The 144,179-nt window shown below is 43.1% G+C and overlaps 1 protein-coding gene across 1 annotated transcript; it reads right to left on the reverse strand.

Annotated features, from left to right (window-relative positions):
- Positions 1–44,917: 44,917 nt before the first annotated feature.
- N4BP1 (NEDD4 binding protein 1) lies at positions 44,918–95,857 on the reverse strand. Its single transcript, XM_043599148.1, has 7 exons — positions 95,643–95,857; positions 65,441–67,131; positions 58,089–58,219; positions 56,463–56,559; positions 53,471–53,578; positions 51,332–51,439; positions 44,918–49,674 (listed from the first exon to the last, which is right to left on the reverse strand). The coding sequence occupies exons 1-7, from the start codon at positions 95,838–95,840 to the stop codon at positions 49,317–49,319; spliced, it is 2,691 nt and encodes an 896-aa protein (XP_043455083.1). The 5' UTR covers positions 95,841–95,857; the 3' UTR covers positions 44,918–49,316.
- Positions 95,858–144,179: the final 48,322 nt, after the last annotated feature.

The raw sequence follows: 144,179 nt of genomic DNA on the forward strand, positions 1-144,179 counted from the left end.
GCCCACCGTGATCTCTCCTAGTCTGGAAACAGGTCTACCTCCCCCACCCCCTCCCGGCCCCGCTTTAAGGGCCTGGAGCCGAGCCCAGTACCTGGAGGGTGTCAGGCTGTGGTGACTGAGGATGCTGACGCATCTGAAATCAGCAGGTGCTGGGACAGATGACGTCCCACGTGGCATTAGCACAAGGCATCAGGGGACCAACTGAACACCACATTTGTTGTGGAAAAGCACTGAACACCCTCTGCAACGTGATTAGCTGATTAGTTCACTGGGAGCCTGTTTCGTTCCTATTATGGAGACTAATCATGTGTTGTTTGGATGTGTTAGACGTTCCAGCTCCAATAAAGACATCAGTGGCCGTGAATAAATGAAATGTGTTTGCATTTCCAAGTAGTGGGTTGAAATTTGATAATTTTCGATTTCCTCAGCAGCATCTCATTATCATGAAACATCTTTTTCCCTTTTTGCTGGATTCTAGACCCAGGGTTTTATCCAAACAAACAAGTTTTCAGGCTACAAAATTTAAGGAAAACTGAATGTTGACTGGAAGTCAGGAAGCCTGGGTTTTTTTTCTCTCTGCCTGTGATGACTGTAGACAAATCTGTTGTGTTCTAGGCATTGTGCTAAGAGTTTTATATCCACGACCTCATTTCCTTCCCCTCCAAATCGGCAAGGTCACCATTATTTTGTACCAGTCCTCAGCCTGGCTGCTCAGTGATTGTGACATGTATCCAATTATAGACTCCTCCTGAAGGCATGGGTTTGCTTTTTCTCTTGTGACGTTATAGAAAGTAAAAGTAGTAATCAACAACATCTGTCCCTTAAATATGAGGTTTTTAAACCAAAAGATTGCTTGTTGAGCATGAACACACTGCTAGCCCACAACATGGATCCTGCTCCTCCCCTCCTCTCCCCCCTCCTCTCCTCCCCTAGCTGCAGCGCTCTGTGGTTGGTGAGGCTGTTTTTACTCACAACGACGCTTCTGATGCCAAATGCGCAGTGTCTTGTCCAACATCATTTCTCCACCTGTGTGTCCTACGATTCAGTTCAGCTCTGATACTGTCTACCTGGAGTCAGTGTCAGATCCAACAAGTTAAGGGGTCAGCCCCACAAGAGTGCCCCCACTTCAGATGTCACTTGGAAATCCTAGGTTGTCGCCAGTACTTCTGACTGCTTGGCTATAAATTCAGGGGGTTCCCACACCCTCCTCCCCAGTTTAATAATTCACTAAAACAACTCACGGAACTTAGGAAAGCACTTTACTTATGGTTACCAGTTTGTTATAAAGGATTCAACTCAGAAACAGCCAGTTGGAAGAGATGCACAGGGCAAGGTATGGTGCACGGTTAGCTAGGATGCAAGAGAAAGTTATTCAAATAAGAGAGCAGAAAGCTATCTGCACAAGGGAGGAGGGGAAGGGGCAAAAGCAGGGAAGGAATGGGTTTTGTTTTGCAGAACCAACAGTTCCATCCAAGGAGACACTCAACTAGGTGTTTCACCTGATGGTTCCTGACATGAGCCAGTTTGAGCTGGATTGGAACTAAGGACCTATGCTGAAGCGCCCCTGAGCGGACCTGAAGTTGTCTTTAGCTCATTATAACACTAAGGTCTCCTTTTATGGATGAAGTCTTCTCCTGTTTTTGGAATACACAATGTACACACTAGCCTGTTGATATGCTAGGCCTGTGCCATTGAATCAAAAGTGCCTGTGTAACCTCCCTGTGCCTGTCCTCTAATACACTAAATAAAAGATTCCTGTATGCCCCCCACAAGGAGACAGTGCTTTGAGAGATATCTCCCTGTCTCTTTTCTTGTAACAAATAATCAAACGTTTTTTGCTTTTAACTCTTTCTTGGGTTGTGTTTATCTGATGCATTCCAAGTGGCAAACCCCTTGAATGTGGTTGCGGTGTCACCCTCCCAGCACCTCAGGGTGCTCACCAACCTGGCAGCTTTCCCAACTGATGGAAGTTCCATTACAGAGGCACAATTATTTAAATCATTGACTTTTGGTGATATCCAACCCATTCCCCTTCCCAGAGGACTGGGTTTGGGGCTGAAAATTCCCTACCTCTAATCATGCCTTGGTCTTTCTGGTGACCAGCCCCATGCCCTCAGCCACTAGTCATGTTGTTATCATACAAAAGGCTCTTATCACTCTGGAAATTCCAAGGGTTTTAGGAGCTGAAAGCCAGGAAACGGGGACAGAAATCAAATATGTAGTTTTTATGATATCACAGTTGGGTTCTCCCAGTCAGCCAGAAAGGGTGGCAGAGACTGGGGCTCTGAAGGTGAGGAAACCTAGGCAGTTTAGGTCCCTGATTTTATGCTTCCTTATTTGTGCCCATTTTCTAGTTTCTCCAGAAATGTTCCCTGAGTATTTTTTTTTTTTTTAAATAGGCTCCATGCCCAACATTGGGCTTGAACTCCTGACTCTGAGATTGCAGAGCCAAGTGTCTCAAGCCCCTGGATACTTACTGGTGGGTCAGTCCAAGTGTGAGGGTGATTGTCCCTTTAACTGCAGTGAGTGTGAAGTGGGTGGTAGCAGATTTTGGTGGAATTCAGACAGCAGGAAGAGCTTCTTTAACTTCGTGAGTCCAGAAGCGGCCACAGGGAACAGGTGATAAAATGAAAGTTTCAAATAAAAAACACAAGCAGGTCAGGAGAACAACGTATTTCTGTCCTTGATCTTTGCTTAAAATATTTCCCCAATATTTCTTTAGACTAAGACCAAGGTCTGTCTTCCTTATGACAAAGGCAGACACACATGTCATTCTGGCGATTTATACTGGCAAGTGTGGACATTAAGGGTTTAAAACAGTTCTTTCAGACTATCAACAATACCTTTGGTTTAACACATTGATCAACACTACATTCCAATCAAAACTACCTGGAAGAGACAGAAGCTTTGGAAATTTTGAGTGTCTAATCAAACAACCTGAACAGATCTGAAGGCTTGTAGGGTGTTCGTATCTTCCCAAAATTCATGTGTTGAAACCTGATTCCAATATGATGGTATTAGGAAGTGAGGCTTTTGGGGGTGATTAGGTCATGAGGGTAGAACTCTCATGAACAGGTTAGTGCCCTTAAAAAAGGGACCCCAGAGGACCTGCTCACCCCTGCTACCATATGAGGACACAGGGAGAAGACTACCATCCTTAAAAACCGTGAAGCAGGCCTCACCAGACATTGAATCAGCTGGCACCTTGATCTCAGACTTCTCAGCTTCCAGAACTGGGAGAAATAAATTCCTATCGTTTACAAGCCACCCTGTCTGTGGTATTCTTGTTATAACAACCTAAACTGCTGAAGACATAGGGCAAATAAATACATACATTTGTCATTTTGCTTGCTGAACAACATCTTAATAGAATACTCTCATACTTTGGTTTAATTAATATATTGCATTTTCTCTGGAAAACAACACTGAAAATTCACATAAGCATTGTAACGACCTTATAGCATATACCATCTTAACATTCCCTTTTCACGACTTAAGAATTTTTACAGATTCATCTTTTTCAAAAAGGCTGAGACTGTAGATTTTCCTTCTCAACTCCTCATTTATTGGCCACCCTTCCAAGTGGGAGTCTTCTCCACGGCTGGCCTCCTACCCCAGCTCCACAGAGCCTTCAAGTCTTTGGCGGCATCTTTGCTGCTTCTCCACTAGGTGTCTCAGGCCTTTGCTGCTGTCTTGACTCCCCCAGTCTCCCAGCCCCTTGGCCCCATCAGGGAAGCTCTGGGTCCTTTTTGGGAAACATGGCAGCAGAAGCCTGAACTCGGGGGCATGTGTGTGCCCAACGTGTTATGCTTACTGCTGTCACCGGGTGACCCCAGAGAGACCACTCAGTTTCATTCCATTGACAGTCTAAGAGCCTCACTAAAGCCCATCATACTTTATAAGAATTTTTCAATTTTTACCTCTTCCTTTTGAGTTACCAGCTTTCTCCTTCTCTTCTTGATACTACATTCTGTATCACACCAAACTACACGTATGTGTTCAGTTTACAAGGCTCACTGATGCTTCTGTAACATCAGCTATTAGACACCAATAACCCATATTATTAGGCCCTTGAGTTAACTTGACTCAACATATTGTAAATGGCTTCCAACCTCATGGAGCAGTAGGATCTAGGACAGTTACAATTTCTCCTAGAGTTCTATACCACTCTTTGATAAGACTACCTTACTCAAAAGTCCTGTAAAGGAACACTTTGAATACATGTGCAAATCACTGTAAATGTGTGGAAATAAAGCCCATCTTATAAAAATAAAGATGGGGTGCCTGTGTGGCTCATTTAAGTGACTGACCTGATTTTGGTTCAGGTCATGATCTCACGGTTGTGAGATCAAGCCCATGTTGGGCTCTGTGCTGAGCATGTATCCTCTTGGGGCTCTCTTGCTTCTTCTCTCTCAGCCCCTTCCTCTCTCTCTCTCTCTCTTTCTCTCTCTCTCTCTCTCTCAAAAATAATAAAATAAAATAAAATAAAATAAAATAAAATAAAAAAGACAAACAAGAAAATGCCCTTGACCTCATATTCTCTTCTCTCTCTCCTTTCTTTGTTCTTCTTTATAGAAATAACTTCAAAAGTGATGCCTGTACTTTATGGAAATGAAGAATTCATGCCTTCCTATTATCTTTGAAACATATCCCAAAATGACGTTTGCCTCCTCCATTCCCCAGGACTGCTGCAAGTGATCTTCCTGTGGCCACATTCAACCACCACTTCTCAGTCACTTGACCGATCAGGGTCATTAGACTGTTTCCCTTTGTTTTGGAAAACTTTCTTCACTCAGCCTCTAAGACTCCATACCCTTCAAGTTGTCCTCCCACCTCTCTGGCAGCCCCTTCCTTGTCTCCTTTGCTTATTCCTGCTCAGATCACAACTCTTAAATGTTGGGGTGCCCCAGGACTCAGGCCTCGGGATGTTTCTCTTCTTCACACTCACTCTCTTGGTGACATCAGTTTCACGACTTTAATTAAATACTAACCATATGCCAGTTACCCCCAGATTTACATCCCCACTCAGACCTGTCCTTTGACCTCCAGACTTGTATCTCTGAGCTCCTGATCAAGGATCTTCCCTGGAGTGTTTAACAGACATCTCAGAGTTAACATGCATCCAAAAGAAACTCCTGATCTTCCCAGATGTGCTTTTCATTCAAACTCTCCCCAAATAATAATAGCTATCACATACACAGTACATACTCTGTGATTTGCCCTGTTCTGTTTTATGAGATTAGCTCATTAAGGAAAATAAACAATCCAATTAAATTAAAAATGGGCAGAGGAGCTAAGCAGACATTTTTTCCAAAGAAGGCATACAGGTGGTCAACAGGTACATGAAAGATGCTCAACATGACTAATCACCAGGAACATGTAGATTAAAACTACAATGAGATATCACCTCCTAATCACTGAAATGATGATTATCAAAAAGGCAAGAAATAAAGTGTTGGCAAGGATGTGGAAAAAGGAAACTCTTGTGCACTGGTGGTGGAAATGTAAATTGGTGCATTATGGAACACAATATGAAGCTTCCTTTAAAAATTAAAAATAACATTACCATATGATTCCAAAATTTCACCTCAGGGAAATTATCCAAAGAAAATGAAAACACTGATTCAAAAAGATAAATGCACTCCTGTGTTTATTGCAGTATTATTTACAATAACCAAGATATGGAAACAACCTAAGTGTCCATTGATGGATATATATATATATATAGAGAGAGAGAGAGAGTATTATTCAGCCATAGAAAAGAAGGAAATCTTGTCATTTGCAACAACATGAATGGACCCTGATAACATTATGTTAAATGAAATAAGTCAGAAGAAGAGAAATATTTTATGATCTCACTTCTACGTGGAATCTAAACCATAAAAACAACAAAACACCCACACTCATCATTGCCAGAGGCAGAGGTGGGGGTGGGCACAATGGGAGAAGGGGGTCAAAAGGTACAAAATTCCAGTTATAAAATAAATAAGCTATAGGGATGTAATGTATGGCATGGTGATGATAGCTAATAGTACCATACTGCATATTTGAAAGTTGTTAACAGAGCAGATCTTAAAAGTTCTTACCACAAGAAAAAAATGTATAACTATGGATGGTGATGATGTTAACTAGACCTATTGTGGTCATTTCACAATGTACACAAATATCGAATCATTGTGTTGGGCACCTGGAACAAATACAATGTTATGTCATGTATACCTCAATAAAAACAAAAACCCGGGCACCTGGGTGGCTCAGTTCTTTGAGCACCAGACTCTTGATTCTGGCTCAGGTCATGATTTTGCAGTTCATGAGTGCAGTTCATGAATTCAATCCCTGCATGGAGCTCTGTGTTGACAGCGTGGAGCCTGCTTAGGAGTCTCTCTCTCTCCCTCCCTCTCTCTGCCCCTCCCCTGCTCATGCTCTGTTTCTCAAAAAAAAATAAAAATAAACTTAAAAAAATTAAAACAAAAAAAACCCCAAAAAGCATGACAACTTTTGAGAAAGGTATTATTATTATCTCCATTTTACAGATTAGAAAATTGAGGCATAGAGAGGTTCAGTAGCAGGAGGTTAAGGACACAGGCATTATGTGGCATAATGCCTCCGGAACAAAAGCTCCATGAGAGCATAAATGCTTATCAGCCTTATTTGTTGCTCTATTCCCAGGTTCTAGAATAGTGGCTGGCACAGAGTAAGTAATCAATAGCTATTGAATGAATGATTGTATTAGATAAATTTTTGTATATTTACATTTTTAAAAATTTTAAAAATTAAAAATTTTTTGTATATTTAAATTTTTGTATATTTACCACAGAATTAGTACAATCAAAAGGCTTTTTTTTGTATTATGTCTACCCACAACAAGGGGCTTGAACTCATGACCCCAAGATCAAGAGTCACATGCTCTACCAACTGAGCCAGCCAGATGCCCCAACAATGGCAAAGCATTTAATCAGCTGAAACACTTACCCAGGCTGAACCACAGGGACTTTTCAGGACAGGCCATAGATGTACAGCTAGGAGCTAAGGTACAGAGACTGGCTTCTCTTGGTAGTGATCCCTGATATTTGGGGAACTGGATACACGGTTCCTTCTCACCACCTCTCTCCATCTGTGGGCCCTTCGTGGTCACTCAGGTGCTCAGGCAGTTAATGCCACGTCTGTAGTCCTGCTGTGCTCTCCTCACTGTTTCAGCAAAACAGTAATTACACTGACACTCACACTGAGTGCTTTCTACAGAGAAACTCAGTGCTCTTGTTAACCCTAAGCGGTAAGCCATTTATTCACACCATTTTACAGTCAAGGAAACTAAAGCTGAGGTGTGTTAAATAACTTGTCCAAGATCATATAGCTAGTTGCAGAGTGTAAAGGAATTGGTCTATCCCCAGGCAGTGGCAGATAGGTGAAGACAGACTGTTTCTGGTGAGCTGAGTGTTCAGGAGGGAAGGAAATACCTGGCCACGTCTGTAACCACATTCCCAGGCCTTTCAACCTTGGGAACACTGGGCTCAAATGCTCCTGCTCCTCAATTAATCCCAGGCTGAAGTTCGTATTGGCCAAACAAGGACATTACACTTCCTGAGTTGTAGAATTGCTTGGATTCCAAGGGTGGGCAGTCACTTTGGGGCGGAAGTCACGAGGAGGGCAGTGGCAACTATGTGGCATTCTCAAGGCTCGCTGGGTAATACAATTACTGGTGGGTCAAGTTTTCATTGTAACCCTCTGTCCCTCCTTCCGTTCAGGGTTCGTTAGCCATTGCCAGAACTGCTTGCTGAATAACTATCACTTTTACCATTTTCACATACCTCAACCTGGTTTGCAACTAGTCACTAAGAAGCTACTGTGGGTTAAACAACAGTCTGCTTTGGATATAGACAGGAATCCAACCCTTTCACACAAAACTCTAGAAAAGCTTGTGATTTTGCTAACTAAAAACATACCAGGGGCACCTGGGTGGTTCAGTGGGTTAAGCGTCTGACTCTTGGTTTCAGCTCAGGTCATGATCTCACAGTTCGTGGGTTCAAGCCCCATGTAGGGCTCTGTGTTGACAGCGAGCATCCTGCTTGGAATATTCTCTCTCTCTCTCTCTCTCTCTCTCTCTCTCTCAAAATAAATAAACTTAAAATAAAAAACCAACATATCAGTGCCTCTTTTCTATTCTCCATTTCTGTGATTTTCACATGCCTGCACACTGGCCAAGGGTGTTGTCAAAAATGATGCAAAACAGCATCACCATTGCTGACTTTTTCTTCTTTGGTGGTTTCACCACTGACTTGCTTGTCTTTCTTTAGTTTCTTTTTGTTTTAGAGTAAGTAAGAGGCAGCAAGGAAACAAAATAGCAGGTCCCAAAGCAACTCTTATTTTGAAGACACAATGATCAGATTTGGACTACTTGGGTGGCAAATTAAAAAAATATCTTTTTTGGAATCGAAAACAAATGTTCAAACAAAACTTGTACATGAATGTCCGTAGCAGCACCATTCATGGTAGCCAAAAGGTGGAAACAGCCCAAATGTCCATCAAGAGATGGATGGATAAACACAGCATGGTAGATACATACAATGGAATATTATTCAGGAATAAACAGAAATGAAGTGCTGATACTTGTTACAAAATGGGTGAACCTTGAAAACATTATGCTAAGGAAAAAAAAAAAAAAGCCAGACACAAAAATCCACATGCTGTGTGATTTTATGAAATATCCAGAATAAGTAAATCTATAGGGACAGAAAGCAGATTACTGGTTGCTAGGGGCTGGGGGTGCAGGGTGGGTGGATAATAGGAAGTGACCACTTAATGGGTACAGAGTTTCCATTTGGGAAACTGTTGAAAAGTTTGATGAAAATGTTTTATTTCTAGGTAGCAGTGATGGTTGCACAACACTGTGAATGGACTAAATGTCACTAATAGTAAATTTTATGTTACATGTATTCTACCACAATTTAAAAAAGCTTTCTTAGAAAGCAAAAAACAAAAAAAAATCTTTTTCAGATATCTTTGGGCATTATCTCAAATAAATATGTACCCTAAATTCCTCAAAGAGAAAGTTAACCAATGAAGATGCTGGTTACATGGGTGTATGCATTTGTCAAAACTCCTTGAATTGTTTTAAACATCTGTAAATTTTACCCTAATAAAAATTAGCCAAGCAAGAGTAACAGAAAATACAACTACACTACATACAAAAATAATCTATGGAAACGTGATATTGTACTACCTATAGGATAGGTTGAATTACAAAACTCCTGGGAATTCTTACAGTCATCTGTACTGCGGTGTAGAGCTCTAGGAAGCATACCATAAAGTTACTTGAATTACCACTGAGGTCTTAGAAGGGATTCATGTGTGGAATTGCAATCAAGGCAGGTGTTCAGCAGCCTGAAGGTCACAGCATGTTGCTGTTACAGATGTTCACAACAGTGGGGAACTTGCTTCTTGGTCATGGGAAGTCTGAATATAATTTCACATTAAAGTTAGTTGGCTGTAGAGCAGTCAATAATGACAAATATCCATTGCAGGTAAAAATGTTTCGAATTGTTACATGATTGGCTAATCTATCACTATATCTTTACATCACCATTGCCTGGCATATAAAATTATATGTTATCATGTGTATCTGACAAACACATCAATGAAATATTTTTCTCCTATTTAAATTAAAAGCATCCAATAAGACTATTCTTTTTTTAAAAAAAAAAACTTTATTTAAAAAAATTTTTTTTCAATGCTTATCCATTTTTGAGACAGAGAGAGACAGAGCATGAACGGGGGATGGTCAGAGAGAGAGGGAGACACAGAATCTGTAGCAGGCTCCAGGCTCTGAGCTATCAGCACAGAGCCCGACACGGGGCTAGAACCCACGGACCGTGACATCATGACCTGAGCCAAAGTCGGACGCCCAACCGACTGAGCCACCCAGGCACCCCCAATAAGACTATTCTTAAACAGGTGCAGGTATTTAACAACATTCACCAAATATTTATTGAACATAAGATACATAGGATTGAAATATTGGCACTTAATTCTGCATTCCCAACTTTACATTAATTAGATTCCTCAGTTTTTTAAAAATCAGGTTTTTAAAGTCAGATTTTTAAAAATCACCTCTTTAGAAAGGTGATTGTGAAAGTTTCTGGTTCACAAGGAACTTGGTCAGGCTTAGTACTTATCTCTTCCTTGTTCATTCTTTCATACCAGATAGAAATGTGATTATATGAACAACTCTTTAAAATGATCTAAGTTAAGGGGTGCCTGGGTGGCGCAGTCGGTTAAGCGTCCGACTTCAGCCAGGTCACGATCTCGCGGTCCGTGAGTTCGAGCCCCACGTCGGGCTCTGGGCTGATGGCTCAGAGCCTGGAGCCTGTTTCCGATTCTGTGTCTCCCTTTCTCTCTGCCCCTCCCCCGTTCATGCTCTGTCTCTCTCTGTCCCAAAAATAAATAAACGTTGAAAAAAAAAATTAAAAAAAAAAATAAAATGATCTAAGTTAAATAGTGCGAGGGCAAAAAATGAAATTACAAATTCCAGGAAAAACAAAAAGCTGATAAAGAAAAAAGTAATTAAAAGATGTTTCTTGGCTCTGCAGTAAACATTTTTGTGGTCAAAATATAAATCCTGTTTATTAAATTCCAAATTTTAAAATGTATAGTTAGACAATATACAGATATAACTTTGATTATGCGACAGAAAATAAATGCTATTAACTTTGTCAATGTAAACGTTCAAATTAGAGAAGTTGAAAGGTAGAAGGGAGAAAAAGAATTCAAAGTGAGGGGACTAATTTCATCTCATAAAGGGAAAGCCAAAAGGTACTGAACAATTAATGGAATTAGAAGTAAAAGTATCAGTGTATGGCAGTTACTGGGACAGACATACTTCCTAACTGATATCCACTTTGCTGTATGTCCTAGTGACAGAACCCCAGTTGTGTTCAAGGTATCAATGTGTCTAACCACAAGCAATGGATCATTCATTAAACCAGTGCTTCTCAACACTGGTTTCACATTGGAAGTACCTGGTGAAGATTATGATTTAATTGGTCTAGGGCATAGTTTCTGTCTTGACACTATTCTTTTGGACTGGATAAGTCTTTGTTGTGGGGGGCTGTCCTGTGCATTGTAGGATGTTTGGCAGTTTCCCAGCCTGTACCCAGTGGATGCCAGGAACACCCCACCACATTCACTATAAATAATGTCTCCAGATATTGTCAAATGTCCCATGGGGGAACAGAACTACCCCTGGTTGAGAACCACTAAATTAGGGTAAGACCATGTACACATCAGTACGTTTTAATATCTCCAGAAGATTCTAACATGTACCCAAGGATGAGAACCACCAGTCTAAGCCGATGATGTCAATCCTATTCTTGTAGGTTTCTCCAGCTCCCTGGTAGTTAGGAGTGGCCATGTGACTTAGTTCTGGCCAATGAGATTTAAGTAGAAGTTTGTTGGTAGAAGTTTAAGAAAGCTATGCTTTTTTTTTTTTTTGATAAAAGACAACCAACATAGTTCCAGTTTCTTGCCATTACAACATGGATGCACCTTAAAAACACTTTGCTAAGAGAAAAAAGCCAGATAACAAAAGGTCACATATTGTGTGGTTCAATTTATATGAAATGTCCAGAATGGACAAATCCACAGAAACATAAAGTAGATTAGTTGCCAAGAGTCAGGGAGAGGAGCACTGGAGAATAATGGCTATTGACTATGGGGTTTCCTTTCGGGGTGATGGCAATATTCTTGAAGTAGATAGTGGTGATGGTCACACAACTTTATGAATATACAAAAAACCACTGAGTTGCACTTTAAAAGGATGAATTTTGTTCCATTGAATTATACCTCAATAAAAAGCAAAACAACAACAGAAAACAGCTATGTATCCAGAGTATTAGAGATATAGAAGGATCCACCAAAGGGCAGAGTTGAAAGTGATTCCTTCTTAGGAGCAGCAGTAAGAAAAAGAAATAATTGCTTTTCATTATTAGTCCTTCTGTATCCCTTGATTTTCTTAACATATTTGTATTACTTACAATGGTGAATTTTTAAAGAAAACTTAAAGTGGAAAAAAAAAGTGACATAAGAATATTTCTTTCTTTGTGGCTTTGGCTAAGCTAGCAGCTCTAGGAAGGAAGAACTTATTCTCTCTCATTTCCAGGCAGGTTGCCAATTTAAATCCCCTTCCTTTCCTGCTGGCCTCTGCCAATGTGGTGTCAGACACTGAGAACTGGCTTCTAAGTAAGAAAGAATCTAAGAAAAATAAAAAAGCACATTCTTAACTAAAATCACACATTTATAATTATTTGGGCCCATGACTAGCACAATGTTTTTCATGAGAGAGAAAAAATGAGGAGTATCCTAAGTCAAAATAAACCCCCAGTACCTTTAAAAGCTTTTTTTCTTTTCTTTTTCTTTCTCTTTCTTTATTTCTTTCCTTTTTTTTTAGTTTATTTATTTATTTTAAGAGAGAGAGCAGAAGGGGCAGAGTGAGACAGAACCCCAAGCAGACTCGTCACTGTCAGCACCGAGCCCGATGTGGAGCTGGAACTCATGAACTGCGAGATCATGACCTGAGCCCAAACCAAGAGTTGGACGCTTAACCAACTGAAACACCCAGGTGTCCCAAGAGCTTTTCAACAAGAATGTGAAAGGAGCATGTTCAATAGCAATAACCTGTCACATCAATCTAGATCTCAGTTCCAAGCTAGTGGGACCCACGTAGTGGTCATTACAGACAGAACTCTGCACATATCAAAGCAGAAGTTTATGGCCCCAGGTAGGCAATCTTTTTCTGGGAAAGGCACTTTCCCCTGCAAAAGACTATAAAAAGACTGTAATTCCAGACTTAACCAACAGATCTTTAATGGACCTACAACTCCAACTTCTTATAAGATGGAACTCTTTCTTGGAAGACCCGTTTTCATTAGTCGCTCTATGATTTCAGCACCTGGTTGAATGTCTGATGGCTGAGGGTGAATATGGAGGTGGGTGGGAACCTGTTTCTCTCCAAGCCTGCACTTGGCTTCAATCCCCCTGTGACGGCCACCAGATTCATTAGCAGAATTTAAAACAAATGGAATCTGAAGCGCAGTTAACTTCTCCTGGCTACTTTTGGGAGTTGACCAACCCCCCAAAATGTTATTTTTGATGTCCTGTTATATTGCACAGCCAAAGACTCCTTTGAATCAATTAGTGCATTTTTCAGTCTTCAGATCTTCTCTCATTCAACCTGCCTTTTATAGACCACCAACTCACATTTTCTGTCTACTTTCTTAAAGTGTCCTGATCCACAGGTACCTTAAACCACCCCACCCACCCACCCACGTAAAATTTGCATATGCTCAAGGAGTTACTGGGATGGACAGAAGCACTTGGATGCTGTCCATTGGTGCCTGATCTTGCCAACCTCACTGGATTTTTAACTCCTACCTCAATGTTATTTTCATCAAGCCCCACAGTAAGTGGGCCCAAATGGGAGGATTGGAATTGATTTTAACCATTAACTCATACAATGCATCCCAAAGGGCATTGCCATGTCTAGTCTGGAAGGCCTACATGGGCCAAAGGAACAATCATTGTGGAATTTCAGATGCTGTGGTTGAGAGGCAGGAGGACTTCAGCTCCCACTTCACACAGCATCCCCCATAATGAGGAAGGGTGCACCCCATCCCACCCCCGAGTTGAGGGGCAGGATGGCTGCCAATAAGCTCACCTCCTGGTAGCTTCACAACATCCCAGGAAGAGAGTTCTCAATAGTTCCAATAAAAGTCTCAGAACTGAATCCCATTGGCCTGGTTCAATTCATATGCTCATCCCCAGAACCAATCACTGTGGCTGGGTAGGAGGATTCTGATTGGCCAGGTCTCTGTCACATGTTCACTCTGCCTGGAATAGGTGGACTGATTGTTGGGGAGGAGGACTGGTGTAGTTATCAAAAGGAAGGAAATGAATATCATAGAGACATGGTCGAGGGCTCAGCACAGACGTTTGTACAGTAAGAGTAGGTCAAAAATGTAAACACATTTGAAAAACTCTTAATATAAATGACCAACCCATCCCCAGGAGGATTTCATCTATGTGCCCCACGCACGGTGCTGTGAGCCCTGCTTCCCTATGCCCTACCCAGAAAACTGTCCTCCCACACAAAAGGGGTCTCTTCCCAGGAGGGCATTTTCAGGGGGCTTCAACTTCCAATTCTGGCTTGGAGGCTGACAATTTGGAAAGGCTGGAAAATGTTTCCCTCGTACCCTTTCATCTCCTTGTGGGAGACCCCACACCTCCTTCTGGTGTCTTTCCCTCTTGCTTCCCTCAGTTGTTGGTTGGGGAAGGCTTAAGGCTAGACCTTACCAAAGCCATCTACATTTTTAATGACTGGACGTGGGATGGCTGAGCCCACCTGCAGTGGATGAAATCCTATCGTTTGATACCAGGCCAACCTGAGTATGATTCCCAGCTTTGCTGCATGTTGAGTATGTGGCTTTGGGCAAAATACTTCACCTTGCCAAGCTTCCACTTATATTGACCACTAATTTCAAAGAACAACTGTATATCAAATACCCATTAGAAGAATCTGGTTTAAATTAGGCACCAGTAGACATGATATTGCTACTATTATCATTAATAAGGTTTATTTGTTTGCAGTGAAATGCACTGGGATCAGAAACTTGCTTTGCTGGCTGACCTCTTTGCCAAGTCCCTGCCCCTCTGGACAAGGAGGGTTGGATTCGATATTCTACTTGCTCTAAGAGCCTGTGATTTCCAAGCAGAAGGCATGATGGAAGTCTGATGCCAGAGAGTGGCATGGTGTGTGGGCACACACCTGTGTGTGTGTGTGTGTGTGTGTGTGTGGTGTGTGTTTGGGGGGCGGGGAGCATGAATATGTATACACGTGTCCCTTTGCATTAAATGAAATGGAAATGTTACCCCAGAACCCAAATATCACTGCTGACAGAGAGGCTTCAGCCTCCTGCCACCAGGCCCCTGTGGCAATCACTTAATGTTTGGGAGAACCTGAGAGGCAGGCAGAGAGACCAGTCTGCAAGGAACAAAGGTTGGGTTGCCGATGAGTGCTGGTCACTTCCTCTCTCTCCCCAGCTGCTCAGAAGGCACTAGGGGGCTCAAAGAGCCCAGGGAGTCCTTAGCAACTCTATCTCCGTGGAAAAGGGAATGGCAGGCTCAGAGCCTCCTGAGGGGTGCTGGCTGGTGGCCAGAGCTTGCTGTCAATGCTCCACAGCTAAATTGGATCCAGCTGTTGCTGTGGAATCTGATATTAACAAATGTGTTCCTGGGGCAGCCGGCCCTTCCTACTGCAGGAAGCCTCAGACCCCCATCGCTGCCCAGTCGGAGGTTTTGGAGGGGTCCTAGGCTGATGGGATCCCCAATTGTTTCTTCTGTTGGGGGATAAGGGATGTTCCCTAATAGGGCTAAATTATGGCCAGGCTATCCTATTCATGAAGTGTCTGGTCAAGAGGATGGGTTGGATCTCTTACCAAGGTGCTTGAATCTCGCCTCTCCATCTTGGGAGCCAGATACATGAATGTTCATGTATTAAATGTGCTTTCATCTGCATGAGGTTCTCTTTTAACCAAGCTTGGGAGGATGAGACTGCTTAGAGCCAGGGAGCCGGGAGAGTCTAGGAACTCAGGGATGGTGCTCCTTTGCCCTCCTCCCTTTTGAGCTCTGCTGGACATCACAATTCTTCCTCTCCCCTGCTCCCTTCCTCCTTCCAGGCATACTGTGTGCCAGGTATTCAAAAACAGTACCTAAGCAGATTCTTATGGTAGCCCTGTAAGGTAGGTTGTATTATCTGCGCAGAACAACAGTGAAATAAGCTGAGGAAGTCCCAACAGCAGAGGCTAGTGGAGCCACAAGTTGAATCCAGGTCTAGCTGTCTCTGGCTGAGTGTCTTCCCCACATGGTGGACTCACCATGCACTGGGCCAGGCACAGAGGGTAAAGAGATGGACCAGAGTCTCTGCTCCAGAGGAGCTGGCAGTTCAGGGAAGAGGAAATAACCACAAGAAGGGGACAAATCGGGGCCGGAAATGGTGGTGCAGCCGCAAACGCCCTAGCCATCCACAGAGAGGTGATGGCCTGAGGTCGGGGGCCCTTGGAAAAGATACCTCCCTGAAGGAGGGGATAATGGCAAGTAAATGCAGTGTGAGATCCCAAGTTGGCTCTTGGATCAGGAAAAAAAAACAATGTTTCAAAGGACATTAACTAGGGCAATTGATGAAATTTGAATATGGACTGTATTTTACATAATAGTAGTAGTAGTGTATCAATGTAAAATTTCCTGAATATTTAAACTAGTCATGTAAGAGAATGTTCTGCTCTTGGGAGATACAGCTGAAATATTTCAGGGCGATGGATCATGATGGCTCCAGCTTCCTATCTGATGGGTCAGCAACTAAAATAGTCAGTATATACACACGGAGATAAAGCAACATGGCAAAATGCTAACAATTGGTGAATTTAGATGAAAGATATGAGAGAGAGTGTTCATTGCACTGTTCTTGCATTTGTTCTGTAGGCTTGAAATTCTTTCCAGTGAAAGGTTGAAGAAAATACGTGGGAGCAAGGGGAGGAGGCAGCAAAGGAGAAGAGGAGGGGAGAGGGCAGGGTCCTGCCAGCCGAGAGGGGACATGAGTCCAGGAAGAAAGCAGAGACTGCAGGAAGGTGAGGGTTGGCAAGGAAATAGGGGTGGCTGAAGAGCAGTTTAGGGGGCACTGGGGAGGACACTGCTAGTCTGAGGTTAGGGGGTGCAGGAGAGCTGAGGAAGGGAAGGGTGGTGGGAAGTCTTTCAAAGGTTTCTGAGGTGATAAAATGGAGGACAGGTGGACAGGCAGGGAGAGAACAGCAGGGCTGGACAAAGACCTTTTTAGGACAGTGGCCTCAGCCCTTGTCTAGGAAGATGGGGGAGGGCTGATGGGGACAGAGAATTATGGAAGAGTCAAAGGAATCCATGTCTGTTTTCTTCTGAGCTCTTACAACAGTGTGGAGTTCTCTTACCTTCAGGTGTTCATTATTTGCCTTTCTCCCCACAAGTATAAGCCCCAGGAAGGTTCAGTATTTTTGAATGAATGGATGAAGGAGGATGTGTTCATTTGCTAGGGCTGCAAGCAAGAGACTGGGCGACTTACACGACAGAAATGTTTTGTCTCACGGTTCTGGAAGCTGAAAGTCCAAGGTCATGCTGTCAGCAGGACTGGTCCCTTCTAAAGTCTGGGAGAAAGGATCAAGCCTCTCTCCTTGGTTTCCAGATGGCCATGTTCTCCCTCTGTCTTTATACTGTCTTCCCTCTGTGTGCGTCTACTTCTGTGTCCAAATTTCCCCTTTTTGATAAGGACACCAGCCATGCTCCAGTATACTCCGAATCCATTAGGACCCACCCTACCGACCTCTCCTTAACTCATTACATTTGTGATCACCCTATTTCCAAACAAGGTCGCATTCTGAGGTAGGGGGGTTAGGACTTCTACATAAGAATCTGGGGATGGGACATAATTCAACCCATCACAGGGGGAACAGGAGGGGAAAGAGGGAGGTTGGGAGGGCAGCTGGGATGAGACGGTAGGGCAAGGGCAGGGCCTGGGGGAAGGGGCTGCAGATGTAGCTGCGGTTGTTTGGGGTGTGGTGGGGCACCCAGTTGAACATCAGAAGAAGTGAAGAAAGTCCTTCTGTTCTGTGTGTCCCAGAAAGTTGAACTAGAGCCAAAGGGAGGAGGTTAGGGTTCAGTTGAAGGGAAACTTGAATGTTAAGAGATAGGACCATCCAAAAGCAGAAGTGAGGTGCTCCCGGAGTGGGAAGTGAGTGTCCCAGCTCTGGGAGAAAGGCTAGCACATGTCAGATGGCCACACTGGTAGCCCCCCAGGGCCAGTGCAGATGGCATTTCAGCCCCAGGGATGGGGGCGTTGCTCTGGACTAACTTCTTCATTCCTTCACTATCGTGTGAGCAACTGCCTTAGGCCAGGCTCAGAGATACACTGAGGGACGGCTGTGGCCTGAAGCCCTCAGGCTGTCCAGTGTCTGGTGAGTGGCCATCCTGGAAGTCCCTTCTGGTGCCTGTCCTCCTGCTAAGGTCTGGGGGTGGGGAGTTGAGGCACTGGACGCCAACCCAGCAGGGTCCCTTCCCTCTGAAATGCCACCTGGCTGGGCTGCTTGCAAAGTGCTCCTCAGGCTGCACCCCAGGGCCCCAACACCAGCCCTGTCCCCAGGCTGGCCCTGGGCAGATAAGGACACGTGGGTCTGTCAGCAACGATGGGCTGGGCCTCTGAGCACCAAGGCACTGCTCCTCTATGACCCTCAGTTTCTTCACCTGTGTAAGGAAGAGCAGGGCCATGCATCAATGCAGGTGGACTGCAGGGTAATAGAGGAACACTAGAACTGAATCAGGACAGATCTGGGGTTACATCTCTATTTTCTCACTTCTCAACCTTGTGATGGGGCCAGTCACTTAACCGCAGTGAACCTGTTTCCCATCTGTGAAATGGGCACGATATCTCCCCCTCCGCAGACTACTAACAATAACTTGGCACTGGGGCAGCTATTCTAGTGATTCATTTTGTTTTTAATAATAGTCTTTTGTAAACTCTGAAGGGCTGCAGACATGCAAGTCATAGTTTGTTAATAATCAACTTCAGGCTCTTAGCTGGAGTCTTTAGGAAGGAAGTCTGGGGGTGGACATCACCTCGGGGGACTCCCAGTCTGGCTGCATCCTCTTTCTTCATCTTTGCCGGCCTGGGAATCAGTCGTAGGCCAGGGGGGCCCGTAAGGATCAGACCAGCCCCTCCTAGATGCCACCTCTTCCAGAGGGGCCCAACCCTACCTCATAACCTCAGTCTAATCATGAGGAAAGCATCAGACAAATCCCACATGAGGGACATTGTATAAAATATATGACCAGTTTTCAAAACTTTCAAGGTCGTCAAAAACAGGGGAACGGATATAGCCAAGAGGAGCCTAAGTAGACATGACAACCAAATGTAAAGCGATAACCTGGGTGGGGTCCTGGAACAGGAACAGGACATTAGGTAAAACTAAGGAAATCTGAGTGGATATAGGCTGCAGCTACCAATAATGTTTCAGTATTGGTTCATTAGCAGTAACGAATGTATCCTACATACCTAAGATGTTAATAACAGGAGAAATTGCTTGTGGGGGTGTTAGAAACTGAATGTTTGTGTCCCATTCCCAAATTCCTATGTTGAAATGCTAACCCCCCTTGTGAGGCATAAAGAGCTGGGGCTTTTGGGGGGCAAGCAGGTCATGAAGGGAGGGCCCTCCCAAATGGGGTTAGTGCCCTTACAAGAGGAGACAAAGCTCTTACATGCTGCCTTACATCTCTGCCTTCTTACATGTGAGGCTACACGGAGAAGGTGGCCATTTGCAAACCAGGAAGCAGATTGTCAGTGGTCATTGGATCTTCTGACCCCTTGATCTGAGACTTCCCAGCCCCCTACACTGTCAGAAGTAAAAGTCTGTTGTTTATGCCCCCAAGGCTGTGGTATTTTTGTTTATAGCAATCCAAACTGACTAAGACAGGGGAGTATATGGGGACTTTCTGTACTTCCTTTGTACATATTGTGCAAATGCAAATCTATTCTAAAATAAAGAGTTTGCTTTAAAAAATGCCTGTTTCAAAAGAAGAAAATTGTCACTAAAACAGTAATTATCTCAGGGAGTGTGGGAGTTTAGATGTTTTTATTTTCTTCCTTATTCTTTTGGGTAGTTTTTGGTATTTATTATGATAAAACTTTAAAATATTTTTAAGTTTCTTTATTTATTTTGAGAAAGACAGAGACAGCACAAGTGAGGGAGGGGCATAGAGAGAAGGAGAGAGAGAGAGAATCCCAAGCAGGCTCCGCACTGTCAGCACAGAGCCTAACATGGGGCTTGAACCCACGAAACCATGAGATCATGACCAGAGCTGAAACCAAGAGATGCTTAACTGACTAAGCCACCCAGCTGCCCTATGATAAAACTTCTAAATTGAAAGAGAGAAAGAGAGAGAGAGAGAGAGAAAGAGTGGGAGGGAACAAAGGAAGCAGAACAAGGAGAGAGAGACAGAGAGGAAGAACAGAAGAAAAGAAGGAAATGAACAAAGACAAAGGAGAAAAGGTGAAGAGAAAAGACAGAAGGAAAAAAGTCTAACACACATTGGACAAACAAACACCCAGCAGGGTTGCCATCGGTTGGTTAAGGGTGGGATGCAGGGAGGCCTGCGGCCCTTCTTGCTAAATGAGTCTTCTGGAGGTCAGGCGTGCGTCAGCCTTCCCCCTGTTGCCTGGGTTCTTCTCAGACCCAGTGCAGGTTTGCCCAAGGGCATGATGAGGGGCCTGAACTCCTATTTGCGGTACCATCCTGCACCTCTATGTCACCTGGGAATGCTACAGCCCCGGTAGCCAGAGGGGGTGGTCTGGCTAGTGGCAGGTGGATGACAGAGGCACTGAAAGGACCAAAAACATCCCGTTGCCTTGGCCCGGGACTTTTCAAGTTTCTCCTGAGCCCTCTCCCAACCAGTGACTCACCTCTAATCTCTCAAAGCTGTGTCACCTACTGTGGGGATGGGGCATCTGGTCTCTGAAGTCCAGACAAGGACAAGTTCTTCCCAAGGTTTGGGCTGATTCCCAGAGACCTCACTTTCTCATGGTTGGTCTTGGCCTTGTCTCTTTCTTCCTTGTCTGCTGTTTATTCTGTACTTTGGGGATCCCTGGAGAAGCTCAGCACCTTGGTCAGTTTGTTTCTTTCTTTCTTTTTTAAGATTTTATTTTTTTAAGTAATCTTTGCACCTAATGTGGGGCTTGAACTCACAACCCTGAGGTCAAGAGTCATATGCTTTACCAGCTGAGACTGCCAGGCTCCCTGGGTTTCTTTTCTTTTTTTTTTTTTTTTTTAAGCTATTCTCAGGTTCACAAGTGAGGGCTCATCTGCATCATGAAAAAAGGTCACACTGTGGACTGCACACCAGATTTTTCACCAAGCCTGTAAAATAACCAATGGCCTTCCCAGGTCTCCCAGGCCTCCCTGCTCCTCCCCTGCGCTGCCTCCACATCCCTCCTTTCCTTGCCCTGAAACCTGCCATTTCAGAGCTCCCCACCTGCTCCCTTACTCCACTGGCCAGAGGGCTCTCCTATTTGCCATCTAAACCTCTTGAAATGCTTCACAGCAAATGGCCCAGCTGCTGGTTCAACCAGAGCCACTTTCTGATGGAGGCACCTGCATTTTATTTAACCATTTGTATTGAATGCGACATACAGAGTGAACAGGGCATATGTCATATGTGTATACTTTGATGAATTTATAATTTATAATGAATGTATAATATGATGAATTTATGTTACTAGCACACTAACCAAAACAATAGAGGTCAGCCAGTACCCAGAAACCCTGCTCCTGACTTCATTCCCCAAGGATAGTCACCATCCTGACTTCTCACGGCATAGATTGAATTTACCTGGTTCTGTCTTCCCATCAGCGGGCTCACAGCACATGTGCTCCTTTGTGTCTGGCCTCTTCACCTCACTGTGTTGTGCAGCTCATCGTGTTGTGTGCAGCTGCATATCTTTGTTCTTGTTGCTCTGTGGCATTCCATTATATGCCTCTATCCTAGTTTATCCATTCTACTCCTAATGGGCATTGAGGTTGTTCCCAGTTTAGGGCTGTTATTTACATATCGTGCATATGTCTTTTGGTCTTTTGGTGGCCACATGCATGGATATCTACTGGGAGTGGAAGAGCCAGGTCAGGGGATCTGGAATAGAGAACCTCTTTCCAGTCTTCCCAAGTGGTTGCAACCATCTATACTCCTGCCATCAGTTTACAGTGGAGAGTTCCAGTTGCTCACCAACACTTGGTATTTTCTTTTTCATTTTAGCCTCTCTGTTAGATATAGCTGTGGTGTGTTTGAAAAAGATGTTTTCCTTTTAACACCTTTTCACCTTCACTCATGTCACCCACCACCCCCTGCCTTTGGCAACCAATAATCTGTTTTCTGTGCCTATGAGTTTGGTTTTTCTTTTTTTAGATTCCACATATAAGTGATATCATGCAGTATTTCTCCTTCCCTGACATAATGTCCTCAACATCCATCCATGTTGTCATATACATGAGCCACATTTTCTTTATCCATCCATCCATAAGTGGGCACTTAGGTTGTTTCCATGTTTTGGCTTTTATGGAAATGCTGATATCTGGGGCTTTAAGCAGCAAATACAATTTTTGGTTTTAAACAACACAATGACAAGAACCCCAGAGTGAGCACTAATCATGAGCAGGCACTGTGCTTGGCACTTTCCATGCATTAGTGTCTCTATATGGACAAGAAGAGCAAGACTGAACTCACCATAGCCCGCATGCTTTGGCCCTGTCTCACCTCCCTGTCCCATGCTGTCCCAGCTCATCCTTCCTGCTTCTCTTCTACTATTCCTTTCTGCCACCATCCCTCCTGTCACAGGCTCTTTCCTTATCCTGGAACAGGCTTCACTTGTTCACATTCTTGAAAATCTGCTCATCCTTCAGACTGATGCTCACACATGGCTTCCTTGGGACTCTTCCATGCCCTGAAGAGATCAAGTCCCTGTATTGTCTACCTTCCTGGCATATTTGTAACTTTTCAATCTTGCACATGCTTTTCTAATTGTCTCTTGTCTCCACCAGACCAGAAGCTTTAGGAGGGCAGAGGCTGCCTCTGGTTTTGCTATTTTATCTAGTCTAGAGCCTGGAAAAGAAACAGTTCTTGTATCAACTAGGATTTGGTATAGCAGTGAGTGACAAAAAATAACAATGACTAATCAGCCCTCAACAAGTACAAAAAGATTGAGATCATACCTTGCATATTTTCATACCACAACACTATGAAATTCTAAATCAACCACAAGAAAAAATTTGGAAAGGCCATGAATACTTGGAGGTTAAAGAACATCCTACTAAAGAATGAATGGGTTAACCAAGAAATTAAAGAGGAAGTTAAAAAGTACATGGAAGCCAATAAAAAGGAAAACATGACATCCCAAAACCTCTGGGATGCAGCAAAGTTGGTCATTAGAGGGAAGTATATAGCAATCCAGGTGTTCCTAAAGAGGGAAGAAAGGTCTCACATACACAACTTAACCTTACACCTAAAAGAGCTGGAAAAAGAATAGCAACTAGACTCCAAACCAGTAGAAGAAGAAAATACTAAAGATTAGAGCAGAAATCAATGATATCTAAATTAAAAAAAAATAGTAAAACACACCAATGAAACCATAAGCTGGTTCTTTGAAAAAATTAACAAAATTGATAACTAGCTATATTGATTAAAAAGAAAAAGGAAAGGACCCAAATAAATAAAATCATGAATGAAAGAGGAGAGATCACAACCAACACCACAGAAATAAACAATAATAAGAGAATATTATAAGCAATTATATGCCAACAAATTGGGCAATCTGGAATAAATGGACAAATTCCTAGAAACATATAAACTACCAACACTGAAACAGGAAAAAATAGAAAATATAAACAGACCCATAACCAGTAAAGAAATTAAATCAGTAATCAAAAACTTCCCAAGAAACAAGAGTCCAGGGCTGGATGGCTTTCCAGAGGAATTCTACCAAACATGTAAAGAGAAGTTAACATGTATTATTTTGAACCTGTTCCCAAAAATGCAAATGGAAGGAAAACTTCCAAACTCATTCTACCAGGCCAGCATTACCTTGATTCCAAACCAGACAAAGACCCCACTGAAAAGGAGAACTACAGACCAGTTTTCCTAATGAACATGGATGCAAAAATTCTCAACAAGATACTAGCAAACTGGATCCAACAATACATTAAAAGAATTATTCATCATAGTCAAGTGGGATTTATTCCTGGGATGCAGGGCTCATTCAATATCTACAAATCAATCAATGTAATACATCACATTAATAAAAGAAAGGAGAAGAACCACATGATACTTTCAATAGATGCAGAGAAAGCATTTAACAAAACACAGTCTCCTTTCTTGTTAAAAACCCTGAAGAAAGACATAGAAAGATTATACCTCAAAATCATAAAGGTCATATATAAAAGACCCACTGCTAATGTCATCCTCAATGGAGAAAAACTGAGAGCTTTCCAACTAAGATCAGGAACGGGACAAAGACATCCATTCTCAGCACTGTTATTCAACATGGTGTTGGAAGTCTTACCTCAGCAATGGGACAAGACAAAGAAATAAAAGGTATCCAAATCAAGGAGAAAGTCAAACTTTCACTCTTCACAGAGTACATGAAACTCTATGTGGAAAACCCAAAAGACTCCACCAAAAAACTGCTAGAACTGACAGGATACAAAATCAATGTAAAGAAATCTCTTGCATTTCTATACACCAATAATGAAGCAGCAGAAAGAGAAATCAAGGGATTGATCCATTTAAAATTGCACCAAAACCCATAAAATACCTAGGAATAAACCTAACCAAAGAGGTTTCAGTTTCTATACACTGAAAACTATAGAAAGCTTATGAAAGAAAATGAAGAAGATACAAAAAATGGAAAAACATTCCCTGCTCATGGATTGAAAGAACAAATATTGTTAACATGTCAATACTACCCAAAGCAATCTACATATTCAATGCAATCTGTATCAAAATAACACCAGCATTCTTCACAGAGCTAGAACATACAATTCTAAAGTTTGTATGGAAACATAAAAGACCCCGAATAGCCAAAGCGATCCTGAGAAAGAAAACCAAAGCAGGGGGCATCACAATTCCAGGCTTTAAGCTGTATTACAAAGCTGTAATCATCAAGACAATACGATACTGGCACAAAAACAGACACATAGATCAATGGAACAGAATAGAGGACCCAGAATTGGACCCACAAATGTATGGGCAACTAATCTTTGACAAAGCAGGAAAGAATATTCAATGGAAAAAAGACACTCCCTTCAGCAAATGCTGTTGGGAAAACTGACCACAACATGTAGAAGAATGAACCTGGACCACTTTCTTAAACTATACATAAATATAAACTCAAAATGGATGAAAGACTTAAATGTAAGACAGAAAGCCATGAAAATCCTGGAGGAGAAAACAGGCAACAACCTCTTTGACCCTGCTCCCAGCAACTTCTTATTTGACATGTCTCCAGAGGCAAGGGAAACAAGCAAAAATGAACTATTGGGACATCAATATAAAAAGCTTCTGCATAGTGAAGGAAACAATCAACACAACTAAAAAGCAACCGACAGAATGGGAGAACATATTTGCAAATGACATATCAGATAAGGGTTAGTATTTAAAATCTATAAAAAACTTAGCAAACTCAACACCCAGAAAACAAATAATCCAGTGAGGAAATGGGAAAAAGACACGAATAGACAATTTTCCAAAGAAGACATCCAGATGGTTAACAGACATATGAAAAAATGCTCCACATCACTCATCATCAGGGAAATACAAATCAAAACCACAATGAGATACCACCTCACACCTGTCAGAATGGCTAACATTAACAACTTAGGTAACAACAGATGTTGGCGAGGATGCAGAGAAAGAGGAACACTTGCACTGCTGGTGGGAATGCAAACTGGTGCAGCCACTCTGGAAAACAGTATGGAGGTTCCTTGAAAAATTAAAAATAGAACTACCCTATGACCCAGCAATTACACTACTAGGTATTTATCCAAAGGATACAGGAGTGCTGATTCAAAGCGGCACATACACCCTGACATTTATAGCAGCATTATTGACAATAATCAAAGTATGAAAAGAGCCCAAATCTCCATCGACTGATGAATGAATAAAGAGGACGTGGTATATATGGAATATTACTTGGCAATCAAAAAGAATGAAATTTTGCCATTTGTAACAATGTGGATGGAACAAGAGTGTATTTTGCTAAGTGAAGTAAGTCAGTCAGAGAAAGACAAATATCATATGATTTCACTTATATGTGGAAATTAAGATACAAAAAGATGAACATAGGGAATGGAAGCAAAGATAATATAAAAACAGAGAGGGAGGCAACCCATAAGAAGCTCTTAAATACAAAGAACAAACTGAGGGTTTCTGGTGGGGTGTTGGGTCGGGGGATGGGCTAAATGGGCAAAGGGTATTCATCCCAACACTTGTTGGGATGAGCAATGGATGATACGTGTGAGTGATGAATCACTAAATTCTATTCCTGAAATTATTATTACACTATATGTGAACTAACTTGGATTTAAGTTAAAATAAATAAAATAATAAAATAAAATAAAATAAAATAAAATAAATAACAATGACTTATAGAGGTACACATTTATGTTTGTCTCATATAAACAAGGTTCAGAGGTAAGGAAAACAATTGGTTACCCCATGATAATGGAATGGGGGCCCCATGATGATCAAGATCCCAGGTGTCTTTTATTTTGTTGCTCTGTATGGTCTAGCTTTGGCTTTAATGTCATGGTCCGTGATGAGTATTCTAGCCATCACTGCCAAATTCCACAGAACAAGGGAGAGGGAATGCCCATCCTGCTTCCTCATTGTAAGGATGCTTCCCAGGAGATGTATATACCAGTTTACCTTATATTCCCAAGTCCCATCATCACATATGCAAAGGAAATGGGGGAAATGTACTCTATTCTAGGAGTACTCTATTCTGGGTATTCCTAGAATAAAAGTTGGGGTTCTGTTTCCAGAAAAGGGAGAATGACTAGCAGTATCTGCCATAACCCTCAATAAATATTTATTGAATAGAGGAAAGGTCCTATTTAATCCTCATGACACCACTCTGAGGTAGATGTTATTATCCCCATTTTATAGATGGGGCTCAGAGGTGAAAGCCACCTATTAAAGATAGTAAATGAGTGGCCCTGGAGCCCTGGGACATCTGGCCCCAGGTTTAGATTACCTATTGGCCTCCTATGGCACACTGGACATTGTCTCACCCACTCTGGGCCCTTTTTCCCATCTGTACAGTAAGCCTGTAGGTCCTTTCAGCTCTGACCTTCTGGGTTGCCATGGCAAATCTGAGGTCCCATGACTGGGAAGAGCCAGAGCCTTCCAGTTGCCAGCATGGGGCTCCATCCAGGGGATGGTGGAAGTCTAAGGTTAGCTCTGTAAGGGCCTGTCCTCCATCCCTCCCACTGAGGGCTCTGACCACCCAGGGAGGACCTGCTCCTGACATCCCCTGCGAGGATCCCATCCTCACCTCACTTAGAGCCCCAGGAGCTTCCATCATCCTGCTTAGCTTCCTACAGGCTGCTCTCTAGGATTCCGCCCTGCCCCATACTCTGGGTTAGAGGGGCTATTTCTGCCCCCTGCCCAGAGGCTGTTGCATGAGTCAGGAGCTACCAGAAATGCTGACTGGTTTCTGGGTGTCTGGTCCCAACAAGCTGGTCAGGACAAGCTGGGCGTCTGGTCCTCCCACTGGGCCTGCCCACTGTCTTCCTGCTTACTTTTGACATGAGCTGCAGACTGCAGCAAAAGCCTCCTTTCCCTGCCACCCCAGTGCACCCACCAAAAAACATGCCTTTGCATAATCCACAAGGAATTTGGCCTCCAGGTGCAAGATTGTTTTGCTGACAGTCTCCCTGGAAGCCCAGTGAGTTCATCCTTCTCGGTCAGTTTTTTCCCACCACGGCTGCCACATATGTGACATGGCTTCCTGCACACATCTAAATCCTCTGCTGGCTGAGAGCCCACTCACCCCTCATCATTCTTTCAGTCATCCACTAAACATTTATTGTGCTCCCACTGTATGCCACATTGTGCTAAATGTAGGGGATAGTTATGAAAATACAGGTTCTTGTGACTTAGAAGGTGGGTGAGGAGATGGACATTATATACAGAATCCCAGTGAATATTGGATTACAGCAGGAACTACACACTAAAGGAAGAAGACATGGTTCCATGCACTCATTTCTGCCATGAACATTTATTGAAGACTTTCTATGTGCCAGGCTCTGTTCCATGACAGTGTTTCAGAAAATCCCAAACTAGATTGGGGGTCAGGTTGCTGGAGGCATTCTGGAGAATGGGTGAGAATTAACCAGGAAAGTTAGGAGGGAGCCCGGGAGAGGTGGTGGGTCAGGAGAGTGCTTTAGACTGAGCATGTACACATCCTGGAACCTCCAAGTGGTGCCTCTAACAAGAAGGCAGTAGAGCCAAAGGCCAGGAAGTAGAGAGAAGTGGGGGTAGCCGTGGCTCCCTATGCCACCTGCTAGTCCATTTCCCCAGTCAAATGTAACCTCCCGGTGGATATGCCTCACTTCCTGCCTTTGGGGCCCCAGAGAGTCAAGTGCATGGGCCTGTCTGTGAGTGGGGAGAAATTGCTGGTTAGTGGGCATTGGAAGGCAGGGGAAGGGGCTTCTTGTCTTGGGTCCAGCATGTAAGGAGCTTATAAGTCACCACTCCATCAACAACAAACAAACCGTTGAACAAACTAAAAATCAACTCTTCTTACATCTGTCAGAGAGGTAAGGTCACAAAGCAAATTGCTGCCCCCAAAGTGGGGAGACAGGTGGGCTGGATACAGGGGAGAGTGAACTGGAGCAGAAACCCAGAGCAGGAGCCAGTGCCAGGGCACTTGAGGAACCACTGGAGGCCTCATGAGCACAAGTCTGGGAATTAAAAACTCAAGGGGGGCATCACTATGGGGGTTCCCAAGGTTTTTCTGAGTCTTACTTCCAGAAGCTCTACCAGGTTCTCACAGTGACTATCAGGGAAAAAATCCCCTCATGCTCCTGGCAGATGAATGGGAAAAGGAACCATTTTGAAATCTGCCAGAACACTGTGTTCTCAAAAGGCCAGCAGAAACTCTTACCAGAGCCTAAACGATTGGGATTTTATCAGAGCCTAACCAACCCGGGGGAAGAGACAAACTCCAATGCCTCCCACCCATCCTGTCCCACCAAGGAGGGGACAAATGAAAAGCCCTGAGGAAGTTCACAATTCAGTGGTGGAGATGGATGTTAGGGGTGTGGTAGAGAGAGTGTGTACACTTTGGGTTCAGACAGGCTTGAGTTGAATCCTGACTGTGTATCCTTGGGTAAAATGCTCCACACCCTGAACCTGGGTTTTGGCCTTGGTGAAATGGGAAATCTGTGAGACATATGTGGCCATTATCTTATTGATCATCAGACACATGTAGGAGCTTGATAAGTGGGGAGCTGTTATTTGGTTCCAAGACAGAGTCTGAGCCTGCAGGCTCCGGAAAGGCCTCAGAACCCCACAACCTCACAGCCCAGTCCCAGCCACAGGCAACCATGCTAAGGGGAGTGTGTGACCTTTGTGTGAAGGATGGAGTAGGAGCACATATAGGAGAAAGCGGTTGACTAGAAGGGGCTACAGTGATGGACGGGAGGTCAGGAGGAGAGAGACGCCTCGGGCTCTAAAGGTAGAGGCCACTCAGAACCTCAGAGCAGGCTCAGGGCCCCATGAATCAGTCCCAGCAACAAGGCTTGGCTGGAAGTCAGGAGCAGAATTCTAACTGGGAAGCCCCTACTCCTGTCACCAAAATTCACCCAGCTTTGGTGAAGTCATATGCTGTCCTGGCTCCCACCATGTCAGAGCCAGGTGACATAGAGCACCTAGGGTGTTAAACCCACCCCCTGCACATTCCAGAGCCAAGCAGACCTAAGGTTTGGGGTCCTTAGGGTTTTCAGGGAAGACACCCTCATCTGGTGTCTATCAGGTGATTTGCAGCAGTGACCAGGTAACTGTGAAGAGCATGTTGGGTTTTATTTTAGAGGCACACGTGGGGAGGCAAGAAAAGGTGGCCTCTGTGGTCTCCCTGGGCCATGGCTGTCTGCTGTTTTGGGAGTAGCTGGTGGCGCTGTCTGTCAGGCCCTGCCAGGCAGGCCTGGGGAAGAGGGGCTCCTTTGATGCTGATGTGATTGCTGCTGAATTTGGCTCTGTTCACCTGGAATCTTGGAGTAGTGGGCCTGCAGGGGCCCTCAGAGGCAAGTTGGGCTGACCCTTCCCTCCACTGGTGGGGAAACCAGGCCTTGATGCACTATAACCTGAGGACAGCACAGCAGACTTGCTTAAACACGTACCTGGGGTCTGCTTTGCATGGCTGTCAACACTGCAGAATGTCCCAACATGCCCCGGAATGTGCAAGTCAGACTTAAACCCAGGAGATCTCCTAGCGGCTTTACTTATGAAGACAGGGGCCCGTGGGCAGGACTTCACTGGATAGCTCAGACGTTCAGAGGATGGGCTATGGGCCTTGAGGAAGAGGGAGTGGCCCAACACAAGAAGCTGGGCTCTGGGAAAATAGCAGTTTTGCACATGGTGGGGACTGAGTGCCAAGAAGTGACTGGTCTTTGAGTACCAGGCATGTTGGGATGTCCTGGTTTTGGCAACACCAACCACACTCCTGTGGCGGCTCTGGGCCTAGAGATATCTGTCTTCAAATGGGCCGCTCCATTGTGAACCAGGATCCCCAGCATAGGACACCCCACCTGAAAAGTGGGCCTTGCCTGCTAGATCCTGGGTAGCTGAGTCCTGGAGTCCTCGGGTGACCCCAGGCAGGGGAAGAAGCCATGAAACACAGCTGGTATTGGATCTTTGCAATCTTGGCAAACAGGGTTTCCAAATGGATTGCATTTTATTTAGAAGGATTGAGACATGCCATTTAGAAGTGCCAAGAAACATGACATTTACCTTGAGGGCTTCAGGAGGATTGGTACCTGTTAGAGACAATTTATAAGGTTCCAGCAGCAGGTCAAAAGACTTCTCAAGGCCAGCTTTTTGCTCACTTTGGCTTGAGTCCCCCTCTGGGACACCTCTCTCTCTTTGCCAGTTCACCCTGCCTTCTCCCACCTTGCCTTTTTCATGCCCCCAGAGGCGATCATCCTCTCTCCTTTCTTCCCAGGCACTTGGCTTCTCAGACCCATCTCTCTTCATTCATCCACTCTTACTCTTTCCAAACCATTCTCCACATGGCAGCACATTAAGTGTTTTAGAATACCCACTTGATCAAGTCACTATGCCGTTTCACAAAGGCTCAAAACTTAAACTCACTCATGGCCTTGGGCCTGCCTACCTTTCCAACCTCACTTTCTAGTCCTGGGAACCCTCATTTTAGGAACACAGGTTTTCTCTCTGGTGCTCAAATATGCACTTCCTTCCCACCTCAGAGCTGACTCCTGTGCTCTTCTCTCTGCCTGGAATGCTCCTTCCCATAACCTGGCTAAGTCCAGTTCATCCTTCAAGACTTAAATAAATTTTGCTTGCTTCTGGGAGGTAGTCACTATTTTCCAAAGATGGTTGCACCAATATCTATATTCCATCTCCTATGCTTTCGCAAGATGGCATCAATGTTCCTCTTCCGAGAGGTAGAGGCTTATGTTTCCTATATGTGGACCTGCTCAATCTTTATAACTGCCTCGACCAACAGACAATGGCTAAAGTGACTCTGTGATGTCTGAAGCCTAAAGAAAGCAATATGGTTTCCTCCTTGCTCTTTCCTTCTTGGGTTGCTTGTCATTAGAACTCAGCTACCATGTTGTGAGGAAGCCCAGGCCACACAGAGAGGCCACATGAGACTGTCCTGGAGGACCGTCCCAGCTAGACCCCATGGGAGTCAGTGAGCTTCCAGTTGGTTCCAGCATCCAGCCTTCTAGTTTCCCAGCTGAGTTGCCATACATCATGGAACAGAGATCGGTCATCCCCAATGGGTCCTTTCTAAATTTGTGACCCTAAGAAACAGAAAGATGGTAAAATATTATTGTTGCTTATGCCACTATTTTGGGGAGTAATTGGTTATTTTAAAATAGATGCCCTGACCAACACCCCCACTCTTGCCTTCCCCTGTTATGTTCACAACACCCTATACATTTCTTCTTTGCATTTATTGCCATCACCATTATGTCTGTCTGTATGTTTATTTGAGTAATGTCTTATTCACTACTGGTAAGAAAGCTCCATGAGGGCCGGGACCCTGTCTGTTGTGTCCACTGTTTTGTCCCTAGTAGTGACTAGAGTACCTGGCTCTGTGTTCAAAACACAAGCCGTGAATGAACCCAATGAGTGGCAGGCGCCTGCCCCAGCAATTTCAAGGCAGAATTCTGACACTTGCAGGAATATCTCATTTGCTCCTGCTGGGGCAAGTCCTCCTGCTGGGTGTGCAGCTGGGCACTGGCAGGTGACATGGAGAGAGGTGGTGCACCGGGATGGCAGGGGCAGGGTGGGTGGCAGCTAAGAGCAGATACCGATGGTCACTGGAGCAGGATGAACTTCAGACTCTGGTTCTCTGCCTGACTCTGGGCCACTCAGCAACTCTCTCAACTAGCTGGAGGATCCTTCAGTTTCTTCCCCTTCCATTGGACACGGCCTGCTAATTGCTGCAGGGGCCTTGGTCCCACCACATCGGGAGTGCTCAGTCCTGCCTCACGCCCCATGATCTATGGTCGCTGCATCCTTTCAGACCCCCTCCCATATGTTTCTCCCCTAGGGAGCCTCCCAGGATGAAGCCCCCTCTATCTTGGGTCACCTTGTCACCTGTCGCATTAGGACTCAGCCATCTGGTGGCCCTGGTCAGCACTAGGGTGAGGCAGCATGACATCCTCAAAGCACCTCAAATGAATATACATTGACAAAAGCTTGTGGGGTGCACAACAGAACAAGGAACTAGCCCCTCGCAGCTTCTTCCTCTCCAAGACATTTTCATGGTCTTCTCAGCTGGATCTTCCCTCCCCATGGTGGCAGCACCCACTTCTGGTGACAAGCAACAGAGGTGCCACAGAGGCACGGGACCTCCTTCTGTCCTGGGAGATTTTCACCCTGTCCCTTGCCGCTGTGATCTCCACTTGTGGGCACAAACTGGTCAGCTGCCTGGCACAGCCCTCCTTCTCTTCACAGACCCAGTTTCCTTTCCTTTACTTTTCTAGCTTGCTGAAGACCTTGGCATGTTTATAGGATGCAGGACAAAAAGGAACTGAGATTTACATTTCACAATTCTTGAAACAGCTTTGATGTCCTTTGGACATTCCACAGTCACAGTCCCCACCCTGCCCTGCCCCCACCCACAGTCCCTGGTGGCTCTGTGCACAGATGAAAGAACGCAGGAGGGGGTGCTGGGGGCTGTGCCAGGGACTGACCTGGGGGTCAGCCAAGGCAGTGTAAAACTCAGCTGTCCTTTAATTTGGGTGCCCAACACACTCCATTGAGCTCCAGTTTTGAAGGACCCCTTTGCACCTTCCCCCACAGAGGCTGCTAGGAAGCCCTGCTGACACGTGCTTGGATCACGAGCCATCCTGTTTGTTTACTTGAAAGTCTTCCTGTCTCCTGGTCCCTGCGTGGCTCTGGCATACATAAGTGCCTGTGAATTTCCGCCACCCAGAGGCCCCTTGGCGCCAGTTGTCAGCGGTGACTAAGAGCTGCCTATTTCCCTGGAGGCCCTTCTTAAAAAGGGTCGGGCCCTGCACTTCCCAGGTAGCTTTCTGCACCCACCCCACACCTGTCTTTGCAGGGCTGCTTTCCGACCTCCCCAGCTGGGGCTTCAGGGCACCTGCAGCTGGCTTGGGCTTGTGGCCCCAGCAGCCCGGCAGGAGCTGGTGGAGGCAATGAAAGCATGGGAGGCATCAGGGGGCCACAGGGAACCATGCAGTGTGGGCATGGAAGGGGCTGGGCCCTTGCGGGCAGCATAGGACATGGAGGCTCAGAGAGACCAACTTTCAGATGTGTCCATCACTGCACCTGTATAGTGTCCCTCCCATAGCCCCTCCAGGAGGTGGTGACAGCTGACCATGCACAGGAGTGGGAACTAATGAGACTTGGGGTGGGCACTGACTTAGGACTGGGCACCCATAAGCTGTTCAGCTGCCTACAAAAGGGCTTGGGGCAAAGGACTCTAATCCTGGGGGTAGCATTAGCTAAACCAGTCAGGTTTGGACCAGACTAGAGAAAACAGAGTGACTGGGCTATCAGGAACAAGAGACCAGAGGGGACAGAGAGGCCACCAGAGATCCTGGAGCTGAGGCTGTCCCCCTGCTACTTTAGGCTGCTCTGACCTCAGGTCATAGTGGACCTCAACTGTTCTCTCTCTCCATCACTGTTCCCACCTACCCCATGGCTCCCATCTTGGTCACTCCCTGTCCAAATAGACCCATACTGAGTGGTGTTTTTTTTCTTTATAAGTTTTATGGTTTTACATTTAGACCTATGACAATTTTTATTAAATTTTTAAGTGTTTATTTGTTTTTGAGAGGGAGAGAGAGACAGAGACAGAGTGTGAGCAGGGGAGGGACAGAGAGAAAGGGAGACACAGAATCCCAAGCAGGTTCTAGGCTTCGAGCAGTCAGTGCAGAGCCCAACACGGGGCTCGGACTCATGAACCGTGAGATCATGACCTGAGCTGAAGTCATATGCTTAGAGCCACCAAGGCACCCCAAGGCCTATGATCATTTTGAGTTAAATGTTGTGTATGGTGTGTGACGTATAGGTGGCAGCTCGTTTTTGGTTTATGGATTTTATTACTTTTCAATGTTGCATCATAAGTTGCCCCAAACATAGTGGCTTAAAACAACACACATTTTATTATCTTATAGTTTCTGTCAGGAGTCTGGGCACAGCTAAGCTGGGCTATCTTTTTAGGGTCTTCCTGGTCTGCAATCTGGGTGTTTGTTGGGCTGTGTTTTCATCTGAAGGCTCGACCAGAAAGAATCTGCTTCCAAGTTCATTCAAGTTGTTGGTAGGATTCAATTCCTTGAAGCTGGAGTACTGAGGGACCTGGCTTTTTGCCGACCACCTTCAGCAAATAGAGGCCACCCACAGATCCTTGTCACATGGATTTTCCAAATACAACTGCTTATTCCATCAAGTCAACAGGGAGAGTCTCTGGAGCAGGTGGCTAGCAGTGTGGAGTCTTATACAACCTAACAGTCACAGGAGAAACATCCCATCACTTTGCCATATTCTGTTGGTTAGAAGCAGGTCATGTGTCGCACCCACACTCAGGGAGAGAGAGTTATGTGACCAGGAGGTGAGGGTCATGGGGGCCTGTCACACAGACATAACATTTCTGAAAAGAATATCCTTTCTTCATTGAATTGTCTTTGCACTTTTGCAAAAAATCAATGGATTATACATATGTGAAGCCTATTTCTGCACACTCTCTTCTATTGCATTGATCTGTATTCTGTCCTTTTCCCAGTACTGTAGTGTCCTAATTCTGTATTTTTTATACTAAATCTGGAAATCAGGTAGTGTGAGTCTTTTTTTTTTTAAGTTTATTTATTTTGAGAGAGACAGACAGAGACACAGAGATGTGCACATGCACAGGGTGCAGGCAGAAGAGAGAGAGGGAGGGAGAGAATCCCAAGTGGGCTCCACAATGTCAGCACAGAGCCCAATGTGGGGGTTGAACTCACAAACTGTGAAATCATAACCTGAGCTGAAATCAAGAGTCAGACGCCAGGAGCGCCTGGGTGGTTTAGTTGGTTAAGTGTCCGATTTCAGCTCAGGTCATGATTTCGTGGTCCGTGAATTTGAGCCCCATGGGTTTGAGCCCCACGTCAGCCTCTGTGCTGACAGCTCAGAGCCTGGAGCCTGCTTCAGATTCTGTGTCTCCCTCTCTTTCTGACCCACCCCCACTCAAGCTCTGTCTCTCTCTATCTCAAAAATAAATAAATATTAAAAAAAAAAGTCAGACACCTAACTGACTGAGTCATCCAGGCTCTCTGGTACTGTGACTCTTCTAACTTTATTGTTCTTTTTCAAAATTGCTTTTGGATATTCTAGGCCCTTTGCTTTTCTGTATGAATATTATAACCAGGTTGCAAAATTTAAAGCTCCTGCTGGGATTTTGAATTTAAATTGCTTTGAATCTATAGGATTAAAAAAAAATTGAATCAGGATTTAAAAACTGATTTGAGTTTGTATTTTAAAAACTCCAGATTTCTAGGTTTTCTTGAAAAGCAAGAAGACAGGGCAACACTAGGCTGACAGTCATGCAGGGAGCAATCACCTCCCCTCCCCGCACACGGGCCCTGTGTGCTCAGTGTACCTGAGGTCCCCACCCCGACCATGACTTGGGTGCCCAGTGCTGTTCTTCTCCACCATTGCTGTTGCTCACCTGGCTTTTCCTAGACACTTGATTTTGCGATTCCTGTATCAACTTCTCTCTGCTCTGGCTTTTGGGGCAGGAGGTTCCCACTTCTACCCTTCACCTGGTTAATATCTTCTGATCATTCAGAGCTCAGTTCTGTACTCAGGCCTTCCTGGACCCAAGTGAGGGAGAACATCAGGCGTATGATCTTGACACTCCCTGTGCTTCTCCTTCTCATACCTCGGCCCAGGGGTGAGGTGCCTGTTGGTGTGATTAATTGTTCAATGTCTGCCAGAGAGCTCCATGAGTGCAGGGACAACATCTCTTGGTCATTGCTGTAACTCCAGTGTCCACCACAGTATCAGGGACATAGTAGATGCTCAGTGAATGCTCAAAGAATAAATGAGCCCTTCTCCCAGTCTGTAACTAATGAACCTGTAACCTGCTTCTCATGTCCTCCCTCCCACCTCTTCTCGACCCCACAATCTCCTCCCTTGATGACAGGCTTGTGCAAGTGGCCAAGTAGAACACTAACAAGACAACGGCATTGGTGGGAAACCCAGGACCAGCTTCCCCGTATGGCCCTTGGGGCTTTGGCTATTTTTTGTTTTCTTTGTTAGTTTAAATTAACTTTTTAAAATTAAGGTATTATTTACATGCATTAAAAAGATCAGATGCTAATTGTTCAGTCAGTGTTTTGACAACTGTATACCCCTATATAACCAGCACTCAAATAAGATGTAGGACAATTTCATCAACCCAGAAAGTTCCCACAAACCTCTCCCCTTACCCACTGCTTTCTGATTGCTATTCCCATAGAGCAGTTTTGCCTGTTCTAGACCTTCATAGAAATGGAATCATACAGTGTGTACTCATGTCTGGCTCTTTTCACTCATCTGTCTGTGCTGTTGTGTCTGTCTGCACAGTTGGAATAGTGTGGTTTGAGTATCTGCTGAGTAATCCCATTGTGTGAACGCTCCACATTAGTGTATCCATTCACTCTTGGGCACTTGGGTTGGTTCCAGTTTGCTGTTAGGAATAAAGCTGCTGTAAACATTCTTCTACAAGCCTTTTTGTGGGCATATGTGTTCATCTTCTTTGGTAATTACCTAGGAGTGGAATTGCTGGGTCACAGGGTAGATATGTTTCTCACTTTGTAAGAAACTTCTGCTTTGTTTTCTAAGGAAGACTCAGCTTGTTCTCCCTGCTCTTGGCCTCCTCTGCTCTTGATGAGAAAAAGAGGTTCCAGGAATCAGGAGAGGTTGGAGCCAGAAGAGTTTTCAGAGGTCAGCTCTCCACCCCTCATCCTGATGATATGAGGCTCCAGCCCGGGCCCAGGGAGGGTGGGGTTCATGCAAGGAACCTCTATGAGACCTGAAAGAGCCAGAACTGGGCCTGGTGTCTAGACTCTGGCCTAGTGCTTGGAAGGCAGAGGCACCGTGTTTTCCCAAAAGGAAAAAGTTGCCCCATTTACTTGGGATACAACCTGGCCCTGGCCCCGTTGGTTTGAACTGTATTCCCAAATATCATGTGTAGCAGAATACCTTATCAGAGGCTAAACCTGGCTTTATTCTTCCTTTCCGCCATTTAAGACATCAAAGAGACTCTCTTCAGGTGGTGTGAGAGGGATCAGACACGGAGAGATTGATGGTCTCAGGTGTCCGCTCCCACGCAGACTGTGCTATGGGAGGTGAGGGTCTGCCTTCCTGCCCACAGGGCCTCAGCTAGCACCACCATCCCAGGGTCAGAGATCTCTCAATAAAGACTTCCTACAGACCAAGGGACTCACTCGGCAGCAAAGAAGGAGCAGCAGTGGGCACGTGACCATGGCTGCCACTGTCCTGCCACTTCTGCTCCACCAGAAGCTCCATCGACTCGTAAAAGCACAGGTCAGATGCCAGCTTGACAATGTCACCCTGCCAGGATGGGGAGCTGTCCTGTAGGATGCGGTATGCTTCTTAAACCAACAGCTGCTCCACAGGTGGAGGAGACGGGTCTGGGAGCCAAGGGATGGAGGTAGTTACATCCCCGTTTCTTCCGATGAGCCACCTGAGGACTTGGTGCTTCCTGTCCCAACTTTCTACTCTTGTACCTGGAGATACTGGCTCCCATGGGAGTGGTGCTGCCATCAGGGACGCAGTAAGAGCCCCATCAACTTCAAGCTAGGGCCTCCATCTGGTCACTTTGGGCTGGGTTACCCCAGCAGATGAGCCACCTAGGCCAGCAGAGGGATGAGATAGTCGGCATGGGTCATGCAAGAGTGAGGTGATGAGAACCAGTTATGGCCTCTGGAGGAGCTGCAGCAGTTTGTCCCACCGACCTCCCTTGTAACACCCACCTCCTCCACTCCAACATCAGGACCGCAGAGTTCTGGAGGTGTTGTGCCCACTGGAGTGAACTCAATGCCAGAAGCAGTGGGTGCTGAGAGCTGCTGGAGCTACATTCAAGGGGATGTGGTGGTGCCACAGCCTCGTTCCTGGGCTGGAGTGTCCACCCGTTGATGCAAGTGCTGGCTGATGACCACAGAGGGGATGCCTGTGTGGATGGCTACACTCCATGACTGACTCTTCATGGTGCATGGCTGTCCTCCTATCTCAAGGTGGGACTAACTACTGCATCTCATGCCCCACGGCTTCCTGTGGAGTCAGGTGAAGCCACCTCTGCTGAGACCGTGTCCTTGCTGAGCTTTGTCCCCTGGCCTATCCCACCTCCCTCCCTCTCCTCCTTCTGAGAACCTCCTTCAATAAACCACTGTCCCAAATATCCCTGTGAAGCTTGCTATTAGGCACCTCCTTGGGTTGTCTTGGCCTCACCCGACTCTTGCTCTGGGAGCACTTAGCTGTCACCCCTTGTCATCTCAGTGTCTCACCTCCCTGGGGCCTTGTCATTGCTTGTGGTGCATCCATCGTGCTCAGAGCAGGGCCCAACCAGGTATGGGACTTTGTTCTGGACTCGGAGCTGGGGTAACCTTTGTAACATAGGAGCGTAGTTACTTTGGTTCAGAGAGTCCACTGGTGCGTACTGGGTTTCCCACAGTGCTGGGCACATAGCAGGAGCTCAGGGAAGGTGAGTTGTGATTGTTATAATTCTGTGGTTGCCCCTCCACACCTGGGCCATACACTGGTTGGCGAGGAATGGACTGCTTGATGCAAGCTGGCTCCTCAGATTCTACCTCCTGTAGGGAGGAAGTGGTGATTTTACTTAGTCCTGGTGCAGAGTTTGGAAGTGTGAGCGAGGCCTGAGTGGTTTGGCACAGACATTTTTGCTACAAGCACAGAGAAGCGGGGAAGCTGGGTCTGCTGCGGAAAGAGGCAAATAAGCAAACCCACTGGGGGAAGGAGACAGGAGAGAGGGAGGGGGGCATGTGGTCCGCAGTGACAAAAGTCCACCTCCTGGTTCCAGACCCCACTCCTGAGAAATCTCCTTCTGTTTCAGCAGGTTGAGAGGGCGTCCGTTCTTGCAACCAAGTTTCTGGATAGAAACATATAGGAGAAGTGCAACATTTGGCCCTGCTTACTACCCACGCCCCTCACCTCCAAGGGAGTAATGGGAGATGCTGGCCAGGAAGGGACCCAGGCTGCCCAGGTGACCAGGGCCACAAGCTCCATGAGGATGGAGACCGTGCTGCCTTGTTCACACTGTGCTCCCTGTGCCCGCCCATGCAAGCCATCCAGGGCTGTTGAGCTGGGGGCAGGGGCTCTCCGGGAGGCTTCTTGGAGGAGTGGGCTGGGAGCTGATGCCTGGACAACCACCTCTCCCAAATCTCAGTATTCATACTTCCATGGGTCTCATGGCTGACCAGTCATCAGCGGTGCACTGACCTTGGTGACCTTGCTGTGGCCACAGCAGAGCTGGGACCAGAACAGGGGTGCCTTTGACTTGAGATGAGTTGGGTTTGGGGTGGCAGGGGCGAGGACTTCCACCTTCGTCCCCAATGACAGGCATCCAGAGAGCAGCTGCACGAATCTGGAAGTCAGTTTCTGCTCAGACAGTTGGATGCAATAACTGGGAGAGCACAGGATGGGAGTGCCCCCCCTGCACAGAGGGGGCGAGGGAAGGCAGGGCACCGAGAAAGACCCCGGAGCCCAGACCAGCTGGACGGCTAGTCTCACGTGTTCCAACTTTAAAAATATGAAACAGCCTTCCTTTTGCTACCTTTCTCTGGCCCACCAAATGGGCATGTTATCCTGAAAACTGCACACAATTTTTAAAGAAAAGAAAAAAATTTTCTTGAAAAGCCATGCACAAGTGGTTTTTGTAGATTTGCTTTCCAGGGGTCCCACCTGGGTCCCCTCGGCAGGGGCCAGCTGGTGAAGCCCTGGAGGACATTCTGGAAATGCCAATGGCCATGGGCTCCCTGAATCAGGTATCACCCACAGGGGGCCTGCAACCCGGCCTTTCTGCTCTTTCTCTTTTTACGTCCTGGTCTGCCCTGCACAGGAGGAAGAAGGTGAGTGGAACCTTCCTACAGCCTGTTCAAAGTCAAGGCTGTGGTTACCTTGGTGATGGTGGGGAGGTCTCTGGAGGGCTGAAAAGTTCTGTTTCTCCAGCTAGGTACTGGCGATGTGGTGCACTCGGTTCATTGAGCTACCTATTTATGATTTGCATATTGTTCTGTACGTCAGCTAGCCCACACTAATTAATACAGGCCTTACCAGATGGAAGCTGATGACAGGTATTGCCTTACAAAATCCAGTTACGATAGGGGAAACCGAGGCTCAGAAGAGTTAAGGAACTCTCTTGAGCGGAGGTAATACATTAAGTCATGATTATGGATAAATCTTTGCTTCCCCAAACCCAACCTAACTTTTCCCCAAAGAGGAACAAATGTGTTTTCTTGATACTGGGGAAGTGCATGGAATTCTGGTCCCAGGTGATAGGACTGATTGGTCCCTTGGGTCCTGGCTCAAGTCCAGACCACCACGTCTACAGAGGCCATCTCTGTGGTGGAGGAGAACCTCTTCCTACCAGCTATCCCCAGTGCCTTCTCAGGGCCAGGAATCTGGGATCAAGGAACCACGTGACTCCAGCAGTCACTCTCCACCATCCCTGCCTCAATGGAACGTTCCTGGGTACATGGTGCTCAGGCCGGTCCTCCGTGCCAACACTCCTGGTCTGGAGCTGCACCTGCACATGTCAGACAACTAGAAAGCACTCTTCCAGGGAGGCAGTAGAGAGAACCAGTGCTGGAATAAGATCTAATACTATCTTGCCTCACCTAATGGCTGATGTTTGTGGGAACCCAGGCCAGCGGCCTCTGTACACACTGTGAATAGTTCTCCTGGGTTGGACAAGTCCTGTCCTTGACAGTGTGTGCTGACCCCTCTGGACTGCCAGGCCCTGTCTGGGCTGTGTTGGACAGTGACTGGGGTATTTGGGGGTATGTGTGATGGGCATCATGAAGGCACTGTGTGTGGGGTATTTGGGGGTATGTGTGATGGGCATCGTGAAGAAACTTGCACGCTCAGTGGGTGCCAGGTGCACCCCTCCCTTCGTTCTCCTTCAAAACTGTCCTGGGATGTAATCAGAGCCAGCTTCTGCCAGCAAGTGGACATACAGCTGGGCTGAGGGTGGGGGAAAATCAAGGTCAGACCCAGAAACAGGAGGGTCCTGCCTTTGTGGTGTCTTGGGTTTGAAAAACACCAAAGGTAAGATGAGGCCTTGAGGAGGAAGAATTACGGGACCTGTGTACAGTGTAAGGGGCACTGACAGGCCTTCAGCACACGTTCATAACATTGGAGGGGGTGGTGTCAGGAAAGGGAAGAACTCTCCCAGGGGTCAGGCTGTTACTTAGGATTTCATCCTGGTTGCAACAACTCTCTGGTGAGGTGTTGGTTTGCAACGAGGGCACACGGGGGCACTTGGGGAATTATGGAACTTCTTATCTTGGTAGTCTGGGGTGTGGCCTGGGCACAAGACTTTTAGAAGCTCTCCCTACAGGTGATTCGAATGTGCAGCCAGGGCTGCAAACCACCGGCTCCAGGCATCATCACTTCTATTCAGGTTGAGTAGCCTTGAGGTTGAGTAGCCTTGTGAAGGTCACACAGTAGGAAGTGCCAGAGCAGGCCCCTCGCCCTCAAGGCCAGGGCTGGATCAGAAAGGGGGCCATATAGGGGTGCGTGGGTGACTCAGTTGGTTAAGCATCTGACTTTGGCTCAGGTCAGTGGGTTTGAGCCCTGAGTCGGGGTCTGTGCTGACAGCTCAGAGCCTGGAGCCTGCTTTGGATTCTGTGCCTCTCTCTCTGTTCCTCCCCCATTCATGCTCTCTCTCAAAAATAGACATTAAAAAACAAATAAACAAACAAAAAAAAAACAAAAGAAAAGGGGCCATCTGGCCGTTCCCTTCCCCCCAGCACTGTGCCCTGCACACAGCAGCCACTCAAGGACCGCTGGTGAACAGGGCAGATGGAGGAATCACACAGGGGTGGGAAGCAGAAGCAGGCAGAGAAGGATGTGGGTGTCAGGGGCTCCTGTTTCACCCCCACCCCATACTGGCTGGGCGGCAGGTCCCTTAGCCCTAGGAGACCTGTGGGGAGGAAGCATGGCTCCCCGCCCATCCTGGAGAGACAGTGGCATGTGCAGGGTTGGCAAGGGGAGGGGCTGGCTAGTGTGGAGAGACTCTGGTCTGGGGAAGGCATGGGAGCCCAGCAGCATCCACAGCTCCTTGCTGGTGACTGACGGAGGGCTTCTTCCTGCGGCCTGTTTTGGTGGATGAAACCCTAGAAGGACACCACAGCCAGACAGGACGGCAGACAAACGCATTCTCTTCAGGGTGGCCTCCTCTCTGGGAAGGGACTGGGAAGGGAAGGGCCTGCTCAGGCTGACCCCAGACTGGGTTTCAGGCTGAGGCCCAGCAGGGCTCCCTGGGGCCCTGGTGGGGATGAGAAGGAAAGCCCAGTGGGAGGGGACAGAGTCCAGTGGGAGGGGCCAATTCAAGATGTCCCGAGGCCCCTGGGCCAGCACTGGCTGTGGGCACCTTTGCCCTGATCCTGGAAAACCCTGCTTGCCAATGACCGTCACCCATCTGGAGCCACAGACGTCAGAGGACAGGAACTGGAGCTGTGAAAAATGCTGCTTTCAAAAACTATCACAGGTCCTTTTACTGACCTGCATCCCCTAAATGAAATGGAAGGTGGGTAGGACGCACACATGAGCTCACTCTGGACAGTGCTGGTCAGCTTTTCCTTTTTAAAACTCTGCTCTCAGCACCCTCCCTCAGGACCAGCGCTGGACATGGGCCCACTGCGCAGGAAGGCGGGAGGCAGAAGCTTCCTTCCACAGCCTCTCTGCTAGGCAGACTGACAATCTTGACCCAGGTCACAGCCTGATTCTGTTCACTGGGTGGGGGCAGGGCGTCCATCTCAAGAGCCATTCTGGCTGCCACATCACCTCTGGGGAAGGTGCAATGGCCTGTTCAAATCCTGAATCCCGGACACGCTGACCTGGAGAACTGTGAAATCTCTTGCTAGCCCTGTGCTCCAGCTCCCCCCCTCCCCCAGAGGCCCCAGAGGGCCGTGAGGGCCACAAGACAGAACGAGGCATGGTGAGCGCAGGGTCTGCCTTCTCATGCACTCTGTGGCCAGGCACAGTTCTGCCCACTTCCCTCTCTTCCCTCCTCGTGGGGACAGTGGAAGGGTCCTCCTGGGTGCCTTTTAGCAGCAGTGCCCTCTCTAGGTCACAGCTGGGTGTCCATGGCCCTGTGGAGCCTCCAAGGAAGTCCAGTCCACACTCCTAGTGAGTCGGCAGGGACAGAAGAACATTCAGAATCTGGAAGATGGGCTCTCTGAGCAACTGGAGACAAGCTCTTGGACCTCTCTTAGGAGATGTGGGACAAACTGTAAGGGTGTGAACACTATGGGTGCCCTAGAGGGGTTGCTGCCCATCAGAGCCACAGTCTTAGCAGTCACTGAATGGGGCCGCGTCAGGCACTGTCCTGGACGCTTCCTGGGTCTGAATACACCTATTCTGCACAATGCCCCTGGCGTAGAAAGCATGATTCCATCACGCCTGTTTTACCCAGGGGACATGGAAGGGTACGGGAGGGCCTAACTCTGGACACGCCTAGTCTCTGCCCAGCTGGGGAACTGAGCAAAGAAATTCACGTCAGGGAATTTTTCAGACAGCCTCAAGAGGAAGTGGGGATGCTAAAGAGGAAAAGCAGCAGCAGGAAACAGCCTGCTTGAAGTTGGGGGTGGAGCTCTCTTGGAGGTTGAAGGACGGGAAAGTCTCAAGTAAGTCAGGACCTGTCAGCCTCTTACCATTTTCTGATGGGGGTGAACACTCCCAAAGTTCACTTTGCACCAGTCTTCGGGATCTTTCTAAAGGTATGAGAAGCCTCTCCCATTTAATCTGCTGAGTGTAGGGGCAGTGGTAACTATTTTACTCAAGACTCTGGACTTTAAGGGCCATAAATCCAACTTGAAATTAAACAAAGAGAGGTGCATTAGAATAGATGCATCTCGACATCTGAGGAAGGGCATGGGTGCCACCAGGCTCCTATGACAACAGGAACCTGGCACTCCCGCCCCAGGAATCTTGGGTCTACGAGAGACAGATTCCCCCATGACAGGAAGTGGCCTCTAACAGATCTGGGCGTGAAATTCCTTGGATCCACCAGCAGAGGGGAGAAGACCAAGGAGTGGCTTTAACTGGACTCGCTTGGGCCAGGTGTCTGCCCCTGGCCAGGCTGCGGGCAGGAAGTCAGAGCACACTGCTTGGCTCAGCTTGTCCACAGCTCAGCCCTGGACTGCATGGTGTGTTGGGGCCTTGAAGAGAAGGGGAAAGCCAGGCAGACACCCCATCTGCAGTAGACTGCAGCATAGTGGTGGGTTCCCGGGTGCAAACGTGGACAATGTGACTTCTTAAGGTTTTATCGGCTGCCAGACACCACAGTCAAGAAGGCAATGTCGTCCAGTTCAGTTGAGCAGACGTTTATTGAGCACCTATTAAGTGCAAGGCACTGTGCTAGGTGCCATGGTAAATACAAAGAGTGAACATAGACGGTCCCTGCCCGCGAGGAGCTCACAGTCTAGAAAGGGAGGTGAGACACAGTACACAATCAGCTGCAATGATACCGGCCAGTGCGGCAGGTGCCAAAAGCGAGACACAAGCGCTGTGGGTCACAGAGTGCCACAGGGTTGTTTCTGGCCAGAAGCACAGGCAAGGGCACAAAGAGAAGGCAGGAGACTGGGTCATTGAGGGGGAAGCCATTTGGGAGAAAGGGCATCTCTAGCAGAGAAAAAGAGGTGCACACAGAGGCAGGAGCCCACAGGAAACTGAGGAAACGTGTGTGGGCTGCAGTGAGCATCTGGGGAAGGGCTATTCAAAGTGGGCAGTCACACGTGGCCACGAGGACAGCACGGATACTACGCTCAGGGAGGGCTGAGCTTGGTGCTCTGGCCAAGAGGCACTGAAGATCACTGAATAGGATGGTTTGTGACCAGCAATGCATTTCTGGAAGATAAATCTGGGAGCACGCTGGGGTCTGGGAGGGTGGGGTGGGCTGACTGATCAGGGGCTGCCTGAGAGCATGAGAGAATGACTGGTGGGCACTGGCAGGACAAGGACAAGGTGGATGAGGGAACGCTGTGGCAGGGTGGGGTGGGAAAGGACAGCAAGGAACAGAAGCAGGCTGAGGGTCTGGGGAGTGAGTCTGAGGATGTCACAGGGTTTCCAGTCACGCTAGAAACGCATTTCTGAATGGCAGGCCTAGAGGTGGGACTGGAAGTCACTGCCCAGAGGGGACAAGTGGAGGCAGGGAAGTTAGGGAGGGAGGAAGGAAGCTGGAGTTAATGACCATTAAGGGTGAGTACAGTTTCTCACAACGTGGTCCCTGGACAGCCTGTGTGGGAAACACCCAAGGAGCTTGCTGATGTCTCCAATTTCTGGGCTTTACTCCAGGGCCACTGAATAAAGAGCCCTGGGGGTTGTGCCTAGTAATCCGCATTTTTAGCAAGAGCCACCCTCCCCATCACAAGTCCATGGCTGGTCTGAAGTTTGACCACCTGTCAAGAAAGAAAAGGGTCTCGAGGACTGGCCTTTAGGTAAAAGAATAGAAAAGAATGAGGTACATTTGGGAGGGAAATCTCAGAAAAGGAGGAAAGTAAGGGCCAAGTATTCTGGTCACTCACTGAGGGTGGACACGAAGATTAAGTATTGAGAAAAGGCCTCTAATTCGGCAATTACTGGTCCCTGATGACTTCTCCTAGACTATTTCAGGCAGTGGGTGGGATGAAGGTCAAGTTTGCAAATAAGGAAGTGAAGAGTGGGAAGGTGAGGGAGAGCAGCAATGCATGGAGAGGATTCTTAGGGGAAATCGGGTGATTTTACTACAGGAGCCAAGCTGTAATAATGGAGAATGATGGGGAGGTAGATAATGAAGAAACAAATGGCAGCAGTCAGTGACTGACCAAACAGACCACAGTGAGGAGAGGAGAGGGACATAGGAAGGAAGGACAGGGGAGGACCTGGGAGTGCTGGTGGACAGCTGGAAGCTGAGGGAGAATGGTGCCAAGGCCCAAATTCAGGGGGCCCTGTGCCTGGGGCATCTCCTGTGGTGGGGGAGGGTGCTAGGAGCAATCACAGAGAGCACAGCTTTCTCTGTGACTCATACTCCACATGTGCCACGACAAACCTAAGCAAGACCCCATCCCTCCTCTGAGACCAAAAGCTGCAACAGGCCTGAGTCCCCAGCAACACCTCCACACCATAGCTGAGTCTGCCAGACAAAGCTGACCTGTCATCCGGGATGGCTGAGACGCCTTCCCACTGTTTTCTAGCCAGCAGCCTACTGGGTCTCAAACACAGGGTACTTGACAGAAAGGTCAAACAAGGCTTTCTTCTCCCAGAGCGGGGAGCCGGGGCCTGGGAAGAATGCAGGCCTGGGAATCATCCCACATCACCATCTACTTATTCTCTGACCCTGGACAACCTCTCTGAGCACCAGATGCCAGTGTACCAAATAAGGTGCATCCTTGCCAGGCCACCTCCTTCACAGGAATGCCGGGAAATACAGGACGCAGACGCACCACACTCTGTAACCCCCTGAGGAGTTACAAAATGATGATGCATTGCTGACACTGCCAAGGTGGCTCAAAAATCCACTGCTGGGGGCAGACCATCAAGAAACATTTGAGTAGCATCGACACTGAGCTTAATATTAAGAGAAGGCTGAAGGACTTTTTTTAATGGTCTGAAAATTGAGTTTTTAAATACTAAATTTAACTAAAGCTGATGATTTTCAGAAAGAACTGTGACTTATGTTTGATGTTGTAATTTATCAAAGGAAGTAATTAACCCACTTAGTCTCCTGCATCCTTCCTTCCCACGCCCAGAAAGAGGAAAGGGGCAGGTAGAGCCCTCAGAAACAATACTAAGAATACAGAGGCTTACATGATACAAAGCTCAAAGGTCAAGTCACGTCTAGAGCCTAGGAAACTCTGGAACCCCAGGCCTAGCCAGCCCCACCCGGCATCAGTGGAGGCTTAGTCCCCTTTCAGGAAGACCTGTGTGGCTAAGCCTCAGCCATCAAGGCTTGCCCCCGGGTCCTTTTCTGAACATTAGAGAAATACTGGATTGGCAACACTGTCAGACCAAACCTCAACCCAGAAGGTCAGAGTAACTACGAGACAGCCCTAGCCCTCACACGTCTGCCACACTTTTACAAACCACCAGTTCTGAAGATGAGGCACAAGGGCTGTGACTTAGTCACTTCCTGGCCACCTCAAGTCTCCATCCACAACTGGGTGGGTGACTCTGGCAACCTGCCCCCAAAAGGCACTGCCCAAAAGGCAGTGGACAACCAGTTCCTCGTCAGGAAGCATCTTAAAGGCATCGGGGAGAAAACATGATTGAAGTGTAAGTCCAGCCACCTGGAGGACTCTGGATTCATCCCTGGAGGGATACAGAGGTCAAACACACCTGGAGGGAGCCTCCTGGGGAGTCACCAGCTCTGCTCATGGCCAAAAAAGTCCCTTCACTATGAAAAACAAACCAGCACTGAGTCCTCAGCAGCTGTTTCTGGGGGCTGGGAGAGACGTGACCCACAGGGCAGATAAAAAACTGACCGTGAGCAGCCTGGGAAGAGAACAGGTATAAAATACAAAGCCCTTTGAAAGTCCAGAGAACAGTAAAGATGTTAAGAATAATTATCCAGGAAAAGAACTTCACTGACACAGAATTTGAACAACACTGAAAACACAATACTAAGATACCAATTCTGAGATAGACTCACTCACAGGAAGGGCAGCTTAGGAGAACACTAAAAAGACAAACACAGGAAAAATAAATAAGGGGCTCTGAGCCCTCATGGCAGCTACTAATGCTATTTATTGGCTTAGGGTCATTCTTGAGAATAGAAAACCACTTTTGGCAAAGCTGTATAAACTTCACATGGGTTTGTATCTCCCATGATGTGGACACAAAATTACTGTAACGATGGGGCTCTTTGTTAAATTTCTTCACATCCCACTATTATTTTCAGAGGCTAAGACATGACTTCTAGAGTCAGGTCAGGTATAGCGAGGCCTCAGCCTGGTGAGCATGTCAGAGCACTGGACAAGGAGTCTGGTCCCTGCCCAGCTGCTCTACGGCTGTGGACCTGGGCATGTGCAGACATGAGCACACTGAGCCTCAGTTCCCTCTTCTTCAGGGTGGGAGGGGAAGTAGGGTAGGACTACATGAGTTCTGAAGTTTCTTCTTAACCTGACATTCTGGGAGTCTAACTGTGCCCTGGTCATTAACAATGGCTAGGCACAGGTGCCATCTAGTGGCACCACCTGCCCACTCTCACAAATGGCTCCAACAAAAGACCCACAGGAGCAAACCCAACTCCTACGACTCTAATTCCAGGGGTGAGGGCAGAGGAGACCGGGAGGGATGAGCACACTTCATGTTAGTGGACGTTACATAGTCATCTCAAGAAAATATACTTTAAGAGGTCTTGCTTTCCCTAAGAAAGCAACTCTTTTTTTTTTTTTATTTAGAAAGGCTACTCATATCCATTTGTCAATATTTTCAGCTTTAAGGAAAATAGTTTAAAAAACATAAAAATGTAAATACACTCAAGAGTAACTGCTATTAAACAGTTCTGAACAGGCAGAAAATGTACTTTCCTTTTACAGAAAATGTTAAATCTGTAATAGCAGCATAATTTATATATAGAAAAAGCTGGTTTTGAAAACCCAGATTTTTTTATACACAAAACATCTGTTTTCTTTTCTATATACTACAATAGCATTTCCACTGGGAAATCGGTCTCTTCACATTATGTCGCTTCCTGCTGCCACGTGCAGACACTAGCTCGAGTGTGGCCTTCAGTCCAACACCATGGCAGACAGTGCGTTCAGGTCTTTCATGTATGGGTGGGCCACCAATATCTGGTCGATTTTCAGTCTCTGCTCGGAGTCAGGGAAGATCTTCAGAAGGGCTTCCCTCAGCTCGCTGGTTTCTGCAGGAGACCTCTGTGCTGGCATGGGCACGTTCTGCTGCATACTGGGAAGGTTCGACAGAACTGGGAAGCGGGGCTGCTGAGGGAGCCAGTGGCTAGGTGGGGCACCCTGAATCCGGGCTGGAGGCTGGTGGCTGGTGCTGGCTGCCTGGGCCCCAGGGACTCTGAAGCTGGCGTCAAATATGCCCACATTTGGCAAGGCATTGAGCAGGGGCTGCATATCTCTGTGAATGGAATGAGTCTGGTGAGTCAGGCTGTAAGATAAATGAGAGACCTGCTGCTGACATTGAGGCCGTGCTGCTCCATGACTTCTGAAGGCAAGCTGCCTACAGAGGGGTCCACAGGGATGACAACTACACCATCTCCAGACCAGTCATGATGGGAAATGACAGCTCATCATGAGCTACACCACCCTCCTAGGTTTGCAGCTGCAAGAATGGACCCCAGCCAACTGTTGGCTCTAAGCCAGGATGTGCCAGAATCACCTGAGAGCTTTCAAAAGACACAGACAACAGGGTCTTACTCTTCTGGAGACTAATTCTGTGTGGGGCCCTGGTTGATAGGGATTAGAAAAAGGGACTCCTTTGGGCAGAGGCAGCCACTACGGATACCTGTTGCCCCCCCTCTCCGCCCTCACCAGTCTGGGCGAGGTGTCGGTGCCCACAACCTATACACTCATGGGTATGTGTGAGTGTGTGTAAAGGGCATCTGTCTTTTTAAAGAAGTTTCCTAGGTGACTTGGGCTTGCAGCTGAGAAATGGGACTGGCCGAACACTTTTTCCAATTTCAAAAGCTCAACTAACTTCAAAAGTTAGTTCCTTGGTGAGTGGAGTTATTATTAACTCCTCACTCAATTTGTTAACACAGTGTAAAGAGTGATTAAGTGCACGGGCAGGGCAGACCCTGCTGCCAGGCTGCTGAGGTGAAGAAGGAGCCAGAGAACTCTCTTTCCCATTAAGCCTGACCCGCAGGCCTTGATGCTTGCACACAGGCACCAGATCTTAAATGCCCAGTGGAGATGCACTGACACCCAGCAGATGTTAAAATGGCTGCCATTCTCTGAGCGCAGGCAGAGAAGCAGAACCTTTGGGAACTAAGCCCTCATTCTATGTAATAAAACCCAAAGGCTCAGAAGAGAAATGATTCCTAAGACCCAGGGAGCTGAAACTGCACTCGTCTCCTCTATGGAAGATACCTCTGTGTGAACTACCCCAAATCCAAATCTAGAATCCCCAAGGGATCTGGTTATAAATAAAAAAGATCAGCTGTCTGTCACCAGGTTATACTATCTGTCAGTTAGGCACATACGATACTTTAGTTAACAGTGTCCATTACCCAAGAATTCTGAAAACAGATATAACCACCAGCAACTTATCTTTAAAAACCCAACTAAAACAAAGAAAATGTCAACTATCAAATCAATTTCAGATCAGTATGAAATACTGGCCTCTCCATTTAGTGGAGACAGAAATCTCCCCGGGTAGTGATTCCTGAATAGTAAATAAATTAACAGGAACATCACAAATTTAAAGCAAATAACCTTGGAAAGTGAATATAAGAGGATATTCACGTATACATAATGAACCTAAGTGGCGTTTGCTCATAAGTGGCAGTCAGCAAAATCTGCTTTGTCTTTTTAGACCTATACAAAGCTTGGCTCCCCACCCTCTCCTAGGATTAAAACCAAAGGACCATAAATGAAGACATGGTCTTTGGGGTGTGTGCTTGATTACCTTTCAAATATATTATACCAGCAATAAATCTAAGGCTAATACAAAATTTAAAAGTGTTGTCTTTAGTTATTCAGAGACATCACTTACACAAAAGCACAAAGAACTGAAACAAGTTTGTAAACAGAAAACAGTGTGAAAAAGCAAATACCTAAGGAAGACTTCTTTCCTAAGGAAGTCTTCTAATCGAGGTCCGCTTCTGCCCAGAGGGTCATCAGGAACCATAAATATATCCCCGACGAAGGTATACTGAAGCAATCTATAACACAGAGAATGATTACAATGCTGGAGAAAACATGAAGCTTTTATTGTTGCAGGAGCTGAGAAGAAAGTAGAAGTGTCCACCTAATTCCAAAGCAAGAGTCACCTATAAAATTGTAAGGCTGCTTACATGCCTAATGGAAAAAACAAACACATCCAAGTTAAACCATCTGAATTTCTCTTTTGGATACAAATACAGTAAAGTAATAAACTTTTATCATTGGCCCTCACAATTCTTATCGAGACTTTCAGATTTTTATCTGGGCTTTGGAGGCAGCTTCTCCTAACTTTGAAAACAAGATTTAAGACTGACCGCTTAGGACACACTGCTTAGGTGCTCAAAAAAGGTTTTACTTTTGAATAGTTGTGTCTATAGGCAAACCACTGAAGATAACTTCTTAAAAAAACAAAACAGTACAGGGCGCCTGGGTGGCTCAGTTGGTTAAAGCATCTAACTCTTGATTTCGGTTCAGGTCACGATCTCACAGTTCGTGGGATTGAACCCTGCATTGGGCTCTGCACTGACAGCTCAGGGCCTGCTTGGGATTCTCTCTCTCCCTCTTTTTCTGCCCCTCCCCCCACTCACTCACTTTCTCTCACAATAAAAAAACTAAAAAAAAAAAAAACTAAAAAAAAAAAAAAAAAAAAAAAAAAAAGAGAGAGAGAAAAGAAAAGAAAAGAAAAAAACCCCAAAACAATAGGATATCTGAACAAAGAAAATCTGAGATCTCATCATGATTTATCAAGTCTGGGGAAGATGTGATAAAGAAAAAAGGCCAAGTGCTTGTGTTTGCTGTCCAGACCTCAGTTTCTGCCTTGTTTTGTGAGTTTTGAAAGCAATGGGCTGGTGTACAAACATTGAATCCTGACTGCATTTAGACCTTCTACACACAGAGGAGTGTCCAATAAATACTGACAATGAGTCTAGGGCAAAGGTCCAACAGAAACATGTCCTAGAAGATTAATGGCTTGTTAACTGTGCCTAGAAGGTCAAAGACCAATTCTCAGTTCAGCTCTCAACAACAGCTTTCCAACACTATGTGGGTCAAAATACATACAGTAATTAACTCACACCTGGGTATTTATAGCAAAGGATTATTTTCTAAAATCCTCTAACGAGTTAGCAAAATAACACATATCAGACAAGGGGCAACTATGAAACCCCAACAGAAATAAATATCTAATTGTACCTGTTATGTACTAGTTATAACACAGCCTGAGGTATGTTGATTTATGCTTTTAGATTTGTGGCATATAGGACTCATCCCTGGCTCCATCACAGACTACTGCCTTTTACAGAACTCAGTCAGATGATGCTTGTTAACAAGAAGTCCTGGAAGCCAGTGTTCACTGATCTTAAGGCAGGTGGACACATTCAGAACATCATCACAACTAAAAAACTTGTATCAGTGAATGCTCAACTCTTGACTTTGTTATTTTGGATGATATTCACACATGTTTTCAATATAGACGATTAAACTATGATGGTAAATGCTCAAGGAAAGCATCAGATATTGAAAAGCAGAAATACTCTTCCCACTCCTAAGAAGTGAAAACTCATCAGTATGTGGATTTTGGTCTCATCCTCTTACTGGAATCACAGCTGTCATTAAATCCAACCTTCGTATTTCATGGTTGAATCAAGTAGGGACACCCACTGAGTTGCCAAAGTCTCCCCTGGCATCAGGGCAAGGCCAAGTTAGGAGGCCATTTCTGCTCGATTACACTGTTAACAAGAGTTAACTGTGCCATAATCATGTGCCTCTTGCCTTCTGCCAGGGAACACCAATCTCTCAAAGACACTCTGCAGCCACCACAGCATGCCCATTATGTCACCCACTGGTTTTGCTGCTTCGTATTGGGAGCCCCACTTACCTAGAGGGGCCAGCCATGGTCTTGGACAGGGAGCACAGTCTTATGATACTTTGGTTTCCTATACTGCCTTCTGCAGGGCCAAGGTGTACACAAAACCAAACCAAACAATAAACAACAAAAAACACTTAACCAAAGACAAAGAAAATATTATTACCTTTTTGTAATAATTTCTCTCCAAGAGACTGACTCAGTCACAAATTCTCTGAAGTTATCATTTGTTACAATTATGCCACCAGTTTTGTCCGCTAAGTGTAGTAGAAACCTATAGTAATATAAGAGGTTAAAATGGGCAAGCAGGCATTCCTGGCTTATAGAAGCTACGCTAGAAGAAAACAAAAGGATTTCCTCTTCATATGAAAATCACCAAAGAATTTAACTATGGCTAGGAAGTAGAAAAGTTAAGCCCTTGTCAGCTGAAGATCAGTCTGAAATATCAAATATCTCTGAAATTATTAGTGTGATTATAAATAAGGTTTGATTTTCATACATTATTATCTCTTTTTAAAAATGTTCTCAACTAGGGATGCCTGGCTGGCTCAGTCAGAAGAGCATGCAACTCTTTTTTGTTTTGTTTTTTTTAAGTTTATTTGAGAGAGAGTGAGTGCAAGCGGGGAAGGAGGGAGGGAGGGAGGGAGAGGGGGAGAGAGAGAGAGAGAGAGAGAGAGAGAGAGAGAGAGAGAGAGAGAGAAAGAGAATCCCAAGCAGGCTCTGTGCTGTCTGCGCAGAGACTGATGTGGGGCTCGATCCCATGCACTGTGAGATCATGACCTGTGCCAAAATCAAGAGTTGGACACTTAACCAACTGAGCCATCCAGGTGCCCCAAGGCATGCAACTCTTGATCTCGGTGTGTGGAGATTACTTAAAATCTTTAAAAAAAAAAAAAAGAAAAAAAAAAGATCAACCACAATTTACACATTTTTCTGGAAAAGTTGTATTATCAGAAGACAGTGGTTATCAGATGATGCACGAGGACTAGAGTCGAGAATGAATTTGAGTTGACAAGCCTGTGAAATCACTAAATCACAATTTAAGTTTTAGTTGCTAGGCTAGAGTGCTCTGGTTCTAAGATTAGCTGCTTGGTACAGTCAGCCTTGCATTTTTAAAAAATAAATCCATAGGTTCACACTTGCTGCTTGGACTTTAGATGTCTAGAAGCACCATTCTGTTTAGTTCAAGTTATAGATTCACTCAGATGCCATTTATAAGTTGAAATTGTGATAACAAAGGGTAAGAAATCAGTATTGAGAATTCTATTTCACTGCTGGAGATTATTTGTGGTCAAATCTCTTAATGAGAGATTTGTGAGGACACTAATGATGAGTTTTATCCCTTAGTCAGGGTGATCACATTTGTTTAAGGCAATGCAGACAAAGACAATGCAACAATAAATTAAGAGAATCACTAGAATTGAAGGTGCAAACAAATGCTTTTATTAATGATAGTTGAGTACTTAAAAGGAATGAAAAAACAAGTCTTGTTAGTTTCAGAGGCTTAGGACATCTTGGAAAGTAGGAGTTAAAATCTTGAATTTATTAATGAATATCTTATCAATTATTCCTAGTGGGCATGAATGGTAAATGGTGATGTCTGTCCAGAGATATTAATATCAAGAGTAAGGCTTCGGAGTGTGTGTACTAAATATATGCTATATATAGACTCATGTCCACTAAAAACCCAGAATCATACAAATTAAGCAAAGGCTTATCGAGTCTGCATACTTGCACATGCCTTCAAATTCTGCAAGCATGCAGCTGCAGAGTGTGAGAGAGGTGAAGGTTCTTCAGGAGCCCAGCAGCCTACGTGCCCCTCTACCCGAGCACTACAGGGTCTGAGCCCAGTATAACGGAGCCGGAGCAGAACATGGTCTCCCAGCACTTCCTCACCCCTACCCTGCCTCAATATGCTATTCTCCTTTCGCTTCCTTTCACGCTGTTCCTTCACATCACCTCTGATTCTCCCCATCTGATCTGGTCTCTCATCCCAGCCTGGAGAAGGGCAAGGGGTTGTCAATGAGAAGGCCCTCTAGACCTCTTCCTGAATGAACACCTGCTGTCTTCTCAAGTCCCCTTCCCCCCTGCCGAGCCCCTCTTTTCATCTCTCACCCATCTGACTGTCATTCACTAGCTGGCATTACAAGCCGAACACTGTCTTCAATGTGAGGAGCTTTTCTGGTAGAATTCTGAGGCAAAACCACCAGGGCATTCTAAGTGCTTCAGGCCAGAAGAAAATAAAGGGGGTGTATGCAGGTGGGGAAAGAACAAGCGGCCACTACTTAGGTTTCCAGATACTGGTAGGGTTAATAGTACTGACTCCACTCCACAAGAGGACAGTTTGAAAAACTGTTTTTAATGCCACTGGTCATATTTAGGACCTTCTCTTATTCAACCACAACAGAACTCCCCTCTATTACTTATTTGTGTGCCTTCTCTTTAGATCACAAACTCCTTACAGCAGGAAATGTGTCTGAATCACGTGTGTTCCCAAAGCCCCACTCTGTGCATTGCACTTGGTTGGTGCTCAGTAAAGCTTTTAGAAAAAAATGTAAAAGGTGCAGATTAAAGCCTGTTGTCTCCAATGCATTAACACCTGCTTTCTGAGTGACACGCCAACCGAAGAAATGCAACATACTCCTGTCACACTTAGGGTCAGCTGAGACCATCTTTCATTATGTGGAAGAAATGCTGAGGGCTCAGGCATAATGACAAAGTAAGTCACTGGCCAAAATTAACCAGGAGGAGATGGATAATGTTTGAAAAGCATCCTTGGGGTCACCACATAAGACAAGACAAACATTACTTTCAGTATGCACCAAAAAAGAGAACTCAATGTCTGCTCACTCTTATGATTCTCGGTCGTGTTTTATTTAAGAAATATACAAACAAAAAACATTCTAACCGGACAGATTTTATGTAATGCTCTTAAACCCGTATAGCAGAAAAAACAAACAAAAAAAACAAAACCAAAAAAAACCCACTGAGTATATAACCTTAATGACCATAAATACTAAAATCTTCAAACCCCTTAATCTAGTGAGTCCTCTAGGTATGTGGATCCAGGGGCACCATGAATGGTTGGTTCAGTGGAGCAGGTGGTGGGCTCCTCACCATCCCACACCCACCTCAGTAAGGAAAACAGCCTTTCGTACCTGTCATCATGAGAAGCAATTCTTTCTCCAAAGACCATCCGGGCAGGAGTTAAAGATAATATTCCAAGCTCCTGGAGCTGGGTTAAGAAGTGCTGTTCTGTTCATGGAATAAGTTGAATACACATTCAGAAAAAGGCTATCTTCCCATATGTTTAAATAAATGAAAGCACCCTCAAATGTTTCACTTGGAGAATTATGGAAAACCTTTTTTCTGCTGACTCAACAAGACTCAATTATACTAACTCATTGGGAAGAAAAAAAAAATTAAGCAACACACATACTAAGGCAAATACAACATAAAAACTGACCTTAGCTATTTTTTAAATATAAAAAAGTTCAACTCATTTGCTCCTAGAATTGAGTAAACCATAATCCTACCATCAAGAACTTTTTCACAGCCATATCACAAGCAGTAGGACAGGGACTGATGACATAAGTCCCAGAGAGAGGGTGGGGTACAGCAGGGAACATTGCTGGAGGCAGAGGCAGGGACACAGGGCTCTGCCCTATCCCAAGGTAGGCCTATGTGGTCCCCCTTCCAAGAGGCTGTCAAAATATCTTTCTAGCTGGCATCTTATCCAACCTCTCTCAGTTATCTGCACATTTACTGATATTTCATGGGAGTGGGTCACGACACAGAAGAAAAGAGGGTCAAAGCTAAATTACAGAAAATCAGTCAATGGGCAAAGAGCAGCTAAAAGCTCAGGGTCTAAGATTCCCACACCCGCATCCCCTACGATGATTACTCACCACTGGCTTAAGCTGCAACATGCACACACCGTGTTTTATTGTCCTAGAAATGCACAGCACAGGAAGGCTTGCAAGACCCTTTCAAGGATCCTATTGCAAAAATTAGTGGCTCTGCCTCATTCCTCAAGCACTCTCTGTTAAGACAAATACGCTCTCCAAATGAGGGAAGTTGGGATACTTGAGAAATGTGTGGTCTTACCATTTCCATCTCAACAGTGACTAAGTTTCACTTCCTGTTTAAATGCTGGGTGAGCTCTGTTCCCCCTCCCTTCTCCCATCCACCTCTTGTGTCTAGACACACCAGTGGGCTAAGCTGCCTGACACCGTGCCACCACTCCCCTATCATGAACTATAAGAATAGGTTTCTCTAGAATACTGCATGATTCACGGTAAGTTTAAACATCCCGTGTGTGGCCTGCAGTCAGTCATGCAGTATCACACAATTAACAGACATAATTTATATTAAACTATTAAAAACAGACTGTTCAGAAAACATTGTCTTTGAGGGTTTCCAAATTTATCAAGTGACCATTTTAGAAAAGACTATTTAATGAGGCAAAAGTCCAGACTAATGGAAAGACATATTTAAACTACTTTTTAGAAAGTCAGGAAAATTTTTGTGATGTATAAGGAACTCTAATATAACTTTCCACGTAAACAACTATGTTAAAACTTTCCATCCTTCCCCTAAGCACTTCTTATGCTGTAACACTCTCTTCAACTGATGTTTCACAGGGTCCAAAAGATTTACAATTTTGTTTTTCAAGCTGCTGCCACTGCAGCATGTGGCTCTGCTCTAAGGAGTGAGTTGCCACTGTAAGCAAACTCATTAAACATCTAGAAAAGGAGAAATCTGGAAGGATCAATTTGCCTCACCTGTGACATTAGGATCACGTCTTGTTCTCCACTGTGGGACAAATACAGTGATGTTTCTGTTGCCAAGCTTCCAAAAATATTCAACCGCAATTGCAATTCCACGACAAGAAAAGAACTTTTTCAGACCGTGGCTATAAGAAAACAAAATTTATTTCAGCTTAACGTATGTGAAATTTCACCATGAAAATGTGAAAAGGTAAACTCTATACATAACAAAAACAATGGCAATGAAATTCCCTTTACATTTTACATTCCCTTTTACATTTTTTGGCATTAAGTTCCATAGTCTGTGACCTTGCAAAGCCAAGAAAGAACCTATTGCATGAAATGTGATTCTTAATAGTTTTATGATTTTTCTTGTATTTTGTTTGGTTCATTTAATTGAATGTGCTATTGAGATAGAAGGCAGCTTGAGTTTCATGGTAATACTTGTTTATTGCACTTTCTATTTTTTATTTTATTTTATTATTATTTTTAAAGAGCCCATTCTAGAGAGCCCTGCCTGGTCAATGGCCTCTAAGAATATTCTACGAATTTTATTAAGAAATTTGTTGCTAAAGCAGAAGTAGACGTGATGACTCTTCCAGGACATGGTCCTTACAACTTCCAAAGGCTGTGGGTAACCCTGGCTCTGGGGCTCCATACCCTTTCTAGGGAACCGTGGAACCTACTCAGTTTGCAGCTTCTAGGAAATGAGGGCAGGATTCCAGTGAAACTAACTAGGGGCCATGGCAGATGATTTTGCTGAAGGAAGCAGAAAGTACTGGGAGTAGATGCAAACGAACAAGGAACTGTACAGAATATGAGTCAGTATACAATTTTCTGTAAAGGGCCAGATAAGCTTTGTAGGCCATATGGTCTCTGCTGAACTACTCAACTCTGCCAACTGCAAATGAATGAGGGTGGCTGTGTTCCCTATTTGCAAAAAACAGGTGGTGGCCAGATTTGGCCCACAGGGCACAACCCCACATTATAGTGGATTAAAAAGTGACCCCACCCAAAAATGTGGTAACAAATTTCAAAAGAAACCAGAAAAAATATTTAGTTGTGGCCTGCAGTACCTAAGTAAAAGTGGACATTTTTTTAAGTGTATTTTAAAGTCTGAAATTTTGTAGGTGGTAATCCATTTGTCTAGCCATGAATATTAGAAAAAAAATCAAAACCCCTGTGAAGCTGCAGTTTATGAAATGAGCATAACCTATGTTCACTAATCTTAACGGACACTTATATTCCAGTGACAGGAAATCCAGCATCTTCAGTCCTGGCTTCTCTTCATGTCAAGTGTTTCCACGTCAAAACCACTTGGTGGATTAATTCCTTCACTTAGAAGTCCTGCCACCTCAGGTACAATGTGTTCCAAGTAAACTCCAGACTCCTAATTCCAATCCCTCCTCAAACTCCATTTAGACCCTGAAATGCAGCCACGAGGTCTTTGATCCTGCTCAGGGTTTTCAATGGCACTATCCCTCCAGAAAAACCCAGAGCATGGCTTCAAGATCCCCTCTATACCTGATCAGTCAGAAGTGATCTAGAAACCATCATGCATCACCACACTCGTTTCTGGCTGGGTAGGCTTGCTATCTCCCTCTTCCTGGGCAGTGAGGGTTTTTTTTGTTTTGTTTTTGTTTTTTGTTTTTTTGCTGCTTTCTTTGTAGACCAACTCTTAGACCTTTGCCCATTCCTTTCCTCCAATGCCCTTGGGACTCAATTCCAGACCCTCTTCTAGGAGGCCATCTCTAGAGATAGGTCCTCAATCATCCCTCTTCTTTCCTGTCTTGCTTTCCTGTACTGTACACTGGAATGGCAGAATTAGGAGACAGAACAGAGTTAGATTCCTGTTAGAAAAAAGAATGAAACCCCTGAAAGACAGAGCAACTTCCCCAGGCTGCACTGCCAGAGGGTGATTGTGCTGGGACTACTCAGGCTTCCTTACTCCTGGGCCAATGCCTTCCTACCACCCCACAGTGGTACTGTCTCCAACTAAATCTGTATTCTCACAAAAGCAGGAATAGGCTAGACACACAATAAACTTCTAACACTCAGAAGAGCAGCTCAGAAACTCCTTTTAGAGGCTAACACCCACTCTCTTCTCAGTGAACCATAAATAAGAGACTACAATGACATCGGCTTTACCCAAGAAAACATAAACAAGTAAACAAACCCATTCTTGATGAAATAATTCAGTATAGTTTATCTAAAAGCATTCAAAATATGGCAAGAATGTAGCAACAGGACATCTGTTACTGGAGAAAGGCTGGAGGCAATTTTTATAGATGTGATCTTTTAAAAAAAATCTTTAAAAATCACTTGAGGGGGACAAAACATAAGAGACTCTTAAATACAGAAAACAAACTGAAGGCTGCTGGAGAGATTTGGGGTAGGGGGATGGGCTAAATGGGCAAGAGGCATTGTTGAGATGAGCACTGGGTATTATATGTAGGGGATAAATCACTGGATTCCACTCCTGAAATCATTATTGCACTATATGCTAACTCACTTGGATGTAAATTAAAAATTTTTTTTAAATATTAAAAAAAAATCAAAGCCCAAAAATAATTATGCATGACAAAAAAAAAGAAAAGAAAAAAATCATTCTAATTGCTTAACAGCAAGAACAGATATAGAGTTCATGTCAACCACAGCCTGAATATGAAAATCCAAAACACAACACAGCCTACTGGTTCTTAGAAAAACCAAGGGATATGTACGTTAAGTCCTGAAAAAAACAATCCTCGAGAGAAATGCATTAAAAAAGCTTGTAAAGTTTGGCTTATTCATCAGATACAAACATGTACTAATTTTTTCTCTTCCTGAAAAGCTTTTTAAAAATTTTTTTAATGTTTATTCATTTTTAAGACAAAGCCTGGGGGGAGGGGAGGGGCACAGAGAGAGGGAGACCCAGAATCCAAAGCAGGCTCCAGGCTCTGAGCTGTCAGCACAGAGCCCGATGCAGGGCTCAAACTCACAGAATATGAGATCATGACCTGAGCTGAAGTTGGATGCTTAACTGAGCCATCCAGGCACCCCAAAAGCTTCTTTAGATGACAATAGTAGAAAGCAGGTGGACCCCAGTTCTGTTACACTGCGTCACTGAGGAAATGAATGAAGGGATATACGAGTAGATGTAATGTTGTGGCTCTGTAGTGGGCCCAAGCTTAGAGAAGAAGAAATGGAATTTCCAGAAACATGAGCTCTATAGTAATTCCCAAAGTGTTATCCTCAGTGATAAGATCAAATCACTTTGGATACCCTGAAAAATCTCCGGAGTAGTTTTAGGAATAAAAACAGCAGTTCGAAATTCTGGTGGAAACAGATAGATTCAGCCAGAAAACAGAACTACAGAAGAAAATTAAGTGGAATCAAATTAGTGTCTTCAAAATAATATGGAAGATCCCTACCACTTCCCACTTCAACTCCTACAGCCCTAGGCAGAAACCACTGAGTCTCCTCACATCCCTGCGGTCAAGCCACAGGTGCTTGCTGACATGTAGACCCAGATCAACTGTCTGTTTTGACTCAAAGGGTTTATATACCATTAACTCCTCCTTTACTTCTGAAAAGGTCAAGCTCTGGGGCTCCCAGCTCCAAATGCAGAATGAGCAGATATTAGGGCCAAGAGGCCAGGGTATGCAAGGGAGATGTAAACTCCTGTTCCTTGTAATTGGAAACAAGTCACATCATCCGGTTGTTTTCCCTGTTATAGGAGGCAGTAAACTGGAAGGAAGAGTGTCTCAAGAAGAGAGGAGATGGGTGACAGACACCTGGTAAAAACTCATGGCAGTGATGGAACCAGACCCAGCAGTGTGGGGGAAATAGTAAAAAAACAAAAAACAAAACAAAACAAAAAATCAAAAAAACCCCAAAACACCCTTTTGGAGTTACCCAGGGAAGAATAATTTCCTTCTATAGTTTCCACTTAATAAAAAATAGCCATGAGACCTGGATATAGAAGACTACCACATGAAAAAATGGTTAAAATATATAGCTCTGGCAAGTGAAGGGGCAAACCTCACCTACATGGAAAATTAGCTGCCAAGTTAAGTCAGGTGTCCTAATGCCGAAGTTTCAGACTGACCAAGCCTGAGTGTTATCTAGCCACCACTGTGATGTCTAGCCGTGCACCGCAAACAATTTCCATTTACTCATCACATTTGACTCATTGTGACAAAGGGGAAAAACCAAGTAGAGATACGCATAATTAGCAGCATGAAGTCGGTATTTTGGAATTTCTCACAGAGTGTATGAACTGCAGACAGCACGCTGGATAAACTAATAAACAAAGGCTTTGCAGAAACCGAGGGACAGCTAGGCCTGAGCTGCCTCAGAGTGGGGATCACACCAACAAATGCTATTAAGGGCTCAAATTTCTTTTTTAACTACTTCCCCAACTAGGTGGGTCAAATAAGTAAGGTTTAGTCAGCACTGCTTAAAGCAACTCAAGACTTAAGTATCCTATGTTGCCAAGGCCTGAAAATTCCAACCTCACTCTCTATGGGAGAAGACAAGGTACACAATGGCTCTGGGAGCCTATGAGCTCACATCTCCAGTATAATCTTGGACAAAATTTTTAAGCCATTTCATGTTATATAAAGAATAGATCATTTTTACCTCACAAAATTGGTGTGGATATTGTTTTAAAAGATATAGTACCTGACACATAACAGGTGTTTCAGCCTGAAGATTCCAAATATTTGTTGAAAAATGTCTCTGTTAAAATTTAATCTAAACTGATCACTATAATAACAATCGAATAACAAGTTATAAAAGGATGGTGAAAAATCATTTAAAAAATTCTAATCTTTCCTAAGTCATTAATTCTTTCATTCAACAAAACATTACTGAGTGCTTACCATGTACTAGCACCATGGACCTGGGAGTATTTTAGTGAACAGGACATACAAATCACTTCCTTCACGGAATGTACAATCTATAATTCACACTTAATACTGAAGCGACTGATTATAAACAAGGGTTAATTTTTTCCCAACTTTTAGAAAAACCTGAGTTGAATTTCACATAACATTTAAAATAATCATTTTAAAGTGAACAATTCAGTGGCATTTAGTACATTCACAATGTTGCACAATTACCACTTATACTTTGCTCTAAAACATTTCTGTTATTCCAAAATAAAATCCTGTGTGCATTAAGCAATCTAGCCCCAGAATAAGAGTTAATTTTAGTTACTGATATTTTCAGATCAATCTTTATCAAATTAAGTCTGACTTTTTAAGATAATACATCCTTACAAAAATGATGCTTTTAAACTAAGACATCTGTGAATTCAAAGAAAACTGGAATCCTCCCCAAATAATCAGCTTTCAAAAGAAAAATTAATGAAAGTCTACTCATGGTTTCCCTTAGTGCACTAATTCAGTGGTTTTCAAAAGAGATGGCACTGTACCCAAGGGTGTTAGGAAATATGTGGGAGTGTTTCGGGGTGTCACAATGACGGCGGGGGTGGGGGAGCAGTACTATGGGCAAAGTAGGAGGGACTAGATATGCAAAACATCCTATCATGGATGGACTATACACAACTCCAATAGTGACCCCTCTGAGAAATACACTGGTTACTACTCCAAAAAGTTTTTAAAATAATGTCATTATCACTGCTCATTCTACATTAATTTGCATTTCTTAGGTCTCTGAACACCTATTTGGGAAATCTTTCCACTCATAAAAAATGAAAAAGGATTAATATTATTCACAATCATGACCTAAATTTCATATCATAATTTGGCTCAAGAAATCATCACAATGAGGAACTGGTACTGGGCTTGGACTGTGGGTGACTGAAATTGCACTTTACAATTTTACTTAGATAATGCTATGCAGCTGTGGGCCATTTGCTGGGTTTCCCCCAAAAGAACTGGCAAAAAGCAAAGTGAAATAACAACAAACAGTATTATTTAGAAATGAAGACAAGTATATTATGTATTTTTCCAGCCCATCTTCAAACTTTAACATGTGAAATTCTGGGATTTTTTTTTCTTCTTTTGACAGCAAAATACATCAACAATTCATTCAAAAAATAAAAAGAATCCTTATTTTAGAAAGATATTAAAGTACTTATAGATAAAATAACATATCTGACATTTACTTCAAAATTACACGGGTGATAGGTAGTAGGTGGGGGTACAGATGAAGGGAGCCTGGCCAAGAGCTGAGAACTACTGAAGGTGGGGGAAGGACACATGGGAATCCCAAACATATCCAAAAAGGGAATCATTCTACTACCTTTTTATGTATTTGTTTGAAAATTCTAATAAAAAATTAACAAAACAAAAAATAAATACATAACAAACATTCCTAGGAAAGAGGCCACACACACATTCGCCAAAATTCAGAAGAGTATTTCAACATCTTCATTCCAGTCCAGGTGCCCCTTTTCGTGAATGATAGCCACTTAAAGTGCCAAACCTTTGCAGACTTCTTCAAAATCAATGGAGTGACTGACTTTGAAAACTGCAGAGTCTTTACCTAGCAGTTGTTGAAATGGCATGATAAAGATGACCTCAGGACAGGGCAAAAGGCAATAGATTGCAGCAAGTGAAACTCAGCAGGCAGAAACCTGCACAAGGTCAAGCAGCAGATCCACAGTGGGGCAGAGACTCTTACTTGACCTCCCTCCTCTTCTTAGTCACTGTATCAAACTGCCTCTTAGAGAAGAAGCCCAATCCTGTACCGGACATATATATAAAATCAGACTCTTCAAAGCGTTCCAAGACAGGTGAGATAGAAATGATCATTTAAGTCTTTTTACTAAAAACAAGTACACAAGCTTTTAGTAAGAAGAGAAGACCAAAATGAAGCTCAAACTGATGAACTTCCTTAGAAAGGAAGTTGCCATCACTCTATCAACAAATTATAACAGAAGTACACTGCATCCATTATCACTGCATCTTGGTTAGAGCCCTAGCATACTGTAGTACATAAAGTCAGAAAAATCTTTTTGGATTTAAGCTTCATCCTTGTACTCAAAAACTAATGATATTCATGGTGTTAAGAACCTAATGATTAAAAGAGAGAAAAAAAGACACCTAATGATTTAAAAGTCACCATGTTGTTTATCACTGACTAGGCAATGCAAAGTGAAAAGACAAATTTTCTATCTCCTGTCCTCAGAAATACAGGTTCAGCAGGATGAAGCAAAGTTTACAACTCTAGAAGATGGAATAACCCAGCCTTCCAAACAGCTGTTTCGTGGTTTTTGGTTTTTTTGTTTTTTTCCAGTAAGACTATAGATCAACTAGAAAGATGCACAGGGTAGTGCCTGTAACTGCATGTAATTGTGAGACACTGCATAGGGCCCTGTTTACAACTACAACAGGACTTGCAGAGAGTGGACTTACGTAATTGCGACATTGCTCCCGTCTATAACAATGTGCTTCAAATCCGTTCTCCCTGGCTCATTTTTTAATTCGAGCTTGTAGGGTATTTTCAGAGTATCTCGAAACCTTTGAGCGCCCGTAACTGAGGAATCAATATGATCAGACGGTCCCGCCAACCTTGCGTCAGTAACTGAAGGTAGGAGCTGGGGCAGTGGCATTGGTGGAGAAAGGGGTGGACAATTTGACTTAGACTGTGGAGAGCTACAACACCCGGAACGGTTTTCACAGGCAGACTTCACATTACTTGGAAGCAAGGGCTCTGCTTGCTGCTGCAAACCATTTTCAGGAAAAACTGGAATTCTGGGCTGGTGACTTGAAGCGCCTCTGGAAACAAAACTGACAACTTCTTTGGGACTTGAAGGGACAACAGAGGGTGAAAGGCCATCAGTTTCAAGGTCCATGTTACACATATAATTCTGGTTTGAACTCCAGATTTCTTGTTTCTGTTCTATCGGCACTGTTTTGAAAGCATTAATTTTGCAATTTGAGGTACATGGTTTTGATTCTTTGAATGGTAACTGAGAAAATTTTTCTACCATATTTTGCTGTGTGTGAGTTTGTATTTTCTTTGGAGTAGAATCTGTTGTAAGCTCATTTATGCTGCTACAAACACCTTTATTTTTGGTTCTGTTGGTCTCCGGACACATAGTACCAGGTGAAGATTCTCTGTCTTCTTGGAATCTCTTATTTTCTTTTTCAATTTCTTCTAAGAGCAATAATGGTTCAGTAGATGGCCCATACTCCCTAATGACCTTTTCAACAATTTCTTGGGAATAGCCCATGGTTTTAAAAAAGTTCACAAGGATATTGTATTCCATTTCCTCAGTGGTGTCCTTTACATCTGGACTTAAATTTTCAGGATCCGCTGAAGAATCAGATAGGTCAATGATTACATTTCCAGCTAATGTCTTACCATCATGTAAAAGCTCCCCCTCTTGAACATTTTCCAAAGAAAACTGTTTCTTCGTATGCCTTTCTTCAGAATCAGAAAATCTCCTTTTATGACAAATTCTGTCTTTGGAAAGTGCCTCTTCATCTGGGGTTAGACCATTTATTGGAACAAAAAGTACATCTTGTGAACTAGAAAAGATTGTGTCCATTTGTTTTGTAAGCTCAGAAACAGGAGTGCCAGCTTTATTTCTTGCATCTTCCTGCAAAACAATTTCATCTCTGGAAATATTCAACCCTGTGGCAGCATTCTGTGTAAACTCTGTTCGTTTAGAATCTCCAATTTCAGTAACATCATCATTTCCTGTTTCAAATAAATTCTCCTCACCTTGTGTAAGTGTCAAAAGCTCTTTTTTCAAGGAAGTGGGCAAAATTAACAAGTCCATTGTATAATTGTCTGCACGAGCTTCAACAAATTGTTTAAATTCCCTTTTTACCTCGGATTCTTTCTGACTGTTGGGTAGGTTCTCATTATTCTCAAAGAGCTTTACGAACTGCTGAATGTGACTCCTAGCCATGACCACAGCTTCAGCACTTCCTCTGATGCCCAGAAGACCAATGTCCAGAATGCAGAGATCAGCACATGTGTCCTGAATCAAGCTCTTCAGAAACAGGCTCTGTGCCCCAACAAAAATACAGTGCATGGCCTTGGGATAACATTCTCTTTCTTCTAGTTCAGGTTCACAGATTCCTTTAATATATTCCTGTAAACAGAAGATGAGATCAATTTACAAAAGCTCTTTATAGCACATATCATGTTACACATGTAATTACAAATGTCAAGCTGTACAAAAATCAAAAGCATGGTAATAATGTGGGGAAAATGCCATGTTCTAAAAAAAGATTTAAGATAACAGATATAAGTTGCTTACTCGTTTTCATTGGACTTGAAAACTTTGCTAGTCTAAAAGGCAGTTATCTGTAACATTTTCAATAATGTATCTTGCAATAGGATCTTTGGGGTCTGCCCGCTGCACAGTGGACAAGACTGGACTTATTTACATCTATAAGTAACAAACATTTTTGCTTGCTACTAGGCATTTATTGGTACTATGACCTAATTAAGAGATAAGAAAATAAAGTCAAACAATTTACTCTAGAACAAACTTTCACTTTTGCTTTGCTACTACTGTCCCTTAGTTTCCAGATAAATTGATTTTTTTGAAGGCATCAAAAAACAAAAAAAACCCAAAAAAACCAACATGTTCCAGACAGCTGGAACAATGCATATCCTACATAATTTTATGCCCCCCCCTTTTTTTTATTTTTTAAATAGAAAAGCCAAACTGTTTAGTTTTTCAAAAATAAAGAACCAAGGGCACCTGGGTGGCTCAGTCGGTTAAGCGTCTGATTTTGACTCAGGTCCTGATCTCACGGTTTGTGAGTTTGAGCCCTGTGTTAGGCTCAGAGCCTGGAGCCTGCTTCGGATTCTGTGTCTCCCTCTCTCTGTGTCCCTCCCCTGCTTGCACTCTCTCTCTCTCTCAAAAATAAAAACGTTAAAAAAATTAAAAATAAATAAAAATAAATAAATAAAAATAAAGAACCAGAGAATGTTGGACAGTATTGCCACTCTCAGAAAACTGAGTTTTTCTAGAGTTTCTAGTAAAGTTGCTATTAAACAAGGCCTCAATAAAGTAAGAAAGGGACTGGGTTCTCTAGCAATTAGGTTGCTACTGGAGGCCTAAAGAACGAAGTAAACTCGCATGCACATGCACAGGAATGGTGGATACACTTGTTAAGAATGTGGGCACTGGAGCCTGTTTCTGGGCTCAAATCCCAGCCATGAGACTGGGGGTCTTCTCTAGTTACACAGCCCCTCTACCTCATGTCCTCAACTGTAAAAGAGAGAGGATAGTGCAATCCCAGGTGTTTTCAGGAAATCTGGTTCGATAATAAAGCTCTGACAACACTGTCTTGCATCTAGTTAGTGCTTACTAAATAGTAACAACACTTTAATTATCAGTGAAAATTTTCTGGAAAGACATTTGTAAGAAATGAGCCTGGCAATACCTGACCCGTACTTTACACTAAAATTACAGTAGTGTTATTGAAATGGTGCTATTGAAAAGCTCAGCCTGCGCCACACTGGAGACAATGAGGCTTTGCAAACATGTACCTACTACATACATGTTTTTCTAGTGACCACGGGGCTTCAGTTAAAATTTATATACCAATGGACACACATTCCTTGTTTACATATTTAGAACTACAACATCCCAGAGGTACCTGGGTGGCTCAGTCAAGTCAGTTAGGTGTCCAACTTTGGCTCAGGTCATGATCTCATGGTTCATGAGTTCAAGCCCCATGTTGGGCTCTGTGCTGACAGCTCAGAGCCTGGAGCCTGCTTAGGATTCTGCATCTCCCTCTCTCTCTGCCCCTCCCCTGCTTGTGCTGTCTCTCTCTCAAAATTAAGTAAACATTAAAAAAAAAGAACTATGACATCCATGTGAATAGATGAAACTCCAGAAACATGAGGAGAATGTCACAGGAAAAATCTGACCGAAGCAGTATAATGTTCAATCATGAGACCTATGTCCTCTGTACAAACCTGGACTGTCTGTGGACTTAGTAGTAAAGATTAGAGGTAACTGGTGCTGGATAGAGGAGCGCTGTTTATTAGAGCAGTTTGCTAATTTTGTAACACTGTAATTGCATTAAAACACAAAGCACAGCAACTGAACATCCTTTCTTCCTAGATATGCAAGCAGAGTGCTAAATATTGAAGTCCGCATCCCTGAACCCCTCCAAATGGACATTTTGCTACCACTTGTTTGAACTTATGTGGCATTTAGGTTGTGGCTCAAGGTTGTTTTTTTTAGTATTTTAATTTGAAATAATTATAGGTTTCCAGGAAGCTGCACAGATAGGACAGAGTTCTGTGTGCTCTCCCAGTTCTCTCCAATCACTTATACTTTACCTAATTACAGCACAGTATCAAAACCAGGGCACTCACACTGATACAGTGTGTATATAGTTCTATGCCATTTTATCACATGTATAGACTCAAGAAAATACCACTTCAATCAAGATACAGAATTATTCCATCACCACAAAGATTACCTTCATGCTACCCTTTCGCCATATTTACCCCTACTTCCACCCACACCATCCCTAAGCTGCTGACAACTGCTGTTTTTGTCTCTCACAATGTTGTAACTTCAAGAATGTTATATAAATAGGATTAGACAGTTTGTGCCTCTTGAGATTGACCTTTTTCACTCAACAAGATGCTCTTGAAACCCATCCAAGGTGTGAGTGTATCAATAGTTCATTCCTTTTTATTGCTGAGTACTATTCCATGATATGGACAAACTACACATTTTTAATCACCTATCTACTGAATGACGGTTGTTCCTATTTGGAGCTATTACAAATGAAGCTATGGACAATTACGTACGTTTTCATGTGAACTTGTCATTTCTCTGGGATAAATGCCCAGCAGTGTGCAATGTGGGCCATATGGTAAGTGAACGTTTAGATTTCAAGGAGCAGCCCAACTGTGTTCCAGAATAGCTGTACCACTTTACATTCCCACCTGCAACATATGAGATCCAGAAGATCCAGTTTCTCCTCATCCTTGTCAGCACTTGACATCGCTACTATTTTTTATTGGAGCTGTTATATTAAGAGTAGAGTGTGGGGCTCCTGGGTGGCTTAGTCGGTTAAGCTTCCGACTCTTGATTTCGGCTCAGGTCATGATCTTGTGGTTCATGAGATTGAGCCCCCCCCATTGGGCTCCACATTGACAGCTCAGAGCCTGCTTGGGATTTCTCTCTGCCCCCCCCCCTTAAAAAAAAAAAGAAAAAAAAAAGAACGTAGTGTATCTCCTCATGGTCTTAGTTTACATTTCCCTAATGGCAAGTGATGTTGAACATTTTTTGCATGTGCTGCTTGCCATCTACACTCCCTCTTGGATGAACTGCCCAATTTTTTGGTCCATTTTCTAACTGGATTGTTTGAGTTTTACTGTTGAGTTTTGGGAGCTCTTGACACATTCTAGATAGAAGTCCATTCTCAGATATGTGGCTTACAAGTATTTTTTCCTATAGTTTTTTTCATTCTTGTCTTTTGTGACAGAAGTTTATAATTTTAAGGTTTATTGGCTTTTTTCTTCATTAAGCCACAGGAACCAGAGACTTCTCCTATGTTATCTTCCAAAAGTTTTATGTCTAAATTTACAACCTATTGTGAGTTGGTTTTTATATAAGATGTGACATTCAGGTTGAGGTTCATGTTTTTGCTTATGGATATCTAATTGCTCTAACACTGCTTCTTGAAAAGACTGTCTTTTCTCTATTTAATTCCTTTTGCAGATGTCAAAAATCAGTTGGCCATACTTATGTGGGGCTATATTTATGAGTTCCCTATTTTGTTGCATTGATTTAGGTATCCAGCCCTTCACCAATGCCACAGAGCCTTAACTACATAATGTCTTATAGTAATTGCTCCTATTAAAAATTGCTCTTAGCCATTCTAGTTCCTTTGCCTTTCCATATAAATTTTAGAATAATTTTGTTTAGCAATCTTGTTGAACTTGCACACTGACTTGAAGCGAACAGGCATCTGCTGAGTCTTCTGCAAGAACAAATTCTGTTTGTCTAGATTTTTGCTTTTTTTCATGAGTGTTTTATAGTTTTGAGCATACAAATCCTGTACACCCAAATATTCTATTTTTTGAGTGACTGAACAGGGCACTCTATTTAAAATTTTACTTCTATGTGTTCACTGCTAAATAAACAGAAATAAATTGATTTTGATCATGTGTCCTGAAACCCTGCTGAGCCTATTTCCAGTTCCAGGATTTTTTTCTCATAGACTCTTTCAGATTTTCTATGCAGACAAGTATGTCATCTACAAATACCTTTTATGCCTTCTATTTTCTTGTTGTATTGAACTAGCTGTAACTCCCAGCACTGTGATGAGCAGTGGTGACAGCTGACACTCTTGCCTTGTTCACAATCACAGGCAGAAAACAGTCTCACCTTTGAATATGATGTTAGATTTTTTTTTTTTAATTTTTTTTTTCAATGTTTATTTATTTTTGGGACAGAGAGAGACAGAGCATGAACGGGGAAGGGGCAGAGAGAGAGGGAGACACAGAATCGGAAACAGGCTCCAGGCTCTGAGCCATCAGCCCAGAGCCTGACGCGGGGCTCGAACTCACGGACCGCGAGATCGTGACCTGGCTGAAGTCGGACGCCTAACCGACTGCGCCACCCAGGCGCCCCTAGATTTTTTAATATACTTTTTTATCACATTGAGGAAGTTATCCTGCATTCATCTAGGAACATGAACAGGTATTAAAACTTGTGAAATGCTTTACTGTATCAACTACTTCTTCAGCCTGTTAATATGGTAGGTTGCACTGACTGATTTTTGAATACTGAACAAGCCTTGTATCCCTGGAGTAATTGCCGCTTGCTCGTGATGTATACATCTTTTATAATTGATTAATTCTACTTGCTAATGTTTTATTAACATTTTTTGCATCTTTTATAACCATATTCATGAGAGACTTCAGTCTGTAGTTTTCCATTTTTGTACTACCTTTGCCTGGTTTTAGCAAGAAGATAGTAATGAATGAGTGAACAAAATGTTCTCTTGCATTTCCCTTCAAGAGACGTATAGAACTGTTTTTTTTTTTTTTTATTAGAGAACGTGCGCACACATATGGCAGGGAGTCAGAGGGAGAGAATTTTAAGCTGGCTCCAAGCTCAGTGCAGAGTCCAGTGTGGGGCTCCAAATCCCACAACCCTGGGATCATGACCTGAACCAAAATCAAGAGTCGGACACTCAACCAACTGATCTACCTAGGGGCCCCAGATGTTCTTTTCCTTTTTTTAATTTTTTAAATGTTTTATTTTGGGGGAGGGGGAGGGAGAGAGAGAAAGAGAAAGAGAAAGAGAAAGAGAAAGAGAAAGAGAAAAAGAGGGGGAAGGGCAGAAAGAAAGGGAGACACAAAATCTGAAGCAGGCTCCAGGCTCTGAGTTCAGTCAGCACAGAGCCCGATGTGGGACTGGAACTCATGAACGGTGAGATCATGACCTGCGCTAAAGTCAGACGCTTAGCCGACTGAACCACCTAGGTGCCTCAATTCTTTTTAAAACATTTTGTAGACCTTCCCAGTTAAGCAGTCTGGGCCTGAAGAGTTCTTCTACAAGAATTTTCAAGTCATTAATTTAATTTCCTTAAGAGCTGTTAGGTCCATACAAATTATCTATTTCATGTTGGGTACATTATTAGGGTAGTTTGTACTTTTTGAGGAATTGGCCAATTTCATCTAAGTTGTCAAGTTTATATGTGTAAAGCTGTTGGTTTTCCCTATCTTTTTGATGTCTGCAGGCTCTACAGTTGATACCCTGTTTCATTCCTGATATTAGTAATTTATGTCTTCTCTCTTCAGGGTTAAGAGGGTAATTTTATTGATTTTTTTTTCAAAGAACAAGCTTGTTAGTTCCTTGATTTTTCTCTATCGTTCTGGGTTTTCAAATTTGTGGACTTCTACTATGCCTCCTGTTGTTTTGCACTTATTTTGCTCTTCTCTGTCGAGTTCCAAGAGGTGGAAGCCTACTGATTAAGACTTCGTTCTTTTCTAAAATAATATGTCATAAATTTCTCTTTCAGGGGGTACCTGGGTGGCTAGGTTGGTTAAGTGTCCAACTTGGGCTCAGCTCATGATCTCATAGTTTATGGGTTCAAGCCCCACATCCGGCTCAGCACTCACACTGTGGAGCCTGCTTGGGATTCTCTCTCTGCCACTCCCCTGTTTGCGCTTTCTAATAAACATACTTAAAAAAAAAAAAAGTTCTCTTTCAGCTCTACATTAAGCTACATCCCACAAATGCTGATGTGTTGTATATTCACTTTTATTTTTATTTTATTATTTTTTTTAATGTTTATTTATTTTTGAGAGAGAGAGAGTGAGACAGAGCATGAGCAGGGGAGAAGCAGAGAGAGAGGGAGACACAGAATTGGAAGCAGGCTCTAGGCTGAGCTGTCAGCACAGAGCCCGATGTGGGGCTCGAACTCACGAACCGCAATATCATGACTTGAGCTGAAGTCAGACACTTAACCAACAGCCACCCAGGCACCCCAAGTTTTTATTTTATTTTTGAAATTTCTCTTGAAATTATTCAATATCCAAGAGTGTTGTTTACTTTTCAAATATGTGAAGACTTTCTGGTTATCTTTGTTACTGATTTCTATCTAGTTTGATTCCTTTGTAATCAGAGAACACACTTCAAGGTTTTTTTTTTTTTAATTTTTTAATTTTTATTTTTTTTAAATTTTTTTCTCTCAACGTTTTTTATTTATTTTTGGGACAGAGAGAGACAGAGCATGAACGGGGGAGGGGCAGAGAGAGAGGGAGACACAGAATCGGAAACAGGCTCCAGGCTCCGAGCCATCAGCCCAGAGCCCGACGCGGGGCTCGAACTCACGGACCGCGAGATCGAGACCTGGCTGAAGTCGGACGCTTAACCGCCTGCGCCACCCATGCACCCCTCCCCAGGCGCCCCTCAAGTTTTAAAAAAATATTTATTTTGGGGGGCAGGCACCCCTCAAGTTTTTAAAAAATATTTATTTTGGGGGGCGCCTGGGTGGCGCAGGCGGTTAAGCGTCCGACTTCAGCCAGGTCTCGATCTCGCGGTCCGTGAGTTCGAGCCCCGCATCGGGCTCTGGGCTGATGGCTCGGAGCCTGGAGCCTGTTTCCGATTCTGTGTCTCCCGCTCTCTCTGCCCCTCCCCCGTTCATGCTCTGTCTCTCTCTGTCCCAAAAATAAATAAACGTTGAGAGAAAAAAATTTTTTAAAAAATGTTTATTTTTGAGAGCGAGTGAGCGAGCGCATGTGTGTGCGAGAGTGGGGTAGGGGCAGAGTGAGAGGGGGACAGAGGATCCAAAGCGAACTCTGTGCTGACAGCAGGGAGCCAGATGCAGGGCTTGAACCCACAAATTGTGAGATCATAATGTGAGCAGAGTTGGACACTTAACCGACTGTGCCACCCAGGTGCCCCTGACTTCAATTCTTTTAAATTTGTTGAGATTTGTTTTATGGCTTGGGATATGGTCTATCTTGATAGATGTTCTGTGGACACTTCAACATGTATTCTGCTGCTGCTGGGCAGAGTGTTAAAAAAAAAAAAAAAACATCTGGGGCGCCTGGGTGGCGCAGTCGGTTAAGCGTCCGACTTCAGCTAGGTCACAATCGCACGGTCCGTGAGTTCGAGCCCCGTGTCAGGCTCTGGGCTGATGGCTCGGAGCCTGGAGCCTGTTTCCGATTCTGTGTCTCCCTCTCTCTCTGCCCCTTCCCCGTTCATGCTCTGTCTCTCTCTGTCCCAAAAATAAATAAACATTGAAAAAAAAATTAAAAAAAAAACACCAAAAAACATCTATTTGAGCCCAGTTGATGATGCTGTTGAGTTTTTCTATATTCTTGACGGTTCTATCAATTGTTGAGAGAGAATGCTGAAGTTTCCAATTATAACTGTGTCCATTTCTTCTGTCAGTTCTCCCAGGTTTTGCTTCACATATATTGCAGCTCCACTGTTAGGAATATACACATTTAAGCACTCTTATGTCTTCTTGGTGAATGGATCCTCTTATCATTATGTACATATTCCTCTCTGCTCTGAAGGTTTTGTCTGACAGTAATATTACCACTCCAGCTTTGTTCTGATTAGTAACTGCACAGTATGTTTTACCCTCCTTTTTACTTACCTGTATCATTATATATAAAATAACTTTCATGAAGATATCATATAGTTTGGTTATATATTTTTTAAATCCATTCTGACAATCTGTCTTTTAATTGGTGTGTTTACACTATTCACATTTCTGTTGTTGTTAAACGTTTGGGACTTTACCTTTTTTAAGTTTATTTATTTTGAGAGAGAGACAGAGACACAAAGAGAATAGGCTGAACAGGCTCTACACTGTCAGCACAGAGCCTTATGTAGGACTTGATCCCATAAACAGTGATATCATAACTTGAGCCAAAAACCAAGAGTCAGATGCTCAACCGCTACCCAGGGGCCCTGCACAATTCACTTTTAATGAAATTATTGTTGCTTGGATTTAAGTCCACCATTTACTTGTTTTCTGTTTGTTCCCTATTTTTAATTCCTTTTCCCCCAATCTGGCCTTCTTTTGCATTATACAAACATTTTTTAGTATTACAATTTACTGATTGAAAAATTTTAATGTTTATTTATTTTGAGAGCAAGCACATGTGAATGGGGGAGGGCCAGAGAGGGAGGGAGAGAAAGAATCCCAACCAGGTTCCTTGCTGTCAGCACAGAGCCTGATGTGGGCCTCGATCTAACAAACTGTGAGATCGTGACCTGAGCCAAAATTAAGAGTCAGATGCTTAATGACTGAGCCACCCAGGCACCCCTATTTATTGAAATTTTTTACTGTATCTCTTTATATAGTTTTTAAAGTAGTTGTGCTATCAATTATAACATAACTGATCCACTTCAAAGTCAATATTTTATTATTTTGAGAATGTATAAACCTTACCATCTGCACTATTCATGTTTTTTATTTTTTTATATCTTATAATGTTTTGACATCGTAGAAGGACTTTCAGACCTGAATAGAGACTTAATCTCCCAGTGCTAGCTAATTTCTAGCAGTGGTGGACCACTTGCTTGGAGCATGCCTTTCCTTTGCAGACTGCCTGATCCAGTGTTGTGCCCCCATGCCCATCTCCTTATCTAACTCACATACTAAGCCAATATTTCCTCTGCCTTGTATCAAGCCTGGGCCAGGAACCAGACAACTAAGAGCAGACCCTATGTCTGAAAGCCCACTGAAATTATCCAAACAAGCCAATCTTAAACTGTTTATCCTGTCCTGCCTTGCCTTTCTTTCCCCCTTGCTCCTGTTTCTGTCTCCTGACCAAACTCTGAGTGCTTTACCTGTAGCCCAGTGTGGTGATGTATGCCCCCTTCTCTTGGGAAATGTAAATAACCAAAATCTTCTTTCAGTTGCATTGACTTCTCTGGGCCATCAGTCACTTCCCTAACTTAAAATCCTGCGGGTACAAATTTTAGAATACCACCATCATCCTTTACCCTTGGTCTCTAGTCTCTCTGCCTTCCCTTGTATGTTATAGCTATCTCACAAATTATATGAATATACATTTGAAATCCCATAAGACAATATTATAAATTGTTTTCAGCCTATAAATTGTTTTCAATACTATAAATTGTTTTTAACTCATTTTAAAGAACTCAAGAGGAGAAAGTAATCTATTATATTTACCCAGATAGTTATTTCTGTCTGAAGAACTTCCTTTACCAATTCTTTTGGCGAAGTCTACTGGCAATGATTTCACAACTTTAGTTTTTCTTCAACCAAGAATTATTATGTTTTATTTCACTTTCATTATCGAAGAATAACTTCACTGGATAGGGAATTTTTGGTTCTTTTTTTCACCACTTGAAAAATAAGGTGCCACTTTTCTGGCCTCTATCGTTTTTTATGAGAAACCTATACTCATTCTAATTGCTGCTACCCTACATGTGTTTTTCTCTAGATGCTTTCATAGTTTTTGTCTTCAGTTTCAGCACTGTGGTTATCATGTCTAGGTGTGAAATTCTTTGAGCTTATTCTGTTTGTGTTCACTGAGCTTCTTAAGTTTTACGTTTAAAATAAAATTTTGGAAGTCTTCGGCCATTGTTTCTCCAAATTTTTTTTAGTGCCACACTCTTTTGTCTCCGCTCATTCAAATTAGATAACTTCTGTCTTCTATCTTCAAGTTCACTGACTCTTCTGTCACCTCCATTTTAAAATCAAGCCTATCCAGTGAAATTTTATTTAGGTTATTGTATTTTTCAGCGCTAACCTTTCCAATTTGGTTCTTCTATTTGTATCTTCTATTTCTCTGCTGAATCTATTTTTTAATTAGTTTTAAAAGTATTTGTGATTGTTGGAGCATTTTTATAATAGATGTTTTAAAGTGTTTGTTAGATAATTCTAACATCTTTGCTATCTTGGCATTGGTGTCTGGTCTTTTCTCATGAGAGCTGATATTTTCCTTTCTCGTGACAGTTGATATTTTCCTTGTTCTTCACATGCCAAGTAATTTTGTGCTGTATCCATTTTGAATATTATGAGATTCTGAGTCTTATTTAAATCCTATGATGAATGTTGATACTTCTGTTCTAGCAGGTAACTGACCTAGTTAGATTTAGGCTGCAAGCTGTAACCGGTGCTCAGTAAGTTATGATTGTAGCATCAATTCAGTTTGTAAAGTCTTTGCAGTGTTACCTGTATCAGTCCACTTGAGTGCTACCAGAGGCCAGTCAGGGGCCTAGATGGTGGTTTTTCTGTTAGTTCAGTTATCAAAAGTCTTTGTTATGCTGATAAAAAGTAGAGCCACATGCGCTGTTTAGGGATTAAACCCAGGAGGTCATCAACAAATTTTATGGAGTCACTTATCTGAGCTCCTCCCTCTCTGCTCCCTCTTCCCTCTTTCTAGTGCTTTCTGGTTCCCTGAGGTTCTTTTTTCAATCCTCCAGTCAGAAAGCTGGGACTTTGATTACCCCCCTTTGCCCTGTAGTTTTGCAGCTGTGCCTGGGTCATCTGAAGGACACAGAAAGTAAAAGTATTAAGGCTGGCTCCATCCTCTTAGGACCACAACACCACCAATTGAAGAGGAAAGTTCTCCCTTAGATTTGGTTCCTACCAGCTCCCACTGCCACCATCACTGGAGTGTTTGGAAGCTGGTGTGCCTTAGAATGAAAAAAATGGCCTTTGCTTTCTATTAGGCGCTCCCTCTTTTGCCCCTGGAGTCCAAGCTAGCCAGCTTCTCCTACTGCTCTCTCTAGGCCCTGGTGCTTATTTCCATTTGCAGACTGAGCTGCACTGAATTCAGGCTGGGGGACAAAAGACAGGAAAAAATGGCAACCTCACCACCGATTTTGTGGTGCTCTGAGTTATGGTTTTCTTCCTTAGTCGTATTTTTTACTTTTCAGCATCCTCATATAGCTACTCCATGCATTCTGTCCAGGTTTTATAACTAATTTAGTAGGAGTGACAGGGTAGAGTACACTTGCTCTACCTTACTCAGAACCAGAACCTCCTTGTTGTCTGTTAATATTTAAGTAATGCTGCTTGTTTAGCATAAGTGAGCACACGGCTAAATTCACATGAGTCAAATACCGTTTAGACTTCTGAGCAGCCACTGGTTGAGAAAATGTTGATCATACCCACTCAGTGGAATGCCAGCAACTATTAGCCAACCTGGAAAGAAGAGGTTTCTCCAGGCTTCTAGAACAAATATCCTCTCAAACAAGGGCTAACTCCTGAATTGATCACCTATCAACAACAAATCCTGCCCACACACAAGGCCTCCAACTGGTTTTTCAGATTCCATATGAAACAAAAAAACACCCACATCAGGATAAAATCTCAAATATGAAGGAAACCAATAAAGTAGAACATAAAATAGAGGAAAACTGGAGGAAACTAGATAACGCAGGGTAGGAAAGAAAACTTCAACAAAATTTTAATTAGTGGTTTCAAAATGAAATGATAATGAATTCATGTAACAGGAATCAAGATGCTAAAAAAGGAGACAAATAATCAAAATAAGGGTACTAGTAAATTAAGGATATCATGACCAAATTAAAAGTCAACGGAAGAAGTGAAAGACAAAGTGGAAGAAATCTCTCCAAAAGTACCATAATCAAGGAAGTGAAAACTGTGAGGGAAAAGAAACTTTTAAGGGTCCATCCAGGATATCAGAAATCCAAATAACTGACATTCCAAAAAAATCAGAATGGCACTTAATAAAGAAACAACAAAAAATAACTTCTTGGAGCTAAAATACACAAGACCTTATGTATAATTAGTGAAAAGATTACATCAAATCTTGTTTGGGAACTAAAGCACACAGATCCCACCTTGAAGGGTCCACAGAATATCCAAGCATGATTACTTTTTCTGAACAGTTTATTTATCTATTTAGAGAGATTGGGGGGCGGGAAGACAGTGGGAGAGGGAGAGAGAGAGAATCCCAAGCAGGTTCCATGTTGTCAGCACAGAGCCCAACACAGGGCTTGACTTCATGAACTGTGAGATCATAACCTGAACCAAAATTGAGAGTCGGATGCTCAACCAACTGAGCCACCAAGGCTCCTCAAGCATGATTACTTTTTAAAGGCCCATAAGAAAAAAATCCTGGGGGCAGGATGAGAACAGGGCATGTATAAAAGAATGACCATCAATGGGGCGCCTGGGTGGCGCAGTCGGTTAAGCGTCCGACTTCAGCCAGGTCACGATCTCGCGGTCCGTGAGTTCAAGCCCCGCGTCAGGCTCTGGGCTGATGGCTCAGAGCCTGGAGCCTGTTTCCGATTCTGTGTCTCCCTCTCTCTCTGCCCCTCCCCCGTTCATGCTCTGTCTCTCTCTGTCCCCAAAATAAATAAACGTTGAAAAAAAAAAAAAAAAAAAAAGAATGACCATCAAAATGTGAGAAGTTCTCAACAGGAAATCTGGATGACTGGGGGGAAAAGGATAGCAGTGCATTCAAATTATAAGGGAAAATGATTTTCAATCTATAATTCTGTACCATCCACATTAAAGACATTTCTAGACATGCTAAAAGATGAGGAAATTAGTCCCATGCATTGCTTTCTTAAAAAATATTTGAAGATGAAGGCCACCAGAAATAAGGGAGATGCAGTAATTAGTAAATTCAATCCAAGACTGGCAAACAGAAGTCCAAAGACTATAGTTGTGCAGCAAACAAACTGAGAAACTAGCTGAGTGGAGGAAGAAAAGTGGCTCAAGTGGCGTTCTCCCAGAAAAGGAGGCTCAATGAATAGCAGATATAAAGGAGTATTTGGATAATATTAGGGATGTATTTATTTCACAAGTAGATGAAAAACAGGGCAGATAAATTACAGGAAAAATTATAAGCTGTATCAGAAGGAAAACATAATGTAACACAGTACTGGGCTTTGCAGTAATATTTACATAAGTCATAATTATATAAACACCATTTCTTGGTTTAGCTAAAAACAAGATGATTATATTGGTGTCTTAGTCCATTCAGGCTGCTATAACAAAATACCAGACTGGGTGGCTTAGAAACAACAGAAATTTATTTCTCACAGTTCTGGAGGCTAGGAGTCTAAGATCAGAGTGCCAGTGTGGTCCCGTGAGGGCTCTCTTCTAGGGTGCAGACTCCTTGTATTTTCACGTGGTGTAAGAAGCAAAGGAGTTCTCTTAGGCCTCTTTTACAAGGGCATTAATGTCATCATGAGGGCTCTGCCTTCACGACCTAATCATCTCCCAAAGGCCCCACCTCCTAATACCATTATATTGGGCACTGGGATTTCACTACCCAAATTTTGATAGAACACAAATATTCAGACCATAGCAAATGGGAAAATGGGGGTAGTTTCAGCTCATCTATCTTAAAGAAAGTGAATAGTGTCTAAAATAAGAAATAGCAGTATTTTATAATTATTTACATAACCATCAAAACAAACACCTAAAACAGTAAAAAGTAATTGCTTTTAGGAAGTTGGGAAGGGACAGAAGCAAGGGACTGCTATTCTTTCTTATAAAAACCCTCAGTACTTCTTGATTTTTTGTTTTAATCATGTGCATGTATTATTTTGGTATACTCCTCACTTCCTAATTTTAATAAAAAATTTTAAAGTAGATGCATACCATGCTGTGATGCCATCAGTGAGAGCTTTGGTCCTAATTTTTAGTTTTTAAATGTTTATATATTTTTGAGAAAGACAGAGGGTGTGCACGAGCCACGAAAGGGCAGATAGAGAGGGGGACAGAAGATCCAAAGTGGGCTCTGTGCTGACAGCAGAGAACCTGACGCGGGGCTGGAACTCATGAACTGCAAGATCCTGCGTGTCCTGAAGCCAAAGTCTGACGCTTAACAGACTGAGTCCCCCAGGTGCCCTGGCCCTAATTTGTAGCTTGATTCTTTTCTGACATGTAAGAATGTTCGCAGTTATGAAATATTATGAGTGATTTATCTTTGAAACAAACATTTTCCATTATTTCTGTTACTTTTCTGGAGTGGTATAATCTGCAAGAAGAGCTATAACTAATTAACTGTATGATATAGGATGTTCTCAAACCTATGCAATTAAAAAATTTAAATTAAACTGGATGCTGAGACAGACAGGTAGCTGCAAGACTCGTGATAATCCTGATTTCAATTTTTTATTTTTTTAATGAAATTTATTGTCAAATTGGTTTCCATACAACACCCAGTGCTCATCCCAAAAAATGCCCTCTTCAATACCCATCACCCACCCTCCCCTCCCTCCCACCCCCCACTGATTTCAATTTTTTAAAACAGACTTTATTTTTTCAAGCAGTTATAGGTTCACAGCAAAATTGAGAAGGTAGAGATTTCCAATATATAACTTGTTTAATGATAATCATAAAAGCCCATATGTTTTTATAAACTTAATTTTATACATTTGAACCTACACAAAATAAAATTGTGAACCTGATGTGTTATTTACAAACAAATCAATGTACTTTTTCATTGCTTACACAATCGTTTCACAGCAAGCGATATACTCAGGGATATATCCAGATATTATTTGGATTACTATTTTTCAGAGAAAAAAAAATCAAGTAAAAATTGGATCTTCTGAGATCATAGAGGGCCTCAGGAGAGTTCCTGTGGCTTTCAGTTTGTAAGCACCAGGAAGACTGGCAGAGAAATGCCCAATACAAGCAGAGCTGACATTATCCCCCAAATAAGTAAAACTACTATTGCAAGACTAACTGCACTGTTTTGGGGGAGAATTGTACTAACAGGCACAAAACTTCACAAGCACAAAACTTTGTGCATGTGTGTACTCCCAAAAGAAATGAATAATTATCCCCTGAGATCCAGACTCATTTTTTCATTAATAATTTACTCTTGTGAATTACTAAGTAGCAACAATTGATTTTTATTTTCAAGTTCAGAAGTGAACAATGAAGTATACAAGTGTACAGTATTACTACATTCTAGATATCTGGCCATCAGTTGCACTGATAAGCATCTGTGGACCCAAATACCCATCCTTTGCATTTGGCTGTATTCGGTATTGGAACATTTAAATGTTAATCAAAAACTGTCTCCCCTATCCTGCAATGTTCATATTCTGTTTTACTTTATTCAGGCTTTTCAGGGAAAAAAAGGGTGGGGGAAGCATATAATACATACAATAATAACTTCCCTTTCATATAGCAAAATGCTTTCTATTATTCTACCTTCTACAAACTCAGCTCTTCTCAACTCTACTGTAACATTTCAAGAATCCACACAGAAGCTCCTGGCAACCTGTGCCATTGAGAACGTAGATTAAAAAACAAAAACAAAAAAAACACAGAAAAGATCAAAGTGGCTATTCAAGAGTCCACAGGTTTGGGGAAAGGTTTCTTGACACCACAGCTCACCACCTACTATCTCTTATTACAGGCACACATGTAAGGGGCTTTGTCAGCTTGTCTCCTGGTCACATATGGTTTGAAGCAGCTGATTCAAAGTGTAGAAGGAATAACATACCTGCAGAGCACGTAACAGCAAATGACAACTGACAGCACAGGTGCAAAAACAAATTAAAGGAAGACATAATGGCTAAAAGCCATAGCAACTCAAGATCAGCTAGGATGAGCACGGCTCTAACACATTCTGGCAGCTGCCAGGAGCATAACTGCACCCTGGCACAACATAACAGAAGATACTCAAGTGGACCACAAATCATGGAAGAAAAAGAAACCATACAGGCAAGGAAGCTCTTGATACATTATAGAGAGATTTCCAAAACGGTTCAGACTAGTAGTTCTCATCTCTAGTTGCATACTTCTGGATTCTAAAGATTTCTTATATTTAGGAGACTCTTGAATAAATGGTGCTGTATATCATCTCTAAGAGAAAAGAAAGTAGGAGTAATATGATTTTTAGACAATGATACTTGAGTCCTACAGACTATGTATAAGTTAGAAACACCTTACAAGCCTTAGAAAAAACAAGCTTTCTTTTTAAAGCATTTTAAGTATTTATTTATTTTTGAGAGAGAGAGAGAATCTGAAACAGGCTCCAAGCTGTCAGCAGAGCCTGACACGGGGCCCAAACCCACAGACCATGAGATCATGACCTGAGCCAAAGTTGGACGCTTAACCGACTGAGCCACCCAGGCACCCTGAAAAAACTAGCGTTTTTAATATCATTAATCTACAAATCTGTAACAAGTCCATTTAGGTCTCTATCTGGCTATCTATATTAACAATATTGCTATAAAATTATTAATAACCATATTAACCATTTTCCGAATGCACTTCTAACATCTGCTTTTTGTTCCATCTTTCTCTTCAATCTCATTTCTAAAATGTCTACCAAGTTCTTTCCCAGGAGGGGTGCCCTAACAACTCCGAAGGGAAGGACTTCCTGCACACTCACTCTGAGTATACTTCTGGAAACAGGACCAGAGGCCACACTCAGTATCTACCCTAGACTTCATCCCCATTACACCTGTAAATCTCTGAAATTCTACAGCTTCCACACTTTCAGCATTCCTGATGAATGTATTCTTCATTCTTACCCAAATAATGTCTTCAGGTCCCAAAACTTCATTTCTGTCACTCTTCTCACTCTCAGTAAAAGAAATTATTTCATCAGAGCTCAAAGGCCAACATTTGTGAAGCCCTTCAACTGCTTCTCCTTTTTCACCTAAAAAATTCTTTCATGAATTCATTCTCCTTCCTTCTGTTTCAAAGCTATGCCCCTTTCCTAGGTCTTCATTCATCACTCCCTTTTTACTCATCCCTGCCCACCTACAAACCTGTGTTGGCTTCCCTGACCCTACAGAATACTTCCTGTAGCCCCACTGCCTATGCTTGGGAATGCTTCATCTCTGTCTTCATCTTCACACTTTTTTGAAAAAAGTAGCTTAAACTCCATTTCACTGCCAACCCCTTGAAATCTGGATTCTGCTCCCATTCAAACTGAAATCATTTTCTCAAATGCCAACAATAACAATTAACGTCAAATGCAAAGGGCCCTTCTCTGCAATCTCCTACTAGGAATCTCTGTAGCACCATATCATTGACCAGCTTCTCCTTGACAAGTTATTTCCTCTTTCACTACTTCCCTAAATCCTTTGCTATCTCCTACTGCACCTTAAATGTATGCCTTCCCCAAGGTTCCATCCTGGTACACTCCCCTCAATTATACTCACACACTCTTTAGGTTCCAACCGTAACTTTTACATCTATGGTGATAATTCCAAATTTCCATCTCTAGCCCTTAATACTGGAAAGGCTGCAGACAATCCATCCCCTCCTGGGTACTTCTACTGGACTATCCCACAAGTGTCTCAAACTTAATTATCTGAATCAGAGCCCACAGCTCTCCTCCACTTGTCTTTGGTCCAAGGTCCCTTGAAACTGAAACACAGTTGCCTAGATTCAAAACGTTCTTTTCTTCTCATCACATGCAATTTTTGACAAATCTTGTCTCATATGAATATTACTGCAACCAACTCTAAACCCTTCTTTCTGTTGCCAGTCTTACTTATCACACTACACCCCTTAGGACACCCTCTATCACATAACACCCCAGTGACGTGTGAAAGCACACCGGTTTCACTTCCTTACTCAAAAACTTTCTAAAGGTCCTCACTGCATACAACTAATCATTCAAGATCCTCATAACCATATCCAAAGTCCTCTGTGGCTTGGATTTTGGTAATTTTCTAATTTTTGCAGCCTTATTTAACATTTCCTTCCTTACACTCATCCAAAAATCACATTCCAAAAATGGGGTGGGGGAGATGTTAATGTTTCCTACACACAACAGTTATCTCATTATTTGAACTACATCATTTATCACAATTCTACTAGACGGTGCGGGGACTGGCCTTGGTTATTTAACATAGCAGTTCTCAACCAGGGATGATTTTGCTCTTCCTGGGGGCACTGGCAATGTCAGGAGACATTCTGGTTTTTAGAACTGATGGGGTGCTCCTGGCATCTTGGGGGCAGAGGTCAGGGATGCTGCTAAACATCCTACAATGCAGAGTACAACCCCCCACAACAAAATATTCTCTGCTCAAAATATCAATAGTGCCACTGTTGAGAAACCCAGAACTAATCAATAAATGTCAAAACAGATACACGTTCAAACAAATCACGAAGTTTGAGAACACAGGTTGACATCCAGCCTAGTATCAACGATGAGGGTAACACTGTAAGAGAAAAGTGGCCAAAATGACCAAAAGCGGGGGTAGGGTTCCATTTTAATAGTCTGCATAATGTTAAGAAAAGTTTTAAATACTTAAAAAAAAAATGCTTATTTACTTATTTTGAGAGAGAGAGAGCACGCACGCCAGCCAGCATGGGAGAGGCAGAGAGAAAATCCCAAGCAGGCTCTGAGCCATCAGTGCAGAGCCTGACGTGGGACTCGCAGAAATCAAGAGTCAGATGCTGAACTGATTGAGCCACCAAGCACCCAGTTTAAATACTTCTAAATAAGGCAAAAAGGATGGCCTTTTAATCATAATGGAGCACTCTCTTTGGCCCTCCCCAAAGAGTATTTAATCTTCTGGGAAATTCACCTTTGTCTGGCACATTATTCATTATTCATTGGGGCCCGAACCGTGATGTTACATGTTAAAATGCAGATTTTTGTGGTCTACCAGAGATGTCAATTACCTTCATTTGGTAGAAAAAATATGATTATACTATTCTGAAACATACAAGCCAATTTGTATCTAATCAAACAATTTTACTCCACTATTCTGTTTTTAGTGTAGATAAATACTCAGATCTTCAAATGCTCTCTGAACCAGTTTTACATTCCTGCTGGTTCCTTCATTCATGAGTTACCTGTCTGAAAGTCACATTTATAGTTGTTTTTTTGTTTGTTTGTTTTGTTAATTTACACTTTGCCAGCTTATAGGACCCATGGAGATATCCAAGTGGACTCACCTGCTTGGAGCCGTGAGTGGCTCAAAAAGAGGACCACATAAGTTGTGTAAAACCAACCATGTCTCATTTTGGGTTCCAGCATGAATCCCAAGCGGGAAGAGAATTTTACCAGTGGTATTTCTTTGTTCTTTAGTCTTCTGATTTTGTTTTTGCTTTACAGTTCTTGGCCACATGTCCCTTTTTACACCTGCACCGGTGGGTACACACTACCAGGTCAGTTTCAACTATACCCTTAGTATATATGTACCTAGACTACAGGAATCTGATTTTACACTGTGACCATGTGGTGATCTGTCAGTAGATAATAGATCTATTTTCTGTTGGATGAGAGGCTAGAAAAAAATCTGGTTTTAGTCTTCTGTTTTCTGTTTGTGTAAGTACACGTCTCTGCACCACTGAAAGAACAGCCTTTTTGAAATCTGGACCAGTTTTGTGTTTTTGGATTACTTTTGACCTGTAGCTAAGATTACGGAACATAACTGAAAGCTCTCTGAATGTTTGTATCTAGAAAATGAAAAAAGCCTTTATTTCTCATGGTGTGAGTGTGAAATATATTCCTACCTCCAGGGGTAGATAATTAGATTTTAAAGTTTTTTTAGTTTATTTATTTTGAGAGAGAGAAAGAGTGCATGTGTGCAAGGGGAGGGGCAGAGAGAGGGGAAGAGAATCCCAAGCAGGCTCTGTGCTGTCAGGGCAGAGCCCTATGCAGAGCTCGAACTCATGAACCATGAGATCATGACCTGAGCCCAGATCAAGCAAGAGTCGGGAGTTTAACCAACCCACCCAGGCGCCCCTAGATGAAAAAGTTTCTTAAAGAACCTCTGTTCTAATTATAGAGAATTATAATTATAGAGAGTAACAAACTTTTACATAAATCTGTATTCCTAGAATTCCAAGAATGTAATAAAAATAATCCTTAGGTCAGTTTGATTTGATAATTTTAATGCTAACTTAAAAACAAGTGTCCCTTTCCTATTTCATCAGTGTAGTGTACAATGCATGCATATATGGTTTTTAAAAATAAGATTTTTCCCCCTCTCTCTCTGCCCCTCCCCCGTTCATGCTCTGTCTCTCTCTGTCCCAAAAATAAATAAACGTTGAAAAAATAATTAAAAAAAAAAAAAGGGGGCGCCTGGGTGGCGCAGTCGGTTAAGCGTCCAACTTCAGCCAGGTCATGATCTCACGGTCCATGAGTTCGAGCCCCGCGTCAGGCTCTGGGCTGATGGCTCAGAGCCTGGAGTCTGTTTCCGATTCTGTGTCTCCCTCTCTCTCTGCCCCTGCCCCGTTCATGCTCTGTCTCTCTCTGTCCCAAAAATAAATAAACGTTGAAAAAAAAAATTTTTTTTAAATAAAAATAAGATTTTTTTTCTATGAAGAGACACATCTGAACTTCCTAAACTTTGCTGGTCAGATAAGGTAATATTACTCATGATTAGTCATATTTATGATTATGAAAAATACAAGCTTACATATTCAACTTGTAATATCAGAAGTTATATGCTGTTCAGTTGTCAGATTAAGCATAATTTCCAATAGCCTTAGTTAACTTTAAGACCTTGATTGAACTAATAGTAAATGGTTAACTAAGGGATACTCCTTAGATACATCATTAATTTCCAAATGAGTCAGCCACCAAGTGCAGTTTAAACACACACACATATAGGCTTTCTAATATAACCAAGATGTCATTATGGCACCCAACAAAATGAACAGAAATTCCTTAGTATCACTAATTCTCAATCTATGTTTAATGTCCCCTTCCAGTTGTTCTGTTCTAATTATTCTGATTTTTTTTACCATAATTATAAAAATGTTTTACCTTGTCTAGTATTTCACATGTATAGAATCATACAATATATACACTCTTATGGAAGTCTTCTTTCAGCATATCTTTGAGATTCATCCATGGTAGTACATGTATCAATTATGTGTTCTTTTCTATTGCTGTGCAGTACACCACTCTGAAAGCATTTTACCCATAAACTATCACTGGGGTTTCCCGAAGATCCCTGGGCAATCAGTCACAAAGATTTATCTTTTATCTTCTAACAAGAAGGATGCTAAAATTAGCTCACTTCTTCGGGGGTACTATGTATATCTTAAGTAGTTTAACACCATTAAGTTGTGTCAAATCATGATCTCAAGGTTTGTGAGATCCAGCCCCGCATCAGGCTCTGTGCTGACAAGACAATGCAGAGCCTGCTTGGGACTCTCTCTCCCCCTCTCTGCCCCCTCCCCACTTGTGCTTTCTCTCATCTCTCACAATAAATAAACTTAAAAATAAGAAAGTAAACCTTGGAAGTTATTTAAGATTACAAAGGACACAACAAAAATTACAGAAACTCAGGAAATAAGGTAAAAGAATGGCTGCATATTTTTTCATTGTCATACCAGAGAATTGTTTAGGAGACCCAATCAAGGATTATTTCACATCTAGGGCAGTGATGTCCAATATACCTTTTAGACAAAATGAATAAATGTTCTGTAACTGCACTGTCCATGCTGGTAGACACTAGATATATGTGGCCAACAAGTACCTGAAATGCAACTGAGGAAGTGAATATTTAATTTCATTGAACTTTGACTAATCTAAACAGCCACATGTGGTAGTGGCTACATTCTGGACAATGTAAACCCGGCTTCCAAACTATTTTTGTACAGCCTGTAGGGTGAGAATTGTTTTCATCTTCAAAAAGGTTGTGAAAAAGGCAAAAAAAAAAAAAAAAAAAAAAAGAGAAGAGTAAAAAACAGATTCCCTGTATAGTCCACAAGGTCTAAAATATTTACTATGTATCTCCTTATTCATCAACTAAAGTAAATTACTAATTCTCTCAGCTCTAAGACTGAACAAAACACCTTCTCTAAGTTGAACCTCTTAAAATAACAAATACAAATAATTCAGTTTCTTTAAACAAAGAAGTTTTCTATGTTGTTTCCAAATAACATAACTTATTTTTTAAAAAACAGTTCTTTAATCAATTACTGTAAGGATTCCCCTCCCCCATAATTTTGTTTTTCAAATGCAAGACTGCATACTTTATGCAATTATATATTAATTTAGTAAAAAGCCAACACAGAACATGATGTTGTCCTTGATTTAATTAAAACCCTACAATACTACTGGTAGAGAGGGAAGAGGAAACTACGGTCATAAGCAGTCACTTTGACCCCAGTATAACCAGTGTGAGTATCCCTTATTTCGACATTCTGGTATAACCCCAAAATATTAACCATAAAAAGAAACTGAACAAACCACCGTTTCTTAAGATGATTTTCACAACCATAGTGAAAAACACCATTAAAAAAAATCATTCTAGGAAATGCAAAGAGGCCACCAACCTCTCCTTTCTGGTAAAATCAAAACAAAAACTCCAAGTCACTACCCAGTATTATTACATCTACAAATTATTTCCTCCATGAACAAATCTACTGTTCAAGAATTCATTCATGAAACCAGGTACCAATCTCTCTTAACAGAAAAGGAAATGAAACCATACAGTGTCCATTTTAACCCTATGAGTCAATATAGGAAGTAATAGGCCACTTCTACTGGATTTCCATTTTCTTTACCCTTTCTCTTCTCTTATGCTACAAATACATTAAGTTAAAACTCAAAGTTGGATAAAGGATAATCACCAACTTTTCATATGACACTCTTACCCCTTCTTTTTCTCTCCCTCATAAATTAAAATGGGTGAGATGTTAGTCTACCTTAGCATACTTTCTTGGGTGTACTGTAATTTCAACGTGTAAGATTTATCAGCCCTCCAAATTATTCTTCTTAGAAGTCCATCAGATTGGTGTTCTGGCAACGGCTTGTGGTGGCCACTAACTGCTATGAGGTAATGCCTGAAATCCCACCAACTGATGGGCAGTTGTGGTTAGCAAATTTACCACCCTAAACATTCATGGAGAAACTGTATAAGTAGCCATGCCATTGTCTCCATTACTCTTCTTTTGTTTATTAACCTCCAGGACAGGCTCCTGAATCAACCAACTAACTTTAGCACTCAAATCCCTGCTATGGACCTTGCTGACCGCATCAATGTATTATCTCCCGATGCTTCACACTTCCATCCCCTTTATCTTCTCACTTTTCCAAGCTGAAGGGAATACTTCTACTTCATACACAGACCACTGAGGCACTTCTCCTTGGTTTCTCGGAATTCCTCCGTATCCAAGATTCTGATCTCTGCAATTCCTCCCTAATGACAACTTTTAAAATTTTCCAATACTCCCTGAACTTGCCCTATTTACATGATTCCATGAGTCTAGGAGAGGACAGTGCCTAAGGTCTTATTCCTTACACTGTTCACACAGTTCATTATGCCCCTTCTACCTTCACCTGCCAGAACCTCTCTGACTGGCAGTTCACTAAAAGTAGAAGGTAAGTCTTGTATTATGTCTGGATTGTCGTAGCTAATGCTGACCATTCAGAAACATTTCGGGGGTCCTATCCTGCCTTGTTCAATTACACCTTAGATTACTTTAGTGCTTGGTGTGTTGGCTTCACCAACACCCAGAGTGGGGAAATCATCACCTGCTGGAGAATTCCTGGACCAAGTGATACTATAAATTCAGGCCATCTAACTTTCCCTGACTCTTACTTCAGTTCCAATCCTTTTTTGTTCTTCTCCAATGCACTTCCAAAAATTCTGCTGCGTCCACCCTAACATACACCACTGTCTTCAAGCTCTCACCCTCCCTCTCGAGGCAGGAATTGGTATTCTACTTTACTGAGACAATTATTAAAGGCCATTAAGGTGTTCAACTACCCTCTTCCCCAAATTGGGGGGGGGGGGAGTGGAGAAAGCGTATCTTCACTCATCCTGTCTCTTGTATCTAAACAAGAGGTCCTAAAAAGCTGAATTTGGTCCACTGACATGTTTTGTTTAGCACACATGGTTGCCTTTTAGAATATATACTTTTAAAAGAATATATTAATGCAAGATTTTTATTGAGATATAATTCACAGCATGCATGGTTTTTAAAACATAAATTAGTTGCCTCATAAAAAACCAAAACAGATTTCACATTATAAAACCCAGACCCCTGGCTTTTCTTGGATAATGAACTCAGACATCACTGCGCGCATACTATGTAAGTGGCTAATACTAAGCACTGGCAGTTACCCTCTCCCACAGGGCACAAGCACCTTATTCACCAGTTCCTCCCTACCAACCAGCCACTTCCATGTACAGTCTCCCTGCCTGGACTCAGGGGGCATGGAATTTGTAGCTCCTAGAGCTAAAGGAATGTTCTAATTTCTCACTTTCAGGGCTGAGATCTCTTTGGCCTCCATTGCCTGACTCCAAGGATCTCACCAGGCATTGCATCCTTGATCTGTGAATGAGGCAGCATCTAGTCAGTACTTCCACTATCTCTCTGAAATTCAGTCCTCAGCCTTCTTTGATTCCTAACTTCTGCCACCACTTACCTCAACCCTGTCCTGTTGGGCCCCTACTACAATGACCTCTACTGGTTTTTGTCTCTTTCAGACAATCTGGCCCTACTGGTAATATCACATTGCTACAAAAGTTGCTAACCACCCCCAATCTGTCCTTGTATCATCACAAACCAGCAATGGACCACACTGAGGAGAACAAACCTGGGGGTATAAACACTCTCAGTGAAGACATTTCTTAGAAATGTAAATCTGATGGCATCACTCATGTTCTCACAACCCTTCCAGAAGTCTCTACTACCCGCCTGCTTGGTAAAATCCATGTTCTTCAACAGTTCCCCAAGTGCCTTGTGACTTGGCCCCTTTCCACCTCTGCCCATCTCCCTCCAATTGCCTTCTACACTTGGGAAATCAGTGATAAACTGGCACTATTTCATATCCCTGTGATTTTATACATGCTCTTCCCTCTGGAAAACTCTTGTTCATCCTTTACACACAATTTAGCAGAGCAACCCTTTCTCTCCTGTATTACTGTTAACACCTGGCACATACTTCAATAGTTAACATGTATCATACTATACTATTTGTTTCCATGTTTGTGTCCCCTACTAGGCTGTGAATTACTTGAGGTCTAGAGGCAACTGTTACTGTACTTCTTGGCACATAAGTTTTCTTCAAATGTTGGCTACCTGGCCTCACCAACAGGTCAAACTTTATCCACCATCCTTCCTAACATCAAGGCTTAAAACCTCTCTCTTAATCCCTACATACACTCAGTTGCCAAATCCCAGGGAAAACTTTTGTCACCCATCCATGTCCAGCTTGAAACAAAGTCTCTTCCACAGGTGGGTCTTCCTGCCTCCAAGTAGAGTTTCAGACAAGTCCTTCTCTCAAAAATCCTCACTGACTTTAAGGCCCAATGCCTTAACGTGGCATTTGGGTTCCTTGAGGCTCTGACACTTCCTACCAAGACACTCCACATGTTTTGGGGCTTCTAGCCTTTGCTCACAATTACCTCCATCTGGGAATCTTGATGACGCTTCAAAGCCCAGCTCAGATGCTGCTTCTGCCAACAAATTTCTCCTCTCACAAAAGTGGCCACTTTTACAGAGGATGTGCCTTTTTTTTTTTTTTAACCTCCCAGGATGTTGTCAGTTTCTACCTGTAGCCCCCTTTCTCTCTAGCCAATAGAACCCTAGCTAAACCTCATTTTCTCCCCTACTCTCACATGAGCTAAATGTAGTGATTTAACATTTTAAAATATTTATTTTTGAGAGAGAGAGTGCACATGCAGGAAGAGGCAGAGAGAAGGGGGGAGAGAGAATCCCAAACAGGCTCCAGGCCCAGCATGGAACCCAATGTGGGGCTCAATCTCACAACCATGAAATTGTGACCTGTGCAGAAACTGAGAGTCAGTCGCTTAACCAACTGAGCCACCCATGAGCCCCATTATTTAACATTTTAAAAGCAGGAAAACAAAGTAACCTGCCTGAAGAGACCCAGAATAGTTGTCCTCATCTTAATCAGAAGCTCTACCAGCTAGTTAAAAAAAAATTCTTATTTATTCTTAATCTTCCTGGGGCGCCTGGATGACTCAGCCAGTAGAGCCTCCTAGACTTTCGATTTCTGCTCAGGTCATGATCTCAGAGTTGTGGGATCAAGTCCCTTGTCAGGCTCTGCGCTTAGTGTGGAGCCTGCTTAAGATTCTTTCTCCCTCTGCCCCTCTCCCCTGCTTGCACTCTCTCTCTTAAAAAACAAAAAAACTTCCTTCCCCCAAACCTTCTCCTCCACAACTTAAAATATTGTTGATGTTGAAGTCTGCTTTCCTATTCTTAAGTTAATGGTCTCCTCTTACTCAAAAGAATGTAACTGTGGCATTCAACTCTTACCCATGAGTCTCAAGGGAAAAGAAAAAGAATTTCTTACAAGTGGGAGGATTGGATTATGAGTAACACACCTAGCAAACATAAAATGGGTGGGTGACACCCACTACCGAGATACTGTAAGACACACCTTTTCCAAAGAGCTTACCCTAAACTGTGTCGCAGGACAGGCAACAGAACTGGAGTTGGGAGGGTCTAGCAGAACATGCCAGGTTTTTCTGTACAGCAAAATAAGTACTTTCTACACTTGGGGTGAGTCTTGAGTAAAGCTGAACTGGGAGCAGGTGAAGCACACAGTAAAAGCAGTGAGACTAGTCAGACAACAGTAGTGGTTTAAGCTTGAGGGTTGCTATGGCAGAGAATTGGGAAAATAAGGTGGGACTGGATTAGTAAATGTTTTGTAAATCTCCAGGAGTTTGGAGTGAATGAGATAGGCAACAGGAGGCCCTAGCAGGTCCCAGGGCAGGAAAAGGATTTTCCCTGGACAGTTCAGTCTAATGCAAGGAGGGAGGGGGGGAGGAGGGACTGGAGTGAGGGCAGTGAAGTAAGGGAGGCGCACATACCTAGAATGAAGGTCTTAATAGCAGCAAAGGCAATGAAGAGGAATGGATGCATGTAAGAGATTTCACAGAAGCATTAATAAGACTTAGTTATGTCACACCTTTTAGCCCTGGGGAGTGTGAAGAAATTTGGCAGCTGGGAGAAAAACAAGAGGGGACTCAGAAGTTAAAAATTACAAGTTAGGAAAAAAATGAAGCACAGGAAAGCAAACTTGATTCAACATCTAGAATGTAGTAAGTTATGCTATGGAGAAAGATCACACAGTTAAGTGTCCCCTCTCCTCCAAAGATATTAAAACAAAAAGCATTTAGGCGCTTTTTTTTTTTTAATCTAAGAGGGAGTCAGGAGTCACAGCAGATCCAATTCTGAGAGCACTGTGAAATTCCTGAAGTAGGATGCCAGAAAGAGGATCATTTTGTTCCCAGCCAGAGGGCTCATCATTTGGGAGACAGGTAGCAAGAACAAGGGCCCTAAGTCTGAATCCTGGCTCCCGCACCTACTGGACAGAAAGACCTGGAGAAACTTGGATACGTGAGAAGGGGGGTTGCGCTTTGCTAGTTTCCTGGCTCGGGGAGGAAGGGGAGTAGTTGAAGGTGTTGCGTAGGTATAAGTCTGAAGTGCTGATTTTGAGAGAAGGTGAGTCACCACTTGCAGAGTTTCAGTTTCTCCAGCTGTTAATTTAGAGAGAGGAAGATAATAAAATCTACCTCACTGGATTTTTTAAGGGCTGCATTAGGTAATCCTTATGAAGTGTTCAGCTTATGCTCGTCCTACGACCTATAACCATTAAATGTGTTCCTCAATACAAGAAACAATACTTGTTAACACTATTGTTAAATATCCCCATCTCTTCTTGATATTCTGCGTATTTTACTACTATTTTAGTTTTGTCAGATTCTCAAAAGGGGCTGAAATCCCAAAAAGTTCAGAACCCCCGTACTGGAGGCCTGGGAAGAGAGAGGTGGCTGAAGTGGTGGACAAGGAGGCTGCGGGCCTAGCTACCAGGCCCTGCGCGCACCATCCCGAGGGCCAGGGGGCGGATAACAACAGGCAACATTCGCAGCGCGCTCACTCTGGGCCAGCCACTGCGCTCTGCGCTTTGCAATAACACCTACTCCAAACCTCGCGACAGCCCTCCGAGAGAGGTACTTTCGCCCTCGCCACTTTACAAATGGGGAAACTGAGGCGCTCCGGGATTGAACCGCTAGCCCAAGGTCACATGGATCGAGAGCTGAGAACGCGGGTCCAGGGACTCTGGAGACTGCGCTCTTAACCACGGCGCTTCGCTGAGTACCCACACGGAGCAGGGAGAAAAGGGGTGGGGGCGCCCAGGGAGCCCGCCCGAGGCGAGGCCCCAGGGGCTGGGCCGCGGAAGGAGGGCGGGGGCGGCAGCGGGACTCACCTTGGCGCTGTGCACCGCCTCCTGCGCCCCGCGGAGCTGCAGCCAGATGCGCGCGGGCAGCGGTTCCTCAGCCCCGAGCGCGCCGAGCACCGCCAGGCTCACGCCGAACAGGCCCTCGATGCGGCCGCGGCTCCGCTCCAGCAGCGCCGCCTTCTCCGCGGGCGCCGTGAATTCGTCCAGCACCGCCCGGGCCGCCATGGCGGGCGCGGCCTCCCGCGGCGGCGCCGGGGGCCGGCGGCGGCGACGCCCCCTCAGCGTGCTGCCGCTACACCCGAGCCAGTCAGGCGGCGTCGGCCCTTGCGGCCGCCTCGCCCCAGCCCGCGGCCCGCCGCCTGCCCGCAGGCCCAGCTACACCATACCGACACAGCCGCCGCAGCTTGGCTACTGCGGGTAGTGAACCCCGCCGCCCCTTCGCCACCGCCGCCGCGGGCCGGGCCCCGCTGCCGCGCATGCGCCCTGCCCACCTCCGTCATTGATGGTCGCCGCACCCCAGTAGAGGGAGGGAAGGCGGAGGCGACGGAACTCTACGTCACGCGAGGTCGCCATGATTATTGAGGGCAGAGCGACGGCTGCGGAGAAGGGCATGGGCGGCCTTCTTTCGTGAGGCCCAACGCTTTCGGGGACTAGGTGGATAGTGAATCTTTGGTTTTATAGATGGGGAAATTGAGGCTCTGAGCTAGTTGTTGGTATTGAATCAGTGTCACAAGGGATTTGGTTTGTCTTTAGACATCTTGAACCCCAAACTAAGGCTCTAGCAATTGAGTTTTCAAGCTTCTCAGTAATTAATAGGCAGATGGTTTTCCTTCTTTAGCTTCCTTCCTCCCTCCCTCCCTTCCTTCCTTTTTTTTCTTCCTTCCTTCCATCCTTCATTCCTTCCTTTCTTCCTTCATCCTTCTCCCCATTTGTCCCACCCGCCCTTCTTTCTATCTTAATCTTCGTACCCATCTTCTCTCTTCCTTTACATTGCCTTCCATCTTTTCTTTCCTATTTATTGTTCTTTCAGTAAAAATGGTAACAATAAAAAGTATGGAGAATTGAAAAACAAAGAAATGATTTTAAAATTTCAGGAGAGTGATTTCTTCTGGGAGTGAAGGAGGAGAGTGTGTTATAGTAGAGGGGATTAAGGGTTCATCCATTTTACTGTGGGACTTGAACAAACACACCCTAACCCCTCTCCAGCTCTGTTTTCTCATATCATCAGGGGTTGCGCTCAGTTATCTTCAAAGGCTTTTCCAGATCTTACATTCTCTGAGTCCATAAAAACAGATTGTGTAAGATAAAACTTTGGTTTCCTTGCTCTGGGCTAGATGTCCTGAATATAGTAGATAGATAAGGGTCATGGGAATATTACTTAACTTCTCTGTGTCTTAATTCCTTATCTGTGAAATGTGGACAACAATAGTACCTCGTTGTGAAAATTACTACAGTACATGGACATGGTAAGTGATCACTAAGTATTAGCTATTACTATTGATAAATTAGCAACACATTTAAGGTTCCATTTTCATGGAAAAGCTTTGTATGGATTATACAGCCATGTTGAACCTGTGGGCCTGGGAGCCCCCTCCATCTTTGTAGATTTCCCCTTGAGAAAGAAGGGGATCTAAAGATGTTACAGTTGGAAATGCCAAAGGTGAACGGCCTTGGTAAGAGGGATTACCCAAGGTAAAACCTCTTAGGGATCCAGGCTGCTGGGGTTTTCCGTCTGTCTCAGAAATTTAGGCAGGTGTGGTTCCCTGGTGCCCTGATAAGAGATGACTCAGCACAGGGAAGAGAACCACTACGCTCACAGACCAACAACTTCCTTCTTTCCTGGGCTTTTCCCTTGGTGTCTACACAACCTGCAGCCTTCCTGCATCAGGTAGGTGACCTGAGATTGGCTGAGGCAGATCAGGTGGTGAGGATGGCCTTGCTGATGGACTGCACCCAAAGCTAGAGTCAACACGTGTTATTTCCCGTCTTTTTGTTGCACTCACCTTAAATGGAATTGCTATTGTTCATTGATTGGACAAGGCTTTCCCCAGGGTTGTTCCTGTTTGCTCCCAGTGACTTCCTGGCCAGTGATTCTTAATTGCTTAATTATAAGTGGTGAAGAGAGGCTGCCTGGAGAAGCACACAAAGCTCCTTTTCCTCCCCCAACAAAAACTCGTCCTACACCAGCAAAAGTACTGCACACGCACACAACCATAAAAGAAAGCTAGGCCATTATACTGTGTTCATAAGTCACTGGATTGGTGTATTACCAGAGATACAGCTGTTGGGTTTTTCCCCCTGTTTAAAAGACTTGCCAGTTCATATCTGGTCAGCATTTCCCTTTAGGGAACTCTCAAGGTTTCCTGAGTGTAGGGAACTAGGAGAGAGGGAGAGAGAGAAATCCCCTTTTTAAGAAACTCCCTTGCTTCCTGCAATTTCTGAACCACAACTTTCCTCAGTTGATCAGCGTTGCCTATCTTGGCTAGTCTGACCAGCTCAGGACAATTGATGCCAAGGATGAGACCTTTATGGAGTCTATATTCTGAACACTTTACCTATTGTTTTTCTTTAATATCCATAACAATCCCATGAATCCCTCAATAAGTGATTGAGGGAATCACTTATTTCCCCTTCACCTACTTTCTTGGAGGTGGGGGGGGGTGAATTCCTACTCTATTCCCTCCCCAGCAGGGCCAAGCATATAGGAACACATCCAGCTTCCATCTAATTCTCCCTTACTCTTCCCCAGGGCGGGAGGAGGACTTATCTGATGCCACAGACCAGTGGCTTTCAGAGAGGGTACACGTAATTGTCTGCTGTCTGCCGTCTGCGGTTGCTCACTGTGTCAGTGACTGGGTAAAGTGTTTCCACTTCAGCCACATCCTCCAGTCCAGCTTTGTCAGTAATAAAGATGACATTTTGATCTCTACCTGTCTGACGCCTGCTTTTATTTCTCAGTTCTGAATGCAGGAGGGGCAGAAAGTATTTATTGACCTTCTAAAATGCCACCGGTGGTTGCTATTATTATCACTCCTATTTAAAATTTTTTGTTAATGTTTATTTTTGAGACAGAGAGAGACAGAGCATGAACGGGGGAGGGCCAGAGAGAGAGGGAGACACAGAATCTGAAGCAGGCTCCAGGCTCTGAGCTGCCAGCATAGAGCCCGACGCGGGGCTCGAACTCACGGACCGTGAGATCATGACCTGAACCGAAGTCGGACACTTAACTGACTGAGCCACCCAGGCGCCCCTATCATTCCTATTTTAAAAGTGAGGACATAGAAGCAATGTAGAGATCTCAAAATGTTTCACAGAGCTGGTAAGTGAGGTGGTGGGAATAGGAATTTGAATCCAGGCAGTCTGACTCTGTGCTGGGGTGCTCATACGTGCTATGCCATACTGACAACAAGCCTTTATCTGCAACCAACACCCGTTCCTGCCCTCCTGCAAAAGTAAGCAAGGGGAGATGACATGTTCTCATGACCAACCTCCTAATGCTTAGGTCCTACTTGCCTTGGGATGCTTTCAAAAACAGACAGACTTGCATATGTAATGTTGCTTAGCATAGCCAACCAGCCAACTAGCCAACCAAGCTGATGCTCAAAATGCCCTCCAACTGGAGGTCTCTGGGTGGTGAGTCTTCCTGGGTTGGTTGGTTGGTTGGTTGGTTATTTATTTATTTATTTATTTATTTATTTATTTATTTATGGTATAATGACATCTAGGGCTATAGAGTAAGAAACAGGAATACAATTGTGTTTCAGACACACGCATTTTAATATATTTTCAAACTGAACAGTTTTTCCTCTCCCTCATCAATAGTCCAAACTACCATCATCTCTGCCTTTGACAGCTGTTGGGGTGTCCCCCACATTCTTCCTGACCTCTCTTCAAATTTCAGGAGCTACAACTGCTATAAGGTTGGGAGAAATTATTTACAAATATTGATGCTGCAGGCAGAGTAATATTCTCAAATTGCAAATTTCATCAGTCAATCTCTTAAGATCCCTCAAGAGCTTCCCCTTAGGCTCAGAATAAAATTCAAACTCCATATTATAGGTTTCAGGCTTTGTAAGATCTGTCTCCTGCTTACTCCACCTCTACTCCACTCTCCACTTAGCCTAACAGACACAGCCTCAGGGCATTTGCACAGGGATGTTTTCCCCTCCAGCTTTTCAGTTAGTTAACTCCTGCTCTTCCATCAGATCTCAGCTCAAGATCCACTTGTTCAAGAATTCATTCACTGGCTTTTCTGACGGGTCAAATCCTCTTGTCACAAGCTCTTGAGGGCACTGTGGCCCTTTTGCTCATAACACTGGGATCAGTTTTACATATGCTTGTGTGATTTGTTTTTTGTGTTTTTTTTTGGGGGGGGGAGAGGGCACAAATGAGCGAGGGGGAGAGAAAGAGAGGGAGAGAATCCCACAAGAGGCAGAGAGAGAGAGAGAGAGAAGCGGGGCCCCCCCAGGGCTCATGTTTTACCAAAGTGAGGCTTGAGTTCATCCGATGTGGGACTCGAACTCAGGAACTGTCAGATGCTTAATGACTGAGCCACCAAGGCGCCTGTGATATGAATGATTCATGTCTATCTTCAGATGTCATCAGACTGTCAGCTCCATGGGGGCTGTCACCTGAGGCTGGAATGAGCTCAAAGTATTTCAGAAATGGAAAACAGGCCAGCACGTGGCCCTTTATGGCTGCAGAATGCTGAGGCAGGTGGGAGGGGAGGGCACCCACAGGTAGAATAAGGCTTTATCCTCCAGAACATGGTGGACCAGTTAGATTTTGTGTTTTAAGTATACTGGGAAGCCTTCCTAGGTTTTTAAGCAGCAAATGCACCATTTAACGTGTACTCTGAGATCTCCCTCTGTCCCTTGGTGGAGAAAGCCTGGAGGCCTAGAGTGGACCTGGAAAGAGCACTTAAGAGAGAGATAGTGGTGGATTGGACCAGGGAGGTTGGAGTAGACACAGAGAGGAGGAATCTGAGAGGTATTTTGGTGGTAAATCCTCAACATTAAAGTGCAGGGGGCTTGTTCTCCTTAGCTGTGGAAAAGCCCTGGTGCTTCTGCTGCTTCCAGTCTTGTGTTTCTTTCCCTTTATAATCCTTCTGTGTCATTATTACTCACATTACTGGAACTCCTCTGACATTAATTCACACTGCTAAGCTGCTACAGCATTGAGAGTTGTTTATAAAACTCAGTCATCTCAGGTGGGAACACAGTTTCTGGGCCAAGTGTTACTACATGACTGCGTGCAATCTACCAGCTCCCAGATGCCCTGAATCCACAGTATTTTCCCATCACCCTTTATAGCAGGGTTTCTCAATAATAACAAAATTGACATTTGGGGCCAGATAATTCTTTGTTGTGGTGGCCTACCCTATGAATTATAGGATGTTGGACAGCATTCCTGGCCTCCTTCTCTAGATGCCAGTAGCACCCTCCTACCCCAGGTGTGACAACACCCAAAATTCCCCAGAGAGTGTGTAATGTCTGGTGGGGGGAGAGAGGTGTAAAATACCCACCCGTATTTAGAACCACTGATCTACACAGCAGTTCGGGGAAAGCCCTATCTCTGGGGCTGAGCTTGTGGGAATTCTGTCTCCTCCTCTCTTCTGCATGAAACACACATACACACACACACACACACACACACACACACACACACTCAGAACAAATCTAATGAGAGTTCTCTAGGTTCCCTCTGATATGCTGTCCTGTCTAAATTGAGAATGTAACAACATGGATTAAGAGGGTCCTGGTCAGAGTCAGATGTGTGTCCACCAAGCAAGTGACTGGGTAACTGGCCACCTATTACCCATTGCTGCTTCTCATCAGCTTATCTATAGAATATGTTCTTGCCAGGCTGCCTACCTGTATTTAAATCCTAGCTTAAGTCTCACTTTTTCCAAGAAAATGTACTGACCTGTTCAACTTCCTGTGACTGGTTACGGCAATTGAATGACTGGTTGTTTAATTCATTCATTCATTCAACAAATATTTACAGAATACTTACTATGTGCCAGGCAGTGAGTAAGTCCTGAAAACATATCAATGAACAAAGCAAAGTGTCTGCTTTCATGATCTTACTAGAAGGGAAGACACAATGAATGAGTGAATGATATAGGCCAGGGAATGGTGGTGGAAATTTAGAGGCCTCAATATTCTACTCCCACCTGTGGTAGGTAGTCTCCAAAAATGGCCCTCAATAATGCTTTTCCTCGGGGCGCCTGGGTGGCGCAGTCGGTTAAGCGTCCGACTTCAGCCAGGTCACGATCTCGCGGTCCGCGAGTTCGAGCCCCGCGTCGGGCTCTGGGCTGATGGCTCAGAGCCTGGAGCCTGTTTCCAATTCTGTGTCTCCCTCTCTCTCTGCTCCTCCCCCGTTCATGCTCTGTCTCTCTCTGTCTCAAAAATAAATAAATGTTGAAAAAAAAATTAAAAAAAAAATAATGCTTTTCCTCCTTGTGTGGACATACTGCTCTTTGCATCAGGAATCTGGGCTGCCCTGTGACTGCACACTGATAGCATCTGTAGAAATGATATTCCAGGATTTCTAAGATCAATTCTTAAGAAGACTGTTAGCTTCTACTTCCTTCCTCTTGGAATACTTGCTTGTGCAACAGTCCTACCTGGAACCTAATTCCTGTGCCAAGAGGAAGCCCAAACAACTATGTGGAGGCGGGCCAAGGTCCCCATGTTCCCAGCTGACAGCCCCAGATGAGCTCCCAGCAAGAATACCAAATACCAGTCACGTGAGTGAGGCCATTTGGACTTCCAGCTGGTTCAGCATTCCAGACAACAGACAACCTGTGAAACAAAAGTACCATCTAGTCAACCCACAAATGTATGTGAAATAATAAATTGTTAATTCAACTACTGAGTTTTGGGTGATTTGTGATGCAACACTACATAAAAGAAACACATCTAAATTCATAACTGACAGACCAACATAAGAGCTAGACAGATATACATACTTATAACTGATAATGTTGAATGGAGGATATGGCTAGTTATTGCCCTACTCATGAACTGGACAGAGTCCAGTGACTGGCACAGCTGGACACTCTCTGGGCTTCTTTTCTTCCCGTACCTGCTGGGTTGGTGGGGAGGCCCGTTTCTGTGAGACAGAGAGCAGACACAAACGTGCTGTCTCTGCAGATCGGCTGGCTCTCCAAGAGAAGAGATCTGGGATGCACATGCTCAGTATATCCTCCAAAACTCATCAATCAGACAACTCAATCCTCCCATAGAGAGGAGGAGTGATAGGTAGCGACATAGGCCAAGAAAAGTGGTCTGCCTTGTTTCCTTCACATGGAAACATGAAGAATAGGGAAAAAGGGTACGCCAACAGTGATGAGGATTCTGAAATGGAGAAGATGCATTTGTAATCTTTTAGGTGGGCTGGACAAGGAAAGGCTCTCTGAGGAACTGACATTTGAATGGAGTTGAGGAGCCATGGGGATATGTGGAGAAGAGCTTCTAGGCAGACGGTGGTTAGTGTGTTTGCAGAGCAGCAGGGGGACTGTGTGCCTGGAGCATGGAGAGGAGGAGAAGGGGTTGAGGTTGAGACTTGGCCAGAGCATGGAGCCTTATGGTCCTGGGAAAATGTTAGAACTTATTTTACATGTGATGGGAAGTCACTAGAAGGTGATTAATGCTTCTTGATCAATAGATTCTCCAACTCAGGGCTGCAAGGGCTTCAGCACTCTTGCCATCATGTTTCTTGTTGGTGAAACCATGTTGGAGTCAGTGTGGAAGGGTTGTAGGGTTCCCATACTTGGATGAGGTCACCACCCTGGGCATGAGACTCCAGGTGCTCAGCTGCATGTACTGCAATCAGTTCTAAGACCTGGCTGCTTACCGATGCTTCTAGGGCTATCTGGGCAGTAGAACTTCAGACAAACTTGATATGAGTGCCCATAATGTATAGGACATTCTTATTAATTAATTTATTAATTTATTTATTTTTAAATGTTCGTTTTTGAGAGAGAGAGATAGAGCACATAAGAGTTGGGGGGGGGCAGAGAGAGAGGAAGACAGAGGATCTGAAGCAGGCTCCAGGCTCTGCACTGACAGCAGCAAGCCTGACGTGGGGCTCAAACTCACGAGCCATGAGATCATGACCTGAGCCTAAGTCAGACGCTCAACCAACTGAGCCACCCAGGTGCCCCTGTGTGGGGCATTCTAAAGTCACTGGTGGTGGTGGGAGGTAGGGGTAAAAGTGACTAAGGTAGTATGCTTATTTTCCTGGAAGAGCAGGAGAAGGAAAGTAATGGCTACATAATGACAGATAGAATGCTGTCACCACCACATGGGACAGAAATCAAGTGGTGAGGGGCAGTCAGAAGATGCAGAGACCACAAATGAGGAAGGAATTGGATGGAACTGCTATGGCATGGAGCACATGCTATCTAAACATATGTATGTGTGAGTGAGTGTGTGTGTGTGTGTGTGTGTGTGTGTGTGTGTGTGTGTATTGCTTTTCCGGATGCCCCTTACATGCTTGACCCAACACAAGGAACTGGGCTATGTACCCAGCATTTATAACAGTATGTGTTCCTCAAATTATTGATTGGCTGATTCTACACAAATGATCTCATTTGTCCACCCCCACAGACAACTCTGTGAAGTAGGTATTATGCCCATCTTATTTTTAAATTTTTTTAAGTTTATTTATTTGTTTTGAGAGAGAGAGAGAGAAGGGAAGGGGCAGAGAGAGAGGGAGACAGAATGTCCTAAACAGTCTCTGCACTGTCAGTGTAGAGCTCGACATGGGGTTTGATCTCACAAACCATGAGATCATGACCTGAGCCCAAATCAAGAGTCAGATGCTTAACCGACTGGGCTACTCAGGCACCCCTATTATGCTCATTTTAAAGATGAGGAAAATGAGACTTAGGAAGGTCAAGTAACTTTTCTGAAGTCTCTACCACTAGGAAGGGGTAGAGACAGAACTGGCATGACAGATCTGTAGTATTGAAGACTTCTCCAGAAGGGTGGAGACGTGCCCTGGTTCCCCTTGAACTCTCCCACACCCAAACAAGTACCAGGCTAGTTCAGTGACTGCCCAGTACCGGTAATTGAGTTTTATTGACCTAAAGATCTCCAGGACAAGAGGGTACAAATGACTTTTGCACATTCCAGGCCTGCAGGACACAGACAGCAGGAAGATCTTTCTCTTAACTTGACCAGTCTCTCGCAGACATGGAAGACACTTCTGGATGTCCTGTTATAAAACTTCTGCATGCTCTGGGAGTCAGATTTGGCCAGGAGGCATCTCCTCCTCCCAACAGTCCCAAACTGCAGCCTGGAGTGGCGCTTGGAGCTGGCCCTAACTTAAGGCCCCATCTAATCCACCCTCTTTGTTGTACAGATGAGGAAACCAAGATTCAGAGAGGGGAAGTGAATTATCCATACCAATGACTGTCTTTCCCCACAACTCAATCCAGAGTGGACAAACCTCTTCAACAACAAGGCTCACCCTTGTCTACAGGACGGTCTCCTCTTCCTCCAACCCCATCTGCAGATCACAGTCATCTTTCCGGTGGTCCTTGCCCTTGCCCCACAGCAATATGCTGCCTCCACAGCCAGAGGACCCCTGCCGCCCAGGGTGAGGGAGAGGAGATCAGTCCAACTACAGGGAGCTGGCTGGAAGACCTCTAAGGACCTCCTCCCCTGAGATGCTATTTTATGCATTCTTAAGAGGTCCAAGGTGGGACAGGCTCACAGGAAGCCAGGTCTCCACCCTTCCCCTCCAGCTTTCCAGAGTAAAAACAACGTACAGTTTCCGGAAGTTTGTGTGTACTGCAGGAAGGTCATGGAATATGTCAGGGTTCCCTTTGTTCTGCAGTGGAGTCAGCCGTGTGGCTGCCTCTCTCTCTGGCTCTCCATCACCACCATCACCACCTCTTGCTACGTCTCATTCTGCATTCCCGCCAGAGGTAGTATTGGAATCCCAGTTTTTCCTAAAGTGTGGAAAACACACCACTGACGGAATGGCAGATGAGTTTCATTGGTAAACAGCCAGACTTCTAAGAAATTGTAATTGTTACATATTTATTTTTACAGTTCTGTTTTTGGCAAGAAATACTGGACTTGCAGCTGTAGCAATGAAACATTTCTCTTGTAATTATATTTAACTTTAGAAGGTGAGTTGATTTCAAAGAATGTATTAACCAGATTCTCAACTGTGGTGGTGTGTAGAAATGGTCAGAATCACGAAAGGGGATGTAAGGGACCCACGTGTGGGAAATACTCATGGGAGTTGGTGCTTTAGGACCGTGTATTCTGTCTCTTTATGCAGGGACATGTGCTAAGAGTGGCAACCCTTTCGGAAGACCCACGTCTGAGGGTGTAAGAGCTGGCACTAGGCCGACCAAAGAACCGTCAGGGCAGGAGTTTTGACTCTGCCCTTTTCCGTGGTGCCTGGGCGAGCCTCTCTGCTCTGGGCCGTTTCCCATTTCTGCAATGAGGAGGTTGCAGCCCCGCCAGCTGACATATTCTCATTCCTTCCCCCTCCTACCAGCGTTGGAGCTTAGACCAGCGGACACCGTCAGGGGAAACGATTTCACGTTTTAGGCGCGCACTCGCTCGCTTATCACATATTTACTGCGCCCCTCCGTGCAAGGGACCTCTAACTCCCAGAAAGCTTGTTTGCCACAGGCTCCCGGCCTCGACCACCGAAGCCCGGAGCGCCACCTGCTGTCCTGAGTGCAGCTTCCGAGAATGAAGGAGAAGGCTTGAATTGAAGTCTCCCTCACCGCGAAGCAATCCCCTGAAGAAATTGGGGAGGCAGCTCTTTTGGGAACAGGTGGCAAGGCCAAGTGGGGATGCAAGGTAAATGGATCTGTGTGATTGGCAGAAATGCCTCCCACGGATGGAAAGGCCTCAGAGGGAACCCAAAGAAAGTGGGCAAGCAGCAACAACTGCATTTAGCCATGCTTTTCTCGGGCAGAAAGGCTTACAGCCAGCACCTCCAGGCAACAAAAAGGGACTGGGTCTGCTCCCCATTGAGATCCTGGGTGTGGAGAGAGCAGCTGAAGAGCTGCATCAGAGGCACAATAAAATGGATTGATAAATTAATTTTGGGGGGACTTTTCACTCTGTGTTTGTTTTGAGTGGAGAAGAACGTGTTGCAAGGTGTCTGTGTGCAGAGGGCCTCCATCCAGTCCCACATGTGGGGAAATTGCTCCCCAAAGCTCTCTTTCTTAGCAGTGTCAGTGATGGGGCTGGAATTCCTCTGTGTCCAGAATGCAACTCTGCATGCGGGTCTGCCTGGGATGCTGCCTCTCCAGCGCCCAGCTCTTCCACAAAGTCTATTTAGGTTTTCAGTTGGAGGCCAGGAGGTGTGGTCCAGGAGCATGGAAGCTTTCCACCTCAGTTGTTCCCTATCTTTGGTCTATCTGTGGAGGGGTGTTTTAGAATAGGAGTGCTCAGGCCCCACTCTAGCAGACTGTGGTGGGGTGGGTTTGATATGTGGGGTGAGATGTGAGATACACACACACACACACACACACACACACACACACACACATATATATCACATTTTCTTTATCCATTCATCCATTGGTGGACACTTAGGTTGTTTCCACATCTCAGCTATTGTAAATAATGCTGCATCTCCTTCCTTTCTTTAACTGCTATAGCAGCTCATTGCGCGAGACTGTAATTGCTTCCACCACTTCCCAGCTGGTGGGTGCTGAGCTTGTTTCCAGTCTCTTGAAGACACACTGTGAATTCCCACTGAGGAGCCAGCTCACCTTACCCAGAGAGTAAACTATAACTGCAAAGCAAAATGTGTTATTTAGACTCGTCCCCGAGAATAGACAGGCCCACATTCAAGACTGGCCACCTTTTCTCTGTAAACGCCGTGCTGTTTTTCCTCCAGCATTGGGATGGATCACAGTGCCATATGAAGTAGTAGGTGTGCATTTCAGGGCCCTGTGGTACAAATCAAGTGTCTTCACACATTGCAGTCACCCATGTTGTGGTCAGCTCACACTGTGAGAGGCTTTTGGAACAGAGGGCCCAGCAGGTCTACAGTCCCCCATCTCATGCCCTTTTTGGACTTGTTGGGTGGGATGGTGGGTGGCGTCACTCAAGATATTAAGCTTTTTGTTGACAGAGAGGTGCATACAGGTGAATTAATGTGAGTTGCATGTGGAGGGCTGCCTCTTGCTGTACTACATGGTGATAATTACCCCCCATGGGTGCTCTGATGGCCTTCCCATTAGCGTTTTCTCTCCCTCTCCCTCATTAAACTGTGAGTTGCTTAAAGCCCAAAGCGGGGACTCATTTGTCCCTGCAGTTCTCACAGCCTTGGAAGTCTGACCTGGGTGCAGGCAATGCCTGAGTATTTACCACCTACCAGGTGCCCGTAGAGCACTATATTCAATTACCTCACTTAATCCTCCTAACAACTCCCAGAATGAGGTGCTATCGTTATTCCTAGTTTTGAGATGAAGGAGGCACAGAGAGGTCGAACCACCCATCAAAGTCACACAGCTCCTAATTGGCAACGCTGAGATTGTGAATCTGGGCAGTTTGGCTCCAGAATCTGCCTTCTTCACTGCTCTGCTATGCTGCTTCAGTGATCTTTTCTCTCTGTCTTGGAAAGTTTGGGAGGAAAGGGGATGGTGTTTACTTTAATTCAACCTAAAACAGTAACATTAGGTTTAGCAAAAGTGTATTGTGAGTCCTGGTTCTGTTACTAATTAGCTGTTACAATTTTGGAACAGTTACTTAATGTTTTTGTTTCTCACCCATAACACAGGGACAATAGTACTGATTGCAAGGGGCTACTGTGAGGCTGAGATGAATAAGTCTACAGAGGGGGCTTACACTAGTCGGTAGTCAACATGCAGCATGCTGCTTCCATGTACCAGGCCATGGGCCAGATCCTCCATGTTCATGGTGCGTGGATCAGCAGCGTGGGCATCATCTGAACACTTGTGAGAAATGCAGAATCTCAGGCCTCACCGCAGACCAGCTGAATCAGAATCTGCATTTTAGCGAGGTGCCCAGGTGGTTTATGTATGCTGTAAAGTCCTAGAAAGCCCTGCTCTACAGCAGTGGCTTCCAATCACCCGCTTCCATCAGACTCCCAGGTGCAACTTCTGACCCCCGAGGATGGTGTGTGTGTTGGTGGCAGACAACACACTTTTGCTAGCTCGTTTAGCCTCTTCTGAAGGTTGGCGATAAGCCAGGCTTGGAGACCCAGCTATGAGAGGCAGTAGAGATGAATGAATGAAGCCGTTTCTGCACTTTTGATGTGACAGGACATCTTTTTGGTTGGAGTGTCCAACGTTTGGCATCTTTTTCTGGGTCCCCCTTCCATCCTTGCCCAACTTAACATTTTGAGAAACAGAGCTTTAGTGACTCAGGAAGGGTGGTCAGAGACAAGAGTGCCACCCTGTGGCAAGATCCTGGCATTACCACTAAGAATACTGTTGGTAAAGTTAAGGACACAGTGACTTCCATCTGCGATAATAGGGACAGTAATAGCTAAATTGTATTGAGCTTTTGTTATGTGCCAGATACCATGCCTGGATCCCCCCCCCCCCCGCCACGGATTCATTTATATAAAACTCACAATGAGAGAATGAAGTAGGTACGATTTTCTCCATATTGCAGGGCCGGGGGAGCAGAGGTTGGGATAAATGTACTGACTTGCTCAGGGGCTCTGGGTACTCAACACTGGAGCTGGGAGGGTACTCAGGGCAGCCTGGCTCCAGAGCCCACCATTGTACATTAGTTTTGATATATTTCCTTGGAGCCAAGAGAAGGAGCCCTTTCTGGCGTAGACCCTTTGGGTTTAGACTATATTTAAGCGTGTGCTATTTTGTTTCCGGGAGCAGGCAGCGAGTGCTGGGCCAGGTGTCAGAGACCTGGTGCTAGCATGAACTCCCCTCCTTCCCAAGAAGTCTCAGGCTCATTGGTGTACTTTTTTCTGAGTTTGTAGGAGAGAGGATAATAATATTTGAGCGGTTTACCTTATAGTGTCTTTGCAACAATGCAAGGAAGCCCCTGGGAAACAGAAAATTGGACTGAAAATTACATGGCAGTGGGAAAGGCAAGGTGGTGTCTGATATTCTCAGGGAATAAAAGGTTAAAAATGTATGATTTTTCCCCCCAGTACTTCAAACCAGCTGCATTAGTCAGAACAGACAATTATGCTGGGTTAATAATAAACTCTAACATCTCAGCAGTTGAAAAGAACAGAGTGTCTCTCTCATCAATGATGTAAGCACACAGGGCTCCACTCCTCTTAGTCCCTCAGGACCCAGGCTGGCAGAGGTATCTCAACAGGCAGCAAAAAGAGCCTGGAGACCACCAACTGCCCCTTCAGATCACATGGCCATGCATGAACTCTAGGGCTCAGAAGACAGGTGAGTATTTGTGACCCAGTGATTTCCTTCCTTCCTTCTTTCCTCCTTCCCTTTCTTCCTGCCTTCCCTCCCTTCTTGTTTACTGAGTGCCTGCTACCTGTGGTGTTGTTCTTCACAGGGGGGTTATGGATAAGACAACATTCCATCTCAAGGCCCACGTGGTCTCATGGTGAAGTCAGAAAGCTGACAGGGATAATTATGGGGGGATATGTGAGCACAGAGAAGGGGCAGCTCGGTCAGCCTGAGGAGTAGTTAGGGAAGGCTTCCTGATGAGGCGGTACAAAAGTTCCAAAGGACGAGCCAGAATAAGTCTGGTGAAAGAGGCAGGGAAGAGCATTTTCAACAGAAGATAGGCAGAAGATATTTGGTGCACAGGAGGGCTCTTTGGGCTCAGTGAGGGGTTCTCTAGGTCTGAGGTATGTCAGAGGTGGATGAGTGGATAAGGAGGCATGGTAGGAGTTGGGGCCAGATTATATAGGTCTGTGGACAGTTGCAGAGTTTGCACTTTACGTGAGGCAATGGAGCCATAAAAAGGTTTTAAGCATGGCAGTGATGTGGGAAGTCCTCTTCAGGGTGGGTGGGAGGAGGAAGAGTTGGGAGTAGAAAGACGGTTAGGGTGCTAGTGTAATACATAGAAGGAGGTGATGGGGAGTCCGGGCAGAGGGAGGATGGGCACATCTGAGAGGTTATACACAGGCATAGTCTTCAGGACTTGGTTTAAACTGAAAGTGGGGTAATGCCAAACCTTTAAAAATGCCTGAGTTTCAAATTGCATGAAATGGATACGATTTATTCATTCAAGATATGTATTAATGTCTGTCACAGGCCTGTTCTAGGTGCTTCAGATACCCCGTGGGGAAAAAAAAATCACAATTTCCTGCCCCTCACGAGGCTTATAGTCTAATGGAAGAGCAGGCAATAAATATGTTTATAAACTAGATAGTATATTAAAAAGTACGTGCCATGTGAGGAAAGGATAGGGCAAGGGTGGTCAGGAGTGTTGGAAGGGAGAGGGCTCAATATTTTAAATAGAATGGTTAGAGAAGTTCTCACTTAGAGGTGGCATTCTCGAAGGGATGTGGAGGTGAGAGAGGACACATTTCATGTTCTACAGGCTGGACCGAGGGAGGAGGAAAGGTTGGCAGTGCACACGTTTCTGTGGAGACATTTTCCTTTAAACAGCCTTCCTGGAAGCCCACAACATATTTCTACTTTCATCTCATTTTCCAGGACTTGTGTTTCTGGAACACACATTCTCTTTGGACAAGGACCATTTGATCTGTTGTTTATGCCTTCCTCATTCCAGGCATTGGACTAACTATTGGGTAGTTTTGACTGCATTTGGAATGTTCTAGGAACTCATCGGTCCTTTGGTAGATAAACACTTTTTGGGCATGAATAATGTCTTCACATGTTTGGATCTGTTTTTTGTTTTGTTTGTTTTTGTTGTTGTTTGAACCTTTTTTTTTATTTGTTGCTGTTTTTTTTCCTCATTTCATTTTCAAAGTTTAACTTTCGTTTTGAAATCCCCTGCAGTATGACTCCCCCTGCCATCTTCCTCAGATCTAAGTCATGATTCTTTTTTTTTTTTCAACGTTTATTTATTTTTGGGACAGAGAGAGACAGGGCATGAACGGGGGAGGGACAGAGAGAGAGGGACACACAGAATCGGAAACAGGCTCCAGGCTCCGAGCCATCAGCCCAGAGCCTGACGCGGGGCTCGAACTCACGGACCGCGAGATCGTGACCTGGCTGAAGTCGGACGCTTAACCGACTGCGCCACCCAGGCGCCCCCTAAGTCATGATTCTTACCAACCTACATAAGCCTTGTTATGGGCTGAATTTTATCCCCCCAAATTCATACATTGAAGCCCTAACTCCCAGTACTTCAAAATGTGACTATATTTGGAAATTGGGCCTTTAAAGAGGTAATAAAAGTTACACCACTTACAATCAGGGACATAAAAATCAAAACCTCACACCTGTCAGAATGACTAAAATCAACAACACAAGAAACAACAGGTGTTGATGAGAATGTGGAGAAAAAGGAACCCTTGTGCCTTATTGGTAGGAATGCAAACTGGTGCAGCCACTCTAGAAAACAGTGTGGCATTTCCTCAAAAAGTTAAAAATAGGACTACCCTATGATCCAGCAATTGAACTACTAGGTATTTACCCAAAGAATACAAAAACACTAATTCAAAGTGATACACGCATCCCTATGTTTAGAGCAGCTTTATTTACAATAGCCAAGGGGCACCTGGGTGGCTCAATCAGTTAAGTGTCTGACTTCAGCTCAGGTCATGATCTCACAGTTTGTGGATTTGAGTCCTGTGTTGGGTTCTATGCTGACAGCTCAGAGCCTGGAGCCTACTTTGAATTCTGTGTCTCCCTCTCTCTCTGCCCCTTCCTTGCTTATACTCTTGTCTGTCTGTAAAAAATAAATAAACATTAAAAAATTACAATAGCCAAGATATGGTAGCAGTCCAAGTGTCCATCAAGTGATGAATGAATAAAGAAGATGTGGTATATACAATGGAATATTATTTAGCCATAAAAAGAATGAAATCTCACCATTTGCAATGATGTGGATGGAGCTAGACAGTATAATGTTAAGCGAGATAAGTCAGAGAAAAACAAGGACCACGTGATTTCACTCATATGTAGAATTTCAGAAACAAAACAAACAAACAAAGGGAAAAAGTAAGAGAGAGAGAGAGAAACCAAGAAACAGACTCTTATCTATAGAGAACAAACTGATGGTTACAAGAAAGGAGGTGGGTAGGTGATGGGTTAAATTGGTGATGGGGATTAAGTAGTGCACTTGTGATGAACACCAGGTAATGAATGGAAGTGTTGAGTCACTGTGAAGGAGTTTACACCTGAAACTAATATTACACTATATGTTACCTAACTGGAATTAAAATAAAAACTTCAACAAAAAACTAATAAAGAGGTAATACAAGTTAATTCAGGTCATATGGGTGGGCCCTAATCCAGTATGACTGGTGTCCTTATAACAAGAGATTAGGACACAGACTTGCACAGAGGAGAAACCTTAGGAGGACACAGTAACAAAGCAGATTTACAAATTAAGGAGATGAGGCTGCAGAAGAAACTAACACTGCTGACACCTTGATCTTGGACTTCCAGCCAACAGAACCATGAAGAAATAAGTTCCTATTCTTTAAGCCAACCAGTCTGTGGTACTTGGTTATGGCAGTCCTAGGAAACTAAGATAGCCGCCCCCTCAACCCCCTGCAATCTCAATCTAGACTGAACATACACAGCTGAAACTCTTTTTTATTTTATTTTATTTTATTTTATTTTATTTTATTTTATTTTATTTTATTTTATTTTATTTTATTTTATTATTTTATTATTTTATTATTTCATTATTTATTTATTTATGCATTTTATTTTTTATTTTAGAGAGGGAGGAAAAGAAGGGGAGAGGGGCAGAGGGAGAGAGAGAGAGAGAGAGAGAGAGAGAGAATCCCAAGCAAGCGTCACGCTCAGCGTGGACCCTGGGATCCTGACCTGAGTGGAAGTCAGAAACTCAACCAACTGAGCCACTCAGGTGCCCCATGAAGCTTTGCTTTATGTATGTATGTATGTATGTATGTATAAATGTTTGCTTATTTTTGAGACAGAGGGAGACAGAGTGTGAGTGGGGGAGGGGCATAGAGAGAGGGAGACACAGAATCTGAAACAGGCTCTGGGCTCTGAGGTGTCAGCACAGAGCCCTATGAGGGGCTCGAACTCACGAACCGTGAGATCATGACCTGAGCCAAAGTCCGACGCTTAACCGACTGAGCCACCCAAGCGCCCCTCCATGAAGCTTTATTTTAAAAATGGGGTCTGGGGGCACCTGGGGGATCAGTTGGTGGAGCATCCCACTCTTGATTTTGGTTCAGGTCACGATACCAGGGTTGTGGGATGGAGCCCTGTGTCAGTCTCTGCACTGAGCATGGAGCCCCGTTTGAGGTTCCCTCTCTCTCTCCCTCTACCTCTCTCCCCTGCTTGTATGTGCTATCTCTCTCTCTCTCTCTCTCTCTCTCCCTCTCTCTCTCTCTCTCAAAATATACAATAGAAAAGGATAAGATAGGATAGGATAGGATAGGATAGAATAGAATAGAATAGAATGGGTCTCGATTGATGAGTGTTATTGCAATGTTGAGGTGTAGACTTGGATTGCAGTGGTGACTTCAGGAGGTGTTACCCAAAGTGATATGTGGAACCCCGGTAGGATGTGAAAGGTTAAGGGATATATGGGTGAACTATACATATGTATATATATATATAGTTTAATTATAAAAATGTATTGTTATGGGGCGCCTGGGTGGCGCGGTCGGTTAAGCGTCCGACTTCAGCCAGGTCACGATCTCGCGGTCCGGGAGTTCGAGCCCCGCGTCAGGCTCTGGGCTGATGGCTCACAGCCTGGAGCCTGTTTCCGATTCTGTGTCTCCCTCCCTCTCTCTCTGCCTCTCCCCTGTTCATGCTCTGTCTCTCTCTGTCCCAAAAATAAATTTAAAAAGTTGAAAAAAAAATTAAAAAAAAGTATTGTTAGCACTCACACCCATTATTTCACAGTTATCATGATTTAGAATGGGCTAAGTTAAAGAATAACAAACTGATTTGAAGTTGATTTAAAGAAAATTAGTTGGGTGATAATAAATACAGCAACCTATTCTGCCTAAATATATTCAAATGACGGCCACTGGGGAAGTGCTAAGCAGGGGACATTTGTCTGGGAAATGAGGGTGTGCTGAGATGGGTCCCTGGCATGTACCCCCACCCCCCACAGAGTGCTACAGTCCTGTTTATGGGAACAAAATAGAATTTGAAAATAATTTGATACAATGTGGTTGTAGCTGCAGCAAAAAGTTCTTGACATCATACCGGAAAGAGGGAGCAGGCCTGGAAGAAAGGAATAGACTTGAAGAAGGCAAATTGCTACTTAATGAGACAGCCCTTGGGCCGTATCTGGTGTGCAGCACAGATACGGGGAGAGAACTGTCTTGTCAAGATCAGGTGAGGAAATGGGAGAAGGGAGAAAATATAGGAGGGGGACACAGTGTCAATCCTTTACAAGTGCTCTGCCCTTAACAATTAATTGTCAATGGGCTCACATGCCTGTTTTCTTAAGTCAAACCATATCCTGTAAGTTAAGGGCTCCAGTCAAGCTGGATGAAACATCAGAAACACTAAGCACTTTATTTTTCAGAAACCCCCTTCAAAATCCCCTTTGGTGTGGCTCCTGCTTCATCATTCCAGCATGCTGCCCTCTCAAAAGTCACCAGGGCTCTCAATGGTTACCCCGGTTTTGTGGATAAGGAGTCCAAGGGTCACCGATGTGAAGACACTTCCTTGACTAAGGTGCCTGCCTGGTCAGGGGCAACACTGAGGGGCTTTTATTCCTCAGTCTAGGCCTTGTTACAACATATATTTCCCTTTCTTTACATATTTTAAAGACTGTTGTACAAAAGTACCATAATTTTGTGTAGGCAGCTCAAGAAAATAAACCAGGGCCTCACTGGGAGAAGATGCTCACAGAGGGTGGGCTTTGGAGTAGATAGTAGGCAATTTTTAGCTCTATTATCTCATGGAGAAAATTATCCTGACTTCCATATTCTAGCAGTGTCATGCCTTAAGTCATCAGACCTGGGATTAAAAAAAATTTTTTTTAATGTTTATTAATTTTTGAGAGACAGAGAGAGAGAGAGAACATGAGCAGAGGAGGGACAGAGAGAGAGAGAGGGAGACACAGAATCTGAAGCAGACTCCAGGCTCAGAGCTGTCAGCACAGAGCCTGACGTGGGGCTCAAACCCACAAACTGTGAGATCATGACCTGCGCCAAAGTCGGACACTTACCTGAGCCACCCAGGTGCCCCAAGAGATTTTTTTCCAAACAACTTTTTTGAAGTATAATATGCATAGAGTGAAATGCATGTTTCTTTCTTTGCAGGTCCATGAGTATTGACAAATATTTACACCCAGGTGTACATTGCTACCACATTCAAATATAGACAGACCACTTCCATTCCAGATGTTTCCTTGTGCCCACTGATCTCCTTTCTGCCACTACTGATGAGATCTGCCATTTCCAAAGCTTCCTGCAAGTAGAATCATGCACTAAGTGTTCTTTTACGTCTGGCTTTTCTCTCTTAGCGTAATGTTTTTGAGATTTGTCCAGGTCATGTGTATTAATTTCTCTTTCCTGACTAGTTTCCATTGTATGTATATACCCCAACATGCTTATTCATTTATCTGTTGGTGGACATTTGGGTTGTTTGGCTAAGGTGAGTAAAGCTGTCATGAACATTTCTTATGGAAGATTTTGTGTGGACCTATACCTTCATTTCTCTTAGCTAGAAACCTAAGAGTGTGACTGCTGAGTCATATTATAATAAGTAACCTTTAAAGAAAAGGCCAAATAATTTTTCACAGTAGTTTTGCCATTTTACATCCCCATTAGCAATTTTTGAGAGTTCCAGTTCCTCCTCATCCATACCAATGCTTGATATTGTCAGTCTTCTTAATATGAGCTATGCTATTGGGTCTGTAATGATACCTCCTCATTTTGATTTCAATTCACACTTTCCTAATGACTGGTGATGATGGCTATCTTTCCATGTACTTATTGTCCATTTTATAAATCTTCTGTGGAGTGTCCACACTTTTTTTTTTTTTGCTCATTATTAGATTGTGCATTGTATGAGTTGTAAGAGTTTTTTTTCTTTAAAAAAATCTTTCCATACACAACTTCTTTTTCAAACATATTATTGTAAATATTTTCTCCCATCTTGTGACTTGCCCTTTCATTTTCTTAATGATATTTTTAGAAGAATAGGAGTTTAATTTTCTTTTCTTTGCTAAGTGAAAGTTTAAGATTTTATTTTCACATGTTCTTTTAGTGATGAGAAGTTTATATAACATGCCCTAGACCCCAATCTTCCTCTGACCAAATCCTTTTTACTGTAAGTATTTTGCCACACTGTGTGGGAGGGATCCATCTGTCCCCCTGTCTCAATTAGTGATGGAAGCTAGGAGATGCCTTGGCCCCAAGTTCCAGCCAGGGGGCTGCCAGAGAGAGGGTGCAGAGCTGAATCATAGGTGGGTAAGCAGGGTAGGCTTGTGTCCCTTCTGGGGCTCTGTGTTGGCTACATCTGATACTGTGAATCTAAATTAGAAACATCCTTTTTTTTTTTTTTCTCTGTTGCCCTTATGATGCTGGTTTGTAATTTTATCTCGGTGGGTTTATATATGGCTTTCCACCTGCCTGTCTCTGAGGGCAGGACCATGTCTGTTTTAATGTTTGGGTATTTGCTGAATTTGACTTTCAGAGCCTTATTTGTCCAGCACTGTGGGAAGAGGGCAGACAGTTCCTAATCCCAGGGTCCACAAGGAGTCCTGACTCTTGGCAGAGAAGACTCCCTCATGGTGCTCACTCCCTGGACCAGAGCAAGCCCAGTAGTTCTCTTCTGGCATGAGGTAGGGAGAGCACTACCTCTTGGCCATGAGCCTGGGGTCCTGGCCTTAGAAAACACTAGTTTTTGTCTTTATCCTCCTCCCTCTTTGGATCCCCTACTGATCTGTCAGGTGATGCCACGAGGGGCTGCATGGTACCCATTTGCCCCTCTCTCCTGTCCTCTGTCCCGCTTCTTTTGTCCATCTTTCCTGTACTCTGCCTCCTTCCTGCTTTCTTCTTTCTAGCTATAAGATGTGGGACAAGACCTCAAAGACTCTCCAGGAGACAAGTTCAACTGTTAGGACAATAAATATAAGCCTGGAGACCTACACATATTCCAAAAGAAATCTTCATTCTTTTCAAAGCAATCCCATTAAATAGTAGTTCTTGTAGTACATTATACACTTCCTTAGAATGTACTGCTGTGTATTTTAGTGTGTGTGTCAGCCTCAAGTTTCACCTTAAGTGACTGGGGCTGATGCTGAGGCTTTCTGGGCTGGTTAACCTCAAGTAACCCAAAAGAGCTTAAGGTGTGGGACTGGAAGGCACATCTAGTTTTTACAGACTCTTGAAGAGTTTTTAAAATTTTGATAAGGTTCAATTTACCAATTTTTTTCTTTTATGATTTTTACTTTTGTGTCCTATTAAAAACATTTTTGGCCCACTCAAAATCTTTTGTTTTCTTTTAGAGCTAACTTTTACATTTAGACCTATGATCCATTTCTTAATTTTTGTGAATGGCATAAGATTGCCTTTTTATTTATTATTATTATTATTATTATTATTATTATTATTTTGCCTTTTTATTTTGATTGTTTCCTTTGCTTCTTAGTTTGATATAATCCCACTTGCTTGGTTTTGCTTGGGTTGGCTGTGTTTTTGGTGCCGTATCTAAGAAACCAGTGCCAGAATCAACAACAAGGGGCTTTTCTCTTATGTTTTCTTCTAGGAGTTTTATTGTCTCAGGTTTTACATTTAAATATTTAATTCATTTTGAATTAACTTTTGTGTATGGTGTAATACAAAGGTCCAATTTCCTTCTTTTGCATGTGGATATGCAGTTTCCCCAGCACCACTTATTGAAGAGACTATCCTTCCTCATTGTATATTCTTGGTGTCCTTGTCAAAGGTGATGACCGTATATGCATGGCCTTATTTCTGGACTCCTCATTCTGTTCCATTAGTCTATGTGCTTGCTTTCATGACAGTACCATACCGTTTTGACTAGAATAGTTTTGCAATATAGTTTGAAATCAGAAAGTGTGATGCCTCTAGCTTTGTTCTTCTTTCTCAACATTGCTCTGGCTATTCAGGGTCTTTTCTGATTCAGTAGAACTGTTAGAATTGTTTTTTCCATTTCTGTGAAAAATGCTGTTGGAATTTTGATAGGGATTGCACTGAATCTGTCAGTGGCTTTGGGTGCTTATTATTTCTTTTCTTATGCTTTCTTTGTTTTTTAAATCAAATAAAATAATAATAATAATTATTATTATTATGAGAGGGGAGAGGGAGAGGGAGAGAATCATAAGCAGGCTTCACACTCAGTGTGGAGCCCAACACAGGGCTTGATCCCACAACCATGGGATCATGATCTGAGCCTAAATCAAGAGTCAGATGCTCAACCAACTGAGCCACCCAGGTGTCCCCTCATATGCTTACTTTGAATTTACTTCTTCTTTTTTTAGGTTCCTAAGGCAGAAACTTAGGTTATTGATTTTAGATCTTTCTCCTTTTCTGGTACACATATTCATTGCTGCAAATTTTCCTCTAATCACTGCTTTTACTTCATTCCACGAATATAGATAAGTGTGTTTTCATTTTCATTTAATTCAAAATGCTTGAAAATGTCTCTTGAGTTTCTTCTTTAGCTATGAATTATTTTTACAAATGTTTTGTTTAATCTCCATGTACTTTGGGGTTTTCTAGTTATCCTTCTTTTTTAGATTTCTAATTTAATTCCATTGTGGCTTGAGAGTAGATAGGCATTGTATGATTTGAATTATTTTACATTTCTTAAGGTATGTTTCACAGTCCAGAAGGTGGTCTACCTTGGTGAATGTTCCATGTGAGCTTAGGAGAAACATATTTTCTGCTGTTGTTGGATGAAATAGTTTATAGATGTAAATTATAGTAGTTGATTGACGATGTTGTTGAGTTCAACTATGTCCTTACTGAATCTCTGCCTTTTGGATCTGTCCATTCCTGATAGAGGGGTGTTGAAGTCTCAAACTATGATAGTGGATTATCTGTTTCTCCTTGTAGTTCTCAGGTTTTGCCTCAGGTAGTTTGATGGTCTGTTATTAGGTGCATACACAGTAAGGATTGCTTGCCTTCTTGGAAAATTGATGCCCTATTGTTTCATAATGACCATCTTTATCCCTGATAACTTCCTTTGCTCTCAAGTCTGCTCTATCTGAAATTAATATAGCTACTTCTGCTTTCTTTTGATTAATGTTGGCATGGTATATTTTCCTCCATCCATTTAGTTTTTCATCTATAAGTGTCTTTATATTTAAAGTAGGTTTCTTCAGCAGAATACATATTCTTTTCAAGTGCACATGGAACATTCTCCAGAACAGATCAGTTATTAGGTCACAAATCAGGCCTCAAAAAATACAAAAAGATTGAGACCATGCCATGCATCTTTTTTGGCCACAACACTATGAAACTTGAAGTCAACCACACACACACACACACACACACACACACACACACAGTTGAAAAAACCACAAATACATGGAGGTTAAACAACATGCTACTAAACAATGAATGGGTCAACCAGGAAGTCAAAGAAGATGTAAAAAAGATACATGGAAACAAGTGAAAGTAAAAACACAGTGGTCCAAAACCTTTGAGATGCAGCAAAAGCAATCCTAAGAGAGAAGTGTATAGCAATACAGGCCTTCCTTAAGAAGCAGGAAAAACCTCAAATAAACAACCTACTCTTACATCTAAAGGAGCTAGAAAAAAAACAACAAACAAAATCTAAAACCAGCAGAAGGAAGGAAATAATAAAGATTAGAGCAGAAATAAATGATACAGAAACTAAAAAAAAAAAAAAAAAAAAAAAAAAAAAAGAACAGATTAGTGAAACCATGAGCTGGTTTAATAAAATTGATAATACCTTAGCCAGATTTATCACAAAGAACAGAGAAAGAACCCAAATAAAAAAATCACAAATGAGAGAGGAGAAATAACAACCAACACCACAGAAATACAAACAATTATAAGAGAATATTATGAAACATGATATTCCAACAAATTGGACAACCTAGAAGAAGTGGATAAATTCTTAGAAACACATAAACTATTAAAACTGAGGTATGAAGAAATAGAAAAGTTCACCAGACTGATAACCAGCAAAATAATTGAATTAATAATTAAAAAAATCTTCAAACGGGGCGCCTGGGTGGTGCAGTCGGTTAAGCGTCCGACTTCAGCCAGGTCACGATCTCGCGGTCCGGGAGTTCGAGCCCCGCGTCAGGCTCTGGGCTGATGGCTCGGAGCCTGGAGCCTGTTTCCGATTCTGTGTCTCCCTCTCTCTCTGCCCCTCCCCCGTTCATGCTCTGTCTCTCTCTGTCCCAAAAATAAATAAATGTTGAAAAAAAATTAAAAAAAAAATCTTCAAACAACAGTCCAGGTAGCCCAGGGATAGATGGCTTCAGAGGCAAATTCTACCAAACATTTAAAGATGAGTTAATACCTATTCTTCTCAAACTATTACCAAAAATAGAGAAGGAAGGAAAACTTCCAAATTCACTATGGGGCCAACATTACCCTGATACCAAAACCAGATAAAGATCCACTAAAAAAAAGAGAACTACAGGCCAGTATCCCTGATGAACATGGATATAAAAATTCTCAATAAAATACTAGCAAACTGGATCCAACAATACATTAAAAGAATCATTCACCATGATCAAGTAGTATTTAATTGCACCCTGGGTTGCCAGGGACATTCAATATTTGCAAATCAATTGGGGTGCCTGGGTGGCTCAGTGGGTTAAGCGTCAGACTTCAGCTCAGGTCATGATCTCGCGGTTTGGGAGTTCGAGCCCTGTGTTGGGCTCTGTGTTGACAGCTTAGAGGCTGGAGCCTGCTTTGGATTCTGTGTCTCCCCCTCTCTCTGCCCTTTACATGCTCATGCTCTGTCTCCCTCTGTCTCTCAATAATAAATAAGCATTAAAAACACTTAAAAATATTTGCAAATCAATGTGATACACCACATTAATAAAAGGAAGGGGGAGAACCATATGATCACTTCAATAGATGCAGAAAAAGCATTAGACAAAGTACAACATCCATTCATGATAAAACCCTCAACAAAGTAGGTTTAGAGGGAACATACCTCAACACCATAAAGACCATATACAAAAACCCATAGCTAATATCATGCTCAATGGGGAAAAATTGAGAGCTTTTCCTCTAAGGTCAGGAACAAAACAAGGATGTCCACTCTCACCGCTGTTATTTAACATAGTACTGGAATTGCTAGCCACAGCAACAGGACAAAAAGAAATAAAAGACATCCAAATTGGCAATGAAGAAGTAAGACTTTCACTATTTGCAGATGACATGATGCTCTATATAGAAAACCTGAAATACTCCACCAAGAAACTTCCAGAACTGAAACATGAGTTTAATAAAATCATAGGATACAAAATCAATGTACAGAAATCTGTTGCATTTCTATACACCAATAATGAAGCAGCAGAAAGAGAAATTAAGGAATAAATTCCATTTACAATTTCATCAAAACCATGAGATACCTAGGAATAAACCTACTCAAAGAGGTGAAAGACCTGTACTCTGAAAACTATAAAAACTGACGAAAGAAATTGAAGAGGACACAAAGAATGGAACGATATTCCATGCTCATAGATTGAAAGAACAAATATTGTTAAAATGTCTATACTACCCAAAGAAATCCCTATCAAAATTTAATTAAATCTGTATCAAAATACCAATAGCATTTTTCATAGAGTTAGAACAAACAATCCTAAAATGTTATGAACTGCAAAAGACTCTGAGTAGCCAAAGCAACCTTGAAAAAGAAAAGTAGAACTGGTGGCATCACAATTCTGGTCTTCAAGTTATGTTACAAAGCTGTACTGATCAAAACAATATGGTCCTGGTACAAAAACAGACACATAGATCAATGGAACAGAAAATAAAACCCAGAAATTAACCAACAACTATATGGTCAATTAATCTTCGACAAAGCAGGAAAGCATATCCAATGGGAAAAAGACAGTCTCTTCAAATGATGCTGGGAAAACTGGACAGCAACATGCAAAAGATCACTTTCTTACACCATACACGAAAATCAATTCAAAATGGATTAAAGACCTAAATGTGATACACAAAACCATTCAAATCCTAGAGGAGAACACAGGCAGTAATCTTTTTGACACTGGTCATAGCAACTTCTTACTAGGTATATCTCCTGATGCAAGGGAAATGAGCAAAAATAAGCTATTGGGATGTCATCAAAATAAAAAGCTTCTGGGGCACCCTGGGTGGCTCAGTTGGTTAGGCGTCTGACTGTGGCTCAGGTCATGATCTTGTGGTCTGTGGGTTCAAGCCCTGCGTTGGGCTCTGTGCTAACAGCTCAGAGCCTGGAGCCTGCTTCAGATTCTGTGTCTCCCTCGTTCTCTGCTCCTCCCTGGCTCACACTCTGTCTGTCTGTCTCTCTTCCTCAAAAATAAATAAACACCAAAAAAAAAAAAAAAAAGCTTCTGCACAGTGAAGGAAACAACCAACACAACTAAAAGGCAACCCATAGAATTGGAGAAGATACTTGCAAATAACATATTTGGTAAAGTGTTAGTATTCAAAATATATAAAGAACTTATAAAACTCAACACTCAAAAAAATGAGAAGACAAGAATAGACATTTTTCCAAGGAAGACATATAGATGGACAACCAAGAAAAGATGCTCAACCTCACTCATCATCAGAGAAATACAAATCAAAACTACAATGAGATATCACCTCACAACTGTCAGAATGGCTAAAATCAACAACACAAGAAGCAACAGGTGTTGGCAAGGATGTGGAGAAAGGGAAACACTCCTGCCCTACTGATGGGAGTGCAAACTGGTGCAGCCACTCTGGGAAACAATATTAAGGTGCCTCAAGTTAAAAATAGGGGGGCCTGGGTGGCATACAACTCTTGATTTTGGCTCAGGTCATGATCTCATGGTTTGTGAGATGGAGCCCTGGACTGAGGGCTGACAGCACGTAGCCTGATTGGGATTCTCTCTCTCTGTCTCTCTCTCTTTCTCTCAAAATAAATAAATAAATAAATAAATAAACATTAAAAAAAGTTAAAAGTAGAACTACACTATGATTCATCAATTGCACTACTAGGTATTTACCCAAAGAATACAAATATTCAAAGGAATACATGCACACCAATGTTTATAGCAGCATTATCTACAATAATCTAACTATGGAAACAACCCAAGTGTCCATCAACTGATGAATGGATGAAAAAGAGGTGGTATATATATACAATGGAATATTAATCAATCATAAAAAGAATGATATCTTGCCATTTGCAATGACATGGATAGAACTGGAGAGTGAAATAAGTCAGTCAGAGAATGTAAATATCGTATGATTTCACTCATATGTGGACTTTAACAAATAAAACAATGATCATAGGGGAAAAAAGAGAGGCAAACCAAGAAACAGACTCTTCCTATAGAGAATGAACTGATGGTTATCAGAGGATAGGTGACGTGGCCTGTCTGGGCTACTTGCACACTGCCAGGCTTGTGGTGCTGGGGATCTGGCATATTAGCTGGGGTGCTCAATCTTCTTAAACTTAAGAGTTGTTTTGTGGCCTAAAATATGATCCAGCCAGGAGAATATTCCATGTGCACTTGAGAAGAATATGTATGCTGTTGGATGGAATGTTCTGCACATGTCTGGTAGGTCTGGTTGAACATGTCATTTATTTTATCTTGATTTTCTTTATTTATACTTCATTAATGAGCATGTCATTTAAATACATTCTTTTCTTCTTGACTTTCTGTGTGGATGATCAATCCATTGGTGAAAGTGGGGTGTTAAAGTTCCCTACTCTTATTGTATTGCTGTCTATTTCTCCCCTTAGGTCTGTTAATATTTGCTATATATATTCATTTGTTCTTAGGTTGGGTGCACAAATATTTTCAAATGTAATATCTTCTTGTTGGATTGGCCCTTTTATCATTATATAATAATATTTGTCTCTTATTACAGTCTTTGTCTTAAATTTTTTTATATAAGTATAGTTACCCCAGTTTTTTTGTTTGTTTCCATTTGCATGGAACATCTTTTTCCATCCCCTCACTTTGAGTTTATGTGTGTCTTTATATATGAAGTACATCTCTTGTAGGCAGCATATAGATGGGTCTTGTGTGTGTGTGTGTATGTGTGTGTGTGTTCCCATTCAGCCACTGAGTCTTTTGATATGAGAATAGTCCATTTACATTTAAAGTAATTATTGATAGGTGTGTACTTGTCACCATTTTATTGTTTTCTGTATGTTTTGCAATTCCTCTGTTTCATCTTCCCTTGTTCTCTTCCTTTTATGATTTGATGATTTTTTTGTAGTGATATGCTTACATTCCTTTATCTATATTTTTTGTGTATCTTTGATTGATTTTTGCTTTACCATGAGGCCTACATAAAATAATTTATATTTTTAGCAGTCTATTATAGGTTGATAACAAATGAAGCTTGAATGCATTTGAAAACTACATTTTTACTCCCTTCCCCTATGTTTTGTTTTTGATGTCATAGTTTACAACTTTTTATCTGGTGTATACCATAACAAATCATTGTAGTTATAGTGATATTGACTACTTTTTTTTCCTTTATTTCTGAGAGGCAGAGAGAGACAGAGTGAAAGTGGGGGAGGGAAAGAGAGAGAGGAAGACACAGAATCCGAAGCAGGCTCCAGGTTCTGAGCTGTCTGCACAGAGCACAATGCAGGGCCCGAGCTCACAAAAGGTGAGATCATGACCTGAGCCGAAGTTGGACGCTCAACCGACTGAGCCACCCAGGCAGCCCTGACTACTTTTGTTTTTTTAGCCTTAATGCTAGCTTTGTATGTGATTAACCCACAACCTTTATATTAGATTATTATAAATATATATTTTTATAGTTTTACCTTTACCATTGAGATTTACTGTTTAATATATTTTCTTGCTACTAATTAGCACTTTCATTTCAGCTTAAAGAAGTCCCTTTAACATTTCTTGTAAGGATAGTCTAGTGGTGGTAAACTTAGCTTTGTTTGTCTGGGAAACTATCTCTCCATTAATTCTGAAGAACAACTTTGCCAGTGAAGTATTCTTGGTTGGAAGGTGTTTTTTTCTTTCAGCACTTTGTGTCATGTCACTTCTTTCTGGTCTGTAAAGTTTCTACTGAAAAATTTGCTGATAGTCTTATGGGGGTTGTCTTGTATGTGGCAAATTTTCTGTTGCTGCTTTTAAGATTCTCTTCTTATCTTCAAAATTTGTCACTTTAATTATAATATGTCTTAGTGTTGGTCTCTTTGGGTTAATCTTATTTGGAACTTTCTGAACATCCTGGGTCTGGATGTCTGTTTCCTTTTCTAGGTGAGGGAAGTTTTCAACCATTATTTCTTCAAATAATTTTCTGCCCTTGTTCTCTCTCTCTCATGTCGTTCTGAGATCCCTATAATATGAATGTTGGTCTGCTTGATGTTGTCCTACATGTCCCTTAAACTAGTTTACCTCTTTTCCATTCTTTTTTCTTTTTGCTGATGATTGGATGAATTCCATTGCCCTGTATTCAAGTTCACTGATGCCTTCTTCTGCTTCATGTAATCTGGTGTTGAACTTCTCTGTTGTATTTCTTAGTTCAGTTACTGTATTCTTCATCTCTGTGACTTTATCTGGTACTTTAAAATATTTTCCTATCTCTTTGTTGAAATTCTCACTTTGTTCATCCATTCTTCTTGTGAGCTTGGTGAGAATCTTTATGACTTATTTTGAAATCTTTATCAGGTAAATCACTTATTTTTGTTTCATTGAGGTATTTTTCTAATGTTTTATCTTGTCCTCTAGTTTAGAACATATTCCTCTGTTTCTTAATTTTCCTAGACTCTTGGTTTCCATGCATTACATAAAACAGCCACTTCTCCCACTCTTGATGGAGTGGCCTTATATGGGAGAAGAGCCTTGTCATTCAACTATGCCATAGCTCTTGGTTGTCTCTCAATCCTCTGTGATTGCCTAAGTAGCTTACTTTAATTTTTGTGGTTCCCTATAGTTGAGGGTGCGCCAAAACCTGTCAGTGTTCCAAAGGGGAGGATTTCAGTCAGCACCTGTTTAAAGCTGATTGGAGGCCAAACCTTCAGGTAACAGCTTTTAAAATATGTTAAATATGCCTCTTTCAGTAAAATACTGGGAAATGGTGTTTCTGTTATTCCCTATGTGCTGAGCTCTGCAGTGATAGCCAGTTGAGAACTTTTTTTATTTTTATATTTCTACTATCCCATTAAGCTCACGAACACAAATGCCACTGGCCACCAAAGCCAGGTGATCAAGGGACATTCCCTGGTTGGCAATAACAAAAACCAAGGCACTGGACATAAAAACCAGGCACCAGGTACATGTACAAGCCTCCCTCTGGGATATACAAGCACTCTGGAGTGTGGTAGAAAAGAGTGCAAAGATAGTGTTGGTCCTCTGAGGTCTCAGGGAAAGAATCACAGTTGGCTCTTAGATCTGTGTTTAGTTAGATGTCTGTCCCTCAGGCCAAAGCTCCAGAACAAACAAATAGGCTACTTTCATAGAAAGACTGAGGGAGTGTTTCAGTCTACTGTCTGTGCTGTATCTTGTGTCATGAACTGTCTTTACATTTGTTTCAGTTCCTTGGCACCCATGAACACAAAATCCACTGGCCACCAGAGCCAGGAAATCAAGGGGTTCTGGGCCACAGGTACAAGAACTGGGCATCAGATGTAAAAACTGGGGTACCAGATGCATGTACAAGCTCCTGTTTGGGATATACTAGTGTCCTATAGTGTTCAGGGGAAGGGTGTAAAGATAGTGCCCACCTTCTGAGGTCTCTGGAGAGGATTATAGTCATGACTTAGATGTGTTTTTTTAAATGTGTATTTATTTTTGAGAGAGAGAGAGAGAGAGAGAGAGAGAGAGAGAGAGAGAGAGAGAGAGACTATGAGCATGAGGGGCAGAAAGAGGGAGACACAGAAGCTGAAGCAGGCTCCAGGCTCTGAGCTGTCAGCACAGAGCCTGATGTGGGGCTCAAACTCACAAACTATGAGATATGACCTGAGCTGAAGTCAGATGCTTAACTGACTGAACAAGCCAGGTGCCCCTTAGATGTATTTTTAATGAGAAGACTGCTCCTCAGGCTGCAGTTATGAAGATAAGGCAATAGGCCTCACTCAGAGAAAGACTGGCACTTCAGTCTCTTGTCTCTCTGCTGTGTCCTGGGGATGGTAGTTGGTTATGAACTCTCTCTTACAGTTCTGCATGCTCGACAAACAAAAACCAATTGGCTATCATAGCTAGGAAATCTAGAGTTGTCCTTTAAGCAGGAGCCACAAAAATTGTACTTTAGGCAGAAGCCACAAAATCCAGACAAGTGTACAAGTACTTTCTGGAGATACCAGTGAGCTGGAGTGAGGCAGAGGGAGAGCACAAAGATGGCACCTGCCAGCCTACATTTATGAGAATATTTTAGTATGCCTCTAGATATGTGTTAAATTGGATGCCTGCCTCTTAGGCTGGTGCTTTTAGGTAAGGAAGTAATTCTCCTTCCCCAAAAGTCTGGGCACTTTTCAGTCAACCTATGTGCTGGGCCCTGAGGTAGATGAGTGTACATGCATGAACCCTTTAAGAACTGTTTTTCAGTCCTCTATAGTCTTGTAGGTCTCATGGACACAAGCCCCATTGGGCTTTATTTATTTATTTATTTATTTATTTATTTATTTTTAAATATGAAATTTATTGTCAAATTGGTTTCCATACAACACCCAGTGCTCATCCCAACAGGTGCCCTTCTCAATACCCGTCACCCACCCTCCCCTCCCTCGCACCCCCATCAACCCTCAGTTTGTTCTCAGTTCTTAGGAGTCTCTTATGTTTTGGCTCCCTCCCTCTCTAACCTCTTTTTTTTTCCTTCCCCTCCCCCATGGTCTTCTGTTAAGTTTCTCAGGATCCACATAAGAGTGAAACCATATGATATCTGTCTTTCTCTGTATGACTTATTTCACTTAGCATAACACTCTCCATTTCCATCCACATTGCTACAAAAGGCTATATTTCGTTCTTTCTCATTGCCATGTAGTATTCCGTTGTGTATATAAACCACACTTTCTTTATACATTCATCAGTTGATGGACATTTAGGCTCTTTCCATAATTTGGCTATTGTTGAAAGTGCTGCTATAAACATTGGGGTACAAGTGCCCCTATGCATCAGCACTCCTGTATCCCTTGGGTAAATTCCTAGCAGTGCTATTGCTGGGCCCATTGGCCTTTAAAGTTAAATGTTTTGGGGCACCTGGGTGGCTCAGTCGGTTAAGAGGCCGACTTCGGCTCAGGTCATGATCTCGCGGTCTGTGAGTTCGAGCCCCGCGTCGGGCTCTGTGCTGACAGCTCAGAGCCTGGAGCCTGCTTCAGATTCTGTGTCTCCCTCTCTCTCTGCCCCTCCCCCGTTCATGCTCTGTCTCTCTCTGTCTCAAAAATAAATAAATGTTTAAAAAAAAATTTAAAGTTAAATGTTTTGCAGGCTCGTCTCACAGGTGCAGGTTTTAGAAGTTGGTGTATCAGATGTAGAGTTCAAGCCCTTCACCTCTCAGGGAGAAGAAGGTTAGGTTTGTGAGTTCCCTCCTGATAGTGGGTCACCACACTGAGGGTGGCAAAATTATGTCTCAGCCTTTTCTATCCACTTCAATGTGTTTTTTCCTCATTTGCCCAATGTGTAGGAATTGCTGAGATAGTTTTGGGTTTTATTAAGAAGAAGTTGTTCCATATATACCTGTAGATTCAGTGTGTCCATGAGAGGAGGTGGGTTTAGGATTCTCCTATATTACTATCTTGAACGAGAAACTGCTAGGCCTTTTTACTGACTAATTTTTCTTCCTGTTATGGATCAGGTTTTCATGCATCTACATAGTCTACTAATTTTTTATTGAATGCCTGACATTGAAAATTTTGCATCATTGTGTGTTGCAATGCTGTTATCTGTTAAAGAGTGTTGGACTTTGTTCTGGAAGGCAATTAAGTTACTTGCAAGCCAGCCTGATTCTTTTAAGGCTTGTTTTTAAACTTTTTAAGGGTGACTGTAAATTACCCTTTCCTCTAGGATTAGTTTAGAGCCACTACTAAGACCCTATCCTTTTGGCCTTCTTCTAAAGACCCTGTGAATTTGGTGAGGACTCTCTACTTTCAGTGGTGGGAACTTGGATGATGACAGGTCCAGGGTGAACTCTGGGAATTATTGAGTTTACAGCTCTTCAGTAATTGTTTTCTTTTTCCCCAGAGTTTTTCCTTTGCCCAACTTTATAAACTTCCACCATGCACAGTTTAGTATCTAGCCTAAGGAATTCCCTGCACAGGGAATGCCTGTGCAGATTTAGAGCTTATTTATAATTCTTCCATTTTGATATTCTGACCCACAAATTTTAGCTATTTCAGTTCCCCCAAACTCTGATCTCTATCTTCTCGATTTAGCAGTACTGTGATCTAGTCAGGTTTCCCTTTCCTGTACCACAATCCAGAAATTGCCTCCAGGCAGAAAACTGGGATAATCATGGAATTCACTTTGCTTATTTCCCTTCTCTCAGGGATCACAATCTTTTGTTTCTGTTGTAAAATATTTGAAAATATATTTTGTACACTTTTTCAATTGTTTATGGTGGAAAGGCAAGTCTGAACGCTTTTGCTCTCTCATGGTTGGAAGTGGAAATGGGGCGAGTACTTTTGACCCCTCCCTTCTTTGTTGTGTACTACTATCCCTCAGGTTAAGACCTTCATCACTCTCCTCTTAATTATTCTAAAAGTTGCCTTCTTTTCCCCATCAACCCATCTTCCCAGTGCTCTATGTTTATTTTTATCTTGTTTCTCCCTTGTTTCACTACATTTCATCTTGTTACTCCCTTACTCAAAAATATTTAGTGACTTCTGGAGTAATTTATGTTGTTTCTCCTGTTCTTCTCTCCTTTGGAAACTATCCTTCCCTCATTTTATTGTAGTAGTAATGCCGATCTCTACCCCCTGACCTAATTTTACACACTCAACCCGGACTACCTAATCTTGGCACTTTGTTTCATAACAATACTGATTGTTCCAGGGGTATATAGTGCCAATCGTAGACTTCTCTGGAACTGATATATAGACACTGAGAAAAAGGGATGCTCTTCTGGTTGAGTGTGTAGGGCTGGGAGAATGTGAATTTGGGACTGTCAAAGACCATATTCCTCTTCCTCATGGAAAAAGATTTTCCTGCTATAGGAGAGAATGATGTCATTACACTGAGTGAAGAAGGGCAAATATATATATATATATATATATATATATATATATATACATACACACACACACACATATATATAGCAGCTTTAAAGATGTTAAATATATATGTTTATAAATATATATATTTATGTAAATATATATTTGAGAGAGGAGGATGGAGAGAGAGAGATATGAAAGGAAATGAAAGGTAATACTCTTAGCTCCCTGGATCCATACGTGCATGAAGCCAGCAAATCCCCCATACATCTCAGTTCTTTGAACCAATTAATTTACTTTTTGATTAATCTAGTTGGGGTTGAGATTCTTACTTGCTTCTGAATAAAATTGAGTTAAAAGAGTTTTCTCTGTTTATGGAATAAGATGTAGCTGTAGGAAAGCTACTCACTAACACCAAAAGATTTCCCTACGTTTGGTGATTTGTGCTGGCATTCCTATCAGGCGTGCCACTCTAATGCTTATCATAATGTTAGTCCCAGCAGCTCTGTGGTACTGTGGAAAGACCTCAAGTTTCAGAGTCAGAGAGACCTGGTTTGGAACTTTTTTGCTGCCTATTAGCTGTGTGATCTGAAAGGTCAGTGCATATATTTTACTTCCTTCCCCAGTAAAGAGTGGAGGAAGTAGGAAGTCCCCTGATACTAGTAAGAATTGGATTTAACCACATATAACTGAAAACCCAAGGTAAGAAAATACTTTGAACATATAGAAACTTCTTTCTCATATAAATTAAGTCTGGAAGTAAACACTCAGGCTTCACAAAGTCATCAGGCAGCCACTTTTTCTACATTTTTGCTCTATCATCCTAACATATGGCTCAATTCAAAGGGTATCTCTCTTTGTTGAAGGAAACAGGACGTACAATACATAATTAATATGTTCTTTCCACCCAGGTACATGAAGAGTTAATTAGGGGACCTGGATGGTCATTTTTCTGTGTTGGAAATTTTGTCTTCAGACAAATTTTGTCTTCATTTTCTCCTATTGTTCACTGTAGTTAGTAGAATCTGCCTAAACAGAGTTGGATACTCTCTGAGTTTCCAATAAACAGGAAGAGATATGATTAAAGACTATGTGACAGTAGCAGCTGTGATGAGTTGCACATTTTTTATCAGCTAGTAAAGATGGTGCTTTACTTAAAATGATTAGGCTTAGTTAGGGTTGTGGGGATGACAAGGAAAGGACAGATACAGAAAAGCTAAATGATTTGGGGACTCTAGAAATATGGGCAAATATAAGGTCAAGGTTCTCATAGATGCCTGTAGTCTCCAGGCCCCCCCCTCCCACCATCTACCATGATTCTCAGTATGAATCTAGCATCATTTTGTGGCCTCTCCTTTTCTGTATCTTTATCCTTTTTAGCCTCTGAATTGTTGTCTACCTTTCTAGTCCCTATATCCTCCAATATATCTTCATATCAGAACAAGAAGGATCTTCCAAATATGTGGTTTTCATAGCATTGCTTTTCTGTTTTGGTAGCTTACAGGGTTGTATACTTAATTACTTTTGCAATATAGCTGCTGTGTTTTGATTATTAGGACCTGTCTAGGAGCTATGACCCTTAGGATCCTGAAATAATGTAATATAAGAGGTTAAATCAGAGACTAAGTAGCTAGATTCTCATGAGATTTTATTGATATTCGACATACAGCATGTCTTTAGAACTAAGCCATTTCGTAGCTAGAACACAGAGTCAAGATGGTCTGGGTCATGCTGTATTAACAAAGGATCCTGAAATCTAGGTGGCTCAACAACACAAAAGTATTTCTGTTGTTTGTTTGTTTGTTGCTTATTTTAAGTGGGCAACTTGGGTGTGCATACAGACACTCGGGGAACCAGTCATCCCCATTTTGTAGCTGCACCAAATGGACCATGTGGTCTTCTCAATCTCTAAGGCAAAACAGGCCACTACCTAGGAGCTAGATCTGCTCCCCTAATCAGAGTGTAAGTTCCCTGAGGACAGGGACTGTGTATTGTATTTATCTATTTGTTCATTTTGTCAGAAATCTGTGTGAAGATGGTATTGAAGTGAAGTTTGGCCAAGAACACAGAAAGACCCAAATTCTGCTTGTTGTTTCTTACCAGAACCCTGAGGGCAATGAGGAATGGCAAATGGGAAACTGGTGCTTACATCTAAGTGCAGAGAACTCTGGCAAGCTGGACTGGGCAACATGGACCAACTTTTTCACTTAGACTACCATGAAAAGGTAGCACAGTATGGGTCCTGCTCTGCCTATGTGGTCCTTCACTGTCAAGACTCAAGGCTCTATTCTTATTATCAAGGGGAAAGGCTGGTCCATTACACTCCTCCCAGAGCCAGAAAATTCTAATCAGGGACTGAGGTTATATAAAGCTCTAATCTCCAGGGTCTGGTACTGGGCTGACCCAGGCCTGTTTCACGGCTGGTGCCATGTGGGACAGGAAGCAAGAGATGAGAAGGGGTGGCTCAGCCTTGGTCTCCTTACCTCCTCACCCCATGTGCACAAATCTGATGATATAAGGTGTCTCCATTCTTCAACCCAATCCATGTTCACAAATCTTTTTTTTAATATGAAATTTATTGTCAAGTTGGTTTCCATACAACACCCAGTGCTCATCCCAACAGGTGCCCTCCTCAATACCCATCACCCACTTTTCCCTCCCTCCCACCCCCCATCAACCCTCAGTTTATTCTCAGTTCTTTTTTTTTTTTTTTTTTTTTTTTTTTCTTTTCTGAAATTTATTGACAAATTGGTTTCCATACAACACCCAGTGCTCATCCCAAAAGGTGCCCTCCTCAATACCCATCACCCACTTTTCCCTCCCTCCCACCCCCCATCAACCCTCAGTTTATTCTCAGTTCTTAAGAGTCTCTTATGGTTTGGTTCCTTCCTTCTCTAACTGTTTTTCCCCTTCCCCTCCCCCATGGTCTTCTGTTAAGTTTCTCAGGATCCACATAAGAGTGAAAACATATGGTATCTGTCTTTCTCTGTATGGCTTATTTCACTTAGCATAACACTCTCCAGTTCCATCCACGTTGCTATAAAAGGCCATATTTCATTCTTTCTCATTGCCAAGTAGTATTCCATTGAATTAATTAACATTCAAGACTCCTTTCCTCCTTTCCAAGAAGTCTTGAATGTTAATTAATTCAAGGCAACATATTAATTACATTAAAAAATTGTTATTGCATATTTCCTATGGGCCAAACATGCCCATATCAGGACTGGGGGCAAATAGTATATATCTAATGCTATAACAGGGAGTAATTTTTATTTTCCTAATAAAATCAGCATATTTGCAAAATTAAATCTGCTTGGATGCCACCTAGTAAAGTTTGCAGAAGACAACAGTGATGATGATGACTAGGACAGCAGTAGGTATTGTTTATTCAGTGTATGTACCAGTCTCAGTATTAAATGCAATGCACCACTCAATTCTCACAACAAACCAGAGGATGTGGATGTTATTATGCTCTATTTTGTAGGTAAGTTGACTAGAGTTCAGAGAAGCAAATAGGCTGATCTAAAGACACACAGCAAGTGACAGCCAGGGCCAGATTTGAATTAAATTCTTCCTGGGATAACAGTTTCAGTTTTTTCTCTTGCCCCCTTGAGAAAAATATTATTATTATTATTATTATTATTATTATTTTATTTATTTATTTTTTAGTGAGAAAGAGAGACAGAGTGTGAGTGGGGGAGGAACAAAGAGAGAGGGAGACACAGAATTGAAGCAGGCTCCAGGCTCTGGGCTGTCACCACAGAGCCCAACACAGGGCATGAACCCATCAACCGCAAGATTATGACCTGAGCCGAAATTGGATGCTTAACTGACTGAGCCACCCAGTCGCCCATGAAAAACATTATTTTGAGAAATAGCAGTAAGAGTTCAAATTTATGTAAAAGAGGATAGCATTTTAAGTTTCAATAATAAAATTTTAATAATCATGATCCCAATCATACTAATTCCACTACTAATAAAATACATACTTGTCATGTGTCAGGTGCTGTCCTGGGCACTTTACATGTTCCTTTCATTGAATCTCTATAACAGCACTCTAAGGCAGGCACCATTACTATCCTTATTCTTCAGATGAGGTAACTGAAGCTTGAAGTTTTATATCTAGTAAGTGGATCCTGGTTTGAATTGTACAGGCTGTCTGGATAATAATAATGGCATACTCACAATTATAGCACTTAACATGCATAAATAAATAAAATGGTGTGTGTGTGTGTGTGTGTGTATGTGTTTAATAATCATATACATACCCTGAAGTGCTGAAGTTGCAGAATAATGGGCACACTTCATAATGGGCTTCTAGGATTCACCTTATACCTGTGGTTTTCCTCCCATGAATACACACATGAAGGGAAGCTCTGTGAGGCAGACATCTTTCTTTTATTCCCTGCTGTTTCTGAGCTGCCAGCAAGGTGCTTTTCACATGGAGGGTACTCAGTGGCTCAGAGCCTCCCCCACAGTTCTTCTGTGTATACAATATACAGTATAGTAGTAGTTATATGATGACAAGGGGAAGAGCACTGGGCTGGGAAGGAGAACTGGATGTGGTAAGTCTGCCTTGACTTACCTTGCTAGTTGGGTGAACTTGGCCATTTCCTTTCATCTCTACTGCCCCTCCCTCTCTGGTGCCTTATTTGCACTTTAGAGTTACTTGCATTATTTGTATTGTTACAAGCCCTGGCTCCTTTGGTTGCTTTATTTGTAAGAAACAGAACCTTGTAAAGATTACTGCAGCAGTGAGGTTTTTCTAAGAGGATACATAAGCCAAACAGGGAGATGAAACTCAGACTTGCCCCAGGAGCTATCAGAAAGTCAGAATGATGTGTAGTTCAGGGACTAGAAGAGTTTCAAGATCTTTCTACTGATGGGGCTATTTTGGTCCTTACGCTGGAATTTCCAGATATGCCATCTTAGGTAATATAACATTTCCTCATATTTGCCTTTACCATTCCTGCTATTACTGATATTCTTCCTCTGTCTGTTTCTTGAGTGCCACTACCCACCCTCATGTCTTTCTTGTACTGATGGCTCCTGCTTCTGAAAACTTCAACTCATTGATAGTCCCTGCTACATCAGGGAACCCCTCTGTGTGTATGCTTAGGACTTAGGCTTTGGCCACAAAAGATACCAGATCAAATTTCTGAGGGTTAGAATCTGACAGGCTTCTTTATCTTTATTCTCTCTCTCTCTCTCTCTCCCTCCCCACCTCTCTTTTTTAGCAGAGCATTTCCCCTCAGGATACCTCATGGGTCAGTGTCTATCCATGGTCCAATCACGTGTACATAGCTAGGGGATGGTGCTGTGGCTTCATTGAACTCTGTCTTGGACCACTCATGCTTGGAAAAGCCAGCCACCATGTTGTGAGGACACTCAAGCAGCCTTGTGGAGAGGTCCATGTGATGAGGAACAGAGGCCTCCTGCCAACGGCCAGCACTAATTTGCCAGCCATGAGGGTGCACCTTCTTAGAAGAAGATCTGCCAGTGCATAGTCAAGACTTCAGTTGATTTACCCTTAGTTAACATCTTGACTGTGATTTCATAAGAATTGCTCAGTTAAGCTGCTCCTGAATTTCTGACTCACAGAAACTGTGAGACGTGATAAGTTTATTATTTCCTTAGGCCAGTAAGTTTCATAGAAATTTATTGTGCTGCAATAGTTAGCTAATACTGAGTGAGTCTTGAGGAAAATAGGCACACCCTTGCAGCACAGCAGGTGAAATTATTGCAAGGTCTTCAAGCAAGGAATATTAGTCTTCTAGATACAGGAGGAGGTGCTGGCCCTTAAATGAAAAAGAGCTTCAGAAATACCTTAGGCTTAGTATCCTCTGCTTCATCTAGATCCACCCATATAGCCCTATTTTAACTCCAGGGTCCCACTCCTTCCCAATAAGTGCCTTAACTTTTATGTGAGACTTGGTGAAACTGAGAATTAAACCTAAGTTGTAATTCTGCAATTCACATAGTTAAGTTTTGGGTTTGTTTTTTTGTTGAGGTGGGACCTGCAGTACAAGAAATAAGAATTAATTTTAGGGCTACCATCAAAGCACTCTGGTTCTCTGACCACGACTTAAGGTCAGCATTTAAAGCCCTTAGTTTGTCATTTTCTTTCTTAATCTCTTCAGGGCATTTAGAAGCAACCGTCTCACAATATGATCTTTGAAGTGATTGTCACTTCTCTAAGAGGCAAGTGCAGCAACCACTTGGTCCCCAAGGCACTTGCTTCAGTAGGCACCCCATCGCAATTAATTACAGGTTATAATTTGATTCATCATGATGTCACTGTCTACTATAGATTACTATTACTAACATCTCATTTCTCAATGGGACCTCAGGATGGCATTTAAGTCCAAGGACATGACAACCAATCCCAGAATCCCATTGCTGAGTATCAGTTTCCTAGGATCAGTCCTGATATCAAATATTGGATCAGTCAAAGTCAAGTCAGGGAAAAAAGCTCACTAATTTTCTTTACATTAAATTATCTCTTTAAAAGGACTTACAAGACAAAAGGGGAACACTGAGGTGTCAAAGGGTAGTAACTGCAGAAAGCATAGATTACTCTTAGGGCTTCAGAAACAAAGTGAAGATGATGGGGTCATTGAAACCTAGATTCTTGGAGGAGGGGCCCTCTAGGACTGGGACTCTGAGAGGGGTGTGCTGCTAGCTGGTGCTGGTACATCTGGAAGATGCAGTGCGGTTATTTCTGGGAGTTCTGGGAGAAGCAGGAAGATGGGACCAACTGTTGCCGTTGGGACGAGGGCCATGGCTGGGGTGATGCCAACAAGAAACAGCTAAACAGGAAAGAGTCAGTCTCTTTTCCCTTCTCCAGCTTTTCAGTCCCTCTCTCATGCCCTGTCTCAGCAGCACCAAGCAGGAAGCCAGCTGGCAAAGGAGAGGTTAGGTTGCAGAGTCCTAGACCCACATCACAGAGAAGAGTATAGAAGGGTGGGTATGTGGTTGAGAATAATAGCGTAATAACCTGAATACTGGCTCCCAGAGACTGTGGCATCTGTGAGGCCTGATTGGGATGCTGAAGTCCTAGGATAACCCCCCAACTAGGGGAATTTTACTTAAGACTAGGGCTCCCCTAAAACAGTGCCTGGAACCCAAAGACAAGAGTATAGGAGAGATTCCATACTATTTTGTCTCCTTCTTCCTGCTCCCAACTCTGCCCCTGCAGACAGTGTGAGCTCAGTTAAGGGCGGGGGCACTCATTTGTGGTTACCCCAACCACTGTGCCCCCTAATTAGAGCTCTGAAGAGTGTACTGCAGGGAAACATTTTTGTGCTTTTGAGTAGCGTAAGCAGGCTTCCTTTCTTTTTTTAGCACGTAAACTTTCTTTTCTCATTAGCACAGTCTTCTGGAGGGAGAGAAAGGGGCAGAAGAGCTAATTAGTGAACCTGGGTGACTGCCTCATACCTCCAACCTTTCCCAAACATCTGCCCCCTACCCCTCCCCGCTAGAGGAAGCCAGAACCTGCTGCTAGCCGACTTTCTCTTTTGAGAAACTATCAAAAAACATTTGCAAATAACTATGATTGCCTTAAAATGGAGGAAAGAAGCACATTTTCCAATTACAGCCTGGGTGATTGCTCCGGCTTGTTTAATTAATGGAGTGTGCATCTGTTTGCTGAGGCCCTTTTGAATGTGTTTTCTGGAGTTCCTTAATTAGTTACAAAAAGCTGCAGGTGTACTGGCAAGGGAGAACAGTAGATCTGGGATGTCTTCCAGAAGAGAGAATCTTTTTTAATGTAAATATTTAGTCGTATGATGATGAGGTTCATTTTAAAGTTCTCTTCCCTATTTGGTCTGCGTGCACTGGTGTTGGAAGATATATTCGGGCTCCATTTGGATTGTTGACAAAATAAATTGAAATGGAAGACACCAATTTTCATTATGACAGACACTTATATGCAGTTAGACCATTACCAGGATGACAAGTTATTCTCGTGCTGTCACTATGAGGCTGCCGCCTGGTTTTTCAGGCAAAGATGCTTGCAAGGGGAGATGAGATGTTGCATACTAATTCTGTGGATTGAGTTGCAACGTTATATATGTTATATAGGGGGGACAGGAGGGACCTTTGTCTTCTTCGTAACTAAGGATTGTCTTGGCAATGTAAACATGGCTTTCTGCCTGCTATTGTTCATGAAAAACTGGGGACGTTGCCTCCTACCCTGGATCTGACAGATGATGTTACTGTTTGAAAGGTGTTCAAGGCTGAGTTTAAAGAGTCTGTGATGATAGAATGTGTGTGTGTTGGAGGTTGCACTCTGATCAACTATAGCGGTGGTCTGCAAACTATGGTCCATGGGCCAAACTTTGCCCAGTGTTTTTTAAAGTGTTTATGTATTTATTTTGAGAGAGAGGGAGAGAAAGGGTGAGTGGGGGAGGGGCATAGAGAGAGAGAGAGAGAGAGAGAGAATCCCAAGCATCTGTCAGTGCAGAGTCTGGCACAGGGCTCGATCGATCTCATGAACTGAACCGTGAGATCATGAACTGAGCTGAAATGAAGGGTTGGACACTTGACTGACTGAGTCACTCAGGTGCCCCAGGCCTACTCTTTTTTAAATAAAGTTTTTATTGGAACACATCCATTCCCATGTGTTCACATTTGTGGCTGTTTTTGTCACATTGGCAGAGTTGAATAGTTGTGACTGTATGGCCTGCACAGCCTAAAATATTTACCCTCTGGCCCTTTATAGAAAAAGTTTGCTGACCTCTGAATCATTGGGACATTGTGGTCTACTGGATAAAGCTCAGGGAGAGGGACTGTGCCTTCTGTAGTCTTCTTTTCAGGCCTCTGTTTCCAGATGTCTAAACTGGGGCCAAAGTTCCTACCCTTTGTGTCTTAGATGCTGTGTGAGATAAATAGTTCAAAAATTTCCCAATGAATTTTTGTATTTTATCACTGAGAAGCACGTATTCAGTAATGGAGAAAATGGAAGATACCTTTTTATTCTTTCCTTGATGTTCTCTATTCTGTGAGCCAAGATTAAGACAAGTGAGACACTGAAACAAAACATTACTTGCATCAGCCCCTCTGTTTGCCATTACTGCTCCTCTTCCACATCTTTTGTAGCATTTACAGGACAAAGAGACTCTTCTATCTTAGGAGAAAAGATGCACACACACGACTGTCCCAAGGGCAGTCGTTCATTGCTTCTTCCAGGTACCTCCAATTCTACCTTCAAGGTCCTTATTGTTATATTACAGGAAATACAAGTGGAGGCATCTTTATACTGTAAGTCTTAATTTTTATTTTTTTTAATGTAGGCTTCATACCCAGCAAAGAACCCAACGTGAGGCTTGAACTCATGACCTTGAGATCAAGACCTGAGTTGAGATCAAGAGTTGGATGTTCAACTGACTGAGCCAGCCAGGCACCCCTGTAAATCTTAATTTTTTAATGTTCAAAACATCTCACAACATTGTTCTTAAGACTTCATAAATCAGAGTTCTGCTTCTGGGCCAGGATTAAAGTTTGAAGGCAAATTGATTTTAGCAAAGCATCTTCTGAGCGTTTAGGCACAGTGTGGTGAGCAGAATTGATGCCCTTCTTTGTTTAACTCCAGCCACATCATGGTGCCCACATAAATAATTCAATTAAGCAGCTGAGATATAGAGGCTTATAGAAACTGCTCTTAACTAGCTAGGTGACCTTCATGTACTCACCTGCCTCCTCTGGATTTTGCCTGCCAAATGAAGGGCTTAGGATAGGTGCTAACATGCCTGTCTGTTTAAAAAATTCACTATATGGGGGCGCCTGGGTGGCTCAGTTGGTTAAGCGTCCGACTTCAGCTCAGGTCACGATCTTGCAGTCCGTGAGTTCGAGCCCCGCGTCGGGCTCTGGGCTGATGGTTCAGAGCCTGGAGCCTGCTTCCGATTCTGTGTCACCCTCTCTCTCTGACCCTCCCCCGTTCATGCTCTGTCTCTCTCTGTCTCAAAAATAAATAAACTTAAAAAAAATTAAAAAAAAATCACTATATGGACACTGATTCTTATTATCTGGGTAGTAGAAAAATAGTCTCTTCCAACATGTTTTTTCCTTTCTAATTCTGCATACCCTTGTAAGTCTGGCCTTTGCCAGTGGCCCTTATGTGACAAAGCAAGGTGGGATAAGCTGGCAAGAAGGGGTGTGTGGTCAGGGCTCTGCTGGACAGACACAGATGTGCAAACAACAGAAACTGACTCCTTTAAACTTAAGCAGAAAAATGACACTTCGAGAGGTAAGGAGCCCACAGCATTGACAAGAAGGCTGGAGAAGAGGGACAGAGAGAGGCTGGGTAGCTGAGGACACAGCCAGCATCATGCCCTGGAATAGATGGCTGGTGCCCCTACCTGAATCCCCACTAAGGACAACCACTATTAATTTGTGTGGATTAGAAAAAGGGTCATGCTTTGCCAATGCATGCTTGGAGGATCACCTTGGTGAGTAGAGTGGACTGGACTCAGCCCTCCACATGTCCTTACCCAGGCACCTTAGAGCAGTGGTCAGTGGCGCCCTGTCCTGCCCCAACACTCCCTGACCCTCAACCCCACTACTGCTGTTTCTGATGATCTCCACTTAGCCTGCATTTTCATGTCACTGTATTTAGATATAGAGTTCTGGGCGAGAGCACTGGTTTGGTTTACTTTGACTAAGCCTTGTCCACATCCAAGCTGTGGGGAAGGGGAAATACGCATCTCCTTTGGCGACCATCGTGAGAATTGGGGTCTGTATTCCTGTAGTTTGGGTTCCCCTCAAATTGGGGGGATATTTCCACATCAGGTAGCCAAACAAAAGGCAATATGTGACTACAAACTGTTCCAAAGGCAGGTGTGCAGGTTGTTCACTGCAGTACTCTAGGGGGCGCCATTCACACGGTGTTTAAGTGAAGGGTGCCCACCAGGGTTCTGCAGTGCACAGCAGCTTTGTGCAATAATCAAAACCAGCTCACACATTCACCTTCTCTTTTCAGCATTCTGTGAATGCTGACCCAGCAGCCCCTGGTTCTCTTTGTCTTCAGAGAACATCACATCAAATTCGGAATTACACGAACATTTTGAATACATTGAACAGGAGCAGGATTTAATTGCTGGCTCCTTGATGTGACTTGGGTGGAAAATATGCCCATCGTCATTCAAATGTTTTCACAAATACAAAATGACAAATTGATCATTTGCCGTCTTCAGAGAGTTTGCTTCACGGAGGTGATCTTTCTCAGACCTTTACAAAATTCAGTTTCTTTTGTTCAAAAGAATTTGCTCTGGAAACACCATATGGATATTATGAAAGAAGTTAATATTTAAACTTGCAGCAGACGTGCTTATATTTAATGTTCAATTTTGAATGCCAAAGGAGGGAAAGAGATTTCTAATGATTTTATCAGCAAATGTGCCTTCAACAGTTTTTAAGGGTTTGAAAATAGAGTTTAAAAGGAGATTGTTTTTCCTCCGACCACCCTAAAAAAATCATATACTTTGCTCTCCTTGGTTGAGCTGTTTATGTTCATTTTCCTGAGTTTAATAACAGAAAATTCTCTTTCCATTATTTAATGTAGAAGCCTATATATTTTGACATAAAACCAAGAAGCATTTCCACTTCTTACATTTTAGTTCCCCCACTTCTGAAAGCAAAAGTAGTTCAATTAAATATCATCTGAGGGCTCCTTTGAGGCAGAGACCTTTGGAAATTGCTCTAACCCTTTAACATTTAGAAAAGCATATTTATAGAAGCAGAATGTCTTTGCAGTATGTGCTCGCTGTTCAGAGAGGGAAAAACTGCCCGACTCTACTCTGAAGAATGAAGTAATTCCATCTCAAGGCTAGCCATTAGTAGTAATGGAGAGGCTGCCCAGACGGAGCCTCGAGTGACACAGGCCCATCAAACCAGATTCATGTTTAGGTTTTAAATTAACTACAAGAAGAGTGCCCACTTCTGTTTCCACTGGTTTGGGGAGGGGAGCATTAGGGTGGAGATTTGGGGGGGGGGTCTTTGAAATCACAAGAAATTTCCTCCATGCTAAGAGGGAGGGAGTACCACATCCATCCTTTCATTTACTCAGTTGGATGATCTGTCCATTGGTCCATTGATCCATCCACTCTTCCAGCCTTCGTAGCATTTATTCAAAATATATTTATTGAGTGATTACTATGAACAAGATGCCATATGTGAATGGTACACAGAGTAGTGAAACAGGATGCCAGAGAGCTAGATTCAGGAGTAGAAAGGGATAAAGGTAAATAAGGGAAGGCAGAATGGCAGAGTGGGACTAGGGAGGTTGGGTCAGTAGCAAGAGGAAGAAGGCCAAATTTATTTTTACATTAGCATTTTAAGATTTTTCAGATTCACTGTCTAATTGCTTCATGTGGATTCTCTAATGGGTAGAATTTCCATGACCAAGTGCATTCTCATTGGATGAATTCATTTATTCATTCAACAAACATATATTGATAAAGGGACTGTTCCAGGTCTTGGGTATACAGCAGTAGACAAAAAAAAAAAAAAAAAAAAAAAAAAAAAAAAAAAAAAGACATGCTGTCTGGGCTTATGGAATCTGCAGTCTAGTGGGAAACAAATATACATACATAAATACTATTTATATTGTAAAACAAGCCACAAAGGAAAAGGAAAAGGTACGATGATGATTTATTGAACACTTATTAAAGCCAGGCACTATTTCAGGTGCTTACATGTGTTATATCTCGTTTGCTCCTCAAGACAAGCCCATGTTAATAACTATTTATACTATCTTTCCAGTTTTATTGAGAAATAATTGACATACATTACTGTAAAAGTTTGAGACATGAAGCATGATGGTTTGACTTACATGTGTTGTGAAATGCTTACCACAACAGGTTCAGCCAATGTCCATCTTCTCATATAGATACAATAAAAAGAAAATAAATTTTTTAAAAAAGGGAAAACATTTCATATAATGAGAAGTCTTAGGACCTACTCCCTTGATAACATTTCTATATACCACACAGCAGTGGTAGCTATTGTCTTCATGTAAAACAACCTTATTTTTATTTCCATTTGTTACAAATGAGGAACCAAAGGCGAAACAATAAGTATGGTGTCACATTATTTTGATTAGGGGTCAGAGAAGGCATTCTGAGGGATGGATGAATGTGTAGGAGTTAGCTGGGTAAGAATATACTGGACAGAGGTAACAAATAGCTAGTGTGGAGGTCCTGGGGCAA

The sequence above is a fragment of the Prionailurus bengalensis genome, chromosome E2, assembly GCF_016509475.1.
Source record: "Prionailurus bengalensis isolate Pbe53 chromosome E2, Fcat_Pben_1.1_paternal_pri, whole genome shotgun sequence".
NCBI classification, from domain to species: Eukaryota; Metazoa; Chordata; class Mammalia; order Carnivora; family Felidae; genus Prionailurus; species Prionailurus bengalensis.

Coding starts and splice junctions, on each gene's coding strand:
- N4BP1 (XM_043599148.1), bottom strand. CDS start 95,840: ATGGCGGCCCGGGCGGTGCTGGACGAATTCACGGCGCCCGCGGAGAAG. Junction 53,579..56,462: donor ATTGCTTCTCATGATGACAG/GTACGAAAGGCT, acceptor ATATTACTATAG/GTTTCTACTACACTTAGCGG. Junction 51,440..53,470: donor AGAGAAATTATTACAAAAAG/GTAATAATATTT, acceptor TCTGTGTTATAG/ATTGCTTCAGTATACCTTCG.